Here is a 131,031-nt window from a genome sequence, read left to right as displayed (position 1 = left end):
ATTTATAGCCTCTAACCCTGAATTTAAGTACCAGATACCTCTATTCAGTTAAAGACCATTGGAGTCTTTAAGACCCCTACCAATACCAACTCTTCTGATCCTGTTTAAGTCATTGATGAATAAGGCTCCTGGGGTGTTGGTTCCCCAAACCCTTGCATAAACCCTATGCCTAGATTATCTAAAAAAACCCTCTTAAAGTATTATTTGCATACTAAGCGAACATATAAAGCACTAGTCCTTCCGATGTTAAATCATTATCTTTATGTCTTCAGATTATATGAGGGCCACAGATTTCTGGCCTTTGGGTTTCCAACTCTCAACCCTAAGTATGAGATTCATATATGCAAAAACACCCCCAAAACATGAGACATTATCTCCTACTAACATCAAACCATCAGTTAAGCATACAGTGTCTGTTGAATACAATATGGTGCTAAAAATCACTAAAACTTAAAGCAATTCCTAATCCAAGTATAGTTTTACCTATCTCTGTTTTTAACAGATAAAACAGGCCTTGAAATTTTCCATAATCCTACCCTAGCCCACTGTAACTCTGTTGTGGTACTCAATTTTATGGGACTCATTCAAATCTTGAAAGAAAACAGAAGACGCTAGGCGCTTACCAGTACCTGACAGCTTCTGGAGAACCTTGCAATAGGTTCTTGAAGATCTGGATTCTGAAAGTTTTCTAAATCCTTTTTTCAGCTCCCACTGCCCACAGATTGCAGAAGGACATCAGATTTTTACTTCTCAGATTTCTCCTAGCTCTAGCCCCGTCTCCAAAGTCCCCAGATAATGTATATATCAGTATGTTGAATTGTTAAATCCTTGAAATCTAATTCCAATCTTCTTTATAGCCAGAGGTTAATCCCTTTATAAAGGCTGTGGTTCATGTCTGCCCACACTTATTGGTTCTTAAAACTGTGGATGCCTAAATATGAACCGCAGCCCACATCCTTATGCTAACCTCAATTATAAGAACGAGGCCAAACTTTACAGTAAGTAACATGGGAAGCAACTGAAACACACAAATATCTGAAAATGTAGAGTGAAACATATAAATTGAACATTAATGAAATACACCGAAATGCTGTTGCTACACATATACCAAATGTAGCCACAACTGAGGATCTTAATAGCATGAACCCCAAATACAAAATTTTACTTCGGAGACCAACTCCTATAATAACACAGAAGATCTTCATCAACCCTTAGCCCTCCTTTTAACCTGAGCTTCAAAACCAGAAGTCATAACTCTGAGCCCAAATATATGCTTTGTAGTATCAATATATTGATCAATCCCTACAGTACATGGCAGTAAATGGGCCCTGCCAGACACCTTTCTAAAACTGAAAGCCACAACGCTGAATCACTAGAGTCTTATAATCTAACTTTAATTCAAACCATAAATGTAATTTGAAGTCTAGAAGGGGGATGAATCATTTAAACAGAAAAAAACCCAATCCCTACTACTGCCAGCCTTCTTTAACTCTTAAGTCTTTTAGAATCCACCGAGTTCTTGAAGAGTCAACTTTCCAAAGCTTGACCTTAACCCCAGCCTCAAGCATAGTCACACCTGAGGAAAGATATGGGGACTAAGACTAATTCAGATCCCCAACAATAACAGCTTTTAATTATGGTAGTCCACGCTGTGAAAGAGGATTGTTTAGGGGAGGTGAAGAACTTAACTCCCTACCAGAAGGGAGCTCCTACCCTTCATGCTCCCAGCTACCTGTCTGCTTGAGAAAGAGGTAATTAAGTGTATTTCCAGTTTTAGATTTCTAAAACCTAACACTTGTTTCAGTTCTAACCTCAGACTTAATTATAGGCAAAAGGAGACCAATGCCTAGAAATTTCCTGATAAAGCAGAAATACATTTGGATGATAAATAACTAAAGCTGGTTACTTTCTTCATTTTGCCTTGTTATGCCCTCAGCAGATCAGGTTAAGAATCCTGCCTTTGCTGCAGATTATTACTTTTGCAGACTTAGATCAGCACTGCACAACGTGCAATGTACCATAGCCTTGCTGAATAATTTACATTTTTGCAACTGTTCTATTTGTTGGAAGAATATTCCAGTTATATTTAAACTGCAAATGGGCTGCTGTATTCTCAGTGCCCTCTTTTGAGCTGCTTCAATCATGCTGCATGTGCAACTCTTGCAGGAGGTTTGAGAAGAAAACTGATTTCTCAGAGAGAGAGTTCATTTTGAAAGCACTGAAAAGAGAATACAACTCTTTCAAAGGTTATTGAAACTGAAGGTAAAATGAGTATTTTTCCTTGTACATGAACTTATTATTTGACCTTCAAGACCTTCCTGTTGACAACACATCAGAAGTGTTACTGTTCATTTCTCACTCTGAAGTCAAGCAACAGAAGAAAAGTTCAAAAAAAGAAAAAATAAATCTTCTCAGAGAAGTATAAATTAACAACTACTTGTTGCTCTTACATACCATTATGCTGATCCAGCAAGTATTCCCGCCCTGAATATACTCATTTAAACAGATAATTTTTGCTTGGATATATAAGAGGTGAAAGCTTGAGAAAGTGTTAAAATGATTGTTTATAGCAGCCTGTGTGTGATGTCTAAGAAAGGTGATCCTTCATGTTACAAGAAAATTACTTCATACCAAGTCTGAAAAATAAAAAAAACCAACATTGCAATACTGTCTGACGCCTTTTTCACTGCTATTTTGCCAAAGCAAGGGTGTTATTCTTCAGTCATATAAAAAGTGGTGACTGTTTCTGGGAATCTTTATTAACAGTCCTGTAGATGGTAATGAAATAACTGTTGTCTGAAAGAATTTTCTGCATCTTTCATTCACAAATTAACGAGGAGTCAGTGCTAGATCACCTCCTACTTTTTAATCAAGATTCCCTGTTTAACTGTTGAATATATTTTCTTATGAACAGATGTCTATAATTTCCTGTGCTCCTAGTTTTACCTCTTCTTCCTACCTGAAACACCTTGTCTCTCTCATGTTCATTTTCCTTATTCTTATCACGTTCCAGCCTTCATATTAATAAAATTTTTTCTTGTTATTGCTGAATCTCTTTTCTTCCTGTTATTATTCAGCAGGATAATTAGTTCATACACTATATTAATAGAAAAGAACAAACAATATGGAATATAATTAATTTTTGAGGCATTTTTATGAGGCAGTAATCATTTTTTAATTAGGCTACCTGGATCCAAATCAGTAACCATTTCACTAGACCCAAGTTAGGAGGGGAATAATTAATATACTGGGAAAGAAAGAAAAGTTACACATTTCTGATTTAGTAAGGTCCTGTTCTGCCAGACATTCTCTGAAAGATTCTCCCTGTAACTCTGTCATTAAAAGTCTGCCCTGTTGTATGAATCAGAGCATGCCTTCCACACAAAATTAGAGTCCTGCCTAGTTCAAGTAAATCCATGCTCTAGCTTTAGGATAAAAACCTAAAAAGGTCTTTTAAAAAAGCCTGTTAGGACCCCTTTGGAAACATTATGATAGCTATGGAGTGATGGTCTTATGGTCAAGGCTCCAGAGGAAGTCAAGTTATGGATATAACAGATGTATATCTATATTTATATATCTTTATATCTATAGATGTAAACAGCGAGCAGACCTGCTCTTCCTCCCCCTCTTCAAGCTATTCAGTAGTGTCTGCAGCTGTGCTGAGTATAAAGCTCTTCTGGAATAAAAAGATTTCTCCTCCTGATTTCAGTAGTACTGTAAAAATAACGCAAACATGCAGAGTCTATCCTTCTTCCATCTATCATAATGGGCTCATCTGTTATTACTCTGTGGACAAATACAATTTCTAAGTCATGTTTTTCTCTCTACTTCTTTCTTTCAACTTTTTAGGAATTGGCAGTGCAACAAGTCTATATTTACATCAACTGAATGATGTATGTGACCATCTGACACTTATCACAGCAGTTTGCTACAGTGGAACCCATTGCAATACTACTCCTACTCATAGTACTCATAGGTCACAGAAAAGCAATCACATTAATATTCCACTGTCTTAAAAGTCAGCATATTTAAGTGCTCTTCAAAATTATCTTTTTTTTTTTTTTGCTATAATCACATTAAATATGCCAATAAAATGTAGCCAGTTCTGGAATGGACGAAAGCGACTAATTGTAGAAGGCAATACAGGGAAGCGTCCTTCAATCAATTACCAGGTGTCCCAGAAGAATTAATTGTAATCCCATTCCATTCCCACATTAGGGCTTCTACTTATCTCTACATCATTCTTCTTCCTGACCCCTCCAAGACTGTAAGCCTGGAAGTGTGTCGGTCCTTCCTGCCAGAGCAAAAATTTTCTGCAACTCTTCATAATTTTTCTTAGTAACTCATTTAATGATACTTCCAGCACTCCCACTTAACTTTCAGTTAAATTCCTTCTACGATTCCTGCTAGGTCAAAGATTAAAAAGAGGTACACTAATCAGTGAATATTTATCAGATGAACACTACTCTAAATACATGCTCTTTTGTTTTCTTTTGACTTTCTTCACTTTGCTCAGCTCAGTTTCTCTATGTAACTTCTGCTGGGACTCCCCAGCTGCTATTATAGCCACATGAATTCTCACAGGGATTCAGATCGCTCCAAATGTAACTGAATTTTTATATGAAAATTACATGATATTTTGAGGATATTGATGGGTTATCAATGGGGGTCTATGATGGGACTGAAAAACAATGAGGCAGCTGTCAGACCAGACCCAGATTAACACAACAACCACTTTCTGGGATTTCACTCACTTACACTTCCCATGCAGTGCCCAGTGGATATGAACACATCCCAAAGCCACTATCATAAATGAGACTGACTGATGAGCTTCCAAAAAAGCCAAGGCCTGAAAAAGCATAAGAATACAGCTGAGTCATGGGCATCAACATCAGGAATCCATTAATCCAGAAATAAAAGATAACTGTTATAATACTGTAACTACAATTATCTTGATATATAAGCAAAGGAGGGTTTGTAGGGAAAGGCTTTTTTTCTTTTTAAAAAACTTACAATCAACTAATGAAGTTAGAAAATACAGACAAGATTTTGATACACCTAACAAGATTTAATGAAGGGTTTATGTTCCCTGAAACCCTTGCCAAATTAAATGACTGGTCACCTAACAGAAGCAACCAAGTATCAGACAAAATGTAATGTTATCTCCTTCTAATTGGAGGGTTAACCACAATATTAGGTCCCGTATATTGTTCCAAGATGGAGAAAAATGGTGCTGAAGCCATGTATCCTTATTTACTTATCAGGAATTTAATAAGTCCTGTTTCCCTAAATGCAGCAGAAATAAAAATAAGGAAATGGAACATTTTGTACTTTCCCTTTTTTAACAGCTCCAAGTCCATTTCAGATGGAGCTGGACCTAAAAAATGGTTGATATGTGTCCCCACCCCACCCTCCCCTATCCATGCAGCTCCCTGCTTACTGTTTCACTGTTACTCTTGTGGCCCTTTTCACTGGCACATAAACCTTTGCAAAACAGTAGTAAATAAACTCTGTCCATTATGAGTGCCCTGACCCTGTCTGCACTTGAGCGTATTTCTTACTTCCTCCCAGAAACCATGACAATAATTTAAAGCAGGATTTTGAAGTCCCTCCCTGAAAATAGAGGGAAGACCAGCAGAAGCTGGTCGTGATACAAATCACACACTGAGAAGTGCCAGCACAGATACCATTTCAATGAAGTTGCGACACAATTTAAAGGTGTCTTTTCCATTCTTATTGAATTATCCCATACAGCATACATGGAAGATAGTCCTACCTGCAAAAGGAGCTTAATAATGTATAGGTTGTGAAAAAAGAGATTTGTATGAAAGTATTGAACTGGCACTTCTGAAAATCCTGTTTTACCCTTCAGCATAAATGACTTGACCTAAACTCAGACACCAAGCCTGTTGCAGAACTGGACATCAATCCGAACTAATTTCCTACCTGAGTACCTTAATCTCTAAAAAAAAGTTTTCCTATTTCATCTTCAGCCAGTCTTTCAAAAAGTATGTTCTTCTAAATTAATATTTAATTATGTAGAAAAAAGTACTATAAGGAAAAGCCATAAAGAGATTTTCAGATATGGATATAGAGAAAGCGGAGGTACTCAACCTTTGTGCTTCAGCCTTCACTGGCAAGTGCTCAAGCCACACTGCCCAAGCTGCAGAATGCAAAGGCACGGACTGGGAGAATGAAGAACCACCCACTGTAGGAGAAGATCAGGCTCAAGACCATCTAAGGAACCTGAAGGTGCACAAGTCCATGGGACCCGATGAGATGCACCCGTGGGTCCTGAGGGAACTGGCAGATGAAGTTGTTAAGCCACTATCCATTATATTTGACAAGTTGTCACAGTCCGGTGAAGTTCCCACTGACTGGAAAAGGGGAAACATAACCCCCATTTTCAAATAGGGAAAAAGGAAGACCCAGGTAACTACAGGCCAGTCATTCTCACCTCTGTGCCTGGCAAGATCACGGAGCAGATCCTCCTGGAAACTGTGCTAAGGCACAACAAAAATAAGGAGGCAACTGGTGACAGCCAACACGGCTTCACTAAGGGCAAACCGTGCCTCACAAACCTGGTGGCCTTCTACAGCGGGGTTACAGCGTTGCTGGATAAGGGAAAAGCAACTGACATAATCTACTGGACTTGTGCAAAACATCTGACACTGTCCCGCACAACATCCTTGCCTCTAAATTGAAGAGACATGGATTTGATGGATGGACCACTTGACGGATAAGGAATGGGCTGGAGGGTTGCACTCAAAGAGTTGCAGTCAACGGCTCAATGTCCAAGTGCAGACCAGTGACAAGTGGTGTTCCTCAGGGGTTGGTGTTGGGACTGGCACTGTTTAACATCTTTGTTGGCAACACAGACAGTGGGATTGAGCGTACCCTCAGCAAGTTTGCTGATGACACCAAGCTATGTGGTGCAGTAAATGCACTGGAGGGAAGAGATGCCACCATCCAGAGGGACCCTGACAGGCTTGGGAGGTGGGCCCATGTGAACCTCATGAAGTTCATCAAGGTCAAGTGCAAGGTCCTGCATGTGGGTCAGGGCAATCCCAAGCACAAATACTGGCTGGGCGGAGAATGGATTGAGAGCAGCCCTGAGGAGAAGGACTTGGAGGTGTCAGTTGATGAGAAGCTCAACATGACCCAGCAATGTGTGCTTGCAGCCCAGAAAGCCAACCATATCCTGGGCTGCACCACCAGCAGCATGGCCAGCAGGTTGAGGGAGGTGATTTTCCCCCTCTGCTCTGCTCTCATGAGACCCCACCTGGAGTACTGCGTTCTGTTCTGTGGCCCCCAACATAAGAAGGACATGGACTTGTTGGAGCAAATCCAGAGAAGGTCCATGAGGATGATCAGAGGGCTGGAGCACCTCTCCTATGAAGATGGGCTGAAAGAGTTGGGCTTGTTCAGCCTGGGGAAGAGAAGGCTCTGGTGGGACCTTATAACAGCCTTCCAGTGCCTGAAGTGGGCCTACTAGAAAGATGGAAAGAGACTTTTTACAAGGGCGTGTAGTGATAGGACATGGGGTAATGGCTTTACACTGAAAGAGGGTAGATTTAGATTAGATATAAGGAAGAACTTCTTCACTATGAGGGTGGTGAGGCACTGGAATGGGTTGCCCAGAGAAGCTGTGGCTGCCCCATCCCTGGAAGTGTTCAAGGCCAGGTTGGATGGGGCTTTGAGCAACCTGGTCTACTGGAAGGTGTCCCTGACCATGGGAATGGGTGGAGTTGGACCTAGGCCATCTTTAAGGTCCCTTCCAACCCAAACCATTCTATGAGTCTATGAAATATATTTTGTTTCTGCACAGGTAACAGAAAATTTATGTCAACCTCTATTTTCATGTGTCATAAAAGTAAATGAAATGCACACAGGCTGGTAAAAACCCAGCATATTTTGTCAGATACCATCAGCTAAAATTACATTGACCTGAAGGAAAGGAAACATCGTGCAGTATCAGTTTCTGTTCCAAGCTTGTGTAACTACTGCAAAAGAAACTTTAATGACCACATAAGTCATTCAACTGTAACAAACACACACTCCAAATGAAGAAAACTGCAGCTGGAATACAGTAACTGAAATTTGGGAACTCATCTCGTTACTCAAACTTTGCAACCTCATGTAACATCTGACAATCCAAAAACTTAATTTGTAAGAGAAATGAAACAACACAACCCTACCAAAATGAACATATCCATAACACGTAATAAATGTAGCAGCCAGTCATGACTACCCATATTTTCAAGTTGTGTATGTACCTAGTTGTCTTCATTTGATTTAACTGAGTACTGGCTTGTCAACAGAAGCATGATAACAATTTTGAGCTTCTGTTACTTTTTATTCACTACTTTATATATATTTTTTCACCTCAGGTAGCTAGCCAGTATTAACTGGGACTCACAGCTGTGAAATGATTGAAGAGTCAACAAATCTCCTCCGTATCATGGACATCAAAGTAAGGCTATACTCAATGACATAGTCTTAAATGTTTTTCTTAATCAAATTATAAATTATTTAAGCTATGAGGATTTTAGTACTTTTCTAAAAAACTGATCACATCATATTGATCCTATTTAGCTACTCTAACAACGTGCTCGTCCCTAGGCTTCAGATATCCATAGACAGGTACCTTTCCCCACAAACCCCAGACTTTCTTTATCAAGCTTATAGTCAGCTCCATGTTATAAGACATGTAATATCAGAGCCTTGGGTTCCCTTTTCTACAAAGTAGGGTAATAGTTACTTCATAAGCAGGTTGGCAGTGGGCAGAGAAGCTTGAATAGCAAATCAACACAATGTAAGTTCTCCCGCTTAACACTTTTCTAAATAACTCTAGAAACTTTTATGAAGATTATATGTCTTTCTAGGGCAATGAAAAATAACTCTTTTATTTATTGTAATCAATTAATTGAAGTGTGGCTGTGATATGAAAGCACTTAGAAGCAGCCACTATGAAGAAAAATTGCATGAAACTGCCTCTATTGTGATAATACAGAAATTAGAAGGAAATTTTAGCATGAAAATACTAAGGCTGCACAAGTGAGGAAAACATTCCAGCACATGTCTAAACCCACTCATTTTCAGAAGTGTCTACATTATTTTCCTTAAGAGATTCAAGCTCATGCTTAAGCGCTTTCCTCCATTGGGATCAGTACATATTATACCATATTTATTATTTTCGGATTACAGAATTACTTCGTGATTCAAGTAATATCATAAGACAGAAGTATCAAAGCTCTCTGGCCATTAGGATAGTTTCTGAATAAAAAAATCTCCCCCCCCCCCCAAACTCTGAGCATCAGGAACATCAAAAGTTTCAGTGGAAACCTCCTTTAGCTCTGAGAAAGAGTTGCAAATAACCATTTCCAGTACCCTGAATCTGGACCAATAAACACAAAGACCATTGAAACAATTTAAGTCTCTTTCATTCATTTTTTACACATGACATAATATATTTAATAAATTTGAGATTTGACTGAATTCTTTGATTTCTAGCCAATACCTTGGCAAAATTTCCATTCAGTGCAGGGAAAAGTACTATATATTCAGTGCAGAACTATAGAATTACTTATGTCTGCCCAAATTAGATCTCAAAACTTTTTGGAGAAGATACACCATCAGTAGCAGATACTACTGCACAATTTTAGGCTACTATCACCTAAGCTACATTTGACAGGAAAGAAAATACACTCAGCATTTGATATAATGATTTGTTACTGCTATGCAATAATATCTAATGCCTTCCAGATGCATTCAGGACTATTTGTTCATTTCACTTAGTAATCAAAATGTGTTTTGACTAGTAAGTGCCTATTTAGTTTTTTCTGTAATCATTTTTCTTAATGTGAGTATTTTCCAGATGTTGTGTTAGTCTAGTCATCTGGGACCTCTTCCAACTCATGTGGAAAGTTTGCTGTCATAAGCTGTCATTGGCGGTTTTGTTTAACAAGCTAATTAGTTAACCCTAGCATAGTTACAAAGCAATATATAAGACATCTGAAACATCGCTGAGAGCAGACATTTTCTTTGTTAGGTAAGTGTGATAACTATCTCTACTCTGAGCATTTTGATCAAAGTGCTCTTCTTGAATAGGAAAATGATGAACAGGAACAGAAAAACCAGACAAGTTTTCCTTTTGAATGAAGATTTACTTTTATCCTACATTCCCATTTGACATATTCAAACACTAATATTTCAATGATAGACTATTGTCTATAAAATTATGTTGCTTAATAACTAATGTTTTGACAGTATTTTTTTTACTTTACATTTATATTTATCAGTATTATAACCTTAGAAATTCTGGCACTGAAATTCATCCACGTTAAAAGGAGAAGACTGTGACTGTAGTTTTCACATAATAGAATTCTGCAAAAAATTGCTTCTGTTAATTGTTAACAATGAATATTCCTAGTCTTACTACAAAAATGAACAGCTAATTGACTAATAACCAAGAGAGAATTTACAGAGTAATTCTATATTAGCAATTTGTCCTTGAATAACTGTAGTATTAATTTTAGGTTGTTATTAAATTAGAATTATGTATAAAGATACGCACTGCAATTTCTTTTTTACATTATGATCTGATTAATTGAATTGCATGTAGTTATGTGAGACTATTTCTTTTTAGGGATGATGTCGTACCTGAAAGTAATGATCGTATGGAACATACTTTGTGTATCCCTGGTGATCCTTTCACTGTCCTTGATTCAAGAAGTGTCTTCTGAAGGTACTGTAACATACAAAGTCAAAGGAAGGGTGTCTAGGACACCTGACAAATACTAAGAATGTTTCAACTGCATCTTCATAAAAATACTAAGTTCTAGAACTTTATTCAGACAGGCTTTATGATTCAGTTTTATCATTGAATACTTTGGATCAGTATGGTCCTCTTTTTTTGAGGAATAACATATAAATATTAATATCGCGCAAAATGTATATGCACCTGCTTCTTTTTCTGTAGACATATTCTACAGATCCTGTTGCCCTCAGACTGACAGATTTAGACCAACTGACTTGCAGTATGATTCAGGGAAGAATCTAAAATTACAATATCAACATAATTTGGTTAGAAATATTTAAATACAGTAGGCTTATGGAAAGGAATGTCTATACCATGCCAAGTGCTTTGCCATTAAATGCACTATTGTTACCATGACTGAGGCCAGTTTTGGCTATTATTTGTGTAATACTACAGATTTTTATTTACTTTCAAAGGTCTGTAATTGATTTCTAACTAAAGTAATGCCGTTATGAAGAAACAGAAGAACTTGCAGCCTGGCAGTGCGGTGCTGTCAGAGTTCTCAAGTAGCTATCAAGTTGTTATAGTGATAACATTGTGTATTACTTTCTGGTAATAATTATAATTTATTATATTTATTATAGATATAATTTATTACTACTTGATACTAGAAAGCATAACATTTGCATATCTGAGCAACTCATCAGGGCACAACAGATGTCAGATTTGACCTGCAGGGCAGTCTGACAGTACACACTCTGTAGCTGATGGGATCCTTCCTGCTATTTTCAGCAAAAATTAAGAGTCTTGTCAACAGCAGCTGGAACCATTTAGGCATTTTCCTTAGTAGCTTTGTAACTTCCAAGTCATAAACTTAAAAGAAATAAACAAATGATAAGGTGTTACCTTTTGGACTTATCTATATTTTCTTCCCCTAAGGGAAGAAGGTGCAATATATTGGACAAGTATCCATAAAGGAAGATGCCTAGTTTATCTTTTTAACTCCCCTATTAAGAGCGCATTAACTCAAGTACATTAACTTCTGCATTTATTCCCTAGACCTACTTCATTATTTGCAAAGAAGTGGTAACAAACTTTATACCTAACTACTGAAAATCACAATATATAAAATTATTTGTTATCCCATGGTGTTCCTTCATACACACACATGTGGAGTGTGTGCTGTTAGATATTGTCTTTGGTGTCATGTCGTGTTATATGTTATTTCCTGTTATTTTCTTGTTGTTCCTCAATGTTTCAGCTGATTATTCTAACTCTGTTTTAGCTTGCTGATTGTTTAGCTTTGTTCGTATTTAGGGGCACGCCACTTGTGGTCCTACATTTTCATTTCCAGAAGAAGCTGTAGGCATGTTATGTTAGTAGAGCTTTAACGTAGGAAGGGGAGTTGTTCCAGGGTGAATATCTGATCTGGCAGTAGGAGGTAACAAACTGCTGCCAAGCTTGAATACATGCAGCTTGAAACCAGACCTCCTGACGTCTTGCTTATCACTTGTAACCTGCACCATTTATTACTGTCTAGTGTTTTCCAACACTGCAGCAGTCTGGCAGTAAAGCCATTGTGGGATGAACTTTTATGTTACTCTGCTAATAAGTGATCTCCTAATTAATAAACAGAAGGTACTTTATAGAAGTTTGCAAGACTAGATCCTAACCTCAGAACTGATACTAAATTCCTCTCTGACCTCAGCGAAAAAAATAATTTAGACGGCAGGCAGATTTTTAAAACTGCCAGTAAATATGGCATTGGGGACCTGTATGTATTATAACCAATTTGCAGGATAAACTGATTTTATTTTGTTATTATGTAGAACATTACAAAAAGTAAAATGAGTCTGTCAGGTATGGCGGTGCAGGTGAATTAAGACGGAGACTAAATCTGCAAAACAATATAGTGCCTGGCTGATATACTGCTTAAGACAAAACTGCATGGGCTAGTTTGGATGCCAGAACTGGTGATGCCATATTACTGAACCAGTCCTCAGGGATTCATTAATCTTCAGGAGAGCCAAGATAAGTTAGCCTCTAACCTGAGCACGCTGCTGCTGACCCTCAGACTTCCTCAGAGCAAACCTCTGATCCGCATGCCCTTGCGAGCTGTTGCACCGTGCCCACAGGTTCTGCAATACTGAGTGAAGAAATGGCATTCTGCAGAAAAAAAGGATAAATCTTACTACTTTGCCATTCAGCATTTCCTTACGTACCATTTTGGCATGGCAATGTTTACACCAGTGTTGTGTGATTTTAGATATATCAAGCTGTACAGGGAGATGTGGGGAAGGGTATTCTAGAGAGCATGACTGCCACTGTGATTTTAACTGTCAACACTACATGGAGTGCTGCCCTGACTTCAAGAAAGTCTGCACAGTGGGTAAGTTCCCAAACACAGCCAATTCCTATCGGCAGGGCTTCCCCTCCCATTTGCTCCAACTCCCTACCACACACCAGTGTCTCTCCTCTGAATGCTTACATGTCTCTTAGTTTGCTGTGTCCTTGTCCTCCTCTCATACATGTATTGTTCTCCCCCTCGAAAACCCAGTGATAACCTCTTGCAACCCATTCAAAGAAAACCACAGATTATCGCAGAGAAAAAGATTTTGCTTCTCAGAAGAGCAGAGCAGGGAAACAGTTTGCCTGCTGCTTGTTTTCTTCTCCTTAGTACATTTGTACTTTATGTGTTTGTCTCTTACACAAAAAAAAAAAAAAAAAAAAAGGTAAAACAAATTCAGGGTTTTCCAGGAAGAAATTCTGGGACATTCCAGCTCAAATTTAAGAGTTGTGGAGACAGTAGGGTCTGACCCAAAGTCACAGGGTGTCCTTCCATAGACAGAAATTGCCTCTGGATCAGAACAATGTCCAGGGTTTGATGGAAAAGATGGGTGGACTAGTATTTTTTTTATATGCTTTATTTATACTCAAAACTCTATAGTGTAAATAAATACAGGTTATTTCAAACTGGTTTACTAAGGGTTAAAAAACATTTGGTTATGAATCACCATTGTCAAAAATACCAGTGATTTAGATAACTGCCGTTCGTTACACTCCACTGTAGTTCTAGTAAGATTACAGGTGTAAGATAAGATTTCTTAGATCCAGCAATACCGGCTGAGTATTGTTCATAATGCAGGTGCAGCACTCCCTAAAATGCTAATCCTGCTGCTCTGACACACACCCCTGAAACACACTTCAACCTTCCCCATCCTGATTTTGATTTGTGAGGGGACATCAGCATTTTTCATAACTGAAAGACATTTTAATTATGTAGGCTATTTATTTATTGTGGGCCAGATTCTAAATTTATTCGGTATCTACATAACATTTAATAAAATGTTTAAGGCTAGAGGAAGTCGCCCCTATTCTACACTGAATCACTGACTGAAGCACAGCAGACACCATCCTTAAGGGATGCAGGCAGTCTGACTAAGGACTGTTGCCCAGTTAACGTATAATTGATGCTGACTAAATTAGAGAAATGTCAGACATTGCTTATGAATAAAATCTGCCCTAACATCATAAAATAAAACCAATTCTCACCTATGCATATGGGATGAATCCATGGGCATCGGCAGACTCACTCCATATCTACACTGGTGTTCTGAACCGGCCTATACAGTAATCCTAATTTTGCTAGATTATTATTTAATTGTAAAATATTACTTTATGCCCTGTGTACCATGAAGACAATGACTTCACTAGAGACTTAATGTACAGAAAAGATACAGGACAGGAATAACAGATCATATGGCAAATTCTGGAAATACCAGGTGATAGTTAATTTTTGGCTCAATTCTGTGAGAGGCTAAGCATCCTCCAGAAGTATCCACTTGAGGTCTAACATCATAATTTTGATTTAACAGTTCACTAAGTACCTATTAAAGGTACTACTGAATGATAATATATATTAGATTGTAATGTAATGTAACTGTTTAGGGTCAAATTTTGTCCTTGAAAAATACAGCAAGCATGTTTTGCTGAAGTCTGTAATAGCTTTGCACACACTTTCCAAAACAACTTGGTCATTATTTGATATGAAACAGAAGTACTATAGTAACTGAAGTTATCAGAAGTTAACCAATAATGAATTATTAAAAACATGTGGATATTAATCATGTCAAAACATGGTAGATGCTCCTTTAGTACTAATTTAAAAACCGTATTAAATAGACTGGGATAACATTTCAAGAATAGTCACTTTGTGTAACTTCGTTAACTCATTCACACAGTTAAGGTGCGGTATTTTCGCGGAGACACCAGGTCCATTTGGTCATGACCTATTTAGGTAAATCCTTTTTTGGAAATGCTTTGGTAGACACATCGCTCTTGATGCAAAATGGTACCCCGATGAACACCTTTGTGAAGACCCAACCCAGAATTTAAATACTATTCTTGAGATTAGGGAAACAGGATGGGACCTAGCTAAAGTGAACTCTGGGGTCGCATTTTATTCCACTCTAAATTCTAAATGATCTCAATATACGGCAATGGCAAAGTGCAGTTCTGGTTGTATGGCCTGATACAAAACCCACAATTACACAGACAAGTTGTGGATCAGACCAGAATAACCACCTGATTTGTTGAAGCTGTTCTTTACATCAGCTTAAGCAAATGACTTCACTGTAGAAAGGTCCCAGTGTTATGTGTGAGCTAGCCAAAAATACTGACTCTCTTGTTCTGCCTTATGCAGCAGCCTCCTGCAGAGGACGTTGCTTTGAAGTCTTCGAAAGAGGAAGAGAATGTGATTGTGACAAAGACTGTGAAAGATATGGCAAATGTTGCCCAGATTATGCAAATCACTGTAAAAAGGGTAAGAAATTTCTTTATCACTATATTTTTCCTAGATGTAATAATTTAAACATAGATGCTTTGTGTTATCGTAAATCATTATCTGTGCATGCTTTGTCGTTAAAGCTACTCACATTAGTTCTGAACTGAATCTTTCCATAAAATTCAGCCAGCCAATCTAATTTTTTTGCTAGTATATCCACAGCATGACAACCCAGCAAACAGGAACTAAGAGGCAAGGACTTCATAAATATTTGCTATCATTTCTATACCACAGATATTCTGCACCACTTACTATTCTTCTCTAACATCACCAGCAGTCAGCATCAGCACTTACTGGCTACTTACAAGGAGCCTTAGGACACAAGAAGTCAGCTGCTGAACAAAAAGCAGAAATAACAAAACCTAATTTAAAAAAATAAATTGGCCATTTGCTCAAGCAAGAACACTTTACGGATTCATACAGGTAGATGCGTACAGGAAGCCATCACAAAGATACAGATTATGGGGGGAAAGTTTTATTTTGCCTTAGCCTCTTTTCACACTAACACTCTAATTTACAATCAGAATTGTCACCCCGAATACTGTACGTAAGGCCAGGTTTTGCGTGTGCATTTCCACTCATGCTACTTAAGTTACATTGGTAATAGAATTGAAGGACAGAAACCCATCCTCTGGGGCAAGAGGGAGGAACTGTAGGATCTGCCTGGTCAGAAGTGGTTATACATTCAACACTGCAGCAAGAGGAATTTTAAGAAAATGCACATTTAATGTTTAGCCTGCAACTACAGTTCAGGGAAGGATTCCTCTGACCCACAGTCACTTCTGTTTATTCTGTCCTTCACTGCAGAACCTGATGGGTTTTTGTTAATTGGACACGAAGTCACAGATCTGAAGGAGCAGTTTCACCTTCACATAACTTTAATGACACTAGCAATTAAATTCTAGTCTAGAAAACACCAAAGGAATATGTTGAATTTCATAATGTCCTTAAGCTTTCTGCTACTTATGAACTTAAATTCATTTCTGTGAACACACTTGGCAAATATGGCTTGGCACCAGGTTGCTGCATTCACAGACCAGACAACCTCCAAGGCAGCCAATTTTCAGAGCGTACAGTTTAACAAACAAGATGAGCATTACGGATTATCATTTGGTTCATTTTACCAACCACTCCCAGTCCCCAAGTGCTGGTATAGCAGCTTCGTTTTGCGAGCTGGTTGAATAGTAATTTATACTGAAATAGACTCCATATTCAGCAATTTTTTGACTGGATGTCTAGATGAGGATAAGTGTCTTATAAGTGTCTTGAGGTGAATTTGCTGCCTTTGCGGTTGCTTAACACCCCTGTCTTTCTGCTGGAGTTTAATGCATGAACACTCAAAAAAGACAGCAGTTTCACCTGTTCTTTAGTTCAGATATAATGAAAAGTTAACCAACTGCTCATAACCTTAGAGTTTCTCCTAGCATTTTAGTTACTTAGCTTTGCCATTAATTTTTGTCCAAAGAATCAACAAAACCAAACAAAAAACCCCAAAACCCAGGCTACCACTATACTCAGTATTTTAGTATTTTTGCTATGCATGAGTAACTTAGAAACCTGTTAAAACTGTTGGAATAATGCAATAAGTTGAGGCCATGCAGTCAAATTTCATTTTGCTGATTCTGCATCTTCTAAACACTTTGTTCTGTACAGTGGAACTAAGTTTATAATGTATATCTTTCCTATCCTCTAGAAGCCCTATATCCCCTGAATACACACACACAGAATTAAGGATTGATCAAACATTCCTCCCTCCCCTCTCACTGAGTCCTCTGAAAGCTGATTCAGCTTCCAAAGAGTTTTTATTCAATTTCTTTCTCAATAAAAGCTCCAGGATACAGTTCAACACGCAACCTTCCTTGCTTTGAGCACTAGCTTGCTATGAAAGTAAATCCTTTGATCCTATATTCATCAACTTATTAGACAAAGGTACTAATCCTTTTGTAAAAAGCTTATTACACATATCTATGGCAGTTACTAGCTCCTTTAGTTGGATCAAAAAGGTCCTGCAGGTACCCTGAGATCCATCAAGCTTTTTCAACAACTAACAATATTCTTCTACAAGGCTACACTAGTGGGAAGAGAGGGTTTCACTTCCAGTTGTATAATTTTACCCAACAATGAATTAAAAAGTATTTTATGGCTCATACTGGATGCAAGTGAAATTCCATGCAATCTTCAGAGTTGGAAAATCTGAACACAAACATCCAGTTTCTCCTAAAACTCAACCTACTAGAAATTATCTTAAAACATAGACCTCGCGTTGTTTCTTTGGTCCATGTCTACTTTATACCTTTTGTCTCTTTCAAGGAAACAATTGTTTTTAAGACATCTCTCTGAAATGATCACTTATGTGCAGAATGAAGAATGTCTGAAGAACTACAATATCACTAAATTGTCCGGGGATTACCAAAGTAAATGCTTGGCTAATATGGTAGCTCTCAGAGATACAGTATAGTGAGTTAGCCCCAGGACATCTGTAGCCAAAAACATAAGCTGGCAAAAAACATTAGGCAAATTTTCAGAATGTAGAGCTCCACTCAGAATTAATCTTTTTCCCACCTCAAAATTCACGTTAGCAAAGAATGCTTCACCTCACATTTCTAGGAAAAAAACATTTCTCCCATCTGTGATGAAACACTTAGGGATCCAAAGGGTATTTTTCCTCTTTTTTTTTTTCCCCTGAATAATACTCTAAAGAATCCTACAGATAGGAAGAAACTTAGTTTTATATAGAAGATGGTCACTGAAATTTTGTAATCACTTTCTTCTTATACAGTTGACACCAAGCACCTATAAAAAACACTTCTATTAACAGATTATTTTATTTCTTTCAGCACACACAAAAAAGCCACCACCTGAGACTCTCCCAGCAAACAAATTAACATCTAAGAGGTCATCAGTAAATGAGGAAAAGAAGCCAGAGGAAGTAACACAGCCCCATGAAGTTATGGAAGGTAGGAAAGCAGATGAATGAAACAGGATGGGTGTTACCTGAAGGAACATTAAAGACCATTTTCTTGCTCTGGAAATAGGAAACCGATGCGAGACATTACCAGACAGTTACCAAGCTTGGAACTGCTTGGTTTATAAACTAATTACCTCACCTAGACCTCAGGATACTGACTTTGGAGAGTTCACTTAACACAGATGTTGGAGTGTAGCGATGTCTCCTGTGTCTCTATCGGATTTTCACACACTTCTTCCAAAATTACGTTACACACCATTGTCAGTTTTGGACCAAGTCCACGGCTGGAACAGGAAGGGTGTTGTATTTCAGGACAGTGATGAATTGGCAGGACCAGGACAGGAAAGTCTCCTAGCAGGTTTCTGTAGCTTTAATCACACCAGGCCTCATGCAACTTCAGAAAACACACATAATTTATTTTTTCTGAATGGAAAATATGTTGCTTTCCCGTGTTCTTTGATATTCTGTTCCAGCTTTTTAAGTGATAACTTGAGAGATCAGTTTGAATTTGAAACCTGAAGTAACAAGTATGAAATGAGACTAGAAGTAAATTTTGGCCAATATTTTAATCCTTATATTTTTTAATTTTTATTTTGACTACTAACCTTTCCACTGTGGCAATTTATTATCACAAAATTCAATATAGCATGTCAAATGAAACAAAATTAAGGAAATTCAAATAACCATTAACAGGTTGCCACTTGGTTTATGGTACTGCAGACATGTTGGGCAGGAGGAAAACCTATTCTGTAATGCTCTGCTTATACTGCAGTGTTTCTACACTACATTTACACAGGGATTATTTCTCACACTGCAGTATTATAAGTTCTTCCAGTCTGCTGGGAGACACACTGCGTCATTGCTGCTAACAGTCATCAGGCTGCGACCATGAGCAATAGCTCAGATCTTTTTAGATTTTTAGATTTATTCAAAAGCCGAACAACATGGTCCCAAATCACACGATGCTGCACTTGGTTTTCTCAGGTTTTCAAGAAACAAAAGCCAATTCAGCAACACAGCAGGAATCACAGAAAAAAAAAACAAACTTACGTGAAAATGGAATTAAACAGCAAAACGTCACAGAGATAACACTCAGTGGAGAGACTAAAATGCAGAAACATTTACTGTTAGTTTTTGCTGAATATAGCTATAGTAACAATTGTACTTAAGTCATCATAACTACATATACAAGTAAAGAGAGTCTTAAAGCTGTAAATCACAAAGAGGAAAAACGTTCAAGGTATAAAGATACAGTAGGAGATGCAGTCAGGTGTCTGTACTCTGAAAGTTTCCCTAACTCTCTCCTTCAAGTCCAGGTGATCAGAGCAGGCCACGTTATAATTAAGGCCAGAGGAACAAATAAAAGAATGGACTGAGAAGGCAAGTGTCCCATTAGAAGGACTATATTTTATAGTGTGGTTCCCCTTCCATACAACAGGATGGAAACACCAATTAGCCTCACCTACAAACACCAAACTAGAATCTGCACACTGCTCTCAGAGTTACAACAGGTTAGCCAAAAGGATTACTTAAAATTTAGCTAATCTGCTGCAAAGTCCCATGCAGACAAAAGGAATTCACATTTAACCCAGTCAGGTTAGTTTGGCTCTTCTACATTATTTATCTTTTGAGAGTTACCTAAGTCCACAAACTGGCATTTATTAATTTAACTTAGGTTTCCACATATTATTTCTTTTTTTTTTTTTTGCTAGTTTAAATAAAAACTTCAATCACATTAAGGCTAATTTAGTGCAGTTTAACACAGAAAGCTTTTAGAACAAAGACCATAAAACCAACTACTGCTATTCAAAAGATAAGCAGCTATTTCAAATTGGTATAATAAATTAATATGCAAAAAGTGCATGCACTGCAATTCCAGTGTCTTAAGTTCATATATATTTGTTCTTGTAGATACTGAGAGTGGACTGGAAAACAAGGTGATCACTCCTACACCAACTAAAAAACACCCTGATACAACCACACCAATCAAAGCAACTACATCTAGTCCAAAACCCAGTTCACCAACTACTGCAACTACTACCACAAAAGCAACTACTACCAAAGAGAACACTGTGGCTCAGAAAGACACCCCTGTGACAACAGCGGAACCAACGACCAAGGCGGACTCTCCCACCACACCCAAGCCTGAAGACACAACCCATGAGACCACAGAGGCACCAACAACCAAGGCAGACCCTACCATCACCCCTTCAGAAGCAGAGATGACTCCTGAGGCCACGGAGGAACCAATGACTGAAGCTGACTCTCCCACCAACCCCACCCCTGAAGACACAACACCAGAAGCCACAGAGGCACCAACAACCAGGGCAGACTCTCCCACCACCCCCAAACATGAAGACACAACAGCTGAGGTGCCAACAACCAAGGCAGAGTCTCCCACCACCCCCAAACCTGAAGACACAACCCCAGAGGCACCAACAACCAAGGCAGACTCTCCCACAACTCCTAAGGTTGAAGACATGACTCCTGAGGCCACGGAGGAACCAGTGACTGAAGCTGACTCTCCCACCACATCCAAACCTGAAGACACAACCCCAGAGGCACCAACAACCAAGGCAGACTCTCCCACAACACCCAAACCTGAAGACACAACCCCAGATGTACAAACAACCAAGGCAGAGTCTCCCACCACTCCCAAACCTGAAGACACAACCCCAGAGGCACCAACAACCAAGGCAGAGTCTCCTACCACCCCCAAACCTGAAGACACAACCCCAGAGGCCACAGAGGCACCAACAACCAAGGCAGACTCTCCCACAACTCCTAAGACTGAAGACATGACCCCTGAGGTCACGGAGGAACCAATGACTGAAGCTGACTCTCCCACCACATCCAAACCTGAAGACACAACCCCAGAGGCCACAGAGGCACGAACAACCAAGGCAGACTCTCCCACAACTCCTAAGGTTGAAGACATGACTCCTGAGGCCACGGAGGAACCAGTGACTGAAGCTGACTCTCCCACCACCCCCAAACCTGAAGACACAACCCCAGAAGCCACAGAGGCACCAACAACCAAGGCAGACCCTCCCACAACTCCTAAGGTTGATGATATGACTCCTGAGGCCACGGAGGAACCAGTGACTGAAGCTGACTCTCCCACCACATCCAAACCTGAAGACACAACCCCAGAGGCACCAACAACCAAGGCAGACTCTCCCACCACATCCAAACCTGAAGACACAACCCCAGAGGCACCAACAACCAAGGTAGACTCTCCCACAACTCCTAAGACTGAAGACATGACTCCTGAGGCCACGGAGGAACCAGTGACTGAAGCTGACTCTCCCACCACATCCAAACCTGAAGACACAACCCCAGAGGCACCAACAACCAAGGCAGACTCTCCCACAACACCCAAACCTGATGATACAACCCCAGACATACAAACAACCAAGGCAGAGTCTCCCACCACATCCAAACCTGAAGACACAACCCCAGAGGCACCAACAACCAAGGCAGACACTCCCACCACCCCCAAACCTGAAGACACAACCCCAGAGGCACCAACAACCAAGGCAGACTCTCCCACAACTCCTAAGACTGAAGACATGACTCCTGAGGCCACAGAGGAACCAGTGACTGAAGCTGACTCTCCCACCACCCCCAAACCTGAAGACACAACCCCAGAGGCACCAACAACCAAGGCAGACTCTCCCACAACACCCAAACCTGATGATACAACCCCAGACATACAAACAACCAAGGCAGAGTCTCCCACCACATCCAAACCTGAAGACACAACCCCAGAGGCACCAACAACCAAGGCAGACACTCCCACCACCCCCAAACCTGAAGACACAACCCCAGAGGCACCAACAACCAAGGCAGACTCTCCCACAACTCCTAAGACTGAAGACATGACTCCTGAGGCCACGGAGGAACCAGTGACTGAAGCTGACTCTCCCACCACATCCAAACCTGAAGACACAACTCCAGAGGCACCAACAACCAAGGCAGACTCTCCCACAACACCCAAACCTGAAGATACAACCCCAGACATACAAACGACCAAGGCAGAGTCTCCCGCCACCCCCAAACCTGAAGACACAACCCCAGAGGCACCAACAACCAAGGCAGAGTCTCCCACCACATCCAAACATGAAGACACAACCCCAGAGGCACCAACAACCAAGGCAGACTCTCCCACAACTCCTAAGACTGAAGACATGACTCCTGAGGCCACAGAGGAACCAGTGACTGAAGCTGACTCTCCCACCACATCCAAACCTGAAGACACAACCCCAGAGGCACCAACAACCAAGGCAGACTCTCCCACAACACCCAAACCTGAAGACACAACCCCAGACATACAAACAACCAAGGCAGAGTCTCCCACCACCCCCAAACCTGAAGACACAACCCCAGAGGCACCAACAACCAAGGCAGACACTCCCACCACCCCCAAGCCTGATGATACAACCCCAGAGGCACCAACGACCAAGGTAGAGTCTCCCACCACCCCCAAACCTGATGACACAACTCCAGAGGTGCCAACGACCAAGGCAGAGTCTCCCACCACATCCAAACCTGAAGACACAACCCCAGAGGCACCAACAACCAAGGCAGAGTCTCCCACCACATCCAAACCTGAAGACACAACCCCAGAGGCGCCAACAACCAAGGCAGAGTCTCCCACCGCACCCAAATCTGGAGACACATCCACAGAGGCCCTGACAACCAAGGCAGAATCTCCCACCACCCCCAAAGCTGAGCTCACAACCCCAGAGGCAATAACAACCAAGGCAGGTTCTCCCACCACCCCCAAACCTGAAGATAGCACCCCAGAGGCACCAGCAACCAAGGCAAACTCTCCCACCCTGCCGAAGATCAAGGGTACTCCTCCTGAAGCCACTGAGGCTGACACCACTGCCATACAGAAGAGAACACTTACTGAAGTGACAACTACTTCCCCTGGATTAGTAACAACTGCTGAAAAAGCCATGACCACTCAAAGCAGCAAGGTGTTCACAACAACTAAGAAGGAAACACCCGTACCTGAAGCAGACATAATGGTTTCAGAAACAAAAGCAGAGAAGAAAATGACAACTCTTGCACCCAAAGTAGCAACCAGTACAACTGCAAAAGACGGGACTACAGCAGTACAAAGGATAGTTGTGCCTGCAGCTGGGACTACTGAGATTGTAACAATAACTGATAAAAAAGACAAAACAACAGCTAACACTGTTAGTACACCTATAAATGAAGAGCAGACGAGTAAATTAGAAACAACCACGGTGAACAAAGAGATAACAACGCCCAAGAAAGACAAAACTACTCTGCTTAACGACATTTTAATAACATCAAGTAGGAAAAACGCATCTACTGTAGCTACAGGAGGAACACATAAACCAGGTGACTCTCTGAAAGGTAAGGACAATATTCCAAATACAACTCCTACAGCCAAGCAAGCTGTCACTACAGCAGCTGAATCAGAAGGAAGTACTGCAGACAAAAAGACTGCAACAATGGCTGCAGAAAAAGAAGCAACCCCAGCTAAACAAGACAAGATCCCCATACCAAAAGAGACTTTAACAGCTAAAAACGAAGAAAGCCCTGTGGGACCAGCAACTGTAACAGCAGCAGCTGCAGCAGCTACAACTCCCATGCCCAAGCCCACTGTGTTGACAGCAACTGCCAAAACGGGTTCAACTGCTAAACCCAGGGAGATTGTAAGGGACACAACTATGGAAACTAAGCAGACTGTAACAGCAGCAGCTAAAGAGAGCACAAGTACTACGTGTGTTGTTGTAGGTACAACAACAGCTGGTAAAAAAGAGGTAGTACCCAGCAAAGAAACTAGCATCACACCTGAAAAAGAAATGGAAGGTGCCACTGACAAGACCCCCAGTATTGACAAGGAAGAGGAAACTACAGTTACCAAAGAATCCACTACAAGAGGTAAAAAAGATACAATAGAAGAAATGTTTATTGTTTCTAAAGGGACATCCAAGCCAACTATACATTTCCAGGAAGTTACTGACACAAGAGAAGAGCCTCATCCATCGGACCCTGAAACTCTGCCAGTAAAAGAAGAGCCTGAGATAAACAACAAGCCTCTAATACAAACTTTGGACTTGCCAATTTTAACTAGAGAATCACAAGGTAATTGCATTCCCGTAGGTATAAAAGCACCAATAACTCAACCAGGGAGCACAACAAAACACATGAGTAAGGGACATGCAAGACCTTTCTATCTAGCAGAACATGGCACTCCTGTCCTGATGGTCAACCCTGACCATGGTGCTACAGCTGCCGGCACCCTGAACGCGGCTATCTCAGTTTTCAGTTGTGTTGTTATGGAAATTCTCCATGTAGTTTAGAGTGTGATCTTGTTTCAGCTATTGGCCCAGCCAAAACCGATTGCTGTAAGTACTGTGGAAGGTGCAAACACAAGAAGTCAAGGACAGAAAAAGATACGTTTCTAAGTCCCATGAAAACATTGCTAGGGAGTCAGGCTGAATATGCATTACACATGGTACCGAACCTGCCATTTTACAATCATATACAAAAAATGTCACACAGGACAGGCAAGAAGTCTTTTCCTTGTATTCTCTTTCCTCTGTGCTTTTAGCCACAACATTTTCTCATGTCCTCACATTTTAATCAGATATAGCCCTTAGGTTCTTGGGCAATTTTTCCATCATATATTGACATACATTTTGGAAAAAAACCAGTTTTTAGGTGGAAAATACTTGGATTTTTGTCCATAACAGACTCATCCTTCCTTTATATTTAACTGAAAGTAAAGGGAATTTTTTTTTTTTTTTTTAAGAAATAAGGAGGGCGAAGGGAAGCCACCAGAGCAGCTTGGAGAAGCATCAAGTAAATATATGGGAGCATTAAGAAATTGGATTAGGAACATAGCATACGATGCATTTATAGGGCTTTTTTTCTGAAATACAGGTACTCAGGTAAGAAATAAGTGATGATATCTGTACCTAGTCAGGTAAACGGCTGGTCTTGCAATCCTGGGACCAAACCACGAGAGCCAAACTTTCCCAGAATATCTCTCAATTGAGTGATTAAACCCTTTGCATGACAAGGGCCAGGCAGAGGCCTGAATGAGAGAGCCCTGACCATCGCCTGACACAAGCGACCACGCTCACTCACCAGCCACAGTGCTGCTGGCGGCGGGCAGGGGAGGTAACGCACTTTCTGTTGAATGTTTAACCCAAGCCACTGTTTTGCAGAGAAGGACCTGTGCATCGGGAAGCCGGCGGACGGCATGCTGGCCCTCCCAAACGGCACCCTGGCCGTCTTCCGAGGTAGGCTGGCCCCGGCCACCCCGAGCCTCTTCAGCCCTCCGAGGTTGCACAAAGCAACCTGGGAGGCCCAGCAGCTCCCCCCATCCCCAGCCTTACCCCCTCAGCTGCGTCCTGAGGGCAGAGGCAAGGAAAGACGGGAGTGGGATCCTCGTTTCAAGTGCCCTTCTCCATGCGTCTGTCTGCCTGTCTATCTGTCAGTCCCCGCGTGTTTTACCATGTCTCCTCCTGCTGCACAGGTCACTACTACTGGCTGCTGAACGGCAGGAGCCCACCAACGACCAGCCCCCGCCGGATCAGCGATGGCTGGGGCATCCCGTCACCCATTGATGCCGTCTTCACCAGGTGCAACTGCGATGGCAAGACCTTCTTTATCAAGGTGGGGTGCCCCCACCTCGCTCTGGGGAGCAAGCGCGACTGAGGGCGCGGGGGCAGGTGGTCACCTCAAAAAAAGGTGTGGGTTTTGAAATGCAGCAATGTAAGGCTCCTCTTCTGCGGGGCTCTGGCCCTACATTGCTCATTTCATAGAACAAACGGTGTTTTCAAAGAGCACGGTGGGTCTGAAACACTGTGGGTGAAGCGTCTCTACCCTGGCCGCCCCTTGTCTGCCTTGAGATAGTGCTTATCAGGGAAAAAACTCAGTTCAGTTGTTTCTCTCCCCCCTGTAATTTCCAGGAGACAAAGCACTGACAGAATAACTGAGTAAAATTTATGTGCAAGCCATGCTTCAAAAAAAAAAATCCAACTCTTCAAAATAGGGGTATTTTATCATGTCCTTCCCTTGCCCACACACAGCCTAAATTAGCTCCTAATTAAAGATATTATACAGTTATTTCCCAATTAATCCCTCAGTCCTGGTATGCAGGCAGTTTTCCCAACCTGGGCAAATTTAGAGATTTAGAAAGCAAACAGCTTTGTTCAGTAACCACTCTTAAGAGTTCATTTCTAAGATATTCTATTCCTACTCTAAGGCTGTGGTAAAAGACTGCAGAGATACTTTAAGAAATTGTAGTATTTTTTTTCCTGTTTTTAGTGGATGTAGGAGGAGCAGTTCCAGTCAGTTTTACAACATAGTTATCAAAAAACTAGTGTTATGATTATTTTTTGCATTTGCATTGAAGCTCAATTACCAAGAATGAATTTCCTCTAAAGCTCACTTTTTCCTTAAATCATTAGGGTCCCCTATACTGGCGTTTCACTAACGGCGTTATGGATAAAGGCTATCCCAAACCTCTTGCGAATGGATTTGCAGGGCTAAGTGGGAAAATAGTAGCAACCCTCCCTGTGGCAAGATACAACAACAGACCAGAATCTGTTTATTTTATCAAAAAAGGTATGTCTTATATTTCAGAAGTTCACAGATGATCAAAAGGTGCTTGAATTGCATTAGTCAGGAATAAAACACCGTTTCTCCTGACTGAAAGACATCTTTCTTTCAAAACCAGAAACTTAAGTGATGTCAGAGTGCACTAGGTGGTCAAAAAATAGCCTGAAGTTTTAAAAATTTGTATTAAAGTATTAAGTGCATTTTAAAATGGACATGACTGTAAGGGACAGAACCAGCATCTTGGTGGACAAGCAGTAAAATAAGTTCTATCTGGTGGTAAAACTATTTTAGTATTAAGTTAGAGAATGGAAGGCTTTTGCCTTACTAGATCGTAACTATGTATAGCCATCTCAATCCCCATTTCTTATTCCATATCTTAAGTTCCTTATCTTGTGTGAATGATGTACTGCCAACATAAGAATTGTTATCTGAATTTAAGAAGCAGAGGTTGAAGAAATGCAATCTTTATCCAGATTCCAGCTGTCCTCTCACACAGCTTAACATCATGGTCTTACCCTCTCCTTGCTAAATAGGAATGCCGGGAGCAAAAGCAGCTCCCCTGGCACTGGACTTACTACAGTAACTGTAATGAGCCTGCAGGAGGTATCGCTACACCTAGAAGCACACGTTGGATTTAGAGAGCAAGCCTTTTACTTCATAATGTAGGGATGGATATAAAAAGCTGAAGGCTGCAACTGCTGTAGACGCATTAAAATGATGCTATTGACTTCCTGTGTGTGATACAGATATCATGTGATATGGTATCAACTGCACTTTCATATCTGATCTAGCTGGTGGGTTTTCTTTTCTTTTTTAAATAAAACAAACGTCTATTTCAGATGGCAACATGCAACAGTATGTGTACAGACAAGAACCAGTCAAGAAGTGTCAAAGAAGAACCCAGCTTACCGTAAGATATCCAGCTTATGTCCCAAGGCTTGTAATACGGAGACGCTTTCAACGTGCAGTACAAATGCCAACCGTTATTCAGACTGTCAGAGTCAACCCATATCCATCTGGTAACTTACGTTTATTAAGTTTCTTTTACACAACCATTTTAATCATAGTCGTTTCTGAAACACAACATTCTGTTCTGTTTGTTTTTTTTTTTTTTAATATAGCACTTTTAAAATTTTTTTAATCCAATAGATCTTGCTTGCTGTAGATGATACAAGCAAACGACAGCTTACAGCAGACAAACTGTGACACCTCCTAACTTAAGTTTTCTTTTGCTTGCAGGAGTTTTGCGTAAGGAAATCAAAATGACTGCCTACTGGAGAGGGCTCCCAAAAGTAATTCATTCAACTATATCACTACCGAACTACAATAAGCCAGATGGCTATGATTATTATGCCTTCTCCTACAGTAAGTTAAAGCTAATGCAAGTTACTATACTTTTCAAAAGACTAAGGGATGGGAAAGAAAGAAGTCCATCTATCTCTGAGCTTTCCAAAGTGTGAGGTTACTGCCTGTGATTCTTCAAGACTAAGTTTAAGCACTACTAAGAAGTCCTGAGAATTAAAACGTTGCCTGTAATCAAGAGATGTATTAAACATCAATAGTTACAAGACAACTAGCAGCAACAGGGTACAATGATTCAAACTAGCCAGTTATGGAATGCATTGCCATAAGAGTTCAGGCTTCTAAAGTGACAAAAGACCTAACATATTATATTAATGAGAGTGAAACCCTTGTACCGCTGTACACTGATAGTTTTGTCACTGGCTTTCCATGGAACGATGTTTCCGACAAAACAGAAATGGGAGGGACAGGAACCATTTTGCTCCATAAGAAAAAAGTTACTCATGATTGTAGATCAGGGAGATCCTTTCCCTCTAGCCAGGATCATGTAAAAGCATTCCTCAGAATTTTCTGGATTATTCAGAAAAAAAAGCTCTAAGAACTAGCCGTATCCAAAAACAGGATACTAAAGTAAGTCTCTGCCTGCATGATCTACTTACTAACCTTAACATAGGCTAGTTGACACTTGGGGACCACAGAGTTCCCACTTCTGTGGTCAGTGTAGGATTGTCTTCTTTCTAGTTTGACTTATTTCCAAATTCTTACAACTATTTGTGTTCTAGCAGTATAAGAATATTCTTACATATAAGTAGCAGTATAAGAGTATTCTTATTCTTGTTACAGTCTTCCTGTTCTTGGGGCAGATTTAATTATTAGCAGTACTGTAAAACTTACCTGAACACAAAGAAGGACATGTAAAAAATAAAGTTGAGGACAAAAATGCATTGTTATAGCCTCTCAACTCCGTCTATGTATGTGGAATGAAAAATCTGTTATTCATCTCTAAATGAAATTAAAAGGAAGGCTTTAACTTCAAGATTCCTTCCACATACTAAATGTGGTTTCTGGAATTTAATTCTGACATATCTTCATTTCAGATCGGTACTACAGTTTGGATGTCGGCAAAAGAATAGCAAGACCTGTTACCGCTCTCACAGGAAAGACTGTATCCAAAGACTGGTACAACTGTCCTAGCAAGTGATGCACAGCAGAGGATTTTAAAAAAAAGATGCCATTTGAATGCTGACATTTTGTCTAATTTTATTAATAAAGACATTGAAATGTGTGCACGCAAATCTAAGTATAAAATGCTGCTTTAAGCCCTGGCTTAAAGCAATAGCAACCTATAGCTATAGCAACCACAGGCGAACTGGCACTTTTGTATACACAGCTGTTAATTACTTTACAGATCCTTTAACTAATATTTCCTCTGTTCAGGCCTCCTCTGCCTCCCATTGCATGAGTTACACCTGTGTTGGGAAAGAAAACAAATGCATTAATAGAAATACTTTTCACCCTTTTAATAAAGCCATTGGTACACGTGATACTTCATCGATCCGTAAGGAATTGCTACTGCAGTGGAGCACTTCCTTTCTGGTAAAATTCAAGCTCCCCCTTCCTCCCCTAGAGCCAGGCGATACGGATACGTTCTACTTCCGTCATTTAAAATAATGTGCCAAAAGAACAAGCACAGCATTCTTACCATATTTGAAATCAGTTGATCCCTCCCTTTTCTTATTAAAGAAATGATGACAGACTAGAAAGAAAATCAGTCCTAGGTCCACCTCCTCACTTTTTTTTCTTTAAAACACCAGATATCTATATTTCAATGCTACTATCAAGTCTTCTACAATGCTAAAATAATGCCAAACTGAATATATTTAATCTAAGGATTTTTCTTAACACAGAAGTTGAAAACAACAATTTATTGTCATAGTTTATACTGAATTACAAAAATCAGTAAGACTTGCATAAATTTTTTTTTTAACATAAAATCTGTGTGAGACATAGTGAGATAACTGGAATTCCCACGTACCAAATGGGAAACTGATATGTAATGTTAAAACCAGAAGATTTCTAAACTTATGTCCTAACATTTTTTAAAAGCTTTTAAAAATTTGTGAAGTTTAAGATCTACTGCACTTTACTTTCTCTCCATTGATAAGAACCCAGTGCTGCATAAGAAGGTTTGCCTATCTAAAAAACGCTCAGACTAACATACGAGAACAAAACTACAGAGCTCTTAGAGTAACATATTGAAAGTGAGGGCAGGGATGCTGTATTATTTGAGGTCTTGCAAGCAAACATAGGCGTATAAAGTAGCCCTTCATATATTGTCCCCAACGAAAGAATGTACTAACAACCTTGTTTTAAAGAAAGAGTCTGAATTTGAGCAACCACGAACTCACCCCTCTGTCTGTTGAACTGACGACCACGAACACCAGTTCTTAATGTTGGTGGCTGAAGTCTGACACGCCGAAATGGCTTAGGCTGATTACTGCTTGTGTCTGTGAAGTGGAAATGCACGAAAGAATGTCTGTGCCTAGTACAGTTTCTCATTGTTAAGGTTTACATGATTTGATACGCATTATGCACATGAATTTACTTTAAAACCATGAAGGTGCATCCTTACTTCATTGACATCTTCTCTGATATAAATAAAAGCCTCAAAACAAGCAAGTTTGGCACTTCTTTCATCACCTATGCCTGGTGGTAAACTGGTAACTCAGTGATTTAATTACTGTTCTTTGATGATGTTAGTGAATGAAAAAATATATTTTTACATCTGACATCAAACGTAACAGTGGACAGAATCACCAAAGTATCAATAACTGTTGCTCCTGCCACAGCCTACTTTAGTTACTGCAGTTGAAGTAAAACTTGCTGTTAAGACTATAGGCATGAAAAGGTGATCTCACTCCAAGAGTTTTGTCTTATTTTGTGTATCCTGGCTATCAGCAGTGCACGATGCTGATCCAAAAGTTCCTATGCTTAAGGAAATGGTATGAAACAACTGCTTCCAGCAATTATCCCATACCTGCAGATGAACTGGAAGGAGGATCTTGACTAGTTGAAGGCAGGTCTGACTCATCAGATGCTTGAACAGATTCTTCTTCTTGCTGGCTATCAATTTCTAGGCCTGCTTCTGAAGTAATTCTGGATGAGGAGGAGAGGGAGGAAAAACATGTAAGCATATTCACATAGTTTCAAAAAGCTCAGGAGAAAAAAGCATTATCTTGGAACAGAAAGATTCCTATGCAAACGTCTTTTCCCAGAAATTCTCATGGGTTTTATTCTGTTTTGTCATGTTCCTCCCTGCCCCAATCATGAGAGATTTATCTGGCTTTCAGGAAAATAACAACGTGGTTTCCTTGATATGCAGCCCAACTCCAGATGCATATTCAACATACTAACTGTCTTTCAGAGAAGGTCATGGAAGCTATTTAAGTAACTCAAAGATATAGTGTGATGGTGGTGTGTAAGTTTAGCTAGGGAAAGAATGAAGTACAGGGACCACACTGGTTATGCCTAAAGATCACTCACTGATGCAACACCTAAGTTATTTTGACTCTGTCTTCAAAAGACGAAAAACCAAAAAGCATTACAGGGCTGGAAAAAAATTAAACATTCAATTTAGTGTAAATGCAGATCACTTTTTGGTATACATTTTATTTACCTTGATTAGTATATAAAAACTGTTAGAAGATGATAACTAAAACTTGTAACCTGTGGGAAATACCTGTTCCCTATTAGCAGATGCCTGACTACTACAGAGCCCTCTGCATTCTGAAAAAATACAGAAATCTGTTTTTTTTTTTTTAACTTTTGTATTAGCTATGTTAAATCAGAAGAAAATCAGAGGAAAATCTTTGGTTTAAAATGAAAAGGTCAGATTGTACTACTTTGCGAAATTACTACATCCTGTTTGAGCTGTCCTTCCTACCAGAATAGGTTAAATTGAAAATGAATCACAGACACACTTGGAGGAAAACAAATCATTACAAGCGACATGACATCAAGTCTTAGCGAACCAAACAAGTCATAGTTTACCCTTCAGATTCTGCCTCTGCAAAAACTTCATCTCCATCATCACCCGCTCCAGCCTCCGTAGTGGTGGACAGATTGCCAGTAGATGTCGTAACCATTGGAACAGACTGGGAAGCATGCTCTGAAGCGTCAGCCGATGCACTTTCAGTAAAAACTGTCACTGTACAGGAAAGGCAGTTGAACAAACATCGAGTCAGTTTGAATTTCCCCCAGATAATCCATGGAAAACTTAGGCATGCTGGGGAAAGGGCTACTGAATATGCCTCACGTAGCAATAAGCACTGTAAGAACAATAATATAATTCTTTTCCGAAAAGTCAAGGTTTCCAACCGCTACTTCAGTCTGCAAATTTCTTGCCATTTACCTGGTGCTGCTACTTGTAATGGTGTTGTGGGAACACTACGACCACCTGATTCTTCCTCATGAGCAAGGAATAGTGGGGTTTCATACATTCCTAAACCTGCAACACAAAGTTTTAGTGACAATTAGAATAGCCAGCTGAAACCAGATTAACTGACTTCTCTCTGTGCACTTGATGAAATCCATATGGAGATTTTTTTTATTTTAAACTGGTCTGACTTACTGCCAGAGCTGTAAGGTAAAACCTTGCTGAAAGTATTTTTATTTGTTTTACTTTCATCCTTTTCTTATGCCATTATTTTGCTGTTAGCTTTCTTCAAAGAACAGCATACTGTTCCATGCTGGCAGGGATGCAGGGGAAAGGGGTTGATTCAGGACAAGAGCAATAACCATATAGACAAGTTGCCTGGCTGTTTCTTAGCAGGCAAGGATAATTCCCAAAGGTTTCTTTGCATTTTCTGTTTTCCCCTATTATTTTACTACAGGAAAGCTACAATCAACAGTAAAATTAAAGTTAAAAAGCCATTCCTACAAAATTTAATTTCTCCCTAAATGAACTTCCTTGCACTCAGCAGGCAATCTGTCCTACACAAAATTTCAGCTTCTCTGTTTCTCAAGCCTGTTGTTCCTACGCACAGAAGCAGTCCACTTTTTAAACCATATTACAAATAGAAGCGCAGCAGCTTGAAGGAAACACCTTTTTACTTTGTTAGTCTCTCTCTGCTGACAATTATTTAACAGTCATAGGTTTCCACACTTCAACAAGTACCTGAAAGCAGAATTATATTTTATCGCCTGTGTTATTTGTCTTTCACACTATGAACCATGGAAAAGAAAGTGCAAAAATGGATTACCTCCTTGTGATGCAAGCTGACCAAGATCAGAATGACTTGAGCTAGTTTGTGGCATATCTTCAGGGGGTCCAAATCTGAATCTAGGAACTCCAGCTACCTGGGGAGAACTATAAAAATAAATAAAAATAAAGATTTAAGGAATTCAGGAATTCTTCCAATAATAGGGTGGGAGGTGAGGAAGAGAAAGGGTGGGGGGGGGGGGAAGAAGGATAACTTTCTGACCAAAACAAGGGAAAATTATGCATGAGACAAAATGAATTAATAATGACTATTACAATCAGCAAAACCACTGCTAATTAAATAGCAATTAGTTTCTCGAACTCAGCTGGACTGCATCAGAAATCAGTAAAACAGCCCTGAAGAGAATATTCTTTACTGATTCATTGTAGGAATTTTAAGTGGATTGCTGAATATGTCCAGAACCGTCCCAAATCCAAAAGCAGAGATAACTTTTCCTACTTTTACTGGTAATACTGGGGGGAGGGAGGGGGAAGTAGAGAGCAGGGAATTAAATGAAATAGAACCACCTTTTTTTTTTTTTGCTTAATCTCTTAACTCAGTAAGTTACAATACATTGGAGATGATCTGCCTCCTAATTTGCTGAAAGTTTCATGATACACAGTTCAAATAATGATTATTTGTTTGTAGATGCAGTCACCTGTCATAGTACTTAGCATGTTACTCCAATCACAAGGTCATTTCATTTGAATTTATTTTCATTCCACTGAAAAATATAAAGAAATAGATGCCCCTTTCTTTTTCCTTTACATCTACTTACTGAATGGCTTCTGCAAACCCGTCTGTACGATGTGGAACTACAAGAGTTGGTGTGCTTGGAACTGTTCTGTCCTCATCATCAAAGAAGTGTTGCTGCTGGAAGAAAAGAGACTGAGAGCCTACAATGTATTTCCAGTTTCTACCAAGCCAAATTAAAGGTTAGTTCGCTTTTTCCACATTGTCCAGCAAAACAAGGACAGATTTAGCTCTAACAAAATACTTGTCTAATTTCAGACATTTAAACCTGAGCTCATTATATAGACCACCCTTAGAGGTGACAAAAAACCCCCAAACAAAACCAAAATAAAACAAAAACCCATACACTTGCAGGACACCCATCTTTCAAAGGATTTTTAGACGTCTACTCCATAACATCACCATACCATCTAAGTGCCACATCTCCCTGTTGACTACAAAAGAATCTTAGGCTGACTCATTCATAAATAGATAGGAACCATCTGCCTTAATCTTGATTGTTGTAATGTACAACATGTAATGTGTAATATGCAATTTTTCACATATCAAATCATCTGTTTCCTATAGACTGGTGTCCTTTGTTCCTGCATTGCCTAGAGTGAGAAACTTCAGCTCCCTCTTCCCTCATCCTTCAGAAGGCATTGTCTTCATCTCCCTGCCTTCCTCCCATATCTTTCAAACCTTTCTCTCTGAAATACTGCTAAGCTCCCTCCCATGTGCTCAGTTACTATCCAGGCAAAAACCAGCAGGTGTTGAGGCTAATTCCAAGCAGAAATTGAATGACAGGCACATGCAAGCCAAGTAGTATTGAAAAATCTGAGCTGATGCCTTTGATCTCAGAAAAGATACTTTAATTTTAGTCAGTCAGTCTCTCTCCCCTCCCCTCACCAAACTTGCATTTGTTCTGTCAAATAGAGTTGAAGTTGAATAAAGGGTTCAAAATTAGCAGAAAGACAGAGACAGAAATCATAAATTAGCCTTCTTCCTTTAGGATGACGCTGAAAACATTTGATTACTTTTTCCAGTAACATATCCACTTTAAAAGACTGATTCTATAAAACAAGTAATTAAAACCGCCTTAGACAAAACCAATTCAACCTCTTTTGAAGACCTTTAACTTCCTGGGAGTTTTCTATTATTTGCATTCTGTTAATATAGAAATTAACAGGACTAAGATATTTTCTGAAAGTCTACAAAAAACATCCCAGTGCTGAAGTCAGTAGCTAAGCTTCTCCAAAAAACAAAGTAAAACCCAGGAGTTATGAATGTTTCCTCAATGCAGGTTTTTAGTAGTAGACTTTCATATACTTACCATCCCACCTATACCAGGAGTTAGCTGAAGTCCACGCCCCACTGACTGTCTTCGAGTCATCTGGATTCTCTTTAGAGTAAAGAAAAAAAATGAAGTAGCGTGAATGCTTTCCTGTAATTCTAATAACATGCAACAGAGACCAGGATAGTGACTAAATGCGTAAGTGTAACAATTTTATGTCAGCGTACAACGCTGCTCAGTACAGCATCATACTTTCTTAAAGAACAGACCATGGCAGCAGCTACTCCACATCTCATATCTGCTGCCTGGTCTAACCATGAAAGAGAATCATGCAGGTTTAAATTCTGGGTAAGTGACATTATTATTTTACTCAACTCTCTACTGAGGACAGAAAACTTAAATACAGAACTATTGTGTCTCAAGCCTCAGAACAAGTTAATGGTAAAGGATAATTGAAGTCAGGGTAATTTTGCAACATTTACGTTGTGGTGTTTTCATTTACAAAATCTATAGGTCTATGTTATGTCAGAGCATAATCATAGGTCAGGCATTGTGAAAGGTTTAACACAGAAAATGAATGGCAACATTCCTTTGCCCAATCTCTGGGGCAGAGACTAATAAAAAGCCCTGCCTGAGTCGTCTGAGTTACAACCTGTTCAAGAACAGCTTCTGTAGTGGAAATATCAGCAATCGCTGACTGAAACAACACTGGTATAATTATTTTAAGATGCAAATCCATCATGAGTCCCTTATTGCTTTTAATGTTCCCTGTCCAGCCATAATCTGCAGGATGAGACATGTTAGGTCAGTTTGCTCAGCTACCATTTTTAGGATGCGAAATACATGTAATCTATTTTCACAATAGGCAGAGAACTTAGGTTTTATTTAGAAGAAATCATACAGTAATTTTATGAAGTCTTCTGAACCACTAGAGATAGTTTATACCTGTACTGGGGGACCCAGTTCTTGAGGAGGAGCATGAATAGTTAGTCGTGGGGGAAGTGGATGTGGTGGTCTGCGAGGTGACTGTGGGGGCCGAGGGGCCTGTCTCTCTGAGGCAGATGATGGCTGCTGTTCTCTTGAACTTTCATGAGGAAAAGTGGACTCGGCAGTGCTCGTACTCCCTTCTCCTAAAACATACAGAAATATAGAGGAGTAAACCTATGCCCTCCAGAGCTGAAAACATGAAGGCAAGTCTTCAAATTCTGCTATCTCATTAACACATTTTTACCCTTGCAAGAGTGGGGACAACTCAGTACTGTTATTTAAAATCACTTAGAAGCGGACTTGTGCCAGCTATGTCGACAAGCATTGAAACTATTGATTATTCAAGTGCTGACTTAGAGAGAGATCAGTGATGTTGAGCCATCCAGGAGTTGAGCAAACCAGAGCTTGCAGGGTTTTCAAAGGAATGTAGAATAAATCCAGAACACTTCAAAAGAATCTACATTTCAGGTTAAAATGGTCTTTAGCATTTCACCTTGTATTCTTACTTTTAACACATGCAAAACAGCTTCCACCTTTCCCCCCTTTACAGACACAGGCTTTGAAGAAACACAAAATAACCATACCACTGTTTTGAGAATCTGCTGCCCGTTGGTTGCTTTCACCTCCTCCCATGCTTTCCTCCGTTTCTGTTCCAGGATCTGTACCGTCAGCACCCTAAAAAACCGACATAATGACAACACTAAACAACTTATGGATTGTAAAGAGAATATAAAAGCAATACAGAAAGTAAATGAAAACACATGAAAATCCTTAAATATTTATGTAAATACAAAATCAGGTAAATGTATACAACTGCAGAAAATTTCAGAACTTCTGCATATCTGTACATAGACAAACGCGAACAATGTAGCCATCATAATTTAATAGTAATAGACAATGAAATACCCAGCTTTTGAAGAAACTGCCTTACTAGCTTTGCAACTACAGTATTCGTTGTTGGCTCCTGTACTTTGCATTTTCATTCAGCCCTCAAACATTCAAAGTTTATTTTTCTTGTGAAAACACTAGTTGTAATAGAAATTACTATCACCTACTAGAAGTCTCAGTTTTATGGGATGAACTCACACTAAGATTTTCAAGTATTCAAATCTGTGCAGATGCATTACAACACCAATAAATTTAAGAGGCTATTAAAAAAAAGGTACAAATCCTACCTCAGCATCATCTGCTTCATATCCATCATTACCATCCGCACTACCAGTTCCTTCATTACTGTCATCACCTTCATCTCCCATCCCTGTGTCTTCGTCATCATCCTCGTCTTCCTCCTCCTCATCCTCATAGTCCTATCATAAGACAATAAAAAACCCTTAGGGAAGTGGACAGGGTACTGGAATAATTTCAGATCTTGAAGTGGTACATTTCACTTTGTGGTACATAGACCACCTCTGTCTGCAGATCACTTTTCGAAAATGTTCAGCATTTATTATCCACAGAGCACGTCTATTTTTCGACTGCTGTGGTGGGTTGACCATGACTGGCTGCCAGATGCCCACCCAGCGATTCCCTCTTCAACAGGACATGAGTAGAAAATAAGATGGGAAAGCTTGAGGGTTGAGATAAAAGGCAGGCAGATCACTTACCCATTACCATTACAGGCAAAACAGACTCAACTCAGGGAAAATGAATTTAATTTGTTGCCAGTTAAAAACAGAGTTAGATGGTGAGTAACTGATAAAAACTAGAACACTCTTCACCCCACTCACTTCTTCCCAGGCTCATCTTCACTCCCTCATTCCCAACTCTTCTTCCTCCTCTCCCATCCCAAGCAGGGCAGAAGGGACAAGGAAAGGGGCCTGTGGTCAGTTTGTAACAGTTTCTCTCAGCCACTCCTTCCTTCTCACACTTTTCACCCTGCTCCAGCATGGGTCCTCCCCACAGACTGCAGTCCTTCAAGGACCACTCCAGCAGTGGGTCCTTCCCCTGAAGGGCTGCGGTCCACCAGGCTAAACCTGCCCCTGCATTGGCTCCTCTCCACAGGCCACAGTTCCTGGCTATGGAGCCTACTCTTCCATGGGCTGCAGTTTCTTTCAGGAAATATCGTCCTCTCCACAGGCTGCAGGTAAATAACTGCTCCATTGTGGTCTCTTCCATGGGTTACAAGGAATATCTGCTCTGATGCCTGCAGCACCTCCTTCCTGTCATTCTTTTTTGACCTTGGTGTTCACAGGATTGTTTCTCACATTTTTTCCTCTCCTCGCACTGATGCTGCCATGCAGCGTTTTGCCCTCTCTCATATATTTTTTCACCAGCTGATGGGCTCAGCTGTGTCCTGCAGTGGGACTAATGTGGAGCCAGTTGGAATAGGCTGCGTCTGGCATGGGGTAGACCCCAGCTTCTCCTCACAGAGGCCACCCTTGTATGCTGAATAGTAATAGATAATCTAGAAACACTGTGGAATTTTATGACTTAAAAAAAAATCAAGCTGAATTAGCAAGTATCTTTAAAACACTAGAGGTTCAGACTACATACATACAGACTATTCATAGTTAAAAAAATTTTTGATTAAATTAGTCCTGCTGGGTAAGCTTTACATCTGATCAAAGACAAAAACATAAATAAAGTAGTTAATAAAGACAGTAATTCCATGATATACATACTTCCTGCTCGCCTTCGTTTTCATCATCATCATCATCTTCATCATCACTATCAATTACAATGACATCATCTCTCTTGGATTGACCATCCTGAGATGAAGTAGTATTTTGTTGATCTGACTGAAGAGGTCCAAGATCTATTGGGATAGACTGGGAAGTTTCTTCACTATCCTCCATGGGAGTGTACTCTCCCTGTGTAACACCCTGTAGAAGATAAAAGTAAATTACCAGAAGAAACAAAATGAAATGCAGCACATACAGTTCTTAAAATGTTCTTTAGGAAAGTGCACATTGTATTTGTGAGAGTTTCCCGTTTCCACTCCTAGTTCTCAACCTCGACCAAATGGAGGCCTGTTCTACAACACAAGTATTCTGATCTTCACTTCCCAATCCAATTTGGGATGGGTGCCATCATTAGCGGTATTGTATTCATATATGATGCATTGGAATGCACATCCATAAAACGCTGCTGTCTAAATGTTTACCCATTTATTTCAGATAACTGAGGAGCTATCACCAGCACCTGCACAATAGCAAACACAGGTACATGGGGCATTGTTGGCAGCTGAGGAAGCACTCTGCCCATACTTCCAATACAGCCAGAACAATTGCCTGGTTACTTAGATGGGCGCTCTCCGAGCACACCACCAACACTGCTGTTACTGTCAGTGCACAAGACTGGTGATGGGACAATGAGTAGAGAAAAACTCTGATGCTTACAAGAGAAACACTAGTTATTGATGTTTCTTAAAAAACAACCAGGGTAGGAGAGGACAAAGAAGAATGCTACAGATGATTGTCAGCAATCAACTAAAAGTCTCCCCAGGATGAAGGAACAACTATGACTCTTCTGAGTTTGAACTCTGAGCTCCTGTTTTAGATTTCTGGTCTGGAGGAACAGTCATGCAATTCACATGATTGCCAGACACAGAGCTAGCAAGTAGTTCCTCCTTCCATTCAGCATGTATGTATATTCAAAGCATACATGTATATTCAAAGAATTTGAACCGAATCTGGCAAAGTATGACTAGAAGTGTTCAGAACAAGAAAAATGCATCAGCGTCCCCTACAACTTCTTCTTAAAACAAAAAAATTAAGAAAAAAGGGACTTGACCACATATTTTGTATCTCTTGGTTTCGGTACAATAACTAGTCATTTTCTGAACAACATGTGACTTAAATGTTGCAAATGGTTGTCTAGCAGCAGAATTCAATAGTTACATCTCAGTTTCACTATATAAAACTGGGGCTAAGGATATTAGGATTTCTAAAACAACACATTGAACTACAATTCAAAATTGCAAAGCTTCGTTAACATTCTGAATGTTATTTATATAGGTATGCGTAGAGTGAAATAAAAATGGATTATCTATCCTTGAATATGGCAAGTCTAAACTTTAAAAGGTTGTAAGTGGTTTCTGCTAGAAACCTGCAGAATCTGATTTGAGATTTCACTTCGAAAAATACTGAGTTTGGACAGAAAAAAAAAAATCAAAACCCAAACACCAAAACAGCTATCGCTGCTGAAGATTGTTTCTTTTCAAATATGCTTACTTCTCCAATTGAGTCTTGTGAGTCTTGATTGTATGTTTGCGCTTCTACCTCACCATCAGTGCTCTCTTCTGCTGTCACTTCCTCCTGAAACAACATATATTTTTCTCATTTAAAACACATCATTATCCTTAAAGTTTGGTTAACACCTTTGAGATTTTTTTTTAATTATATATTTTTTTCTACAAAGATCATGGGCAACATTTTGTTCCCCATTTACTAAGAGTCCTTAGTTCTGCTTTTATCTAGCACCCCATTTCTCTGCCCTGGAGAAACAGAAATCCCTCATTCCAGTCCACTGGACCTCAGTGCCTCTAAATCTTTTCAGGACCAAAAAAGGACCCTCAAGGTTCCCCATTCCACCTCCATCCTCTCAGCTAATTAAGTGAAAATGGTCTTACAAGATCTTGTCCTTTTCTGTTATGCAACATCCCTCTTGTACAGAGTTAATACAATGTCTTTGACTTTCTTAACGTTACTTATGAGTTACCTGCTTTGAGGTTCTGTCTCAAATGTCCTTTTTTGCAGGACATCCCAATTCCCTCACACCAATATTTCACATGCACCTCCTGTAAGCTTTTCCACAGAACTCATCTTTGCTTTCCTGGCATATCCTCAAGTACACTGAATTTTATTCCAGAATAAGTGTAGGAAGTGACTTTCCACACTGAAAAATGTTTTAACTTCTTCCTCCTCAGTGCTAGGATACGGCCCTCTCTCTTCCATCCTACAATTCACTGAGATTTGCATTATTAACCTCTGCCTTTTATGACATCCAAACCCAACTTCTTCCTCCCTGAGAGATTAAAAAGTCACATTAAGAATTAACTGACTTGCTCTGAAGTAATATGCTTGCTCTTCCCATTAAAATCTTCCAAAGGGACAAATTAAGTAGTAGCATTTTATGTTCTTGCAAACCTCAGGTCCAACTCTCTGTATGCTTCTCAGTTTCTTTGGAAGAGGTACATCCACTGTTTCCTCTGAAATCTGGTCCGAGTTTTCCACAGTGTTATCCTCTTCTTCCTCTCGTGGACGTTTAGACAGTGAAGAACTTGGGGTAGCTGAAACTTAATTGAGAGGCTCCTTTATTTTCAGAATAACAAATGTATAAAACAGAAAATCAAAAGGTTTGGTATTTTACCCTGGAAGATTGCCTCTTTTTCGGCACTGAATGATAGCAAACAGAATCAGATAGAATCACCTTGTGCCATTTCCTAGGATATGAAAACATCAAACCCTTTTGCCTTTTGTTACAATTCTTATGCTCTTGAACCTATATTCACAACCTAATCTACCCCAAATATAAGCTTCACAGTACAACTAAAATATTTTTTCCAGGATCTTTGCTTCTGACAAGTATACTTAAGAGTTTAACAGACTATCAGCTGGGAAACAAAAAAAAAGCAGCTTACAAAAGCATATTTTGGGGAGTAAAGGTTCTACCAAAATCTACACTATGTAGGGAAAACAGCTGTGCAACAGTTTATCACACTGAGTAGCTTTAGAGTTCTCTATATTTTATATTCCAGTTTAAGCAGCTTACTCATGACTCCTAAAATTAACTTTGCTCCAACAGTACCATGGAAACAGAGGAAGCAAGGTTTAATGTATTAAACTCCAATGCTGCTCTGAATAGATAAAACAAACGTGAGTTTTTATTTTCCACTTCAAGGAATGCAGTGGCAACAGCATTTCAGAGGTACCATTTCAGAAGGTTCAGGAAAGCAGCCTAACCTCAGAAGTTTGTGAAATGTGCAATAACTGGGGGGGGGGGGGGAGGGGGGAGAGAAGAGCAAATTCTTTTGCTGAAGTTAGGCCTGGTTTGACAAGGGTCCAAATGGAGCTACTTAAAAGGATTTATTCAAAAAGGTAGGCCAATAAAATAAAACCAACCTGTGCCAAACACTGCTGTAGAAGTGGAAGGCCTCTCTATTTGAGAGCTCTGTACAACCTCTACAATGGTAGGGGACGGCTCCTGATTAGCAGGCTCAATCTGAGGATGACTTTGCTGAGTGGGCTGCACAAAAGCAGTTGCTTGCGTCTGCTGCTGAACAGTCAAGATGGGCTGAGAGAGAGATGGCTGAACATTAGGACTGGTGGAACGCACAGACCCACTAGTGCTTCCAAAGACTGGAACATGCTCCACAGGTCCTTCTGATTGCATAGCTGAAAGGCAAACAGTAGCACATTCAACTGCCTTCATATCATCTAGTTCACATTCTCCATTTCAGAATGCCCTAAATAAGCAGATTCAATGTCTTGCAGATTGAGTTAATATTGCTTATACGTGTCTTCAGTTGAGGAATCACAAACTTTATTGAAACAGAAGTGGTCATAAAAGTGCAATATTGAAAGAGATGAAGGGAGATTTCAAGGCAAAGGTAGCATTTATTACTGTAGCTCTTTATACTGTACTAAAAGGCTTACCTTCCTGAGTCTCCACCTGTGTTGTAGGCATAACTGTGGCTGTTGGAGTAGTGGTAGGATTAGTGACTGTAGCAGGAGTAACCATTGGACGGATACTGGCTCTTGGAGTAGACTTATTCCCAGCTATTGCAGCAGCAGTCACTTTACTTGGAGTTGACACAACAGGAGTGGGTTTAATATTTGCTGTTGGTGGATCTGAAGTGCTAGCACTGAAAAACAGGATATTGGTTTCATCATGGTAGCGCAGAAAGCAGATTTAAAAAATACTAAATGCAAATACATTATCATAGCCAGAAATATTAATTTTTAAAGGTTTAAAATTTAAATTTGTTTATAGTTAAAAAAGAAACAGACAGACACACTATGCCATCAGCAGCATTCTGTCCTGCTTAGATGTTTGACAGGTTTCTTCAAAGGTAATCAACTAGAAATCTGTAAGCAGATCAAAAGGAGCAGCACATAGCTCATACTATTAGCTGTTCTGGGTCTTTTTTTTTTTTTACAGCGAGTAATACATCTTACATTAAATCTAACTGATTCCCTCAATACAAGCAACATCATTTCTTGGTTGAGACAAGGATTAGCCAAATTTTAAGAGGCACTTTTTGAAAGTCTTGCTTTCAAAAGGATGCTCTCATAAAATCTGAAAGGGAGTTTGTTATCTAAAGTTAGTAATACACCAGTATTTCCCCTTTTATTACCTTAGTAATTTGATTATTTTTATTACATTTAATTGATTATATTTATTATTTTGACTATTTTATCTATTGTTAGAGTTACCACCTATTTAGTCCATTTCTCATGTTTGAGATTCTTGCACAAGGAAGATCCTCCTCCAAAACCAAAAAGGTTAAAGGTAACGATCAAAATTGTACAACTTCAAGAATCTTGAAGTCTGAAAACATTTACAAAAAAATCTTCTGTGTTTCCCAGATACCTCGTTCCCGGTGGTTAATATGACAATTTTACAGCTTAAAAGCTTGATTGATAAAATGTAGCTGAGAAAACAGGAGGAATACATTATGTCAAACAGTATTTTCAAAGTTACTTAAGAAAAATTGTGAACAGCCAGTGGTTTACTGAAAAGAAAAGCAACTAGATAAAGACAAAACCAAGAAACACCAACCACAGAAACTCTGCAAAACCCCAAAATCCTTCAACTCACATTCCTCTTTCACCTGAAGCTGGAGTAGACTTGAGTGAGATTTGCCTCTGCTGTTCTGGGACCTATTAAGTAAGAAACAAAAGTATCATGCCATGTCCATATGAAACAGAGTGAGCAATTTGGTAAAATCACTTCAACAGACAGATCTCTTTACTAACAATCATTTCTCAAATAGACTTGTTAGCATACCTAGTCATAGTCTCCATGATTACTGCAAATTCTCCAAAACGAATCATACCAGTCATACCAATACCAAGTATGTAAACCAATTCAGTGATTTCTCAGGTGTTTTCTGAAGCTATTGAAACAATAGCAGCTAGACCCATTATACTGAACACATGGATAAAAATACGAAAACAGACAGCAGAGTGCAAACAGTTCATTGGTTGAGTCACATGAATGAGGTAACTGTATGCTTGTTAGCACTGGGAATTCTGACTATGGCAGGAAACAAGTTCTGAATCCTTACTAAAGTGAACTTGTGTATTTCCAAAACCAGGGGACAGTGAAATGTGAATAGTGTGCAGTTTGTTGGGCTCACTGATATTTTTTAATTTTCTTCTTTTTTTTTTCCTTTTTTTTTTTTTCTTTTTTTGAAGTGTAGGATTCCTATGACAAGAATTTCCATCTGTTATTTAGGATGTCTGAAAAAAACGCCTTCATGTAAAGTAGTCCTGAGTATTAATGACTCTATACACAAAACCAAACCAAGTCGGACAACGATGCTCATACTGACTGCTGCTGTTCTACAGTCATGAGACACGCAAGCTGTAATATTATCTCTCACACAGCTAACTAAAAGGATTTTGTACCTTATTTGTAGACTCTGGTGGTTCATCTCGCTGTTCATGGTGTCGCTCTTGCTGCTCTCTAAGCTCTCTTTCCAGACGGCAGATTCGACCTTCATACTGTGATTTGAGTGCACTCATTCGCACCTCCAGTTCAGTCTTCTGCTCTTCTAATGAACTGCTCTTTTGCTTCCACTCTTCATTTTCTTTTGTTAGCTGTTCTTTTGTACCTAATTGAAAAGGAAAGAACTCAGTCTTGCCTCTGTAAAGCTGCCTACTACGTCTCCACATGCTGAATACATGAACTACTACAGGAGCTTGACCCTTACAAATCGATGGGCCCTGATGCCATCCTCTGAGGGTGTTGAGAGAGCTGGCTGACATCATTGCAAGGCCACTGTCCATAATCTTCGAGAAGTCATGGAGGATGGGGGATGTCCCAGAGGACTGGAGGAAGGCAGATATTACCCCTATCTACAAGGAAGGCTTGAGGGAGGATCCGGGTAACTATAGGCCCATCAGCCTTACTTCAATCCCTGGGAAAGTTATGGAACGAATCCTCCTGGGGGCCATCACAAGTCAAATGAAGCACGTGATTGGTAAAAGCCAACATGGCTTCACTAAGGGCAGATCGTGCTTGACAAACCTGGTGGCTTTCTATGACAAAGTGACTTGCCTGGTTGACATGGGGTGGGCAGTGGACATTGCCTACCTGGACTTCTCCAAGGCCTTTGATACGGTCCCCCACAGTCTCCTCCTGGAGAAATTAATGCGTTATGGCCCAGACAAGTGGTCTGTGCAGTGGGTGGGAAACTGGCTGACAGGCTGCACCCAAAGGGTGGTGGTAAATAGCTCCTTTTCCAAGTGGCAACCTGTCACTAGTGGGGTCCCCCAGGGATCGATATTGGGCCCAATGTTATTCAACATCTTCATAAGTGATCTGGATAACGGCATCAAGTGTAGCCTGATGAAGTTTGCGGATGACACCAAGTTGAGCAAGGAACTAGACACTCCAGAAGGGAGAGCTGCTCTGCAGGGAGATCTGGATAGGCAGGAGGAGTGGGCCAGCAAGAACCTTATGAAGTTCAACAAGGAGAAGTGTAAGGTCTTGCACCTGGGAAAACAATCTGGGAGTGCAGCACAGACTGGGATCCACCTGGCTGGAGAGCAGCTCTGTGAAGAGGGACCTGGGGGTCCTGGTGGACAAGAAGCTCTATGTAAGCAAACAGTGTGCTGCTGCAGCCAAGAAGGCCAACAGGATACTGGGTTGCATCAAAAAGGGCATCACCAGCAGAGATAAAGAAGTCGTCATCCCGCTCTACTCGGTGCTTGTCAGGCCACACCCGGAGTACTGTGTACAGTTCTGGTCCCCGCTATACAGAAAGGATGTGGACAGGCTGGAAGGGGTCCAGAGAAGGGCCACTAAGATGCTCAAAGGACTGGGAAGCCTGCCATGTGAGGATAGGCTGGGAGAACTGGGTTTGTTCAGGCTTGATAGAAGGAGGCTTAGAGGGGATCTCATCCCCATGTACCAGTACTTAAGGGGCAGCTACAAAGATGATGGAGACTCCCTTTTCACAAGGAGTCCCATGGAGAGGACAAGGGGGAATGGACACAAGTTGCTCTTGGGGAGATTCTGATTGGACACCAGAGGAAAATTTTTCACCGTGAGGACAGCCAACCTTTGGAATAATCACCCCAAGGAAGTGGCTGACTCGGCCACGTTGGACACTTTCAAGAGTTGGCTGGACAGGGAGCTGGGCCGTCTTGTCTAGACTGCACTCTTCCTAGAAAGGTTGGACTAGGTGATCCCTGAGGTCCCTTCCAACCTGGGATTCTGTGAATACCTGTCTGTTTTAGTAAGTTGCTGAAGTATTTTTAAGTCTTAAAAATGTTAAGCTATCGAAGGAGCTTTTAGAGGTAATTTTAACTTTCACATGCCATTTTTCTATTTAATTGCAATTAAATAAAATATTGAAATGGAATAAATATATTAAAATAAATAAAAAAATAAGTAGTCACAAAAGAACAACATGTTTTCAGCAAGCTCTTACACTATCATTCCTCTCATCATCATTTAAAAATCAAGGAGGCAGTATGTTTTGTACCTCTACACTTCAGGAAGGCAAGAGGGAAGGGGAGAATTACCTGAGCTGTTAATATGGTCAATCTGCTCTGATCAACAAAAGGATAAAAAAACAGGGAGAGTTACCACATTGGCTGGCCAAAACCAAGCCAAATTTTTTTACCTCCACTGTACAGCTAGTTACATACTTTTACCATCTCCTGAAGGAAATAAAATATAAGTTTTAGAACAAGTCCTATAACATCTAATCTAGAAAAAAAACTTTTAAGTAACATATGAAGTAGGCTATATTTTCCTAAGCATCCTGTCTAAATGCTTTTCCCAAACAGAAGATGACACCTTAAGGACATTAAAAATATTGTAATACCAGCTAACTGTGCAATTTTCTGCTTGGCTGCAAGCAAGGTCTTCCTAGTTTTTTCTTCTTTCTCAGTGATCTGTTGCCTGAGCTGTTCTTCCTGCGTAGTCTTCTCTTGAAGATCTTGATGAAAACGAGCAAGTTCTGACTGTAGCTGTGTTATCTGCTCCTGAAGATTTCTAACTTCAGTTTCCTTTTCTGCTATAGTCTAGAAAGACAGAGACACAGATTGCAGCCATTGGCTATAACCAGATACTTTTGCAAATACAGAGCCTAACAAGCTCCAAGGACCTAGTGTTAGCTGTCCAGTGTATTATGGTTAAAAAGCTTCTAACCAACAATAGAGGAGAGTCTAGACCTCTCTGAATGCAGGAGTTCAGAGCACAGTATTCTCTTTCCCACTTATTTATTCCAAGAAACAGTGTGCGACACATAGACACAGGTTTTAAACCAGGTTTAAGGTTCCTCTTTCCCAACAAGGTAGAGGCACAAAAAGGTCATTTCACATATTTCTGTGCATACACGCGCGCGCGCACACACACAGAGAAAAACACCCTCACATTCTTCACAGTTATGCATTTAAGATTGCAGTAGAGTACAGAACCCTGAAATTGTTCACTGTTCTTATCTCATTCACTTTGTTCTTACCTTTTGTAAACTTTCAACCTGAGCCTCCAAAGCCTTTGTCTTCACTTCAGCTTGACTGAGAGTATCTTTCAGATCTTGTACTTCCTGGACAGAAACTTGTTCTTCCTGTTGTTCTGCAAAGGACTGAGTTGATGCTGTGGCAACCATCTGAAATATGTCAAATGGTATCAGGCTAAAGTGCACTATCTGATTAGAATGTCACTACTTTCACAAGTTGCTTCTGCATGCAAACCAATTGTTTAAAAATTTCTGGGCAAAACCCAGGAATTCTAATGAATGCTGAAGTTCTGTTAAGAATACTGCAAAGTATTAAGTGATAGGCAGTTCGTGCTTTGTGGTGGTTTGAGCTAACAGCACAATAAACGATGTAATTTTCTGATTTTCTCTTCACACATAAGCATTCATACTGCATTATACTAAGGGAACATGAAGATCATCAGCTGTATTACGCATGACACTAGGTGAAAACATACAGGTTATTTTTACAGAATTCCTTTGCAAACAAAGAAAAGGCTATCTACCTTATCATGTTGTGCTTTCAGCTCCTCATATTGAGTCTTGTACCTGCGCCCAATTTTCTTGACCTGTGTTATAGTTTTCACCTTTTCTTGTATGTCAGCCACTTTAGCATCTAGTTCTTTCTGCAAAGTGTCCTTTTCTGCTTTTATTTTAGTTACTTCATCCTTCAGGCTCTGAGCAAGATTCTGGCTTGTAGTGAAGGAGGCACTAGTTCTAAACAACAAGAGATCGGATGAAGACGCAAATCAGTTGTTTGAAATTGAGCAATATTGAAATGCAATTTTTATGCAATATCACAGGTATTATCTATAGTGTGTTATGTTTTCTAGGATTTTGCAATACAAATGAGTATTTGCAGAACACAAATTATTCTACAATACAGTAGTTTAGAGTAAGTTCAGCTAAGACAGTTTTCCAAAGCAATTCTCACTTCATTTTACCTGCATATTATCAACCTACAGTAAGAATACCAAAGGTTTCATAGTCACATGGAGACAGTTAAGAAGTTACACTTCCAGATACAGCTGCATTTAAAATATTTTGCTTTGCACAAAGCTTTTTACTAATTGCCTTATACTATACCTGGCTATTTCTGCTTTAAGTCTGCCTGTTTCTTCACTCATTTGTTGTATACGCTTGGTGTTTGCCTCCTTCTCTGAAAGCAGCTTCCGATACTCTTCGAGATCAGTGTCCTTCTGTTGACTCAATAAATGCTGAAAGATTGAGAAAATAGTTTGCATTTCAAAAGATTATTATACAATTATATCCAGAAAATCTTTGCATTACAGCTACTGCTTTTGCATTTTGATACAGAATGCCTATGAATTAGAATAGCCTATTTTGAAGCTGTATATACAATGCTTTATAATTCAAACACACTTCTTACTTTGTTGTTAAGGAATTTGAGAAATTTTTTATTTAGGTTTCCACCCCCAACACCTTCTTTGAAAACATGCATTCCCCACCTGGGTCCGGGCTTTCCAGCGTTTAACATCTTCTTCCAACAGCTTTTTCTCTGCCTGCAACATTCCACTTTTCTCACTCAGTTCAGCATTAGACTCTTGTAGAGGTAGAATGTCTGCCTCAAGCTTGCGTACCTGGAAGAACACAATTGGATTAAATTCCCTAGATCTTATGAGACTAAAGGAAATGGAATATGGTAGGCCTGGAAAAATCATGGCAAGGAGGACAGAGAGAGCAAAACCAACATCCCCAAGAAGTCACGATATAGCTTTTCTTTCAACTCTCTGCCTTTTGGTGGCCAGCTGGGGGCAGGGAGAAAGATGAGGAGCAGGAGCAGGGGATGATCCTACAGAGAGAAAAAAAAAATATAGGTACGACTTCACAATCTTAGATTCTCACTCTTTGTACTTTGGTACAGGAAACAGATTATTAATTACATGTTAGAAGCCAAGCAACACTGCACTGGCTTCCAGTAAAATAACTGGCGTGTAGAAATGTCAAGAGGCACCTTTTAAACTCTTACTAAGGCTTTGGTCTGATTTATATGTATTCCTGTGCCATTTTTCATTTGTCTGCTGATAATATCCTTGTTACTAGTATACCTCTAGCCAAGGATAAATGCCGATTTGCAGTTTCATTTAAATGAAACTGAACTTTAACATTTCCAATATTCTAATTGGGCCAATGTCTTCTAAAATTCTAAATGGAAAGTTTCCTCATTTGTATATGATGTAAAGGAATAATCACAATCTAAACATATATTTATTGTAGTTAGCAATAGCATATCCAGATGTTAACTCATCAACTTGTAGATCTGAGAAATTTACATGAACCTCAGTACTAACCTTTGCTTGAATTTGTTGTAGCTCTTGTTCTAGCCTCTCCTTCTCTTCTCTTAGCATCTTGTTGGTTTCTATCAGTACGTTCATGGTCTCAGTTTTTTTCATTAATTCTTCATGCTGTGCAATGGTTTTTGCTGTTACCTTTTGAAAAGATTTAACTCAGTCATTTGTTTTGCTTGCACATGCATATATACTTACCTGGATCTGGCATAATACCATCTTGGAAAGCTATCATGGCATTCATTACGTCACATGTACATTCAAAACAAGTAAGTATCACTTAAGAAATAAGAGATGGAAAAAAACCCCGAGAGAAATTACTTTTCCCTATTTATGTGATTTTGGAATTGCCACACTGCTTCACAGAACTCAGAACAAGACCCTCCATTTGGCTATATAGCAACCTTACTTTAAACGCTCCAGATTCTTCCAAAACTCTTCACTCTTGTGCACAGGCAGCAAAGACAGAGCAGAACATAGAGAACAGCCCTCTCTACTTATTGAAATCATAACTAATAATATCCAACCATACCTGCACCTTCTCTCTCTCAGCATTAAGACTGTCCTGCAGTTCCTGGAGTTCCCTTTCCAGGTGCTCCACCCTCTGACGGTAACGCAAACTCTCCACCTGGGCCACCTCAAATCTAGTTTCTGCAATCTCCTTTTCTCTACGTATAAATCTGCAATAAGAAAATGAACAAAGCATCATGTCACTGCAAATGAAAGGAAAAGCATTTTAAGTGGAAGCATCTTATATGTGGAAATCTACTGAGTACAGAAATTGGTTCAGAAAGATCAAAAAAAATCCTAGGTAAAAATTCTTGAAAATCTATATAAACACCCCTAAAAATCAGGTGAGGAAAAAAATCACCTCTATGAAACTTTCTTGGCAATCACATTTGCTAAAATCTGATTTGGCTTCCTGTCATAGTTGGCTCATTTCTTCCTATGAGTAGAAAGAAATGTCCTCTATCAGGTACTGATGTAGAACAACCACCTCCTACCTAGCAAAAAAAGCACCTAAATTTTATACATTATCCTTCAAATATAAAGTAATACACAACTATTTAATTGGTAACTAATTTATAATCACCCAAAGGAGGAGCCCAGACCTAAATTTACCTAAGAATTTCTAAGATTTGTTCCTGGGATTTGCCTTCCTCATTGAGAGAAACATTCACTGAAGCTGGCATGGCTTCTTTCATAGAGGTTACCATCTTATTACTCAGACTTTCCAGCTGTTCATGTAATAATCGATTTTGTTTTTCCAAATCTTCACAGCGTGTTGCAAGTTTTGAAGCTTCATCCTACAACAAAATTGTTCAATAGCTGTGAATTCTGTAACTGATTTCTGTTAACTGAAAAAACCCCTCTGAATCCACGAAAACAATCATACCTTGATCATTCTCTCTCTCTCTTCCCAGGAGGCTTTGCACTCTAACAATTCAGACTCAGCTTTCTGAGCAGCTTCCTCTAGCTGCTGCCTTACCACTGTGTTCTTGGCAACTTGATCTTTAATAGCCTGTAATGCTTCAACATCAGCAGCATGAAGCATTAATTCCCGTTCATATTTATTTTGAGCTTCAGAAGCCATCTTTGCCTGCAGGGAAAAAAAAAATATTTTTAATGTTATATCTTTGGTATGTAAAAGAGATTCTCAAATTCTAGACAAAAATCAGTAACCACTAATCAAAAATAAAATCACTGGCCAAAACCTTTGTCTTTCGCAAGTACCAAAAAAAAAAAAAAAAAAAAAAAAGGATAAGCTTAGTATGGTTCCCTTACAGAAATTACTCCTTTAGAAAAAAAAAATAGAATCTGAAATCATTTTCTTGGAGTAGCTAGAAAGAGGACAGACCCTCTATAATTATTCTACAGTCAAACTTCTTGCTGTAGATTCTGCAAGGATCAGGCAGATAGTAGTCTAAGAACATCCACTGGTTACTTCTACATGTGAATGGGCAAAGATATTTACTGCATGAGGTTAAAAAGCTAAGGACAGACTATGGTCATAGTATTAGCTGAAAAAATGGAAATGCCTGTGTACTAAATTTTAGGTTGGATTAAACAACAGCCAAAAGTTTTTCTACATCCTTTACGCCACTCAGTGTTGCTGGAATTATCACCTGCAGAAAAGTAGATTCCCTTTAAACAACAGCTGGTAACAAGACAATCTTACCAGCTGCTGCTAAATATAATAATGCCCCACAGTTTTAAAAGATTACAATTATGTTTTGGGTTAGAAAGATATTTCCCCATTGCCATGCAGTGAAAGTGGGTTTTGTTTTTCGCTCTCCCCTCAGGAGAGTGAGGTAGCAATTAATTAAAAACAGTTAATCACATTCCTCAATCAATTTTTTAATGTAATGAAATGGACCTTGGAAACAGTAATCCACTGCATCTTACGTTGCTTTCTTAAACATGACACAAACTGTGCTTGCAGCACAACTTTATATTCAACGTCAGTTTAGTTGATATTACCACAATGCTTGTTCAGGTAGAAGAATGAAGCACTAAATAAGCAGCAGGAAAAGTGCTCTCAAAGCGCTTTTCTTGCCTCCACAAGTATCTCATTAGCAAAACTCCCTTTAAACGTTTTGAGTTCAACTGAAAAACAACGCAAAACTAACATTGAAGTTTGCTACCTCTGGCTAAAATAGGCAAATACTACAAACATACTTGCTCCTGGCAGTCACGTCTGGCTTGCTGTTCATTATTTAGAGCTGTGCCGGCTCTCTGAAGAGCTTCCTGAACTTCTGATTGCACAGTTGACAGACTCTTCTTTAGTTCTGATAGCTGTAGTGATGGGGGAGAGGGAAACAACAACAACAACAACAAAAAAACCAAGAACAAAACCAAGACTAAATGACAAAGTATTTTATAGAGCATTGAACACAGCAAGGCTTTGAATGTAGGCAGTTACAAATAACATAGAACCAAAGATGTTTTGGGTTTTTTTAATACCGTTTTTAATCTAAAGATAAATACTTTCAAGATTTGGACTTGTTAATATACAGAGCTCTTTCCTGGCAAAATCTATTACTGTTGTTTCAAAGCCAGGCCTGCAGTAATTCTAGATGCAGTCATCTTGTTTCTTTCAGGCCCAGTAAGAGCCCAAATATAAACCAGACAAATAAGGGCATAGACCACTCTGGTTCTAAGATACATGCATGCTACAAATTTGATTTTGGCTCACATTCCAAAAAGTGTTTTTTGAAACCTTCCTCAAAAGCTTTCAGTCCTGTTTTTCTGCAAACAGTGCTCAAAGTTCAGGAAGATAGAAACAGCTTTAAATACACAATCACACTAACAAAGTGATAAGATTAATGTACTACTCATGTTTGGAAACCTCTCAGATTCAGTTAGCATTTTGTGCATCCTAGAAAATTTAGTTTTGGACGCTACTATGCTGTGAAAACAAATGGAAGTTTAGGGAATTATGTAAAAGCACATTCTTGTGAAGCCTCTACAAGGCAGTTGAGGGGAGGGGGCATTCAGTGCATACCTGTTGTTCCATACTCTCCACAGCTTTACGCTTATCCTCTTGGACGTCTTGCTTTTCTTTCTCTGACTCCATCAGCTTCTTTTCCAGCTGTGCTTGATACTCAGAAGATTCCTTCAGACGAGCTTCAACCGTTGCACGAACCTCCTCTGTCACCTTCATTAAAATCCATCATAAGAGATCGTGTTTTTTTTTCCCTTTAAATATTGTATTCTGATGTAAAACCAGTATTTTATTAACAATTTGAAGCCAGAATAGGTATTCTCAGCATCTCATTTTGAACAACACTGAAAATGTGGAAAATCACAAATAGCATTGAAGATTTTTTTTCTTCTTGTTTCCCTTCAAAGCTGCAGTACCTCGCAGAGTATATCTACGAACAGTTTTAGGTGACTTCACTCAAGATTGCAGCAGCCACCATATATTTTTATTACATGCTAAAGTCTGCAATACTGTTAAAGCATATCAAGCCACAATGAAGTTTCTACGGTAACAGAACACAGGTGGAGAACTTGGATACTAGATGAACAGCACTCCACTGTCTACTGATGCTGTAACTTCAGTAGAAAAAACCTGAGAATTCTGTTTCCCCAATCTGTCTTATTCTGATATGCTGAACAGCTTGGAAAAACAGGCTTTGTTTGCTATTAACCTGGTGGAGTACATGACAAACTGGAAGGTTGTTCTTAAGCTTTTCCCATTAACAGTATGCAGAGTGTTCTTTTGCATTACCAAAGACCTTTTGATCGAGCACTAGTTAATATGCTACAACCCTGTGATCAGTGATTAAAAGAAGAGCTTTTAAAAAAAAAAATCAATTCCCCTCTTTCGAAGGAGGACACTGGTAGAGGACAGCTTTGGGTCGTATTTACAATTCAACATTTTAAAAATATGCTGCAAAATTGTTTAATATTTCCATGGTTAAAAGAGTTTTTAATAAAAATTGTCTAAAATATCGTCTTACTATGTTATATACTAATACCGTCTAAACTAACTTTAGGTTTTTTGTAATTCCTCCCATAATCCTACAGTCTGTACTGTAGTACAAAAAAAAAAATCTTTCATTTTGTTTCTGTTTTCGCTCTAATAAACAATGGTAACTACTTACTTGTTTTTCCTTATTAAGGGATTCCTCTAGACTAAGAACCATTGCCCTGTACTGTTCCACATTACTAGAACTAGTCTTGAGTCTCTCTCTCAGGTCATTAACTTGTTCATCAGCTTGTCTTAGTCGACTTAGAAGATCATCCACATCTTCATTTGTATTAGGCTGACCTATAATATTAGAACACATTCATTAACTGATGAAGTTTAACTCAGTTTTTTAAACCACTGTTCTGTTGAAAACGGAAGTCTTTTTAGGATAACAACATGGAAAAAACATTCACCCTTACAAAGCTTCCGTAAATAAAATTGTCAGCCCTAAGCAAAACAATGGCTTGCAATAAACATTGATGATTCAGACAAAAAAAAAATTGGCTATTTAAAAAAACGTAACCTAACATACTTAAGTCCTTTCAAATAAAAACAAAAAGGATCCTTTAATAAGTTTTGCTTTATTTTCCCCCTTTGTCAAAAAGACCTCTTGGACATTAATTTTACTTTAACAAATCATCCTGGTTATCATTTATTTGAATATGCGATTGCAATATTGAAGTTTATTATTTAGTGTACTGCCCTCCTAATTCTAAATTATTATGAATTTTACCATTCTGCAGACAGCAATGTTTAACATAAAGAGAAATTCAGTGTAGAAAAACATCTCACCTTTCCCTGGAGCCCTCTGTGATGACTGAGATGCTAGCTGAGCCTCTGTATTGTTAAGCTGCTGTTTCAACACCGCAGCTTCTTTCTGGGCATTCTTTAAAAGTTCCTTTGTGTTAATGTGACGGCTTGTCTCAGTTTCGAGTTGCCTCTTAAGATCCAGGATATGAACCTGAAAACACAAGGTTCTTAACCTTGTAATTGTTCACAAAACAGCACAAAGACCAAATACATTTATAAATTTCACGTATGAGAAACAATGCACTGTAAGCTGGCAGAAGCCATGCAATGGTGGCCTTACTTTCACTAAAACAAGTTTAGCATCTTTATAACTATGCTTACCTCTTGATTTTTGGTAAGGGAATGTCTTTGTTCCACCTCACTTTCTAGCTTCTTCTTCAGCTGAGATATCTCACGCTCTAGCTTTTCTATCTGATTATTGAGTCTTTGTTTCGTTTCTGTCTCTGACTTCTCCAGTATTCCCTGATGAAAGAGCATAATGCACTATGCTTACAATACAGTTTCATAATTCTCATCTGAATTACTCCAGCATTTCGTACAAACTTGTCACAACACTTCTCCCACTCACAAAATAATTACTGCAGCGAGCAAGTAATAATAGGTAGATACAGAAAATTATGAAAAGTAGCACTTCCAATGTATGACTTAGTTTTGAAAGATTTTTTAATAGTATTGATACAATAAATATTACTAGAAGAAACTCTATTATCCATGCAGTCTAATTCCAGGGATTAAAAAAAACCCAAAAGATCTACTATAGAAACAGAATTCAGTCACATTGTGCAACCTTAAATATTTATGCCCTAAGAGTCAATATACCTTGTAATAGAAAATATAAAAGTATAAAAGTAAATATACCTTAAAACAATAGGAAGATAAACTACCAAGGCAGGCACTGGTAAATTTTGCTATCGTAAAAATGAACACACAGATTTTTTTTTTCCTTTCACTTTCTTTCTTGTGTTTTGTTTCCATTTTATTGCAAAAACCCTTCTCATCAACACAAAATGCTCAGGACTTTGCCCAGGTAAATAACAGTGTACCATAATTTAGGACAGGAATAACAAACTTGCTTAAAAAAGTTGCTCAACTATTTTATGCTCAGTGTCAATTTGTAACAGGAAAAAAAAAATCCACTTTAAGACCCAATCCCATGCCTGTTGGAAGTTGATTTCAATGGGTATTTATTGAAGACTCTGAAAGACAGATCAGACCTGGTCATGAGAATAATACCACGTACCTGAATAGTTCGCAAATTAGTAAGCAGCAAGTTCTGTCCTCTTTGTTCAACTAATAAAGACTCACGCTGCTGAGTCAAACGCACATCTGACATCTTCAAGATATCTTTCTCTTTTTTTAAGTTTTCTGCTCTCACCTTTAAGACAGCAAATAATAACAAGAACTTTGTTATCAGTCCCAAATCTGCCTGTTAACTTTAATTTGGACAATATTATTTTTATGATCGGTTAATACTATTTTTTAAAAAGGAGCTTTTAAGATTTTAGATTGTAAATGAAAATTCATGCAAATTAAGCCAAGAACAGTAAAAACACAACTCTTCGACAAATCACATTGTTTTCTCTGTAAATCGGAACACCATTGGAATGTTGTTCCGTCTTCACTCAGTACTTGCGATATTTTGCAGAATGTTACAAACGTTGCCACCAAATATACATGCACAAAAGCTTTTACAAATTGAATAGCTGATGCACTCCAAAAGCCACCCATTCAAGGTCTGACAGCTTTCAAGATAATCATAAGAAAAACTCGTGCACTAACTTGGCCTATCTAGGAGTGTAATACATTGTATTACTAACCTCTGCCACTGCCAGTTTTTCATTAGCTCCCCTGAGGTCTTGAGTCATAGTGTTAATTATCTGCTCTTGCTTCTGAGTTGTTGCTGTGAGTTTCTGGGTTCTTTCATGCAGAGACGTTATTTCTCGACGATAGCCTTCAACGTTATCCTGCAGCATTTCATAACTTCACATAGAACAATAAAGCGAAGTACATGTTTGCCACATTACATTGATTAATTGCAAGAGGTGTATGTACACAGCTATATGTTTCATGTTCTTGTGCACCAGTTTTCACACATGTGGCTCACTCAACTAGAAGGTATATTCTTGATCCCACCTTTGCTATTTCCTTTGTGCTCTTTAACAGAATAGACAGTATTATGTTTAACTGGCAACTCTTCCTGAGCAAACGATAGCAAGCAATCAACATTATTCTATTGACAGAGGACACGTTGCCATAAGGCAACTAAACTAAATAGCTGATTTACCGTTTGGAGGCAAACTCCAGCTGCGTGGATATCTTTGCATTTTGTGACCTCAAGTCTGTGACCTGCTCCTGAAGCTTCTCATTTTGTTCATTCAGCAACTTGTCATTCTCTGCCTTTTCTTTTTTATAGTTCTCAAAAACTTCCTGCAACTACATCAAAGAACAGACATTAAAGTCCTTACAAGAGTAAGAAGAAATAGTGACAGCCTTCTACTGCATTTATCGAAAAATATACCTGCTTAAGTGCAGCCTTAGCCTCTACCGTCTCCACCGACTCAGTCATTGACACTGGAGCAGGAGTTGACATGGCTTGAGGTAAACTTGGGCGCTTTGGAGTAGATGTAAGAGAAACCTCCTCTGGTAATATACCTGAGGCTAAAAATAAAAGATAAAGGGGATTTAAAGGCAACGATTGAATGAATGCTTGCCAAAGCAGAAGATCATATAACCACACTGAAATATGGCAATATTTCAATCCTGAGTACAATACTGCATTGCTAGGAAAGTCTTGGGCTCTCCTGAGCAACTCCTTCTTTACACCTACAATATGCTACCAAGTAGTCACCACCACACATCAGTCATTATGTCGCAAGTTATTACACTGTAAAAATAAAATCATGTGTCTAAATGCAAATTTATGGGGTTTCCAGTGAGTAAGGGCAAAAGTTGAATACCAGATTAACAGAAGTTACTAGTACCATCACAGCACCATTACTGAGAACTCATAACAAATGACAATTTTCTTTTTTTCCATGGGGCAGAAACGTGAAGCTTACCTTGCAAAGGAATGATAGCTCCTGTAGTCTGTGCCAACAGTATGCGGAACATATCACGCTGACGAACTATAGACTCAACAAGCTGCAACTGATGATGACGTGATTCACGCAGTTTTTCTAGCTCATTGAGAGCTTCTTCAAGCTGACCCTGAAGCTCAGAAATTCTGAAACCAGCAACAGTTGTTTTCAGTAACATACACAGTGAGGCATACCAAGATGACACAACCCTTACATTTTGCCACAAGTCCTTCAGCGTACTTTTATTGGATCTCTGAAAGTTAAGTACCACTGAGGTTCTTGAGCAAACTTAAAAGAAAGATCGTCCTTTGGGCTTGCCATTTTATAGATGACACAGAAAGTAGGCCTCTTCCATGAAAAGCAGAGCCAAGGTAATTCCATTCACGTGAATAACTTCAAACAACAGTCAGCAGCATTAACAGAGAATCAGGTTAAGAACTTTTTATACAGAATTACATTATCTGAGGGCTTTACAGCTAGTGAATTAGATATGCACACATTTGATTATTTTTTGTTCAGCCAATGGGAATAAAACCACTTTTTCAAAAAACAGCTCCTTCGTGCGAAATCACTGTCACTAAAAAAAAATGGACAATTATTTTTACTTTGTATATTGATGAGAGCACAAGATATATAGCTATAAAGCCATTTTAATCTAAAACCAAAGACAACGATTCTTAGTAAGTTTGCCTTTATGAATTACACAGCTGCTCATGAACATATGCACACTTACATACGCAAACAATTAATAACGATCAGAAGCAAACAACTAACGAGGTTTTGAATATATCCCTCTTACTGCCTAGCATAAACAGTTTACTAGAAGGAACACATAATTTACTTTGATGACGTTGTTTCTTGCTCCTCTTTTTCTCTAGCCTCTCCCAGCTCCCGAAGAGCCACCAAGAGACGTTGATTCTGTTGCTGAAGTTCTTCAATATTTCTGTAAGAGACTAGATGTTGAGATATCACTTCAGAAGAGCTACTGATGTCAGCAGAGCTCACTTCTTCATCACGAATCACATGATTGCCTCTAGCTTCTTCAAGTTCCATTAAAAGCACACGAATCTGAAAGAGAACATTCTAGTGTAAGACTTGCATACAGATTCAAATGTTCACTCTGAAAAACAATACGTTACAAAAAAGTCCTTGGAAATTAAGTAATTTTTTCCTACAACATACAAACTACTACAATCAATTAATACTTGTAAGATAATTACATTATAGAAAAAACAGTTTGACAAAAGGAAACCACATCAAAATCAGAAGTAGATACTCTGTGTTCAATTCTACGAACAGATTACAGTACATTCCAATCAAAGATGTTATAATACACCACTTTTCCATGTTAGATGTTTAACAATGTTATCCTAAAGCAGGATCACTTCTATCCAGCTAAACTAATTTTGTAAGCAGAAATGTAAATGTCACTTTGTCCTAATGAGAAGCTTTTAACATCACTAAGGCTCTTAGGACAACCAAAGCATACATGACTGTGGCCAAACACAACTTCCAAGCAAACTTCAGAATTAGGACTTCATATTAATAAATAAATTGCAAATAGTACATTTAACCATAGCAACATTTGTTCTACCTGCTGTGAAAGGTCTTTTACTTGTACTTCCAGTCTCTGGTTTTCTCTTTCAAGCAGAGAGGCATGCTTATTGGCTTTATCAGCATCCTCCTGCAATCGCTGGATTTCCTGCAAGCATACAAACATTAAGAAACACATAGCAATTAAACTCAGACACATTTATTTCCAGAGACATCACATAAATTAGAGAGACATGTCTTGTCAATCAAACTGTGCTTTACTACTTTAAAGTTACACTCCAAAGGTTAAACTCCACATATTTAGGAATCACAAGCCACACTCTTTCATACTATGTTAGTGTATGTATTAAAATTAATGAGGAGTGGGCACTGAAGTTCAATTTTATTTCTTTGGGCAGACAAATACTAATCATTGTTTATAAAGAACTCTACTCTCAGAAAATGAGAGATTGTAAGTCACCACATTAAAGCCTTCCTTATAAAAAAAAAAATCTGAAAAATGTTGTTTCTGTAAAATACTGTCTACGGTCCAATAAATCGCAAGCTAGAAAGTTCAACAGATATTTGCCCCCAATAAAAGTTGACTAAAAGATCCATTTTATGCATTTACTAACAGCAATTATGATTAAGGAATTAAAAATCCATTTTTTCCATAATTTTACATGCTCTTTTATTTTATACTGACCTTCATAGCTTGTTCAAGCTTTGCAGACAGACTAGCAACAGCTTTTTGGGAACGCTCAAATTCTTCACGCTGACGTTTCAAGATTGGTGCTTTTGCTTCTACTTCCTGCACTATTTCATCCAAATATTTATTGATTCTCTTGTTCTCCAGCTTTTCCAAAAGCAATTGGTCCTGAGTTTCTACATATGCATTATACAGCTATAAGAAAAGATGTATCAAAGAATGACTGGTTTGCCGAATTACTTAATTCATACCTTAAGGTGGTATAATTTTATACAACTCTAAACTAACTAATTCAGAGAAACAAGTTGGACTTCTAAAAAAATGTGGTTTCAGGACTCATACCATGGCAAAGCAGTTATCCCTATTAATTTAAAAATGGCAGATTTTTATAGTGCAACTGTATGCAATAAAACAATTCTATTTAAAACGGACAAATCCTAAGCAAGTTTAAGACAACAGAAATATCAAAACTAGTATCACAAAAGAAAACAGCAAGCACAGAATAAAGTAACTTAATAGCTAGACAGCATGACCAGTAAGAAGCAAAATGAAAATAATAATTGCATTAATAAATGTGTAAAAAAACCAAAACCAAAAACCAGAATATGTACAACCTCTCATTAATTTTTCTGCAAGTACAAGCCAAATGTGCAGCATTTATGTAAATAAGGGGGGGAAAAAAGGCTTCTGCCAAAGATGCATACAGAAAACAAGTTTATATACACACAACCCTCCCCTCCCCCATATTTCAGAAAAAGAACCAAAAGACCCTACGAATGTTTTCACCTACTAAAGAAAAACTGTAAGGTATGTTGAAGAAAATGCCAACATCTTAGCAAGTCTGTTTCAAATACATGAAAAGATTTCATCCACTTCAGTTAGGCATTACACCAAGTCCGAAACAGTGAATGAAGCCTGCGCTCTTATATTATTAAGGTATTTCTGCTGCCATTTCAAGGGCCTTGAAATTGAAAAGTTTCTTCTCACTTACCTCAGTTAATTTCATTCCAGGCTTGACTACTTTAGCTACTGCTGCAGCAGTGGGAGACATTGCTGCCAGTTCCTCCTCAGACAATATGGCTCCTGAAGACATAATCCCACCAATTACCATTATAAAGCTGCAATAATTCCCATCATAAATATTCTTTATTAATATAAATGATGCCTTCACACACCTTTGTGCTTTATAACTACTGTATTTTAAATTACTATTTTAAGTCCTTAAAGTTGCTGGTTAAAGAGTTTTCTATAAAATATATTATACATACAAATGTGGATGAGACTGGTATTATATGTAATATTCCATGTCATACATTACCCAACTAGTCCCTGACTAGTTTCATTTGAAATACTGAAAAGCTTTTGCTATTAGACTCTTAAAATTTAGATAATTTCTGAACGTAAGCATTTGGAAATAGCTGGTGCAAAGCTTAGCATCAGATTTCTTAGCAAACCACAGAAGGTTTACAGTGGCAAAGCACTTGTTTACTTCCATTAAATTAGCACATGGAGATAGCAAATATACTTCATGTTGCTCTGTTCCTTCCTGCTCTGCGCTCCCTCTTTCCTTTAGAAATTACCTATGGGTAGCAAACGCTCTCCTTTAAGGAAAAAAAAGACAGAACTACAACAGTGAACACTGAGCAAGATTTAATGTCAAAGAAATTTAAGGACAGAGGTTTGTTTCCCATTGCCTTTTTTTTTTTCTTTTCCTAAGAGGAAAATAAGAATAGCTTATCAACCCCATTCTCCTCTCCAGCATGATGATTCAGCCTTAAGGAAATTTTCCTCCCCCTTTTCTTTGAAAGGGTAAATCAGATTAACAAAAAAGTTCAAAAAACATTTTGATAAAAATGCATTTTCTGGTGGGGAAAATACATACACACACAAAAAAAAGCTTCTGAAATACATTATTAGAAATGACCAAAGATTAATTAATTAAGATCATTGCATTTACTTCCTACAGAAATTCAGCATAGTATTTTTATGCAAGACTACTTATGATAGAAAGCCTGAGGCTTTATATATTTCAGTTCCCAGTGCAACCCCTACCTTTACGCTTTGTAGCGGACAGCAAATCATTAGCATTCTCCAGCTCCTTTTCCAGTTTACTGATCTTCTCTCTCAGTTCTTTCTCTATTACAGCTTTTGACTCTTCTACCTCAGCCAAATGCTCCTGGGTTGCTTTATTAGCTAAAATTAAATCAGACAAGCAGTTTATTGTGGTGTGGTTGATTTTATTTTTTTTCTTTTAAAAAAGACCAACAGTTGCATATGTACCTTAAATTTTACTTTAACTTTATATGATCTGCAGAAGCTTATGGTGATAAGAAAACTCAGTAGCATGACAGAAGCATGAAGTTCTGCCTATCCCCTTTGCTTAGAAAAGGGCTAAAATACGAACTGTCCTTTTATCAGTGAAAAGGAAACTAAAACAAGACACTAAAATGAAGACATATCTTGTAAAACGAGATATTTTCATCAAAATTCAAAGTAAAATTCCAGGTATATTTGAAGACAGTTTATCTCCAACACACACCTCAAAGTAAATTCAACTAGTCACATAAAGTATCTGTTACAAAGTGATTGATGTTTCCACCATCCCAAAAGCCTAATGCTTCCATAAACTCCATGAACGCTCAATACCTATTTTTCAACATGTCAAGGTAGTTACAAATAAGCTTAACTGTTCTGTTCCATTTGCCGTTTCTCACCCCCTGCTTACCTTCACCTGCTTCCTTCAGGAGCTTGTGTAGCTCTTCTACTGCTCCTGTCAGTTCATTGCTCTTTGCCTCTGAGTCATCAGCAGCACTCTAAATAAAAGTATTTAACCTTTTATTAAACAGTAATAGCAACTGTATTTTTATAAGAAAGCTCAAACTGACCTAAAATTACGAACACACAGTTTCTGAGTAAAATGCTAAAAGATTCACCTAAACTGGACAAGTCTTTTTCCACTGGATTACGTCTCACTTTAATGCAAACTGTGCATCTGAGAGTATGAAATGTCAACATTGATTTGATATGACAAATTCAAATAAACTGTATGCCCTTTAGCTGCTTTATAGCTCGTGCTGGCTTTATTCCTTCTCTTCGCTAAAGAAGATGTGGAGAAATTTGAGTACCCAATTTTGATAATCCTGAAAAATTTAGTATTTTTAGACAATCTTACATAAACAGTTTATGTTTCTTTGCTTCCAGTTAGAGATTACAGAATCACAGAATGGCAGGGGTTGGAAGGGACCTCTGGAGATCATCTTGTCCAACCCCACTGCTTGAGCAGGCACACCCAGAGCAGGGGGCACAGGACCATGTCCAGGCAGGTTTTGAATGCCTCCAGGAGAGGAGACTCTACAACCTCCCTGGGCAGCCTGTTTCACTGCTCTGTCACCCTCACAAGAAAGAAGCTTTTTCTTATAGAGCTGGAACTTCCTGTGTTCCAACTTGTGCCCATTCCCCCTTGTCCTGTCATTGGGCATTATTGAAAAGAGCCTAGTCCCATCATCCTGACACCCACCCTTTAGATATTTATAGGTATTTATGAAATCCTCCCCTCAGCCTTCTCTTCTCCAGCCTGAACAAACACAGGTCTCTCAGCCTTTCCTCATATGGGAGATGCTCCAGTCCCCTGATTATCTTTGTAGCTCTCTGCTGGACTTGCTCAAGGAGTTCCAGATCCTTCTTAAACTGTGATCTCATAAGTACAATACTTTAGCCATTCTGCAAGTCCATTAGAGAGAACTGAAATAAAGTTAATTCAACTTTTTCTAATCAGCGAAGTCTCTGAATAGGTTCCCATGGGAGGGCACTCAATCTCGATGCTTTTAATATCAGGTCAGATAAATGCGTCAGCAGTTAAAAGTATATAGCAAACCCTACGTTAAGCAGAATACAAACCTTTAAGCCTCTGCAAATCAATGATTCTATAACATAAGCATGAACGAGTAGGATTAAAAAAAAAACCCCAACCAAAACAAAACCAAATTAAAAAGGTAAATGGTAACACATTATCCCCCAGAAGAATTAGCTGTTGACTTGCTGTTCAATGAAGGGACATCAGTTTACATCTAATCAGACAAAGTATTAACGTAGAGCTCAGAATTAAGCAGGGTAGAATGTTTATGTGGGTGTCTACACAGGAAAACTCAGGAAACGGCATTCATTAACCTGTGAATCTAATACATGTAAACTAAAGAGCAGTTAGTTGTCCTCTTTAGCTGACTCTCTTAGTCAATATGCTGCAGGATATTTTTCACTCTGAGCTGACAAAACAAGAATTCCTCGTTTAGATGGTGCTTATTTTTCCACTGTGTCTTAACCAGATCACTAACACTTGCAGAGTTATTTGAAATGAACTTCTGCTAACCAAACGCAGAAAAATACCTTGCACAGTCATATTTTACATACAAACCTTTACCTCCCAATACATCATAAGACATAACCACATTCAAGCAACATGAAGCCTCAGAACAGTGAGCATAAAACTACTACTTTAACCCCTGTTTTGCTTAATCTACACAATGATCCAAGCACTACAAGATTTCAAATGCTGCCTAAGAGAGCAGCAAAGAAACCAGTGATTTGGATGTTTCACAATATTTTACCTTAGCAGTCAGTCTTCCCTACATCCACACTTTGTGGAGAAAACCCCCCAAAATTGGCCTGCATTACATTTAATTCAGCCACAAGTAATACTAATATACGCTTATAACCAAATCAATAAACTCACCTTGTACAAATTGGATAATTTTATGTGGGCATTCAGTTCATTGTGGAATCTTTCCTCCATACTAGCTTGCTGTTCTTTTGCCTAGCAAATTAAAGAAGAGACAGGATGGGGGAGCATTCCACTATTTCTAATTCATTCATTTTGTTTTTTGATTTGTAGAAGCAACTGTAATGCTGCTTCACATTTACTTCAAGTTGTCTTACCTCCTTCAGTTTATTCAAAAGGTCTTCCACATGCTTCTGAAGATTTTCATTTGACTGTTTTAAGCTGTTTACCTGTTCCTCCATTCTGGAAACCTGTTCAAAGAAGAAGTGAGAACACCATGTATAAATTTATCTTTCCAGTACAGTTTATTTTGGGAGGTACCCATCTCATTTTTTTTTTACTTTAAAAAAAGCCCAAAAGTTCCAGAAAGAGCATAAATGGTTATGTTTTCTAAAAGTCTTTGCTCCCATCCATTCAGCTAAATGAAGAAGTGAGTCCTCAAGTTGCTCCAGTCACGCATAACCAAATAAACCCACAAGCCTCCATGGAGCCAAGTGCCACAGAAAATGTGACCAGTTGTCACAGTTGTTAAAGAAACTGCTCAGGTACCCAAACTGAAGCTCACTGGAGCTAAGTATTTTCAAAATACAGCCACTGATTCTGCCACGTATTTTGTTGCAGGAAAACAAAAATATCATCACCCCACTCCGTAAAGAATGTTAAGTCAGATCCTTCTGCCCCTTCCTCTTATAAAGAACTGTATTCCCATACATTTTAATAGCATTATATCATTATATAGCTTTGTTATCAGCAACTCCAAAATTTCTAGCTTATAATTAAAAACTTTGACTTTTCTATTCTAGATAATGGTAGCTATACATATTCCTTAAAAAACAACCAATATTTTATAAAAAATTGAAAGAACATCTCCTTGTTAATTGCAAAACATTTTTTTTTACTCAAATACAGTTATCAAAGTACTTGGTTTTGTGTAATACAGTTATTCAGAAGGTATAGTTTATAAGAAATGGCAAAAGCACGCAGTAATTATATTACCTCCTCCTTCTTGTTCTCCAGATTACATTTAAGCTCCAAGATTTCATTGCCTTTCTCCCTGGCAGTGTGTAGCAGTTCATCTGTTTTGGCTTTCAATTCAGCGTTCAGCCACGTGTTTTGATTCTGTAGTAGTTCTTTTTCTTGCTCCAACCTTTTCTCACGGTACTAAAAAGAAAATTGCATAGTGTAATTGTACTGGTTCCACAGAAAATAAAGAAGCAAACCAAAGTATTATGATCAGAGTGGGAGTAGCAAAAATGTACTGTAATTTGGTAAATAGTACCAAAAGACAGGCAGTGTTCCTTATTACATTGGTAATGCTAACTTAGCAGTCTGAAACTAGAAAAACTTCTTGAAAATTGAGTTAGTTTCCTCAAAGTTTGCATTAGCTGGGAACATCAACTAGATTAATATCTAGTTAAAGGAAATACATTAAGGTATCAAAGTTTTCCTCCTCTTTTCTCCTTTCCTCCACTTTTTCAGCCCTTTATGGAGATAATTCTGCCCACGGAGAAATGGTGCAGGTTCACAAATAATTATTTTTCTCCTTTCTACCTGCCTTCATGGACCTGGAGTCCTTCTTCCCAGTGGGTAGGAGCAGCCACCATTGCCACCATGACATGCTTGCCCATCTTGATGCCCCCTTGCCTTCTATAAAATATGCCTCATTTCCAGTCACAGCCACCAATTTTACCACAAAATAATTTGTTTTAAATAGCAGGAGTACACTCGACCTACTGTCAAAGTCAATAATGACACAATGATGATTACATCACTTGTAAACAACTACTTATTAGAACATTAACATGTAGTACATATATAAAGTACTACTCACCTTCATGGAAACATCTGATGTTTGAAGTTCATCCAGCTTTAACTGAAGTTTTACCTTTTCTGTGTTTGCTTCTGTAAGCTTTTCATTTAAGCGTTTAACATCCTCTGGAGAAGAGTAATCAGTGTTTAAAAAAGCTAATCGTATAACAGTTTTAATTGCTTGCTTAACTAAATTGTAAAGAATGCCAACAGGTAAGATAACATTTGTAACTGTATATTGTACAATAAGATATTGTATAATGTATGTTTTGGTATCTACAAAACCAAGCATCAAACTGCTGTGGTTTTTTTGCAATTAGCAAGTAATTTCCTGCCTCATTTCCTTTCTCTAAATACTCTTCCCTGCTAATCCATTATTTGTTGCTGCCTATACAAACTGCATACTCCATACCGGTTCAATTGTTCAAACATATTTTTTATTTAGGAAAATCACGTGAAGTATTTTGTTAATGTGACTTGGCTATACCATTTAAATGTTCAACTTCCTGAGATCGTCTTTCACTTGTTCGAACCAAATCTCTCTTTTCAGCTTCCAGTTCTTCTTTTTCTCTACTTAAATGGCTCTGAAAAAAAAAGACAAGAGAGCAATAAAGAAGTGTGGTCAGCTTCCTGTAACAGTTATAAACTGTTAACTGGTATAACTTATAAACTGCCAGTATTTACAGTTTCCATCATAGAGAAGCATGCTAAACCACAGTAAGTTACCCCAGCCAACTGAAGAATGGGATAAAGGCTTTTATAGTGGGCAGCTGAATCAGTTTAAACTACATGGTATGAAAGCATGGCTGCTTCCATTTTCTTCTGTCATGTTGGGGGTATATAATTCGAGCAAATGAAGGTTAATGTACTACTTTCTTCTAGTGACTAATAGCCAACACATTTCAATTAACGGTTCCCCTCCCCCACAAATCACACTGATACTAATGCCCTGCCAGCCCTTCATGCTTAAATGCGAAATGCCACTATCACATAAGATTAGACTGCAAAGATGAGAGAACCATCACACAGCTTTCAAGGCCAGCATACTGAACATGTAGTTTTCATGCCTTTAATTTTCAACTGGCATAGAGAGGTCCAGACTGCCACAAGACTCCCTCTGGTTCTAGCTGTATTTGAACAAAGATTAGAATAAAATTGTTGAACTTAGAGCAGACGAAACAAACTGAAGGCCTAATGGAAATCCAAAACAAACAATGGGAACTGTTCAAAACCACATCTAATCTCAATATTCTTTGAAAAACAGCTTTGATAGTTAAGATTTCACTGAAAGTTTTATTTGGTTAAGTAAGAGAGAAAACAGTGTAACCAAGGAATGAACACATGCAAAAGATCAATATAAAAATCAAATAAAAGTTAATAGTCTCAGATCATTCATATCTGCCTTCTAAAGTGTCAATACAAATGACTTCAGCTAGGCCCAGGTAAGCCCCTCTGGGGAAACAATCAGATCTGTCTTCTCATTGTGGACAAATCTATCTAATAATAATGTTTTCGCTTCCTGCTCCATAATTAGTGTTCTCCTGGATCAGTCACCTGAAGTCACCCTGCAACCCCATGACTTTTGAGCATAATGCAAGGAAATCTGTGCCAGAGTGTGGGAAAGAATGAGAGAAAAACATCTTTACACCTTTGTCCGATTTTTGAGGTTTGGCTTAAAGCCACTTAGCAACAGGTTTCAGCTAGAGCAAAACAATCTATCTAAACTGAAATAGAAGCATCTGCTCTGACATATATTCACGTTATTCAGTTTGCTAAAACACCAGCATTTACTTAAAAAAACACCAAAAAACTGTAAAATTTTCCTATACCCAGCCACACAGACATGTAAATATGTACATCTAAATATTTGTACAGATATTGATAGAGTCTAGTTTGGAAATTGGTTGCATTCTTTGCTGCAGTGAGACAGGTGAACTGAAGTCTTTCAACTTATCATCAAGTTCTTCCAGTACCTGAATGGCTGCATTACGATCTTGAGCAGCTTCAAGTTCTTTATTTTTCTCATTCAGTGACTTCAATTGTTCATCTGTTGGACAAGAAATAGTATTGAGGGACCTGTACTGTAATATAATGACAGAATTCATTCTCCAAATGCAATTAAGCCAAAATTTCCCTTTAAAACATTAAAAAAAAAAAGAAGAAAGAAAAGAAAGAGAGAGAACTCAAGACTTCACTATGGATGGACTAGGTAGCATTGTGTCAAACTAATGCAACCCTTAGAGCAGATGCATTTATTGTGAAGATCAATACATAACCCACTGTTCTACTATTACTACAGAAATCAGCAAACAAGAGGTTTATTTTCCATTAGAACAAAAATTCCATTTTAAAAAAAGCCAACTTGAACACAAAAGCAAAACATCTTTCCACTTGCAGACATAACAAATGTAGCTGATGGATGGATTTTCAATTCCTATTTAAAACCTCAAGCATTTCAGCATAACACTGGACTGAAAAAGAATATCCTGCTCAGCCTTAAGAACGTGCAGTTATACTTACTAAGTTTCTTAAGCTCCTCACGGAGAGTTTGACATTCTTGTGTCTCATTTACAAGTCTCTCCTGACTTTGAGCCAGACGCTTTTCTACTTCAAAGTACTGTTGTTCTGCAAAATAACAATGTTATCTCAGCTTCACTTAATAAACATTTCTTCTTCTTTCTCACCTTTATCAAGGATCCTTATTAAAGGAATCTTTATTAAAGAGTGGTATTTATAAAGAAGACATCTAAAAATAAGACTACAGTAGAATTTTAAGAAAAAGTATTTTTGAAGGCAAAGAGATTCATTTCCACATCAAATTAACATTGTTGAAAACACTTTCTTAGCATGAAAAGTGATAAGTTTCCAGAAATGATCTACAAAATAACAGCCTAATTAATTTTAGTAATTCTTTAACATTTTTTTGATGTAGCTAAAAATGTTGTATCAGCACAATTCTGCAGTGTTGTCTCATCAACTTAAAACTTCTTTTAACTGTAGCATATTTCTATATACATATGATAAAATCCACATAACCCTAGGTATCAAAAGCTTTGATTTAGAAAATTTTTATGAACACTTCTTAAAACGAACCTTTGTGCTCTACGCAGCATATCCCATAGCACTCAGAAAAATAATTAGATGTTGTCTGAAACAGTAACTATGTTATAGAGCTTAACTGTAAAATACGTAGTAAAAGCACAACTAATCTCACTCTCAGGCATAGTGGGCTTCTAAGGAAGTACTGAGGGATTTTTACTTATCTTATGCTTCCTATCACATCTTACAATTTCAAATAATGCTGCCCCTCCAGCTACATATGAGAAGAACAGACCAGAAAGAGACTAACCTGCTAAAATCTGTGGGTTACCTTAATTTACACTATGCTTTATCAACTAATTTACTTTAGCAATATTTTTATCATAGAAGCGAAAAAGGTTGAAGGAAAGGTGGAAGTAATGTTTACATCAGAAGTGTGTCACCTACCCGATACATCAAATCATATTCGCAACCCTGCCCAGCACTTATACTCATCTACGCTCTTCTTCATTTCTACTCTAGTTTTTGAATGGCATTATTTTTCTGTAATCAAGTAACCTCCAAATAAATATAAAAATGTTGATCCCATCAGGTGTATTTTACAGAAAGGTTATGGTCTTCAACATGGAATTTAGCAGAAAAAGTATAAACCTAAGGCTATTTGAGAGCTGGATAAACAAATCATTATTTCTCTTACACAACAAAGATTAAAGCAGACTGAAACATATCACTGCCTGTTAAAAACCTGACGAAAAGCTGTTCTTTAAGCCCATTCTGAATACAGTTTTAACTCTGAATAGTCCTTTGCAAAAAGTAAAAAAAATCAGACTCCTCTTGCCAAGCAAAGTGAGAGAAAAAAACTCTTTATCAGGTCTCAGCTACAGGGCCCCCACCCGGGCATGGGAGATGAGACGCCCCCAGCCCCGGGGACCCTGCCCGGGCCGGGGACGCGCACACCCACCTCACAGACCCCCGGCACCCCCCGACAGCGTTTCGAGGACCACGACACCCCGCCAGGTCCGCCCTGACCCCGCAGGGGCCCGGCCCGCCCTGCTCCTGCTGCTCCCTCACCTCCACTCCCGCTCCTCCGGCCTCCCCCCGACCCGCACTCACCGCTGTCCACCTTGAAGCGCTCATGCCTGGCTCGAAGCCCGTCGATCTCGCTCTGCTGGTCGGCCAGGAAGCGCTCCAGCTTCCCCTGCACCGCCTTGGGCAGCTTGGCGAGCTCGGCCCGCTCTAGGACCTGCTGCAGCACAGCCGCCATCTTGGAGGCAACCCCAGGCGCCGCGGCGCGTCCCTGCCGCACCGCCACCCGCGCCCAGCTGCGCAGGCGCCGCGACCACGCATGCGACACCGGGCGGGACGGGCCCCGCGGCATCATGGGAAGTGTAGTTTTCCACCAAGAGACCGCAGCGTCTGCAAGCACTTCCGTTTCCAGTAGGGCAACTCTTTCCGCCATGTTGAGTGTGATTGTAGTACTGGTTAAGGCATGAAAGCGGCTGAAATAGAGGCGGGAGCCCCGCAACCCTCATCTCGAGGTTCACCGCGGCCCGCTTGCCCTTCTGGGGGGTCCTGCGAACCGGGAAATGGAGGGGGAGGAGACGTTATCGCTTCCGCCACTCAAAGCATGGCGGCGCTGGCGCGGAGCTCTCCCTCTGCGTGCCCTTTTCCCGCCCTCGGGTCTGGATTAGCGTGCGTCATCTCCCTGTGCCTGGGCGCGAGCGGCGCCTGCTGGTGACCGGGACATCGGCCACCTCGGCGGCGGGCTGCAGCGGAGGCGCTGAGGTGGCGGGGAGAGCCGGGCGGGGGGAGCCGGGGGCGGCCGAGCCTGCTGGGCTACTGAGGGGAGCCGTGCGGGAGCCGCCGCCGGGCTGCAAGGACGGCTGGGTGCGGAGGGGCTTTGGGCCCGGGCCTAGCCGTGTGGGTTGAGGTGAGGTGAGGTGGGTGACAGCCTTCCTTCCTCCCCGCCCTTCTCCTTCATCTCCGCCATCCGTGCGCAGCAGTCTCCAGCAGACGCCTTTGCGGGGACTCGGGGTGCCCTTTGCTTCCTCACCATGTGCTCTTTGGCTTCAGTGTTTTCATAGTTTAGGACCCGAGGGAATGGCAGGAGGATGTGCCAGGGGAGGTTTAGGTTGGGTATTAGGAAGAGGTTTTTCCCCCAGAGGGCGGTGGAGCACTGGAACAGGCTCCCCGGGGAGGCAGCCACGGCGCCAAGCCTGACCATATTCAGGAAGCACTTGGGCAACACCCTCAGGCACATGATGTGAATTTTGAAGTTGTCTTGTGCAAGGACAGGAGTTGGATTTGATGATCCTTGTGGGTCCCTTCCAACTCAGGACATTCTGTGATTCTATGATGGTTAATTTTCGTGAAAGCTCTCAATGCATGAAGCTGTTTGAAAGGGAGGAGTGTCTGTGGCAGTCCCCGTGTCCCGGGTTCATATGGCTGTTGATGGAACCTATGAAGATGGCCTTTTGGGTAGTCCATAGATGCTGTGCTTTTAATGTCTTAGGATTTGGAATTAAAACTGTGGCATGTTTAAGTACAAGTGTAGAATTTAGCAAATCCCTCAAAGAGAAATGTGAATGCAAAAAATGCGTGCTTTACGTTCTGGCCTCTGATGAAACATGATGCAGCAAAAAAACTGTTGCTTGGAGACATGTTTTTCCTAGCATTTGCTTGCATTACTTGTCAGGTATTTAAAATAGTTTTCTTTCAAATAACGGTCGCATACTTCTTCCTTTAGTATACAGACTTATGGTTTTCATTAGAAAAAAAATAAACTTGCCGATTGTAAAGCTATTTAACGAGCCTCTGCTGACAGATAAAGTATTAATGTATTTAGAATCTTTGTGTGGCACTTTTATGTCACACATGGTAACCAGTGTAGTATATATACTTTCTTTGACTTTATGTATTATTTGTTTTGTAGGTTGAAACTACAGTCCTTAATCTTAAACCTGCAGCAATGGGTAGAATTTACTTTGTTGAGGAAGCTATTGGGCAGTATCTTTCAGACCTCAGTGCAAAAGTAAAGCCTTATGTGACTGGCCTGTTAATAGGGCAGGTAAGTGTGAAATATTTGAAGTCTCTTCCATTCGTTCATGTTAATAGGGAAAACCCCCTTGGCCTTAATCATCTGGGATAAGTCCATTAGCATCCCACTGAGCTTGTATAGTGCGGGAGGGTGGTAATGTGACCAGAAGGGACTTCTGTAAAGGGTTCATAGTGTCAACCAAATACTTTTAAAATCCTTTGTGAAAGATATGACACACAGAAAATAAATTTAAACCTTAAAGATAAAACTTATCACTTACCAAGGCTTTAAGGCAAAGGCAAATTAATGAAGGAATTATTTTTGTAAGGGATTACAATACAGTTTGACAATACCTACTGTAAAGCAGACCTTACAGTTACTATACTACACAGTATATTCTCAGACTTGGTGTCAACCTCATGATACATTTGCTTATATGGATCTTTTTGAAAGTGTTCCCCACAAAGAGACTACGTAATTCGGGCTGTTCGAACACCTCCAAAAGAAGAGCAGAAGGAAGACAACATCAGTCCTTCGAAACTGGCATCTGTTGATGAAGAATGGATAACTACGCACGCCAGTCAGGTAGCGTGGTGTGAGTTAATGAAGGGGGTGGGAGTAATAGGAAGGAAATAAGACTTGCAAAAACTATTCTTATAGTTTGTGGAATCCCAAGCGTTTTTCTCAAAGTAAAAGAACCTTCCTAACCTGTGGCGATTCACGACACAGACTCTGTATTCATACACAAGCAAAGCTGAAGTTGTTTATTAACAAAAGAGCAGCCTTAATATAGTCTGCCTCCTGAGCTAGTATTTTTCCCTTCTCTCTGCCTCTGAATGTGTTTTATCACACTAGTTCCATATATGGTATAAACACAGATAAGCGTGCTCTCCTGCTTCAGTGCTCCAGCTGTGCCCCTGACATTCTGTCCCGCATATCAAGGCCTCAGTTCTGTGTTTTTCTGTGGGTTGTTTTTATATCCCGCGGCTTGCGTCCAATAAGGGCGATGAGATCATGGAAGGCCACATTCACTTACTCCACACTAACCATGCTGGGCGCAGATATTTTAAACCAAAATATCTGTATTGTTTTCAAAGTTTGTCATGAAATGGAGACTTGGTAGGGCTGAAGTGAGATAATTTACAAGGTGCTGTGTTCTTGCATTTCAGAGGAACCTATAAGTGACAAAGTCATGCTTATTTAATTTCTATTCTTGATGCATACCTGTCTCATTAGAAATCTTTTATATATCAGTTTGCATGGTTGCTAGATCTCATTCCTATTAATACATGTTCATTTCTATTTTTAAGGTTTCTAGAATGCTTCCTGGAGGCTTATTAGTTCTTGGTGTATTTATTATTGCAACTCCAGAACTGTCAAACGATAGTCAAAATGCATTGCGCAAGGTAAGTATACTTCCTGGGGGAAAGACAGGAATATCTTTAGGTGTGCAGCTGAATAATTTGCTGTCAGTCTTGAGTATATATGGTTGATTTGTTGCTGTATCTAAAAGCACAAATGTTCTGGTTTGATGTATGGTTTTGAGACTGAAACCTCAGAAATAACTGTCCTGTGGGACTGTACCACAGCTTGATTTGCCAAGTTTCTGTTTCTTGTGATCTTTGTTACTGCAGTAGCAAATCTTACTGTATTTACTGGAAGCAGACATTCTACCTTAGGGAGAACATCTTCGAGGTTTATGTTAAGCTAAATCCTTCTGGCACAGGTGTTAGTAGTGGTAGCATATTAGCTTTTTTTTTTGGCTGAATTAATTGTTCAGATTAAAAAGTTTACATTAGTGAAAGATCTATAGTTTGGATTCCTTGAAAATGAATGTCTCATATAGAACTAGTGGTATTTGACTTAGGTGGGTGGGGTTATATTTAAAAACTACTTAGAACATGCTACTGTCTGATAGACTTAATGCATTTTTATGGGGGTACGTTTAGTTTCTGTGCTGTAGGTGTAGGTTCATTTTATCATTTTTATAAGCTAAGCATGTTAAGCAATTTAAACATGAGTAGGTTTTTAAGCCTAAGGTCCAAGGTTCAGTTTTGGAAGTGCAGTGGAACCGCATTGCAGTTGTGATTACTGAAACTAGTAGCCAACAAAAAAAGGTGAGATGTGTCCAGGTGATTGGTGATTCCTGAATTAAAGTTTGATTTTTTTTGAATTAGTAGCTATTTTGCACAGCTGTCTTTCCGGATCCTCAACTGGTAGGCATAAAGCTGTAATATTTTTGTAGGGAGAAAAGCGTACTGTTGAATATGTGAATCCGTGTTGTTTGGCTCAGTTTATGAAGAAGCTGATTTAAGGTTTCACAAACAACTTTCAGTTTGGAGTAGTTGCCTGTGCATTTTTGATGAATGTTCTTTTTACATGACATTTTGGTGACATGAGCTGTATTTTGTGTGCATACGTAATTATGATAACACTCAGACTTAGAACTTTAATGCAAGATTGTTTTCCAGAAATTATAATGCATTATTTTTGTGGAAAAACCCATAATGTTTTTTTATCTTTAGCTAATCTTCTCTGTGGAAAAGTCCTTGACTAAAAGAAGGCTCTGGAAACCTGCTGAGGAGGAGGTCTCGGACAGAGCAGCTCTTCAGATTTGTTCTGCTACAAAGAAGTATCCTTTATGTGCAAGATTTATTGCTTGAGACTGCTACCCCCGACTTTGTTTCTGTAGTTGTTTCTGAATAAGTTATAAATGGAGAGGGGAAAGTTGTTTGAGTTCAGATAGGCATAGATTAGTAAGCTGAAATCATGGAATTTTCTGATTAGCCATGAGTAAGACCATTGACACTCTTACCCTCAGAAAATTTCCATAATTTCTTACTGTTAGCGTTGTGTGTGTGTTGGCACCAAATTATGGCTTCCCCAGTCAGTTAGTATTTGCATAAATTGAAGAAAATGTCTAAAATACCATATAGCTGCTTAAGCTTGCTGTTGCCAATTGTACTGACATGGAAATGGGGCAGTAGCAGGCATGTGGGATCTGTACTGGTGCTGCAGAAGATTGCTTGGTTTGTTGATAATGAGATAATTCAAGGAGAAAAAGTAAGGCTTTTCTTTAGAGAGCTGAGAGGGATGAGGACAAATTGCAAAATGGTGCATTGGTTCTCCCTGTGAATACCTATTGATCTTAATATATTTGTAAGAGACGGAACAGCATCACTATGATAGTTGGAGTTTACAGTCAAATGTTTTTCCACTTTATTACACTAATGAAAGGTGAGAACTTTCTTCAGAGCATAAATTAGCTCATCAAAGAAGTTAACTAAAGGACAAAGTAACTGTGAATTGTTCTTAATAGTTTTTTTGCTTTCCACTGGATCTTTTTCTTTAAGTAGCAAAGAGTAGTTTGCCGAACCTATGACGTACAAGATCCAAAGGTAAGTTTGTCATCCTGTGTTGTACAGTTTTTGATGCATGACAAGTAATGTTTTAAAAAAAAACAACTCTCACTTATACAGTATTTTGTATAGATGCTTTATTGCTTATTTCTGCTCTCAGAGTTCAGCTAAACCGGCAGATTGGAAGTACCAGAGTGCTCTGTCGGCTTCCTGGTTAGCTTTGGACTGCACAGTAAATGTTAATATTCACATTCCACTTCTTGCTACTTCACCAAACCATGACTTGGAGAAGAATACCAAGGTAACTAACCAGCTGCACTAGTTTTGTAGTTGGTCTCTACTACTTTTTCTGTTGAAAATTAAATGGGAGAGAAAGATTTGAGTAGTGTGAGCAGAGAGGTAGGACTAACCAGTGGAGAATGTTTAGCAGTTATTCCTCTTTTATACGGAATTTGAAGTTACTATGAAGCATTATAGTATAAAAAATGCAGGTAGATTTTCTTCTGCTGTGCTTAGTGTTGGCAGTTTCCTTTAATCAAAATTATTTGGCAATTGTCCTGATTAGTCCAACTAAAGTCTCTGCTGCTTCACCTAGTCAAGATTACATCCAATTAGAACAGGGGTATGGGGTGCTTTTAGTATGAATTGGCTTTTAGTAGGCTGCATCCCTCTCTAACAAAAATAAAATCCCTGGGGAGTGCTTAAGTATTTTGAAATGCTTGTTTCAAAATGAAGATATTCTGAACATGTTGGTTTTAAGATTTAGCTTTGGAAAAACATACAGATTTTTCAGAGACTTTGAAACTTTCTCGGACTAACGTTGAAATATGGTATTTTTATAACTTTCGACATGATACTGTTTAACTCTTTCTTTAGTGAAATTCTTTGTCCTTTTTCTTACGAGATTTTTGTGTCTTTGCTTTTTTTTAAAGAATGGATTAAATCGATGGTCAAAACAGATAGAAGACAGTGTTTTTCTGATCAACGGACAAGTTAAAGATGATACGGAACTACTGGAAGGGCAGGCGAGTACCAAACAACAAGGAATTGAACTCTAACAGATGTGTAGTTAGAATATCCAGTGTGATAAAGCATTGACTGAGTTGTCTTCTGTACAATATTTTGATCTAATTGGCTTATTTCAAGTAACGAATAACGCAGGAGCACTTGTGTTCCCGTCTTCATTGCTGCAAATTGCCTCTTCTTCCTCTGGCAATGCGGATGCAATAATTCTATGTGAAGTCTGACTAAAAAATTTTCTATGCGCTGTGTACTTATTAAAGAACATGAGTAAGTTGTGAATGTAGGTGATGAGATTTCCAAGACCTGTGTATGTCTAAATGTTTAACAAAGGGTGGAAACACATTGCTTGACTGATCCGTTCATTTCTCCTTCTAGTTTTGTAATTATATTCTCATGGCTGTTTTCTTGGTGCCATTTTTCTCTCTTAAAAGCTATAAACCAGGGCATATTTTATACCATAGTGAGGAGGTTTTGATTCAGGGAGATTTTTTCCTGTTTCATGACACAAAGAATTTTTTTTTCTCTCAGAAAAAGTTAAGAGGAAATACTCAATCCAGCCCTCAGTTTTCTGATGTCAAGGTTCTGACTCAGCTGGTAAGTATTTAGTGGTTTGTAAAGTATAACCTCTCTGCTATCTTCTAAAATAGAATAAAAAATAAAAGAACATTCTGAATTACTGTCTAGAAATCCAGCTTACTTTGTCCTAAGACTTTTTATTCCTCCATGGATGTTGACTGGGAAACTGTGTCTTTGGAAATTCCCATGCTGTAATAACCATTATTGAAGAATGGCACAGTACAGCTGCACAGAAAATTTGAAAAACTGATTATAGAAATGAAGTCCCGCAAACTAACTAATTAGATACTAGGATTCCTGTATGTACCTGTGTGCCTTGATTTCAAGGTGGCTTTGCATTGTTCTGAAGTTCAGAATTGCTCCCATGCTTCAACTTGCCATGGGTAGCTATGGACGTTTACTTGAACGCTTTCGTCAGAAGCTCAATCACTAGTTTTGGATTAAGGTACAGATCCTGTGAGCTGAATCATAATCTGGAGCTGTCAGGAGTGTGTCTGAACTTTCCTCTGTACCAGAGGTTATGCTGACTTGAATCCTGAATTAGGTGGCCCCATCTAGGTCCTGAAGTCCAGATGTGTCCAGGCATTGTCCTGTGGGCCTCTTGCACAGCACAGGCCATCTTGTTTTATTAGGTAGTTCCTGGTTCCACTAAAGTTATGTTTAGGAAAACTTTTAGCAATGTATAAAATGCCATTTTAAAGACTTGATGAGTATCTCAACTTGTTTTGTTGTTACATTGTTCTAATGGTTGATTGCCTCAGAATGGAAAGCTTTTTATTTTGGAAGAAGTAGTTTTTGCAGTTCATGGGGAATTTATGCATCCCTGTGTTTCCAGATGTTGTCTTAGAGTGCTTCAAGCAGCACACTAATTGTTTTGGTAATTAAGGTGAATATTTCTAGGCAACAGTTTGATACAGTTTTAAATGTGGTCACATTTATAATTTAGTACTGACTGATAGGATGACTCTCAGAATATCATAGGCCTACTATATAGTAAGCATAAAAACTTCATCATTTAAAAAGAAAATGTTAAAAAGGTTTCTAGATTGCAATACTAATATTAGCCACAAGCCACTTGCCTGAAAAGTTTTAGAAGTCTAATAGACACAAATATTTAAATCGCAAGAAATGGAATGTCTGGAAAAGTAAATATATTTTACATAATAGAAAAGGACAGAGATTTTCAGTCTTAACTAACAAAACTAAAAAAACCCAAACCTTAGAGATAGAAATTATGAGGGAACACAGGTTATATGTAAACATCTTAAGGTATGCTATTAATTTCCGAGTTCTGTTTTTTGTTACTCATGCAGCAAGTGCCTTGGTAGCAAGCTACAACAGAAATGTGTTTATTTTTCAGTGCCAGGGTTCAAGTCATAGATCGACAGCTACAGTCCAGGTCTGCAGTGCTTCCATAAATCTCAAAGGTGCTGTGAAATGCAGAGCCTACATACATAACAACAAACCAAAAGTTAAAGAAGCTATTCAGGTATTGAAAAGGCTGTTAGTTCATCAGAGTTGTTTTTTCTGAAATACATTAATTTTATCATACTGATTTTTCTTTGCCAAAATGATGTGGTCTAAATTAGGTAAAAATGCTCATCCCCTTGAATATATGGATTGTTTTAGAAACCATCTGTGTGCTTGTGTGATTGAATCAGTTCCTTTTTCCACTCTTAGCCGGTTATGTCTTCTGTTGCTAAGGCTTTTCCCTGATGAATCTTTGCACAAATTGTCAAAGTGATTAGGCTGTGATTATTTTTTTTCCTTACTGAGGCAATGCCTCATGATTATTTTTGTTTGTTTTTAAAAGTAATGTCTAGAAGTTGTCAGTTCTTACTCTAACAATACTAAAATCTTCCTCAGCATTTTCATTTTTGTTTTATGTGTTTTGATATCATTGGGCTTTTTAAAATTCTCTTTAGAGTTTTTATTTTCTAGAAAAATCGTTCTGTCAACATGGGTTAAACCTACAAGGGACTTCTTTTGTTGTTTCTTACTAGTCAAAAGCTTTGCAAATATCTTTTCTATTACTGATGTTTTCGCTTTGTCCTTGCAGGCTTTGAAAAGAGACATAATAAACACATTGAGTGATCGTTGTGAAATACTATTTGAAGATCTCATTATAAATGAAGGACCTCACAAAAAAAGTAGGAATTCAGAGAAAAAACAGCTTACATTTGCAGTGAATTTTGGTTCTTGTAGAAAATTCTGCTAGTGTACTGAAGTTTCAGTATGGTTAGAGCAGAATAAAAAGCAAGTGGTACAATTTCTGTTTGGCAGCCTTGACTTTTTCTTAAATTATGAAAAATTTTGTCAAGTGCAGCTATGTTCTTTGGCATCACAGCTTCCACACAGTTTGAGTTCAGTCCTCATGACCACAAAATGGAATTTCAGCTTCTTTCTCACTGATTTTAAAATTTACAAAATTTCCAAATTCTGTAGTTGAAACTCCCGTGGCAGAAGTTCCAACTGTAACTTGTACATTTTTAATTTTTCATTTTTTTGAACTACTTCATGGTATTCTTGTTAATACTGAAGTATGCTAAAACTCAGTAGGATTCAAAGAACCAGCTGGACGTGGTCTTCCCTGTTCTTATATCACCTATGTTAAAAATACTAGTGGGCATGAGCTCTGAAGTTCAATAGTTCATCTCCATTAAATTAAATATGGTATTGTATATGGTGATTATGATGTGAAAAAAGCATCCTGATTCTTTTCCCTAAGTAACTGTACAAATATATCCTCTGTGTTGTCTCTGTCCCCTGAACTTATTTCTCTTCATCAAATACCGTTTTACAAGCTTTGTGTCATTAAAGAAGTAGATCTTATTTCAGCACCATCACTATTTGCATTAGCTTGAATTTAACAGTACCATGCAGAGGCCAGAATGCAATGCAAATTCATCTAATGAAAAGAAAACTTCCTATAGTGATTATATTAAAAACTAAGGGGGTACGTGCTGAGACCAGATCGCCTAGCTCCTGCTGGGTGATTCTTGAAACTTTTTTGGATCAGTGCAATTGTGTCAAGTTCTCTTCTTGTAGTGCTTTTTTTGCTTTTGATTTTTTTTTTAAAACCAAGTATTACTAGTTAATTAAAATATCAATTTGAAGATCTTTATATAAAGGGAAGCCTTTTAAAAGATACTATATCTGGTAGTGATTTTAGAAAAAAAACAGCAAATAAATGGGAGCAGGTTGATTGTGTAAGGAAAACCTATTCATGTTCAGAATTACCATTTACTTTAGGATAACATGGTTCATTTTGGTGTTAGCCATCTTTATCCAACCTGCATGATTTAAACTTGATGTTTTCAATTGCGTGCAGTTTTCGGTTTCCTCTTTAGGTGGCACCCGTACTTTGTGGCTTTAAGATGGCATAAACCAGCCAAGTGTTTGCAATCCTTTGTGGTGTTGAAATCATGCTGTTCTGTGTACACTCTTATCTGCAGCCTTTCCCGGAGTTCTTCTGCTAGTCCTTCTAAACGTGAAAAAAGTCTGCTTAATATTTTATGGTCTGTTTCGGAGGTGTCTCAGGTACTTCCGGAGAGACCTATGTAAGAACATAAATCAGTATAATATCAGTCAAAACTTTCATAAAACAGTAACACCTAAACAAGCCATGCCTGAAAACAGGATTTTTGCATGGAAACCTTGAGCAGTTCTTTTGCAATAGCTTTATCTTATGGTCAGAGTTTAATGAGAAATCTTATCGTAATTGGCAAGGTTTTCATTTGGATGGTATTTTTTTCCCCCCTTTTTTCTTTTAGGTTTTGAGAGGGAATATCATGTCTTACCTCAAAGACTGTTTGTCCCTGTTGCTGGATCCAGTGTGATGCTCAGTGATTATAAGTTTGGTGATGAGACCACTGGAGAAATTCAGGACCGTTTTGTTGACATGTTGGATCAATCTGTGCAAGCTGAAGATATCCATATAGCAGAGGAAATCAACACAGGTAAATACAGTATCTGAGAGCCAGGACAGACTGCATCACAGATTACAAAGAATGTTGACTAATGGCAAAGGCCAGTTATATCCAGATATGGATATGTTTAAAGTTGGCTTAGAATCACAGAATCATAAAATTATTAAGGTTGGAAAAGAAATCTAGGATCATCAAGTCCCATTGTCAACCCAACACTATAATGCCTCTTAAACCATACCCTGAAGTGTCATGTCCACACGTTTTTTCAACACCTCCAGGGATGGTGACTCCACCACATCTCTGGGCAGCCTGTTCCAATGCCTGACCACTCTTTCAGTGAAGTAATATTTCCTAATATCCAATCTAAACCTCCCCTGATGCACCTTGAGGCCATTTCCTCTCATGCTATCACTAGTAACTTGGGAGAAGAGACCAACACCCACCTTCCTACAATCTCCTTTCAGGTAGTTGTAGAGAGTAATAAGGGCACCTCTCAGCACCCTTTTCTCCAGGCTAAACAACCCCAGTTCCCTCAACCTCTCCTCATAAGACCCACTCTCCACACCCTTCACCAACTTCATTACCCTTCTCTGGACATGCTCCAGCACCTTGATGTCCTTGTACTGAGGGGCCCAAAACTGAACACAATATTCAAGGTGTGGCCTCACCAGTGCGGAGTACAGGGACACGATCACTGCCCTGCTCCTGCTGGCCACACTGTTCCTGATACAAGCCAGGATGCTGTTGGCCGCCTTGGCCACCTGGGCACACTGCTGGCTCATGTTCAGCCGGCTGTCGACCAACACCCCTAGGTGCTGCTCTGCCAGGCAGCCTTCCTGTGGCATTGCATGGGTTGGTTTGACTGAAGTGTAAGACCTTGCACTTGGCCTTGTTAAACTGCATACAATTGGCCTCAGCCCATCAATCCAGCCTGTCCAGGTCCCTCTGTAGAGCCTTTCTACCCTCAAGCAGATCAACACTCCTGCCCAATCTGGTGTCATCTGTAAACTTCCTGAGGGTACACTTGATCCCCTCATCCAGGCCATTGATAATGATTACTTCATATCAAGCTTTAAGGGTTTATATCAATCTAATTACAGTTTCAATATATTTCTGAAAAGTGGTAAGGGTTCTTGCAGGTTTTTCTATTTGACTTGTAACAGACCTCTCTTCTCTCAAATATTTTGCTCTTGTACTGCATTGTGTGTGGAAGCATGGTTGCAGCTTATGAACTGCAGTTCAGTTGAACAAGATTTGAATACATTACTCTGCACATGAATTAAGGATGATCTATATTGGCAAATAAACTGTAAGAAGAACATGTCAAGCTTTATATTATGGTTACTTTTTCAGTAGTTGAACTTTGCTGGTTTAAGAGCGGAGTAGTTCTGATACTACTTAGAATAAATTAGAATAAGAAGTTGAGAGTCTTCTCAACTCAGTAAGAGTTGAAATCTACAGTTTTCACTAAATATTAAAAATACACAATATAGTCTAATGTGTCTTCAGACACAGAACTTGACCTTTTAAAAAATACAAATTACCTTTCTTTGTTCTGTGTGTTTTAATATATGTATCAAATGCAGTGCCCAAAACTGAAGGTTTGTGATTCTTCCAAAATGGAAAGAAAATTGAGAGAGCTTTTCATTTTCTGCTGAATGTCTTATAAGTTTATGATCTGATTATGAGACTGTTACATTCCTTTTAATACAGACATTTTGCTAGAATCTAGTTAATTTCTTCCTTTTTCAGAATATATCTGGTTTAAACCATTTCCTGTTGGTTTTTTTTTTCTTTCCCAATACAGCTTTAATTTCAATGTAGGAGTCAAATCTGTAGTTGAAATGCATCTAATAATACTTCCTGTGATCTTATGGAAGATATTTCTTCCCTTTTTTCCCCCCCAATCAATGTGAATATGAGCTATAGGTTACAGTTTTATAATTTAAATTTAAAAAAAACAAACAAACAAACAAACAAAAAACAAACCCACTAATTTTCAGATAAGAACTTTGGACACTTTTTGATGTTGGTATTTAGGGCCAAAAAATGCGGAAAATGTAGCCATGAACTTGCTGTGTAGGGTGAACTGTGACTGCTGATGTTCTACTTAACCTATTTGTTTACTTGGAGGATTTTTTTCCGTTTCTTAATTCAGAGCTAACTATAAATTCTTATGTTTTTCTAAAATAATCAGTTTTTCCAGGTTTTAACTAAATGTGTTAGCAGTGAATCTGACTCATACTGGATAAGTAGAAGATGTACGCAGCTCAGGAACCTCAAGAAAAACAGGAAAGCCTGTAAAAATCTTTCTTGTGTTATAAGAGTGACTTAAATAATCTTAAAGCTAATTATTACTGAGCTTTAAGGAATTAGTATAACTTGGGGAAGCAAGTTAATATTGTTGCAGCAGTGGAGATACATGTGGGAGGGACAGAGAAGATGATTCAGTTTAGCTTTATTGCTTGTATAAGGATGTGTCATCTGGAGGTAGGAAGCGAGCACTATTAGACCAGCAGCGATGCATCACAAAGATTTGATGCCATTAATATGTGTAAAATGATGTCCAGATAGCTCACAAAATGAGTTTGTGTGTTCTTGTAGCTTGCTGGTCGTAAGAGTTAGTTGTATGGGATTTTTTTTTTTTTAATGTAAATTAAAGAAGTGCATAGCAGAGGAAAGGGGAAAACATACAAAACGGATTTCTGAAAGAAACTGAGACTGGTCTTGTCCCGGTGAACACCATAAAGTTTGGCTGTAGAATGGGTTCTGTTAATAGCAATGATAGCAATAATGCTATCAGCACAACACTCTTTGATTCTGGTAATTATTGTTACGGCATTATTAACTTTTGGTTTTTTAAAATCACAAGCTAGTTATACATTTTTATTAATGCCAGGAAGGACGTTTTAGAAATTAGACTTGTTAACTGTGTAAGAAGAGTGTTCTGTGTTGTAGCAAAAGCATTAATTTTGCAATTTTATTTTTATTGGCACTTTGGTATGAAGTGTGTAAGTATTGCTATAAATGTGTTTGTGACATAATGAGAGTTTGGGATTTCCCCTGGATAAAGGCTTTTTCAAGACATCATTCACTTTTAGCTAGCATTTATTGTTTCTCAAAGCTTAGTGCTATCTTTATTGATAATGAGCATTTTTCAATAATATGGTATAAAGATTAGTTTGTAGTGAATTTTGACATCAGCCTTTCTGTTTGTATCAAAATTCCTGTGGTCTTAGGCACCAAACTTGAATTAAATGGAAATGCTCTTCATAGTGAAGTTCTGGGGAAAGTTTGCTGATAAAAAGATTTGTTCAAAATTCAAGAACATGAGCAGGCTTTTCAAATAATTTCTTCCTGTTGCTCTTTGAAGTATGCACTTGAGAAGAAGAGGAGCTAATCAGTATAGCCAAACGATGTTTTTAAGCAGCTTCTAGTCAAAACATATGAAATAATGGTATTTTGAGAAGGTCAGCTTTATGTGCTTACTTTAGTACGGCCTCTGCTGCTGTCTCGTGGAGTTTTATTCTCTTGATTCCTCTCCAGTGAGGTCACTACTGGGTCATGCTTTAAAATTGTTACATGGAAAATAAGAAGTAAAAACTGATCCATTTATAATTGAAAAATATAAATAGCTCTAACACTGTAGTTTCAAGGCATTTAGTGCTTTAATACAAGTGATTGAAAGATCTGCAGTTATGATTGACTTTACTAAATCCCTGCTCGTCCTTGGTGGAGGGGGGTGGTGGTGGCATGTTAAGTACCCTGAGTGGATAAACATAAATAAGGCTTCAGTACTGATAATCACTTCGCCATCTTTGTTAGCAGACTGAAGAATTAATGAAGAATTAAGGATTCATATTTGGTACTAGAAAGCATCTACTTTTGAAAACTCTGTGTGATTTATACTACAGCTGTTTCAAATGCAAGTCTTCCGCAATTTAATGGCATAAATGCCTCTGGTAACTAACTAGTTCAAGGGTGCTTTTTTCTTTTTTCCTCTTTTTTTTTTCTTCCCCCTGACCAACCCAGCATTGCTGCCTTCATGTGCAGCTTCAAAAGTTACCTTCAGAAGAGTGCAACAGTTCTGATGAAGGTGCAAAAAAAAAAAAAAAAGTTAGAGGGCACAAACTATCCTACTTGCTCATCAAAACCAAAGCAGAAAGAAACTTGCTGGGTCTAGACTTCAAAGGTAACTTAGGGAGTGGAAAACTCTATTAAGTAGCTTGAAGAGAATGTGGTGCTCTTACTGTGTTAGTTAAGGTACTTTAAATCTATCTTGCAACAATTCATGATTCATTTACTCTAGTTGAAGATTTCTGCTTATTCATTTCTGCAGATGAGGGTGTGTTTTCCTTTGCACAGAAAAAATAACGGAACTATGTCCTCATTGTGGACCAGTGGGCTTCAGAGATATGTGATAATTTCTCTTCAGAAAAGCACCTCTTGCACTGAAATGTTGTGTCCTTACTTTTATTTTACATGCATGTGCAGCTTGCAGAGACATCTTAAAGCAATGTGTATGCTTCATGTATGGATATGTATGTGTGTTTATGTATCTTGCTATCCTGTTATCGGACAGTTATTAATTGCTCTGCTGTAGTACATCCTGTACAAAGTCAGTGGGGTCAGGGATAAAAACGGCTGAAGACAGGTCCTAGATGTCTAGTTTGGAAGCTTTTGTGTAACATCAGATTGTGTGCAATTTTGACTTAAGAAGATTTTGAAGACAGTCATGCACGACTCATCTTAAATTACAGAAACAACCTTTCTGATAGCACATCTAGATTATACATTTCCCCCATAGCTAATGATATGGTAGAGAAAGTACTTTTTGCATGAATCATTTTCATATGAGTCATAAAAGGGATGTGCCTTAATACTTAGTTATATAATTTGTAATTTATAGGTGATTGGAAATCACACTCTGGAAACGGGAGATCTGTTTTTGTTTAGATCAGTATTCTGTGGGCTGCTAAAACTTGGTATCTGGTACTGCTGTGGGTTTTTGCTCCGCATTTTCTGAACAAGAACAATCTGTTTAGTCTTTTTTTTTCTTATCTCAGCACGCCTATTCTGTTTGTTCCAAACACACCCAGGGCTCAGTGCAATAGCACAAAGATTTTCTCTTACTGTTTACTTGTCCAGAAGATGTCTGCAATAGGAGCTACTGAATTGTAGTCAGCACTTTTGACAAGAGATGCCTTAGCAAGCTATTCTGGGAACAGGAATGTAAATCGAAAACCTTTGGGCCACCACAATCAAGTAGCTGTATCAACGAACTGCGTAGTCCAAAGCATGCTTGCCTGTGTGGGACAAATTAAAAAGTTTGGCTCCAGGACTCACGATTAATCCCCATCTTTCTCCTGTCCCCCTCTCTAACATGTGGATATAGCCAAGTGATTAGGGAAATGTTTAGAAAGTAAATAGATCCAGGTTTGAATCCCATCAGTCTGGAAATAAGAGTCAAGCTCGCTCACATCCTGGCTGAGCAATATAAGGATTTAGTAATTGTTCCAAAGGGGAATGTGTCCTCTGTGATGCTCTGAAAAAGGATTTTCAGGGGATCTTCAAAGAGGAATTTCTGTGCTTTGAAAAACAACATTTATAGCTGTTGGGTAGGGAAATGGTATTGGACTCATTCTTTTGATGGCAGTGGGTTTTGCATGTAGCCTGAACTCTGGACAAATGTCTTTGAAGGGAAAACCTTGATCTTGGAGGGTGCTTAATGGTTCATTTTGGTGGTTCCCTCTTGGAGTAGTCAAATTCTCCCAAGGTTATGTAAATGGGATTGGATATATTACTCTGGAAGCAGCATGTGGAAAATGAGTTCTGGAAGAGTAACTTCTTCCCAGATGTATTTTTTTCTCTTTATTTTTGCTGTTACGAGTATATAGAATAGTTTAGTACTATGCTGTTGCTGCTGTACTATTTTTACTGCAATAAACTGGTTTTTTTTCTACCATAAATGTACTTTATAAAGTTAATATGAAGATCTTGGCCTTTTGCATTAATTCAACTGTAAAACACAATTGTTAGCTTTCCAACTGGTATTTACTTCCTTCACTTGATTTCCATGCAGTTAATATTTGTCCAGTTACTGACAACATGGATGACACACAACAGAAACAACTGACAGAAGCAGCATTGCTATTGAAACTTCAACAACATATGGGTATGTTACTTCCCTGATTTTGCTATGCAATCCAGAAACTATAATGGGCCCTTTCAGTACTCTTAGCTTCCACAGCATTATTAATAAACTGGTGAGATTAATACAGTACTTCTCTAAAATGAGTCCCTATTTCAGTGCTGTAGGTGCAGGGTATTTCTGGGGGAGACAGAACCACAGCCTGCCCTTGGAACAAAACCTGTATTTGCATTCATTCAACCTACAAGACAGGGCAGAAGGCCTGTGTAGCTTTTTTCTTTTTTTTGGAGAGCCACCACTTCCATAATTCTGTACTTCAAAAAAAAACAACAAACCAACCACAGCTGAATGGCTTTGTCAAGTAGGCATCCATAAATTGGCTAGTGACTCACTAATTGTAAGCTGACAAATACATATGGGCTTGGGTTCTAATTGTCACCCTCAATAATTCAGGGAACACCAGCCACAGAAATCTTCTTTCAAATACAACTTCTCCTTGATACTTCTTCATCCAGCTCTCACATATCTGTCTGCACTTAGTACAGTTCTCTTTGCTGTGAGTTTTGACTGTCTTTTCATATTAAAATACAGCTACGCTTTAGTCAACAAAGCAGTAACTTTTGTTTTTTATTAATTCTTAGTAGAGCATCATAACTGGAAGATTAGAGAACAATAGCAGTAAATATGTGTGTACTTTGGATGTGAAAAAGTTTACGCTTGAATCACTACTCTGATGTTTTGGGGTTTTTTGTGTGTGGTCTTCTCAACAGCAGTTAACAAGCATGTTAATAGGAAAATTACTGTTGTGCTACAAAGAGACTTACAGAGTAGACTAGTACCACACAGAAAAGAAAAAACTTAATAGCTTGAAACTTTTGTTATTTTTTTTCTAATCCGATTCCTAGAATTAAGCAGTACTGCAGAGTCAGTGCATTATTTTATGGGCCAGGACATGACTACGGTACTACAGAAGTATGCAGTCAGCTGGGTTTCTGGAAGGATCCTGCTCTGATTAGAAATGTCATGTGGAGCTTTTATAATTTCATTATTGTAGGTTTAGATTTAGGCTTAGCAGTGGCTGATAGTTTTTGGGGTGGCTCTTATTGTTTCTCCTCCTGCTTGTAATTCATCTTGACCCTGCCCTCCACACCCTAGTTGCTGATGAATGTGTTGCCCTTGCCGCTCACTGAATGCATTTCCTTTGTTATTTTAGGTGTGGTAATAGCAGCTGCTGTTGCAGTCTTTGCATCGATCTTCTCTTTCAATTACTTCAGTGATTAAACTCAATCAACCGAAGCTTCATGGAAGTATTGGCCAGTTACAAGATGGAAACATCTGGGTTTAATATATTAATAATTAAGTATTGTTGCCTAAATATCACCAGTTAGATGTGCAATATAAATTTTAATGATAGATTCAGTTACCTTGTTCCGGCATGCACACACTACATCAAGTAGAATCATGTGGTTACAATACCAAGTAGAAGGTGAATCAAATTTGCAAGAAACTAACCCTGTCACTGTCTATAAATGAATGATAATATTATTTTCTAGAAAGATCCCTTGAACAAATGGAGAACTTTCATTTTCTTCTCACTTGCTGTTTTAATGCAAAATGCTACTACTGGTGTTTTCCGGGCTATTGGTAAGACTAGCATAGTTATCTGGTATGACAGTTATTGCTTTAAGGGTTCTTTTGCAAAAAGGAATCTCATTTCATTAAAGTTAATTGGGTAAAAAATAGATTTGATGAAGCCAACATTTCACTATATGCATTGGTTTAGGTAATATTGGTTAACTAGCATAATAAGTATACAAATAGTTTCCAGTAGTTTCAGGGCTAGACCAACTCAGCATGTAAATACCTTAGTTCAAGACCTGGAGAACTCAGAAATAAATAAAATGCATAGAAATTTTGGGATTTGTATGTGCTGCCTTTTACTCAGTGACTTTTGAGGATTTCTCTGTCCAGCTGTGATTTAATCATCATTCTCTTGGAATATTAACTATTTTAGCAACACCTACATCTCGGCAGCCCTTGTGGATTATCTTGTAGATACATGCAAGCTGTCAAAACTTTTTGCTAATCAGGATTTTTAGGCTATAAAGGGATAGATTTCCTTTATGAGATATTCTCCTGGGTATGTTAGGCGATAACATTACTGTTTTCTTGCCATGAGAGGAGCGGAAGGAGGGCAGAATTCTCATAAGGTTAATAATTCATATATGAAATGTGATATTTACTTGGATCTGAATTACAATAGAAACGAATTCCACATTTTGGGGCATTTTAATACCACTGCAAATTTCTTTTTTGTGTAAAGGCACTGGAACACTGAGGAAAAAAATATAAACAATTCTAAAGCATAATCAAGGATGTACTGGGACACATTTAATAAAAGGCAACTATGAGAAAGATGTCTTAAATACTATTGCCTCTTCTGTGTATTCTGTTTTTACATGTTTGGAAAAAGATCTGGTGTTAGCATTGTAACTGCATTTTGGAACACAGTGTTGATCGTTTGTGCTCAGTATTGCTCAAGCAGGGCCTCTCCGAAAAAAGTGAGTGTTGTGATGGAGGCACTGTTTTCAGCTGCCTCATGTTTCATAGGCGTGTGTTATTCTGTGCAAATGGCTGGAATCAATAGGCAACATGGCATTATGCAGAAGCAGTTGATTCTGGGGGAGGTTGAGTCCTATCCAGAAAATGAGCTTAATTTTGTAACGTGCTTCTAAATATAGCTGGTTTAAGAATCGCTGAAGTCTCTGTTAGAAGGAGGAGCAGGGAACTAATGAGAAGAAAGACATTTTTCTGTTGTCTCTTTTTGCCTCTCTCGTTTTTTTTTTCTTTTTCTTTTTTCTGCGGGGAGGGGCGCGGGATGTGCTTTTGGAGGTAAAATACAAAATGGTGATTCTGTAGTTGCCTGTTACTTGAAACTCAGCCATAGAAGTGAAAGTACAAGATTTGAGATGCTAAATATCTTAGACCAGAGAAGAAAATTGTCATGAAACAGTCCTCCAATAGTTATTCTTGCTTACCACCCGTGGTGTGAAAAGCAGAGCTTGATTGGAGGTGTTATTCCATGGAAGCCCCAGCAAAGAAATCTGTTTTTCTTCCCCCGCTGCAAGCTTATTTGTTGTTTAGTAAATGATCCTTTTCTTTATGGTGTTACTACAGACTGTCAAATTAACCCTGCAGCTTATACCTAACTAGGTATAAAGGGTCTGTGGAAGTCTGATTTTTCCAGTTTGATGTTGGAAGAAGGCAAAGAAAGAAGTTGCTTTGGATGAGATTTCTGCTTTAATACAGGAGACTGCATTTAACCACCATCTGTGCAATGAGAAAATAATTTAACCCTGTCAAAGAAAAAATGAGTAATTTGACTTGTATCTACAGATTGAGACTTCCAGTCATCCTGCCATGAGGAAATAGTGGATGTAGAAGAAAACAGGTTCTTGCTTGTCAAAGAATTAGAGAACTAACCAAGAGGGGATTTAATTGTCTCATCTTTTTTGTAGTGCTAGCCATTGATAATGTAAAAAAATGAGTTCTTTAAGGAAAACGAAAAGGTGTGTGTAAGAAAAAAGGAAATTAACATTTTTTAAAAGTCTATTTCTTGACTGCTGCTTAACTTTTGCTCAGGTTGCATATTCTTTTCCTATTACCTGTATAATCTTCAGCAGCTTTCAGTTTGTGAAAACTCCATTGTGGCTAAAATTCAGCTTTGTTAACTCATATCCATGACTGCAGATATATTTTTATTTTAAGAGGCTGGAAGAACAGTTGGGACTTCTACATCTGAAAATCCATCTTTCGAAGTGTAGTTCTAAAATTGATGTTATGGAATAATTTTACAGAAACCTTATTTTCTGTGCTGTGTAGTTTTAAAATGTAGTTTTAAAAAGCCTCAGTGGTTTTGTACAATGAGGTTTATAGTTCCTCGCATCTGATGTGACACCCCTGATAATTAGTTCCACCCTTTCCTCCATTTTTGCCTGCATAAGAATATTTGAGGACACTCAGGGTCTCTGTGACTTTGAGTTAAAAGGAAGAGTAACCATAGCTGAGGGTAGCAGGAAGGCTGGTCCCATCTGCTTATTGAAGCATTTACTTTTTGTTATTCAAGAATCTTTGTACAGTAGGGGTGTTTTTGTTAGTTTTTTTCTTTCCTGCAGAAATATGGATGACTGCTGTGATCGGAGCTTCATTTGCAACTTTCATTAGTCATGAGCTCCTGTTGGGGCTTGGTGCACATGTGTTTTTCTTTTTTTTTTTAATTACAGGTTGAAGGAAATACTGCTTAAGTATGCTTAACCCTTCTCCTAAATTAGACTGTCAGCTTATTTGTTACAACTAGCTGTAAATGTTGTTTCTGTGCTGGTTATTGTTTGTTAGGTTTTTGGGTTTTTTTGCTTTCAGCCTGGCTTCCCAAAGAAATGAGGCTTACAGGGTCAGGCTGCTGATGTGCAGCCTCATGACTTTCAAATCAAGTTAGACAAAGGGGAAGTTCTCAAAAATTATAAGTTCCCACCAGTTACATGGACATTTTCTGGTGTGTAGAAGACAGGAATTTTTCATGCCTCTTCTTTAAAACATATCTTGTATTAAAATATACAAAAGAAATATTGTCCTGCTACTCAAGGAGCTGGGGTTTTTTTGTGATATTCATTATTATCTATATAACTTGTTACAAGATTGTGAGATTTTCGTAACATTAGATATATCTGCAAATGGTAGCTTTCTGAAGAGTGGACCTACTGATATAAATGAAATGTTAAGATGAAGGTGATTTTAGCTGAGGGGTAAATATCATGCTAGAGCAAGGGGAAGGAGGACTGCTGTAAGGGAAAAGCTTTATTCCACCTGGAGTTCTGTCAGAAAAACTTATGACAGTCTTGCATTCAGAAATTTACAAAACAAATCATAATGTTTTGGGAAGGTGCTATTTGATTTATTGGTAGGAAAAAATCATTAGTTGTTTTACAGGTCGAAGAAGATTGTACATTGTTAAGAGATGATGGAGAACATCATTCATATTGCTTGCTGTACACGAGGTGAGGTTCCTAGTCCTCTGTTGAAATAATCCATGACAAAACAACATTAAAAGTAGAAATTCATTAGCATTTTGATTGTCCCTAAAATTGGACAAACAAAAACCATTTTTTTTGGTTGTCATTATTTAAAACAAGGCATTGTGTTTAAATCACATTGTTTGAAAGGGTATCTCATTACTCCTTCAGTAATGGCTTGCAGGTTTATATTTCCCAAATCATTTTGAGTAGAATTGTTTTGTTGTGCAGATCTGTTGGAAAGTAGCATAGCTTTCAGCTACCCCTGTGAATTTTTCATGTGAATGAGAAGCGGAGAAAAAATGTGTTTAAAACAGTGATAAGAATCTGTTCTTAATGTGTGGGTTGTATCACTGCAGCAATGGTTGCTTGATACTGGTCACTCAATTCTGAATTCTTACTGATCCATGGGCAGAATTTTGCAGGGTAACATTTTCGTGGTGGGATCCTGACTGGAAGCAAAACTGAAAGCTCCCACTACAGAGTGAGCAAAACTATCACTAACAAAGTTTATTGAACTGTAATAGTTGTCAAGTAATCAAGACTTGTCAAGTTGTGATAGTTAACAAAACTACCACAAACTAATAAAGTGGGTGAAACGATCAAATTAAAAACTGGTGAGTCATATGAGTACTGAAAATAACCTTTAACATTTTGATGTCAAATGTTATCAGCAAAATTCTGCGCAGTTAAGGTATAGATATTTTTGTCCTCAGAGTAAAATTCAACCTTCAGCTTTGCCAGTGTACAAAAGAAGTCATTGAAATGTTCCTACTGTTTTGTCATCTTGTATAAGAACTGGAGGTTATGGATATTTTTACACCTACAGAGTGAGAGAGAGGAGTGTTTATAGTGAGTTTACCCTGTGTTGTCAGATGGATTCTTAAATTGTAGTTCTCAGCAGCACCCCTTTAGCAAAACTTAAAACTTTGAGCTTAGTAAATGGCTAATGAATGCTTACTAATATTTCATGTTTTTCAGGTTAAGGTTGTGTACTACCAATATATTTCACATTTCCAATAGCAGGATATGAGAGCTGTTAAGCTTTATTCAGAGTTATTACATAAGCACAATATACTTGCACACATTTAAAATATTACTGTTCAAAATGTGGAGCAACAATGAACTGAAATTAGCTGACAATGTGCCTGGTGTTAGCTGTTTGGATGAAAAACAGAAGCACTGAGCTAACTTCTGTATTTTCACAAATATTGAGAGTTAAATGCAGAAGCGTAAAATAATATCCTAGATACCTAAGCCATTTAGGAATGCAGGGACATTGGGCTATTTGTTTGCCCTTAAAACTGCTGGATGAAATCTTTTCCTACTGAAGTCAGTAAAAGTAAATCTGAGGAGCCGAGACTCGCCATAATTCCAGAGCATGGAGATAGCTTTTTGTGTATGCAGAGGGATGGATCAGTCCTGTTCCTTTTGAAATCAAGTTCTTGCGCTTAGTGGAGACATGTATGGGCCCTCCATTTTTAATATTTTTTTTCCTTAATTTGTTAGAGATCACCTGTATCATCTCCTGTTCTTACTATTACTTGTGGCTGGCATAGAAATAATTACGTACAGGACTGCCAGTTGTATGTGTTTTAAGTAAAATTCACATACTAAGAGTTAAGCAATGTTTATATATGTGTATCTTAGAAATAAGTTAGCAAAGACAGCCTTCTCTAAATGAGATGGGTGTTACTGAGATTGTTTTACAACACACTGAAGAGGAAAGGGAGACAGTGAGGACTATGGCCCTCTAATTATTCAACATCTTGTTCATCTGTGTTGCCATTTCCCAGTGCTGGAAGCTCCCTTTCAGGTAGCAGCCCATACTCATTTAGGAAAGACTCCACATCCACAGCAAAAAAATCCTCATTGAATTGTTCAGAAATGCTAATGAAATTGCTCAGAAGTTCTCCACCCTTATAGACAAGTAGAGTGGGAAGCACTTCATTGGAGAAGCGGTCTCCAGCCCCTGTGTTGGAGGCCTTGATCTTGCAGAACTTCACAGTGGTGTACTCGGCTGCCAGGCAGGTCAAGCTGTTGTTGAGAGCATCGCAGCCCTTGATGCCATCTTCGTATATGTGGACGATGACAGTGGTAGTTTTACGTTCTTTCTCGATGGCTTCCAGGAACTGTTCCCCATTTTGCAGCTCACACAGATAACCATACTTTGCCCCAAAACTCAGCCTCTGATGCATATCCTGCATGCAGCGTTTGCGGTATTTTTGTAGGCAACTTTCATCTTCTTGCTCATCATGAATTAATTCATACTCCTTCATGCTCATCTGTGAATATTGAGAGAATGTTATAAGTGGTCACCTGTTGGTGCTGAAACAGGAAGAGACTAAGTTGTTGTCTAAAGAACATCGCATTGAAAACTTAGCCAGAAGAGCAGTTGCTTCCTACAGTGACTCCAGGTCTCTTCAAGAGATGGGTGAAGATCCTGTCTCTACACTTGTATATCATCATGGTGGTGTTGAAGGCAATTGCCATATTTGGCAAAAACTTGTGGCTCTTCGAGTTAGTGGGAATTTTGCCAGTGACTGTAGTGGGCTCAGAGTTTAATTCCTGTGGTTTTGGGGGGTTTGGGTCCCCCCCACTTTGAGAACTGGTAAAGGGTAATGAGTAATGTTTGGGCTCAGAGCTCTACCTGACTAGCAGGGGTTTAAGCATGTTAAAAATTTTCAATTGCTGTAACCAAGGACAGAGCATCAGGGTGGGGAGTGGAGGAAGAAAGGTCAAACTGTTGTGTGATATGTTGTTGTGAAATACATTGCTTATTTTACTGAAGTTAGACTTTGCTTGAGAGAGGACTAGATAGATGGTTGATGTGCATTTGCTCTGTCCATATTGTGTGAGCTCTGCTAAGCTGCAAAGGAATTGAGTCTGGCAAATTCAGGGTTTTCTAGCTTATAACGGGTATGTTTTATTTGGAATAAAAATTATTTTATTTTGCTTTTCTTCTCTTACCTTACGGCAGAATCTCTCTCTGGTGCCTTGATCACATTTACTAAAAGATCTGTGTGGTGAAGACATTTGTCTAAGAATTTCTTTCTTGCTCAAGGATAAGGAGTCTCTGTCTTCGCTTTCTAATTTAAACTTCCTCCAGTCATGGATCACTCCTTTGGGCCCTAAGAGAGATGAAGTTAGGTGAGAAACTGGCTCAAAAAGAAGCTGTCTCAAGAAGTTTCTGCCCTTTGCTGGTTTGTCCTTCTGTGCTGCAGTTTATCTGCCTATCCCTCTTCCTTCCAGAGCACACTCCAGGAGCGCTCAAAGCCAGAGCTGTGGGACCAATGTGTCACATTAATATCCAATAGAGAGAAAAAGTTTTATTTCTAACCTGGATCACTTTTGTGGTCTGGTTCATATCAAAAGCCTGTAAAAGGATTTTGGTGAACTATGTGAGTAGTTAACAAGAGTGAAGATGATGTCAAAACCTGTTAAAACTGGTGTTTTGGCCAAAGGCAGTGTTTCTTACAAGTACACTTGCATTTCTCTATACACAGTGTCTTTGAATACGTAACATTCATAAGGACTATTTTAATATATTGACAGTAAAACTAAGAATAAATACAGGACCAAAGGTGGTTTTTTTGTGGGTTTTTTGTGTGTTGTGGTGGGGTTTTTTGTTGTTGTTGGTTTTTTTTTTTTAAACCCATACCTTTTCCACTGGAAGAGTAACCCATAAGGCAATGCTATGATAATTCTGATTGCAATGCAGATCTTGTTCTTTGGAGCTGGTTGATTAAAGCAGTTACATTTTGAAAGGGGGTGGGAGGCAGAAGGGTCTCTTAAATTCAAAATTCCGGTGGTGCTTTTCAAAATCAGACTTTTTAAACTGCATCTCAGATTATAAAGCAAAAACCAAGGAATTCTTTAGTGGTTTTGGAGGTGAAGTTTAGGAGGAGAGCTGGTTACCTAGCCTTCCCTGAGGGAGATGTGGTGTTGCCAGCTGCCAGGGGTCTGTTTTGGATTAAATTTGCACACTTTGAAGCGGTGGCTCAAGGCACTACATCCATCAGTGGAAAGGGAAGGTGACCTGGGCTTTTGCAAACAAGATTCCAAAGCAGGAATTAGCCTGAAGCTCTTGGCATAGCGATAGTGAGTAAGTGTGCAGTAGCCCGATTTCCAAAATTATTTTGAAGCCTAGGTGTGGATGTAGCGGCCTACGTTTGAGTCCCTAAAAATATACATATATAACAGTCTCTAGCCAACAGCAGCAATGCTGGTTGGGAAGGAATCCCATGAAGAGTTATTGCAAGAGCTACATTTATTGTAGCACAAAGAAAAAGAAGCCCTTGGAGCACAGAGAGGGGAATGATTGCCATATAGTTACCTGTTGGTGGGGTGGGATGAAATGATACCTGTCTTAGAGCTGAATACAATGTCAGTCCTCATAAAAATCATGGTGATTGAGTGCTGGTTTAAAAAGAATTGTGATTCTGAGCAAGGATGCTTTTAAATCTTTCAAATGCTATGCTGTTTGCCGAAAGGATTTATAGGTACGCTCTTAGCACTGAATGTTCCTTCTATAAGAAGGAAAAAATAATTCAGCCTTTATAGTGAAACCTTGTAACCTAATTCTAGCATGTGAGTGCGTTTTTTGTTGCTGTTTTGTTTTCTTCTCTTTTCTGCAGAAGAAGAAAGGCCATTGTTCATGCCTGAAGCAATAAACCAACAAGAGCTGCATTGGGCCATTGCTATTGGTGGCTTCTTCAGGTGTCTTCTGCATTTGCCATTTGCTTCAGGCATGAGGAAGGTTGGCATAAAGATCAGTTTGGTGTTACCTGCCCTTCTGTGAGGGGTGTCACTCCAAAAAAAAGTCTCATTGGTTTTGGAGCCTATGTTTCTGTGCAAGGGCTTTGAGAAACCAATCGGATCTACTCGAGTTCTGGACTTCGCCAGTGAACAGGTACAGTTTAGCTTATTTTTAGGAGAAGAAAAAAAAAAAAAGGCAGTTAGTTTCCTTGCCTGTGTGTGTCGCCTGTCCTTCAAAATCTTCTTCGAAGCTGGTGTTGGCATTTTCTTCCATTTTGGTAGCTGGAGTAGGAGACACTACAAGTTCCAAAAGGAGAATGGTTAATAACAGGATAGAAAAGGGATAAGCTTATAGCGGGTACAGCACAGCGTGTAATTTCCTGCAGCTCTTAGGTATTAGTGAAGATCAAAATATACATGACAATTGTAGGGCTTCTCATTGTCTCATGAAAAGCAAATAGGATGTATGTCAGTCTCTTTAAAAAGATATCTGGACAGATTCTTACTGAAAGTGCCTAGGCAGGGTTTCTTCATTATACTGTTCCTTCTCAGTCATCAGAGACTATTGGGAACATGGTGTGAAACAGTGGTTGTAGAACTTTCTGCAGTGGGAATGTGTAGTGAGCGTTTGTTTTTTTTTTTCTTTTTAATCCCCCTTGGAATCAAGAACCTATTAATTTTCCCAGTGCTGTAAGTATTTATTTTTAAGGGTTGCCTGAACTGCTCGTTTCTCGTACAAACGACGAAGCCAAGTATTGGAACCTGTTGGGCAAGAGAGAGACCTCTGAACATCCTGGAGCTAAAAAGCTGGTACTTGTTGGGCTGTGTTTGTTACAAAACAGAAAAAAATATGGGTGTTATAAATCAAAATCACTTTCTTGTTCCAGTTGTTCTATAAATAAGGCAACCCAAGGAGCCAGATGGCAATCACAGGGCACTATGATACAGCAGTAGTCAAGCAACACTCTTTTTATCTTTCACAGTCAAGTTTTTGAGGGGTGAAGTAGAACCACTGTTCTTTGAGGGAAGAAGAGAGGTTTCCCTTTGTTCATTCCTATCAACAAGATGAACCCAACTGGGTGGTCCAGAGACATTATAGAGCAGCAGGGTTTGGCCAAAGCATTGAGCTCTCTAGGTCAGGCTGATTTTTCTGCTGGTTCCCGAAAGTCAGAGTAAATATTCTTGGGGTCCTGCAGCTTTCTTAAGATGATCAATTATCTGTTTCAGGAGGATATACTGAGGGAGAAAAGTACTGAATCTTGTATTTTTATTACACTGCTGATAGGCATCTACATAGCCCTCTGCATGAAGTCTGCCACCACATAATACGGTGTCTTTTTTTCATGTTGCACATCAGTCATAAGTTTCCTTGTTAGTTGAAAACTGTAATTCTAATGTGATAAAGTGTCACTCTCCACAGGAGTCTTAAGGCACATGATTTGACTGCTCCTATTTAGTCTAGACTAGTTTTAGCTGTTCAGATGTTAAGGTAAGCTGTATTTGACTTCAGAGTAAAACCCATCTTGAAGCAAATGCTAAGAGGTTGTCGTGCCATGAATGCCATACTTAAAAGCTCCTGGTGTGTTACAGCAGAATGATGTTAGTGTTGTAGCATGTGTGCACAGGAGGAAACACACCTTCATTTTTACATACTAGCATCAAGGGATAAAGTGGAATAATGGCTGAGCAAGACACAAGGAATCCAATTCTTATGAGTGTTGGGACTAAAGCTAATTAGTAAATGTGAAAAAAAATTATTTCATACATGTACTCATGGCCATTAATAAAAACTTATGGGAAGCATTGAAGATAAATTAGGAAGAAAAGCAGGTAATGAATGATACTTTATTAATATAAAATCTGTAGATCTGTGGATAGATTGTTGTCAGCACATAGATCCAGATTACTGGATCAATTGCTATTCAGTCAATTCTCAAATAGAAATATGAAACTAATCCTTTCTCATCTTGGCAAAACTAAAAGTCTTAGTCACGTCAGAGATGGACTGCTATGTGGATATGCTGGGTCAAAGCCTTTTAAGTCATTCCTGTCACTTACATGAGCATCTACAAAGAGCTCTTCTGTCTGCTGATGCTGAGGATTTTCTTTGTTCCATGAGGAAAGAGAAGGTTTGATTCTCTGTACGCTTTGCTGTTTCACAGCTTTTAGCCCTGAAAGGCACTAAAAATACAGGATATGAAACTTAAGCAGTCTGTTGCAGGCTTGAACCAGAAAACTGACCACACTGTTGGTGAAACATTGGAGATGGGAGCTGATTGCATAACAAATGAAAGCTCTCAGTAAAGTTTATGTTACTGATCTGTTGTAGCTAATAAATCTGAAAACACTAGGTGAATCATAATAGCTTGGGAAGCTGCATTTCACCATTCATCTGCAGCGTGGCATGAGGCAACGATCCTGACGATGCACAGGCTGGTAAGCTGACCATAGACCTGGGAGCGGGGAACTCCTAAAACTTAATCCTGGCCCAGTGACTGAGTCAGGCTGTAAGCCTGGAGCAAGTCACGCAAACCAGTCTCCTTTTTGCTCATTGGAGTTATAAATATCGTTCCTATCTTGGCGCTGTGAGAATTAGGCCATCCAAGCCAGGTGTTTCCCAATTATGCACCTGAGGACAAGGACTTATGAACATGTAACTGCAAGGTGATCTGTGGGAAGCTCTGTTACAGGATGAGCTGGCTCTCCGGTACTATGTACTCTTCCTTTCAAGAAAGCGCAGTGGAAAGAGGTGTATGCTATTGTGTTTAGCGTGTGGGCAAAAGTGGGCGATCACCATGGCAGGAAATTCTCCCACATCCCTGTGAAGGATTTAGACAGGTTTTTTTTTTGTTGCTGGTTGGTGGTTTTTTGGGTGGTGTTCTTTTATATGCTGGGCATGCAGCATTTTCCAAATAAAAAATGAGGTTCCTAGTATTTGGAGAAACATGTGCTACAAGCTCTGGAGCATGTTGTGCAAGTACCTCCATTAAGAAATGTCAATGTATAGTGCCGAGACAGTAAAGCCGATAGTGTAAGAGAGTAGATTGTAACGACCCATGACAAGGTCTCTCAGATCTAAGTTGCCACCTTCACGGCTTTACAGGTGCACTGAAATCCAGCATACCCAGTGGTGGGGACAGCTAGAGCTGTCCTCTGTGTCAGGCAGCAGCTCTCGTAAGAGCAGATGCTCTTTGCAACCATGTGGGCAGACCGCAGTGCTCATGTTTGCACACCAGCTGCATGTGGGTCCTAATCAGTTGACTGATAGTGCTGTCTTTCAGAAATTCATTAAGGCCATCTGTTAATACAACCCCCTTAAACTTGAGTCAGACTGAGAGCCTTGTGGAGTGCAGAGGTGAGAGGCAGTAGCTAGCTGTGTGGGGGTGGTTGCATTTGATAGGGATGGGCTCGCATGCTGGAGAACATCCCTGGCCATTGCAACCATCTTATAAAATCCTTAATGCTTTAAATTTGGTTGGTTGTTTTTTTGGTGTTTTTGTTGGGTTTTTTTTGTTAATGTAAATGTGCAGTCTCACCTTTCCTGGTGAGAGTGGAATATCTTGGGAGGGTTGTCAAGTCAAACAGCAACATAGGATGATGTGCAGTAATGGTAAAGTGTAATACATGTCATCACTAAAACTACTTTTGTCTTTTAGTTTTAAGGAAGAACTGGAAGATGTGTTGCATTTTCATTAGCTTTCATCATTGTTTTTGACAACTGAAAGTTGTTCCTTTCATTTTTATTTGAAAACTTGTAACGGGGTGAAAAAAATTTCCTGGTTAGTTCTGCTGATCATCAGTGTATTAGACCATATTTTGTAATGCATATGGTGACTTTACATACGTGTTGTGAAAGACTGACCATTCTTCACTTTCCTGTCTTTACGTCAGACTCTGAGTGAAGAAAGCAAGAATTACAACTTATTCATAGAGGAGATTTGAGACATTTCTGTGTCCCAGAAGTCACTTCTTCAGCAAGAAAAAAGCCCAAATCCTAAGTATATGCCTGAAGCTACTCTCTAATTTCTCTGACATTTAAATATCTGTTGTAACTCAAGAATAGCAATTCCTGTTACTGGTGCTCATCCTTCCATTGTCATTAGACCAGATGTGCCAGCCTCACTACAGGGTAGAAATGAGCATTTAATAAAATGTTTCCTTTGTATCTGATGTGAAACAATGCTTTCTACTTAGTAACAAATGTTTTGTGCCTTTGGCCTTCACAGAGAGTTTTCTTTTTACCTGAAAGCACAAACTTCTTTACTACTTTCTCATGCATATTGAATTTCTGAGGTAGCTCAGGAAGAAAGCACTGTGTCTGTGTATTTTTAATGAAGGCTTATTTAATCCTTCTAGAATATTGAAGCTGTAAATATAAAAATAGTGTCTTCTAATGCTAAATTATAGTTGCAGAAGAGAGGGAAATTTAAGGTTTGTTTAAAGATTTGTTTTTAAAAGGCAAGATGTATTCTGTAAAGGACAAAGCTAATAAATAAAACTTGTTTTCTAAAGTGAGAGTTTTTGCTACTAGTCCAAGAAGTAAACATGAGAAATATTTTTCTCAAAATACAAACATGCTTTAGGCACAGATTTGCTGCTGTCCATAGGTGCAAATCCCACCAAAAATGCTGTTCTGTGCCTGGGTCTGTAAGGCTATAAATTAGCAGCATGTTGCTAATCCCCAGCGATTGATGGGAAGTTGCATATGAACTGGGAAGTATGAAATTTTGGGGACTCATGGAAGTGGAAGAATGAAAAGTAAAGGGTCATTGCCAGTGAGATGTGATTGCACATTTATGTTTTTGAGCTACATGTGGGTGGTTGGTAAGCTGGTATGTGTGCCTGGAGTGTCCCCTTGGTTCTTGCCACTTGAGAAAAGTGTTGGAATTTTAACAGCATTTCCCTTTACACAAGCACTAATTTGAATTTTGCCTCTCTGCCCATTTTTCCTGGTTCCCATTTGCAGAATTCCTTCCCCATTTATTCTTGTACCATCTGTCAAATGTTGACGGCCACCAAACTTACCTGGTGGACGGGCATCTTCTTAAGCAAGCAAGTCAAGAGAAGGAGCATCTATGCATTTAAATATTCAGGCTGCTGAAATTTGGGGGAATTGGGTAAAATAACATGGAACTGGAACAAGGCATCCTTCACCTCTACCTAGGCAGTGGAAATGTCCCAGTGTAGCAGAATCGAATGAGTCCTCTGTGTGTGAGGCTCCGCACCTACTCTTGGGAGGATAGGCATCCTCCTGTGCTAGCAACAGTGACAGACGTCCAAGGACCCTAATCCAGAGCTCATCAATGTCCTTGAAGCCTTCTCAGTAACTTCAGTGCACTGCAGAGTGTGATCTGCAGCGCTGACCAGAAGTGGTTGAATGTGTATTTGCATGGGTAGGATGTGCCTGCTTCAGCCCCGGCTGTGATCCATTTTGTAGTTGCTATATGAAGTGCTACATTTCCAACAGACTGTTCATTGTTCACACCATGCTCGGTATGTTGTGTAGTTCCTGCTGTTAGTCAAAATGCAGGTTTTCTGAATAGGAGACTGGGCAGGGGTTTGGAGCACATCAGTATCGTATGAACCAAGTGCTTTTCAGATATTTAAAAAAAAATAACGGGGGGGGGCACAAGAGCACTATCCATCCTTGGTCATGTATGTGTTTAGATCTGCAAGAGGCATTAGCATCATTACGCAAGCAGAATCAATGTCAAGGTCGGAGGTCAGAATTTCAGACCCATTGCCAGAGCGTTGTGGAGGGAGCCAAAAGCCATAAGCACCTTGAGTTATCTGCTCCCAATGACGACTGTCAGGCATCAAGCCAGATAGCTGCTAGTCGAAAACATGGAGTACCTGCAGCTCCCTTTGCATTCAGAGACAATCAGGTCCCTTACATTAAGGTGGGTAGATACAGATTTGGGAGCCAGCCTTCAGAGCCGCAGTCACCTGCTTTGATCGCTTACACCAGCCTTGTGTTGCCCAGATGTGCAAAGACAAGCTTATGTGAAGAAATGGAAATTTCCTGGACTTATCTAAAGGAAAAGCATGGTGGATGATGTAGCGATTAGATCACTGTGTTTGGGGAAAAAACATAATTTCAAAAGACTGGAATGGGACTTCATTTGCTTAAAGAAGAGGTCATACAAAAGGAATAAAATATAAACCAGGATGGGTTGACGTAGAAAGCTGTCAGCTTTGCTGCAGGTCACTATGACTGATGAGAGGGTTATGGGATCAGATTATTTGCTCTATCCGCTTTAGGAGAGTTACGCTGTTCTTTATTTGTGAGATGGAAACATTTTAAATAGATGCAGTCCAATGTTTCATTTATCCTTAAAGCTTTGCCAATTAGGAAATTCCCTATGTGACTACCCCTGGCTTCAGCATCGTGTTAGGTTAAAAATCATAGGCTTAAAAAAAAAATATTCCTTTCTCTTCCTCATTTTTTGCTTGTTTTAGTCTCTCAAAATTTGGACTATATTATTCATCTTTTATGGCTTGCACACTTATTTCTGGATTTCACTCTGAAATGGGAAATTAGCTCAACGTCTTTCATATCCATCAGCACTTCTACCACAGTACCGCTATGTTTTGTGTAGAAAGGCTGAATGCAGATGATTTAAAACAGGATGGTCTTGTTATATTATTTCAGAAAAAAATTAGTTTATATCTGTCATGGTTTTAGCTGCGATGGAGTTAATTTTCTTCACTGTAGCTGGCAGCTAAAACCATGACAACATCAAAAATGTCAAATTTCAATTTTCATTAACCAAAATTTTTAATTTGAAAAGCTTAATTTTATATATTAAATGCTGACTGTCTTTTGAAACTCAGGATTTGAATTTTTGGAGCCTGTTACATATTTGCTGGAGCAGTTACGTAGTTGTTACTATTGTGATGAATTAATATTCTTTTTTCCTTTTGGGAAACCTATTATTCATTTATCTTTTTTTTTTTAAAAAAATACTTGGATATATCAAGCGGGGTGGAAAAGGAGGATGCTAAGAAAATGTCTATTTGAAGTGAAAACAGAACAGCCAACATTTTCAAAGGCAGATATTTCAGGGCATGAACCTCAATCCATGTTTAACCTCAATGCCTGACCCGATTTGTCAGATGGATTGAGCATTTCACCACAGTACTCTGAAAGTCAGGACAGAGTTTTCAGTTGATGTTTAAGCACATATTTAATTTCTGAACTCTAAGTAAACATCTGTATGCCTGCTAGAATTGACATATCCTTCAGAGTTTTGACTGGAGTTTATTGCTGTAATTAGCAAAGGCGTGAGAAGCCCAGGGGAGAGATTTTTTTTTTTTTTTTTCCTAAGCTCAACAGATGTTTGGCAGTGTATATAATCTCTGTAATTTGTCAAAAATAATTTATGCCAGAGTTGTAACTCTAGCAGTGACTGGAGGCAGGTGTTTAGAGAGGTTGATGGCCAGCATTTTATGGAAAAGGGAAGAAACTTAAATTTGATGTGAGGTTAATTAAAGATCTAGAAGAAGTAGTACCCTGTAGGGACTTTGAACAGGCTCTTACTGCTCCTTTCCATGAAAAAAAGGGTGCCTGCAGGGGAAGCTTGGGAGGAATCAAAACTTGTGAAGCTGGGAGAGCATCCGCTGTCTGTTTTGGGGTAGGACTTGACCAGGAATGCCTCCTAAGGCCCTGAATGTGCAGAAAACTGCCCACAGAAAACAGTTAGCAAAATAGGTTTGGCTCTGAAACGATCATATTTAATTCTGGTGTGAGTTGGGTTTTTTTTCCCTTAGCTTGGTTGAATTTTTTTCAAATTGTATTTGTAACGGTGAAAGTAAATCCGTAGGAATTCTTGCTTTTGCTTTCTTCATATCTATACTTTGTTATCATCGTCTGCAAAAGGCAGGCTTGACCTAGCCAACAGGCTCCCTATAAATGCACGGTCTACCTAAGCAGTCTTCCTCTCAAATTTGAGAGAATTAAGCGATTTTAAAAGAGAGTTGTTCATGACAGCTTTCAAATTAATGTATTCTTCACACCTGGCTTTTTCTGAACATTAACATGCTTACTCTGAGATGCATGAAAAATTTGTTTGCTACTTTCGCATAATTTGAAAAGTTATATTTTATTCCAATTCTGACACTCTAACACTGAATTAGTACCTTTCTCTGCAGCTGGACCTACTCAACCTCGTTGGACAGAGTGCAGCATTTAATGCTTTGGGCAAGCTAGGGCAGTAGCTCTTGACAGGGAGTATTTATTAACTTCTTGGCAGTTTAATTAGATTTACATATGTCTTGTAGTGATGATTCAAGAGGAAAGTAAGTCAGAGCAGACCAAGTAAGACTATGCTATGGCAAGGAAAGGGACATCGGTGAAGGAGGTATCCTCAATCTATTCTTCCAAGAATTTCTTGTCTTCCAGCGTGCTGCCTTGGAGCAGTTCCTGTAGGACTGGCAGAGCCAAATACACAGGGCTCACTTGTGACTGCCAGGTGCTTGCTGTTATTCCATTCCCTTTCTGACCTTTCTGATAGTGTCCTGAGACTCCACCTAGCACATCTCAATGTTTTCAAAGAGCTGAGAGAGCCAGTTGTTCACATCATCTTGTTACAGGCATTTAACTTAAGGCACCAACAATGGGAAGCTGGTTTTTCTCAGCTTCATCTAGTCAATGTGCTGGGGTAAGCACTCGAGGTGGCTTTGCAGAAAATGAGTCTGTATTGCCTTTTTCAGAGTCTGGAGAGACTTTTCAGAGAGGCTGGTGAGACTAGCTGTGTAACGTAGGTGATTGCGTTAGGCTGGTGTGAATCTCCCGTCCTCCTGGCTGTTACATTATCAAGCAGATATTAATTCTGTATTAATAGTTTTCAGCCACTCTATTAATATGGGAAGAGTCATTACCTAAAGGTGGGACAGTTCTACAGTTTGTGAGATCTCCTCCCAGCTATCCACTAATGTTTCTTACACATGCAGGAATAAGAATAAAAAAATGTTTTTCTTCTTTCCTGGCACGCTAACACATGTATAGCTATCTACATGTGCAGCTATTAGATGCAAAATTGTCGTCCCTTAACAGGGAAGAAAGTAAAATTTGCTGGTTTGGGGGGATTAACTTCCATATTTATCTTAAATGGGAAGATCCACATGTAAAAGTGGCATATCTGTATTTGTCAAAAGGCAGCAAAGACACTGAGGGGAAGGTGCAGGCAATCCTGAGGCAGGTCAGTATATAAAAATTAGAAGAAAAAAATTTCCTCTGTTGAACTGTAAAGCTGTTGCCAGCTGGAAGTGTTACAATGCAATGTTTGGTTTATTTTTTTAACTGACCGTTTACCAAAAAATGCACTAACCACTTATAAAATAATTGATTAAATGCAACAGTAGGAGTGCATTCCTCATGTTATCTTTATTAATCAGAAGATGAAAACCCAGGCAGGCAATGTCGTGTGGCCACAGAGAGCCCTGGAGAGCTGTAACTCCTGCAGCATCAGGTCCATGGATTTCTGGTTTATCCCTTTCTCCTGCACAAGTCTTTCATATCATTGGTGTCATTCCAGAGGCTTCATGTTTTTCTTTGGATCCTGTGATCGACTCTTAATTATAAATGGTGAACTTTCACCAGCTAAATTGTAAACAGCTCTACATGTGGCTCGTAAAACTGCATAAAACTAGAACTAGTGTTTTCACTTCCTTTGTAGACCAAAACTAAGCAAACTGGGGTTGTAGTTATGCAGCAATGAAGGAATTTACACAAGTTTCTCTGAACATGTAAATAAGTGTCACAATTTGGAGAAAAGGGTGATGGCTTAAAACACGTGATTTTCCTGTCTTGCTCCAAAACATAGCTCAGATAAAAAGCATAGTAAATCCTTTCCCTGGGACTTGCTTTTATTTATGTAGAAACTGTAGTGCAAATTCTGTGCCAGTGTTTCTGTGTAATTAGTTGTTTCTAAGACTCCTTCACAGAGACTGCCATGGCTCTATCCTGAAATTAATTCCAAATATTTTAGCCTTCCCTATGGTCAGGCTACAGTTGTATCACCTCATATGAAGCCAGCCTGGCTGCAGCCATCTAACATTGGTCTTTTCTTGAAGGCTTCTAAGATTCATCTTAGTGCAAAAAGAGAGCATCAGCATCAGCAGAAAAGGGCTTGTTGTAACAAGCAGCAGGAGGTACCAGGAAGCTTGTTGGCTTCGGGGAGAGTGGGGGGAAAGAAGGGAAAGGGAAAAAGAAAGATGAAAGGAAATTATCTTATTGGAAAAGATCTTACTGTAAATGCCTGCAATTCATTTTATCTGCCTCGTATGTGCATACCAGCATGATGTGCACATCAATATAGTACTCGAATGCCAACTTACCTCCTAAGGACAGAATTTGGAGCAAAGGCCAGGTGAAGCATTAGTATCACCTGCATGATTTGAAAATACACAAAACCCAAGAAATAACAGTATCACATATATTGTGGTCCTAAGAATGGGCAATGATGCCTGAATTCCTTTGGTTCCTCAGTGCTAATCTTAAGGGTAAATGAAAAATATACTCAAGAGCGTGTTTCTAGTTTATATGGTAAGTGTCTGAATACAATGTTCCTTGTCTCGTAGGAAGTTGCTGCAGCATTTAGGTACTTTCTGCAGTGTCAGAGCAGCCCCATTTCATTGTTATTGTGGCTAATGTGACAAGATAAGCCAGGTCCTGACCTCTTCTGTTTGCAGCAGCTGGCCATAGGAGCAAGACAAGTAGGAACAAGAGATACTGAAGGTGTTTTGATGGTGTTTTTTCTCCTCCCTCCAGATTTGTTTATGGAGCAGAGTATAACATTTGGTTAAACGTGAGCTGCTGTAGGAACCTGACTGCAGCTAACTCCATAGCTGCAGCAGACATGGGAAGTGGATGGAGTAGCAGCCATATAAAATGTGCTCCATTTAGGAAAGGAGAGGAATTTTGTGAGCATTAGAAGTAATGAAATCTGATTTTTCTAGGATTTTTTTCTAATTATTTTGGTGTCTAAAAGCTTTTTGCTGTGGCTTCAGCACTTAAAGGGGGTCTATTTGTGAATTCTCCAGAAAAGATGTGAATGCATGTGAAAGCACTCACCCTCCCTTTGGGAGAATTAGACTCAGATGCAAAACCAGAGTGTATCATAAATCAGAGAAAAAACATGCTATTGCAGATTACCATGATGATAAATGACTGTTACAGCATTAACTGTCCCAATAGAACAAACAGTTCAAATGTGAATCAGTTTGTAAGAGCCTCATGTATTGATGTGTTCCAACAAGCTCCCTAGGAGAAATTACATTAAAATTCATTTAACTATTTAACAGTCAATAAGCACTAGACTGGTCTGTATGACTACAAGACTATATTAATCCCTATATTTTAAGTACTGTAGGAGAGTCTACACATCAATTTCCGTACTAAACAGAGAGTATTTTACTATATTTTAAATAACCACTTTCTAAAATGATTTTTTAAGTCATCTAAGAAAGATCTGTATAAATGCATTCTAGTGTTGTTTACTGTAGGTTCTGGATTACTGACATCTCCAAGACAACTTGGTTCAGTGGCCTGAAACCCTTTTTGGATGAACAACAGAACTTAACTAATCTTGAGACGATGCAGGCATGGATAATGGGAACAAAAATTTGCATTCATTGGGAGAGGCAGTCTCCTGAAAATCAAAGAGTGCCTGGAGGTGGCTGTAGTGTGGGCACTTAGGAAGTGCCGGAGGTCTAAAGGCACTGTATTTAGACCTGGAATGGTCAACGACTGGCATATTTCCTTATCTGACAGAGCATGACTTCTCCTAACTCTTCTGAGGGTTTACTTCATCCTGTTTGGCTTAAGGCTTAGCAAGGCTATTTTTAGCTAGGCTGTATTTTCGAATGTGCCTCTTGCATGCGACCAAATGCAATACGTAACAAAATAAACCTGGACAGCATCCAACTTGCAAGAGTACAGGGGTGAGCAGTTGCCAAATGCTGCCTTCTGGGATCTCTTCTTAAGAAAGAATTGAGGTCACCCCACTACCGGTTTTGCATGTCATTGAGGGTTCAAAGGACACCACGACTGAACCTAATGGTCAACAGCATTGATATGCTTGGGTTTAACTTAAAATTGTCAGTGAAGGCATTTTGTCATTGTATGCTTTCAGAGAGGTGACATCCAAGACTTTATCTCATATTTTCTTTCAAAACAGTCTCAATTTGCTTTGTTTAAAATTTTCAAAGGCTTTCCTTAAAGGATATCTGAGAAACGGAATAGCTAGTATCTTTACTGCTTTATGCCTAGCTAGAAGGAGAAATGGGAGTGTGTGGTTATCTTTGGGAACCGCTGGAGACAGCTATTTTAATAGGATTCCAGCAATTATGAAAGACAGGACTCAGAACCGCAATTATTTTATTTGATATTTTGTGTCAAAATGACAAGACTTTATTATAACATACTTTCATGTTAAATTAAGATTAAAATATTTAATTCAATGCAAAGCAATTCTCCTTCAGATATTGCATAAATGAAATAATTTAAGAATATTTTAATTATTATGTCATATTATGAATTACTGTTTTACTACTGAAATGGCAAGGATATGCAAACAGAAACAAATTTTAATTTCAAGGTGCCATTTGAATTTATTACTTCAATGTTTTCAAAACAAAGATAATGCTTTTGTGGAAGTTCTCATCAGCACTGAAACAATTACCAAAAAAAAAAGCCCCATCCAGTGAAACTGTTTTCATTAAGAACAACTTTGATAACATATTTTCACTGGGCTCTGAGCTAGACCTGTTAGCCAGCAGTTTTCCATGAGACTGAGAAGGACCAAGAACTGAATCTGCCACCCAGTGTGGCTGAGTTTAGGCTGAAGTCAATGCTGCTGTTACAGTTCACAGAGCCTTACTCGGATGGCTGGCTTCGGTAACAAGCGTGGTAATTTGAAAATTTCTTGGAAGGGCTTTGACCGTGTGGAGTTTTGTAGTGCAGCAGGTACTTTGCTCAGAGCAGCTGAGATGGCTCATTAAAGCTCAGCTTGGCTCTCTGCAGGAATTACCATTCCTGCAATGTTGCCATCCCTTCCTCTGAATTAAGTGATCAAAACTATAAGGCATTTGCTCACTGTGATATCTTGCTTTATCCTTCTTTCTCTTCTGTTATCTGTGGCTGTTAGAGTGGAAAGTGTTCTGGGTCATCTAAAACAGTTTCCTGTTTTAGCAGGCAAATATATGGAGCTACTTCCTCTACTTGCTGCCCTCATCTTGCATGTCTGTCCAAAATGAAAATGCCAATGAAAAATTGAAATGTTTCATTTTATCTTAAAAAAAGGAATTAATACAAGAGGTTCACAAAGTCTTTAGCTTGAAATAGTTGTAAGGGATTTTTTTTGTTTTGGTTTGATTTTTGTTCTATCACCCAGAAAGTGCTATTCCCTTAATTTTGGCCAACTCTGATCATACCTGGTATTTGGTAGACCCCATTTCTCTCTTTCATTTTATGTTCTACTCATAGTTCTTTGATATCTTCCATCCGGTAATCAGCAGAATAGGATTTGCTCTGTACTTCGATACTGATTGTGAAAATTGCTCTACAGCTTTCACTTGAACTCCGTAGAAATTGAACATTAAAGGCAAAAACTGTGGGGTATGCTTGTTGCGCTATATGGAGTTGTCTGTGTTGTTATAGCATGTTCCAGCTTACATTTAAATCAGTGAGAAACATTTCAGTGTACTGGGACTTGGGCTAAATCTTCGTGCTCATTCAAGGAATTCAGAATTAAGGTTATAATTCAGTCTAACTGTGGGTAGCCATGTGCCTTAAAATGAAGCCTATTATGTAGTTTAAGATGGGATAGCACTGAAAGCTAGTTCCCCAACTCTCCAGGTGAGTTCCCTGTGCTGTTTTGCCACATTAAACATGCAAAATCATGGAGGCAGCCTGATTTGTCTTTCCTTGCTCACCGGTGTCTAACCAGAGTGCTGTACAGTCTCTGGAGGGTTTTCTGTCCGTAGGTGGCTTATGGCATATGGGTTTGTTATTCTGGTTTTATACCGCTGGATGTCTGAAAGTGCCCTAAGAAGACAATAGGTCTAAAAGATGGGGTGGAAATTTAAGGGTGATGTAGTTTTTTCATAAGTTCTTGTGTTTTCTGCATTTAAGACTATTCTAAAGTTACACAGTTTTTGCATATAGTGAGAATCACAACCTCCTGTAACTGCACTTAGTTACACAACTGAGCTGACTAATCCCTGTAATCCAGTCTAGTGAAGTATGGGGATACTGATTGTATCTTTTTTTTCTGAATTAGTGCTCTCTCTGCTTTTTTTTTTTTTTTTTTTTTTGTAGGGCAGGCAAGGGGCAGGGATATCCTTTAATAATGTAATTCACCCAGGATAAAAACTTTGCAGTGAGATGAAGATATGAACAGATGGCATCACAAGCATTTTGAAGATGTAAAATCCCTGTAGGATTTTTGCACTTTGTAAATTAGGGATAAAGGAGCCCTGCGATGGCTTCACGATACATTGCTGCTAGTGACTTAGAATTGAATGTAATTAAATTTGTTTTTGAATTTGTGAATTCAAGTCAATTAAATGAGAAGAAGAGAATTCCCTTTATCACTGAAAACCAGTAGATGGGTATACTGGCGTATAACAATCATCTTTAGCTACGCAATTTGCTCTCAAGTTGTATTCTTTAGACTATTATCTTTCATTCCCTAATGCATTTCCCCAGGATTTTAGCTGTGCTGTAGTTAGAATTGCTAGGATTAGACATTAATATTTACATCAGAGATAATTCTTAAAATCCCATTCTGAAATAGGATAAAGTATTCATGTATAATTCTAGCAATCTGGTATGTATCAGCTGCAGAAGAGTGACTTTATGTTCAAACTGTTTCCTCCTGTCAAAAAAATTTCAAGTACTTGCAGAAAACTTGGAAAGCTGTTGATTGTGAAGATCATAATTTTTGTGTAAGCAGGTTGGAAGCAAGAATCTAAAATGTAATTTTGCCCTGAGGTTTCTTGACCACTTAGACCACTTAGACCTGTACATTTCGCAACATGCGTATCTTCTGGGGATCTCAGCTGTAGAAATCAGTCTCTTGGTATCAGAAAATGGGGGTTTACTGGACTGTTACGTATCCTAACTTTTCTTCATTTGTTTGCATCATGGTTATTTTCTAAGGATTGACACACATATATATAAAAATATATTAAAAAATACAAAAAATTTATAAAAATATATATAAAATGGCTGTTCTTATGCCCACTGCCAAATCCAAATCTGAGTACAAATGACAAAGATGTGCTATTGAGAACAGCAAAATACTGATCGGTAAGTAAAGCAGTCTCTGTATCTCTACTGAGCTGTGGACCTGATTTTTTCCACTGCTGTCAGTGGCAGTTTGCCCGCAATGTAGGTAGGCTCACCAGCTAGACAGGGACATTTTCTTCATCTTTTTGTGTAACACAACATTTATACCTTTAGTTACATACTTGCAACCTGCCAAAAATTAATGCTGTCACAGCAGCTGCATAGTGAAATTTCTTGTCCAGTACATTGGGTTTACTATTCTTTCACACCAATATTTATACTTACCAAAACATTCTTTTGCAAGAAAACAGTTCTGAGCCTGAAGTTAGATACCTGGGTAGGAAGGGTATATCCTAAATTTAGGCTTTAGAGTTTCTTGGAAACTCTGAAATCAGTGGACCCAGATATGAAAATATTCTGGGGATTATCCCAGAGATTTGAGCCCTTCACTCACCCTTCATGAGAGTGCAGAACTCCATGCCAGTACAGGCAGTAGAAATGGCGTGTTTATATTCTCTTCCAGATTCTTATATACAGGTTAGTACTCAAAGATAGGTTACAAAAAAAAGCAGAAACACCATTCTGTATTAAATCAATGGCAAAATCAAATAGAGAGATAGGATTCCATGCAAGGAATACAAAAGCTCTGTTAAACTAGGCATAGGTGTTGCTTCTGATAGCCTGGGAACACACCATCAACAGCTCAGGGGTCAGATTTCTACTGTATTTCTTCTTCCCCAAAATGACTCCATCTGGAGTGAAGCACCACTTACTGTCCACAATAGAGCAAAACCTGTACTTATTTAAAGCATGAATAATGACAGCTCTTGTAACTCATTATTCTCAGCTTAATCAAAACAGCCTGCCAAATTCATAACCAGAAATCTGGCATTATTTTTTATCTCAGCAGCTACATTTCAGCCTGATGCCAAAGGTGAGGTTCTTCTGAGAAACTCTATCAGTTAACTTTATCTATTAGAATGTTTAATACACTGCTAATAAATTTTAGCAGCTGTGGCTATTTTCAAAACACCATATTTTATTCCCCTAGTAAAATAAAACTTTAAAGGTAATTGACATATAAAACACTCTACCTGAGAGGCTCAGTTCCTTAGCTCCGCTTTTTCCAAGTGCTGAGAAATGTCCTTGGTGCTTTCCAGGAGAGGAGCTGGATTACAACTGACCACAGATAGACCTGGTCTCAGATTTACATCTCTGTGTAATGATGACCCTTGCAGAAATAGCTTTGGACAAGTAATAGGATTAGCATAAAGGAATTAGAAAATTCTGTTCATTAGTTTGAGCCAATGAAGTTGCATACTGGATAGAGGTTTAAAGGATTTAGTGCATAGGTATAATTGGGAAGGGAGAAAAACAACTGAGCCTAAAGCCTATACAGGTGGCACCTTGGTATTGCAGAGCAAGGTGTATTGAAGATGCTGAAGATATACTGTGCTTATAATCCATCTGTATAAGAACCCATTACTCTATGCAGGAAAGCTACCCTTACAACCCTGATGGCCTTTTAAATATTTCTGAATTGTGATAGGACTCCCACTTATTAAAAGTATAAAACACAGAATTCATGCTAATATTTAAATAAATCAGCCAGTCATACCTAGCTATTAATAAATTTTTAAAATGAAGTATTTGCAGAGTGCAAATGAAAAAAGTGGAAGAGGGAATTTCATTCTGTGGAAAACTATAAATTATGTCTTATGTGGTGTTAAGAAACAGTGAAAATCAGAGCAGCTTTAAATGAAAGGCTTGTACTTAAACATCTGCAGCTGTGGCTCTTACATGTAGTTGGTTGCTTTGCAACCAAGAAGGTCCCATCTCTCACCCACACTGCTGCTCATATGAGCTTAAGGAGGGTGGCTCTGTGGAAATACCAACAAGTAATGAATGCCAGCAGAGGTGAGAAAGGGATGGGTACCTTGGCTTCAGTGTCCATGGCGATGCATCTGGTGAGGTAGCGTGGAAATGACCTGAGTGCAGTGCAATATATTAGCCGAGAGTCCTTCTCCCTTTGACCTTGTGTCTTATCTTGGTTGTGCAGTCAAGGAGAACCGGGAAATGCTGCCACCAATGCCCCACAGGATGGTGGGAACTGCTGTGCTTGGAGCTGTTTGGTTTCTCTTCTGGCACATTTCTTTTGGAGTTTTTCCTCTCTACTCAGACCCCGAATTAGCTGGTGGGTTTATCCCACTATAGGTCTCATAATGTCTGATAGGATAAAGCTAATCCAAAAAATCAGTGTGAACTGCATTCCTTCTATGGTCTGCACAGTTTCACTCCATTGTCAGCTTTCAACTCATTCAAAGTGCTTCTGCAGGAGTAATGGAGGTAGTTTATTGTTACACCAAAATCAGCAAATTTGACTCAGTAAAAAAAACATATCTAGAGAGAGAGCATGCGGCATAGGTGCAATGTGAGGGTTACTGCCCTGCGAATATAGTGAGCAAGACTTGCAGGATGCACAGAGCTTTTGGAAAACTGGCTCTGGGGTTGCTGGAGTGGCCATCTAGTAGCTTATGTTAACTGAGGTTTTGTATTATTTGTGACTAATATTAGTGATAAAGTAATGACCAACTTTCAGTCAACTGCTGGTCTTGCTTTTATCTGCTGGTCTTGCTTTTATCTGCCCAGCAACGGCCCTTAATAAAACTGAAAGCTCACCACAAGTCTGAGTCCTCGTGACTCAGATCAGCCTTCAGCAACCCCAGCCCCATAAAGTCTGGCAGTAGGAAAACTCTCCCTTCTTGCAGTGGGGGAGACACATTTAAATGAATGTAAACAAGGCCATGGTAGCTGATGTGGTGCACCCACAAGTACTGAGGGAGCTGGCTGATGTCATTCTGGGGCCACTGTCACTTATCTCAGCACTGGAGAGGCACATCTGGAGTGCTGTGTCCAGTCATAGGTTTCCCAGTGCAGGAGATGTGGGCTTTCTGGAGCAAGTCCAGTGAAGGGCAGCAAAGATGATTAAGGAATGCGAGCATCTGTTGTATGAAGAGAGGCCAAAAGAGCTGGGAGTGCTCAGCCTGGAGAGGAGAAGGCTCAAGGTGGAATCTTACGAATGTTTAAGAACATCTGATGGGTTGGTATAAAGAAGAGAGAACCAGACTCTTTTCAGTGGTGTTCAGTGACAGGAAAAGAGGCAATGGACACAAATTGAAACACAGGAAATTTCTATGAACATAAGAAGATGATTTTTTTTTTTTTACTCTGAAGGTGGTTTAACACTGGCACAGGAGAGAATATAGAGCCTCCATCCTTGGAGATACTCAAAGCCCTGCCCTAGCTGAGTCTGCTTGAGCAGGGAGGTTGGACTTGGGTGATCTCCAGAAGTGCATCCAATCTCAGCTATTCAGTGATTAATTATTAAGTTATTAACAGTGTAACAGTTGTTTAAGGATTAGTTGCAAATTATTGAAAATTGGGGTCACTGTTTCCTTAGAAATAAGATTTTAGAGAAGAAAAACAGAAATTAGTTTCCCCCTTGATCAATAAACTCAATTTCTCATTAAAGGCTGGTTCATCCTTAGAAATAACATTGTACGTGTGTTGGGGACCTGCCAAAATTCTTCACTGAGTTTATTGCAATGGAATACAAAGCTACACATTATTGTAGGTTTTTCTATGTCTCCAAATTTAAGTTGCAGACAGCTGACACGGTGGGTGTCTATCTGGTGTAGCTGCCAAGTGGAGAACACAGGAATATTGCTCAGGAGAAAATGCTGTCATGCTGGGACTCCTAACATAGGTTTGATGGGATATTATCATGGTAACAGCAGCATTGGGAGTAAGGGGCACAGATCTCCAAGCACTGTGCCCCAATTTTAAAAAAGTCACAATTTTGAGAAGCTGGAATGATGATATTTCCTTTTAAAATTAGTCATTCCAGTTCAGTGACATTTCCCCCCTAACTTCTAGCATTTATGTAGAAGTTTATATACATTTGTTCTTTGGGGTTTTTTTGCCTGTTTTTGTTTCCTACTTGATTATGTTTCTATTTGCTAAGCCTGCACTGAGCTGTTTCCTACCTGACATGCACTAGCTGTGAGAGATTTCTGGTGCTTCATTTCTTTCACTTCCATATGCAATATTTAAAAGTCTTTTATTAGATAGATGTTATCTTTTAGTGGAAGTTCCCATCAAATTGGGAAGCTCACTTTGCTCTGTTCCAAAGGGCAAAAGCAAGAAATTCTATGCCATATAAAAACATACAATATCGCTGTTTTCAGACAGTGGCATGTGGGCAGAATTCAATTTAGCAATGAAGTAGTTGAAGGGGCTTTTCCAAGGCCCAGCAGGAGGAGGACATATGTATAGGAAAGAGGGCAAGAGGGTAGTTCTAAGGATAAACTTGTCAACTTCCATTTCTTTGATGATAGAGGATCACATTAAATTTGAGACTGCTTTGTACTTGAGTGGGATATTTAATACAATTTTTTATAAATGTTTAACCTACTTTTATCTGTTTCATCCCTTTTTACAACTTTAGGCTGTGGGCATTAATTTCCCTCTCTGTGCCAGCATTATTTTAGTGCAAGGCCTGGATATGACTTAACTTCATCACTTGGTCTTAACTCCATCACTCTTTAGCTTTTCTCTACTGCAAGTCATAGGAATGTAAAAAAAGTAAAAAAAATCCCCAGTATGCCTTGTGGAGGTAGGGTTTTAAATTAGCATGGCCTAAAAGCTTTGTGAGGCCTAAAAATGCCATTTTGAAACAATTTTTCTTAAGTTTTTAGGTTTTCTTTTTTTTTTTCTTACTTTTGATGAGGTATGACTTCTACAGTTTTAGGTTAAAACATGCCCTTAGTGTCTTTAATTTAAAATTACATTTTCTCAGCTTGCAAGCTGTAGTGCACATGTCATGATTTCAGAAAAATACCTATTTAAGAAATTGATTACTAGTGTTATTTTGTGATAGTTTTATATTGAATGATGAAGAATTTGTACTTGCAAGAATATTTACAGAATTATAGCCATTCATCATTGGCTTAAAAAGCCCTTTGTTGCAAAAAGGTAGATTAAATCATGACATGGAAACTGATCCTAAACCAATTAGGAAAACTCTGTTTGTTTGCATCCATGTCATTAACTTAAGGAAGATTAAAATAAAGAGCAGGAAGAGGAGCAATGTGTTTTTGCCATGTCCCGTTCATCACAGAGCTGTGTTGTTTTGCCCTGTTGCAGCTCTGAGGCATACCAAACCTTAACATTTCAGCCTATTTAATTATTTTTTCACTGAAGAGTTCAGAAGAGTCTTCTGCAACTGGGCAATAGTACCAAAGGTGCTGGGGGATAGCTCAGACCTCTCTGTACTCATCCTATTGGGGTGAGACTTGTCCCATCTTCCTGCTGCCGTGCACTGCCATTTCATATTTTTGCATTTTGTGTCAGAGTTTTGTGTCTTGGTGTTTCTCCTGGTGTGAACCAAATCTCCCTCACACAGAGAGAGATGGTTCTGCACCCACTGGCAGTGCCCTGTATTTGAAGAGGGATGAGGAGAAGCCATGTTCCCAACCAGCCACCCTCCAGCACCATGACGTCTGCTCCTTCATCCTGGTTGCCCATCATTACATCCTCCAGGTGACCCTGGGGCCAGGGCTGGATCACCATTACAGCCTTGACAACGAGGATCTCAAAAGTTGGCATGCAGTTGAGAGACCTGTGTTTCTTTGTCCTGGGGGCTCAGGACCACCTGCAGTGAGTGAGGTTGCGGTCCGGAGCAGTTCAAGGATTTGGTGGGTGCTTTTCTGAGTCATTCCCTTGGTATTAGTAGTGCTTTGTATACTGAGTTCAGTCTTTATACAGGCAAAATCTGTAGACTGAAGGATCACAAAGAACTGATGAAAGCTATTTTGGTGAGGGGCGTAACGGCTTCTAAAGTTCATCATTGCATCCAGGGAAAGGATTCTTATCCATATCCTACTTCAGTGTAATTACTTTGACTTACAGAGAGGTGCACAAAGGTTTTAAATTTTTTTTTGTCTACATGTTTGGCCGTTCTTTAGTACTTTATTTTGCACCATTACATGTTGCCCATAGAGGTCGCTGTTTGCCTTTTAAAAGGAGAGTCATATTCCTAAAGCACTGAAATATGTCACATAACACGCAGATGGCTTTCATATCTGCTTCTACCCATTTCCCTGGGTTAATTACGTTACAATGATCTCTTCTGAGGTTCTAAAGATGTGGTTGAAAAGGAAAATGTTCATATGTATTTTGACGCATCATTAAGTTTTGCTATCTTTAACCTATTCTAAGAGATCAAACATGGTATTTTAAAAAACCCTAACAACTTGACATTTTATAAAATATTTGGATTATTCAGAGTGAGAATTGTAACTGTAGTTATCATCTTACATATATTTTTATGCAGTCATTTACTTGCTGAAAACATGAAAAGTTTTCAGCGATGGACTTGTAGAATGAAACCCTCCTTTATCCTGAGACCTATCTACCATTATTTGGCAATAGCAGTAACATTTGTGGCTTTATGAGAATAATTACCTGAACTAGTTGCCTGACATTATGGAAGATACTTTGGGAAATAAAGTCTGTAGGGTGGTTCTGAGTGAGCACTGGGTGAGGAAAGTAAAAAAGCAGTCATTCAAAAAACAATAACTGCAGGTTGTATTTTGTAAGGACTGTCTTCTCAAATGTTCTTTACATGAACCATAGCTAATATTACCTAAACACATTTAAAAAATATTACTTTGAGTTAGTTTCTGTATGCTTTCACATGGAAAGTGAGGTAAGAATCATGTGGATTGCACCACGCTTCATTATCATCTCAACTGTATTTGTAAACTACCCCTAGGTTGTGTGCATTTCAGTTTACTCAACTGTCTAAATGCTTTTTAAGCAGAACTGTTAAATGGATTTACTGGTTGGATAAAAATCTTATCATATCAAGATATGGAAACTTCGTTTACAAAAATAAGCATTTCTTAGCTTCATTGTTGTGACAGTTGGATTTTGAGCAGTATGCCTGGCTGCGAAATAGTCTAAATTCTTGTGTTTCATGCCTGTTGATAAAAGAAAAACTACCATTAATTGTTCTGTGTGTTGCTTAATTAAGTTGGCCTAATCCCTCTTCAAAGAGTGACCATTTTTCTACAAAAATCAAAACAATTTGTTTAATTCAATAGTACTTAGTATTCCATTCATTGTGAAGTTTATATGAATGATAGATTATTAACGAAGTGTTTGCAGAAAGCATGGTGCATCTAGTGCTTTTGGAAATGTATTAGTGGGGATTTTCAGTTGGAAGTGTTTATACATCTGTTATGATATTCTTTATCCCTCCTTAAAAAGTGTTTTCCCTCTGTGTCTTGGCAGTGGAGTGAGGGGTTCTGATAGCATTGAAATACTCTCTTTGCACCCAGATATGTGGGTCCTAACTTTTTTTTTTTCCTAAATTAAGTGCATAGGACAATACGATGCATGACTTTCTCATTTATGTCTAGGCAAACAAAGATCACTTCAGATTTTCTTCTTCCAGGCCTGTAGCCAGAAGGGAGCACTCTTACCTAAGGCATAGTAATGTTCCTCTCAGCCCTTAGTTTCTGCTGGCTTGGTGTATGTAGGCAGCAAATTCTTCCACCAGAACAATGGGTAAAGGGTGAGGCTGGGAACTGTTTGATGACGCACTTCCAGTCTCTATACTAATTTGTTGCCACGTAATAAGACATTTCTGTCCCTTTCATTATTGGTGGTAGCCTTTGCTTGCTAAAATCGAATGGTAATTGAGAGTAAGATGAAGCAATTCTATTGTTTTGTAGGGATTTGCCATGTATGTTTTTCCAAAACAGTGATCTATGTCCCTTGTTTTGCCACTCCTCAATAAGATCATAGAGTGGTTTCTGTTGGAAAGGACCTTAAAGATCATCTAGTTTCACCCTTCCTGCCATGGGCAGGGACACCTTCCACTAGATCAAGTTGCTCAAAGCCCTGTCCAACCTGGCCTTGAACACTTCCAGGGAAGGGACATCCACAACTTCTCTGGGTGACCTGTTCCAGTGTCTGACCACCCTCACAGTTAAGAATTTCTTCTTAATATCCAATCTAAGTCTACACTCTTTCAGCTTAAATCCATTACCCCTTGTCCTCTCGCTATAGGCCCTGGTAAAAATCTCTAGTCATCTTTCTTCTCAGCTCCCTTTAATTATTGAAAGGCTGCAATAAGCTCTCCCCAGTGCCTTCTCTTCTCTAGGCTAAACAATCCCACCTTTCTCAACCTTTCTTTATGGGGGAGGTGTTCCAGCCCACTGACCATTTTTGTGGCTCTCCTCTGGACTGGCTGTAACAGGTCCATGTCCTTCTTGTGCTGGGGGCCCCAGAGCTGGATGCAGTACTCCAGGTGGTGTCTCACCTGAGTGCAGTAGAGAGGGAGAATCACCTCCCTCAACCTGCTGGCCACTTTTCTTTTGATGCAGCCCAGGATACAGTTGGCTTTCTGGGCTGTGAGTGCACATCGCCAGCTCATGTCCAACTTGCCACCCCACCAGTATTCCCAAGTCCTTCTTCACAGGGCTGCTCTCAATCCCTTCATCCCCCAGCCCATATTGATATCAGAGGTTGCCACGACACCAGTGCAGGACCTTGCACTTGGCATTTTTGAACTTCATGAGATTTGCATGGGCCCACTTTTCAAGCCTGTCAAGGTTCCTCTGGTGGGCATCCTTTCCCTTGAGCAAATCAACTGCACCTCTCAGCTTGATGTCATCCACAAACTTTCTGAGGGTGCACTCAATCCCATTGTCTATATTGTTGATGAAGATATTAAATAGTACTAGTTCCAGTACAGACCCCTGAGGGACACCACTTGTTACTGGTTTCCGTTTGGACATTGAGCCATTGTCTGCACCTCTTTGGATGCGGCCATCCAGCCAATTCTCTATCCATCCAATAGTCCATCCATCAAACTCATATCTCTCCAATTTAGAGAGAAGAACGTTGTGTGGGCCCGTGTCAAAGGCCTTGCAGAAGTCAAGATAGATCACATCAGTTCCGCTTGCCTTATCCAGCAACACGGTCACTCCATCGTAAAAGACCATCAGATTAGTCAGGCATGATTTGCCCTTAGTGAAGCCATGTTGGCTGTCAGCAGTCACCTCCCTGCCTTCCATATGCCTTGACATAGCTTCCAGGAGGACTGGTTCCATCATCTTACCAGGCAGAGAGGTGAGGCTGAGTGGTCAGTAGTTTCCAGAGTCGTCCTTTTTACCCTTTTTGAAAATGGGTATGATGTTTCTCTTTTTTCAGTCACTGGGGACTTCACCTGACTGCCATGACTCTTCAGATATGATGGGGAGTGACTTAGTGACTACATCTGCTAGCTCCCTCAGGCCCCTGGCATGCATCTCATTGGGTCCCATGGGCTTGTGTATGTTCAGGTTCCTCAGATGGTCTCGAACCTGATCAATATGGTATCATCTAGGATGTTGCCAACTTGGGAGTCTCACTGCATTTGCCATGGGCTAGGTGTAAAGGATGCATTACAGAAATCTGTTGTGAACACGTGTAACATGATTAAAATACTTTGATGGATAAAAAAGTCAAGTTCAAAACTGAATTGAGAAAACTGACCTGTCAGTCACCCCATTATTTAAAAGCTTTCAGCAGTCAAGTGCAGACAGCTTGCACATATTCGTTTTTCTTTCCCAGGGATTAACCAGAGCTCCATGCATAGTTCAGTGAAGGCTTTAAAAGCGAATAGGAAGTTTTCCCCTAACAGAGTCCAAGCAATATAGGTAATCTCACGTAGCCATTGATTTACCACGTAGACAATTGTTAAGATGACAGCTAGCTGCAGGCAGTAAGTAAGTGGATGTCTGAGTACAAGATGTCACAGTTCCTGGTCCAAAGAGTTTGCAACTGAAGCAGCTGTTGCATAGTGCCACGCTACCTGGCTCCCCCTGCTTTGGACGGTGTCTCTGAGAATCAGGGTACATGTGGGTCTTATGGTAGAGAGCCATGCTGGCTGTATAGTAAGTCACCAGCTGAGCAATGTCACTGAAATGCCAGAAAGGATCCTTCTGACCTCTTTTTCTATTTGCCTGTTTAGAAGAAAACCCAAACAGTTTCTGACAGTGAGAGAAGTGCAGTGCTTGCTGGTCAACTTAAGCTCCTCAGATTTCTCTCCAATGGCCCAGCTGCTTCATCAAAGTTTATTTACAGTTGGATGTCATGGGCAGTAGTGAAATTGCCTGTGATACTATTGTGGGTTTTTTGCAGTTTATCAAGGGCATCTTTTTGACAGATCTTCAGACAATATACCACAGGAATGTCAGACTGCTTGTGCTGGCTCTCTTGAGTGCAGGGACTGGGTGGGAGGTCTGTGTACAAGGGCTACGGTTATAGCATGGAGAGAGTAAATTATAAAACAAGGGGAAAGGAAAAAAAAAAACAGAAGTGACTGGGACAGACACACAAAGGAGGTGGACAGTTATTCATAGGTCCTGATATAATACCGGACGTCATAAAGTGATGCAGGTCCAAGCCTGCCCGATTAATTTTGTGCAAAATGGGGAAATAAGCTGGTGATACATACAGGTATTTAATCAGCATATAATCACAGAAAGATATTTGGAAGGAACCCTTCGTTGGTCATCAGGTCTAGTCCCCTGCGTCATGGAAGAGTTTAATTACACTAAGCCGCTCCTCCTCAGATGGAGGCCAAGTAGTCATTATGTCCAGCAAAAATGTTTCTTGGCAGCTTGCTGCATTGTCCATGTCTTAGAAACAAAAGCGCTGCGGCATTATGTTAAACTCGGGGAAATGACAGTAAAAAATGGCATAATTTGGGATCCTTGGTTACTGCTTCTCAGTAACTTCTATCTAAGTATTTTCAGTGGATAAATAAACTTGTAATTTTGTTTCCTGAACAGGAATCTTGAAAAAAGTCCTCTGGGAGCTGAAATTCTGGCTAGGTTGTGCTTCTTCTGTCTTAGGTTTTTACTAAAGAATCTCTGGCTCAGAGGCGTGTGTTGTTTTAAGATGTCATATATATATTTATGTAGATATATGTCATCTGCATATGGTGATGTTCCACACACGTTATATATAGTAGAGTGTGAGTTATTGAGCTGTTTCTGATTCCTTGGAGAAACTGAAGAATTACAGTAAAAATTTAATTCATTGAAAATAACTTTTTCAATCAATATTCACCCCTTTGGTGTAGTGAGTTATCTGAACAGACTGTGCCTTATTCATGTGTAAGCCTAGATAAAATTTTGCAAAGAATTTTTATGTTTTTAGGTCCTTTGTGCACACTTTGCTTTGGGTATATGAGAATCAAATTTCTTTTTTGTGCATGTGGTCGAGTAAGCAAATCCGATTCCTCTTTGAGGGGTGAGTGCAACTTCCCCATCAGGAAGACACAGCACAAGGCGCGTTCACTGGCTGATGCCAGCAAACTTCTGGCAACCAGGAGCATAGCGAGCTTTTTCATTGTCTTAACAGAGAAGAACTTAAAACCAAAACATCTTAAGAAAGGCAATAATAATAAATCTTTTTTTTAACACACTATGTTCTCATGAATAGACAGGGATTTCCTCAAAATGCTTTTAAACTTGTCTCACCTATGCTTTCTTAGCAAGGATAGTAACATTTCATGATGCTTCTGGACTTATGATGGCTGTCTGATGGATTTACGTCATTTCTTGGACATTTTGTGAAATGACATTAGATTAAAATCAGCACTTTCATCTACAAAAATCTATTATTGGCTGTTGGCCTCTAGGTCTTGTTTTTCTGTTTAGAGGGTTTTAAAAAGTGGTAGGATGCTGTCCCTACCAACTGGAGAGGAGAAAATAGAGGCGTACCTACACAGACAGTAGCATCTCTGGATTTGCTCAGAAGAGGTAAATCTGAACACAAGGTTATGCCCAAATCCTGTATATTGTATGGTCAGAGAAAGGAGTTTGCATCTATCTGTACCTGTCAGCCATACGGTGAGTGGGGTTCACAAATCAGTCCTGCTGTAATTGCAGTCCATGGCAAGGCACCTGAGGGACTCTATGGGAGCAAACAGAGTCCAGCCGAATTTGAACAGACTAAAGTGGATAGTGTACGAGAGGGCATATTGCACATAGGACATGGGATTTATGCCACTGGTTTATTATATATACCTTTTAGAAACATTTGCATGGCTTCAGGCTCATATAATTTCTTCTGAGCCATACTTATCTCTTGATGGTGAAAATGTAGGACTTGGGATGATGGAACCATTAAGATATATAGATGAGAAACATTATGTGTTGCTTATGAGACACAGTTGAAAAGAAGTGTTTGGTAGTCACTGGTTCTAACTTAGTCTGGGTTACCACGTACATTGTCTCACAATCTGATCCAGCGTTGCCTGTTGCTAAGGAAGTTTCTGAACCCTTAATTAGTGACAACCATCCTGCTAGAAAGTGAATTATGACACCAGCAGATCAGACTTCAGTCCTAGGTTGTGCAAATGCTTTCCTACATGAATTATGTGAAAACAATATATTATATTACAATATAAAAATGTGATGATAGGATAGATGTAGTAAACATGAAAATAAATATTTTTTTTTCCTGTATAAAAACTGAGGAAGAAGAGAGGATTTTCACAGATATGTTATTGAACCTAAGTGGTGTTGTAAAATAAGAATTTCTAGGCCTGGAATTGACTTGTACTTTTTAATTTTATGCTAAACTGAATTTGAGTCTTCCGGCTTGAAGCTGCAAGTGGATTAGTGCAGTACTGTGGTATTATGGGATGCCTACAGCTCTCTCAGCTGCAGACAATTGCACAAGAGGTTAAACTACCATGAGGACTGCACAAGTCATTTATTGTAATCTTGGTAATGAGTTAATGATAATCTTCATTTTGCATCAATAAGCTGTTATCTTGTTTTGCTTAAGTAACCTTTCCCTCCTTGCGAAAAGAATTTTTTTTTTTAGATTCTTAGTTATCATCTCTGGCTTAAGCCAAATGCTTAAGCCCTTTTGTAAGTGTTGAGGTCAACCATACCAGATGCTCCTGCAAAGCTGAGATTTAAAAGTAGTTGTTGCTCAAGACATGACAGTACAAAGACAGTCTGGAGTAAGATGTGCTTTCTAAAGATAAAGGACAGATCAGGAGGTTCCATGGTATCAACTAAAGCTTCAAGCATGTTGCCTTCATTTATGTTCCATTTTCCCTTCCTGTAGCACATCGGTGTCCAAATTCCCATTCTTGTACCATCCAAGGAAACTTTTGCCACCTATTAAGTTGTGGTATAATGACAGAGCTGGAGATGGAGGAGAGACTTGGCTGATAGCCTTTGCATTAGCATCCAGGCATCTGTAGCCTTTTTCCATGACTTGGTTTGATGTTGCTATGACGGCAACTCCTGAGTTCTTGGTCTGGTCTCACTACCTCCCTGGGTTCAGTACCAGCCCTCTACTTAGCTAATCTAGGCTAATCTAGTCATCTCCACTTTGTGCTTTCTTTGTTGAGGCAGACAAAAAGATTTTCATGTTGTAGTTGCTGCATTGTGGCTCTGCTCTTTTCTGTGTGAAAACTTCTTATGGACTTTCTTGGGGTGAATTCTTTTTCATCAGAGTGACTGTCTTCTGGGTAGCTTTTCTCCCCTTCACAAGAGTCTTGAATGTTTGTTTCACTGACCCCTTTTCATGGATATGCAACATTTATTTTTTTCATAATAGCAGAACTATAGAGCAAAATTTATGTTAGGAGGAGAAAATTTTGGGAATTTGTTTATGAAATATTGGAGCACAAGAAGTTATTTCAATTAGAATGAGAAGCTGGCACAACAACCAGATGTGCTGGATATTATCTTGTGAAGATGTATTGGTTTTAATCTAAGAGAAAAGGAGGCAAGATATAATTAAGTTTTGCTTTGGGAATTCAAAGTGCGTGGGTCTTGGTAGAGAACACAATAATTGATGAAGAAGTAGCACTAAGGTTTTGATCAGTCCATGCAATCTCAGCATAGTCTTTGGCTTTGCTCAGGTACTGCTGAAGTAATAGGCTAATTGACTTCATTTGACTCACTGGTATGTTGGATTCACAAAACAGATATGAAAAGACTATAAATAGCCCCCTGCCCTTTTATGATTTCTTTGGGTATTTATATTACCTCATCTGACTTTTCAAAGAGTTCCTTTGTTGAACCTGCCAATCATTGCCCGAGGAGGAGGATTCTTGCCTGGTCTGGCATGGTGTTAATGGCACTGAGCCCAGCTGTGCTATAATCTGCCAGATTCCAAATTTTATGGGAAAGAGATTGCTTTCTCTGTGTCCTGGGGCTTTTACTTTCTCTGTTACTTGAACGAATGCGTTTCTTAAATCATACTTTTGTTAACTCCAATTCTTGCCTGATTTATGTGATGTTAACATGTCTGTACTGAAGGCTCTTTCCTTTTTCTGAAAACCTCTAAGGGTTTGGATCTTTATGGTATCAGCCCTGTAGACTAATCAAATTACGTCTTACAATATTGCAGTTCTAAAAAATTAATGTAAAATAACACAAAACCAGCTACTTTATTTTCACTGGCTATGGAGGGCGCTTACAGCCATTAGCACTTCTATGTGAGAATTAAGGTTTGTGAATGCGTCTCACAAAGTTTTATTTCCCCAACAGTGGGAATTGTGGGATTGGCACATTTCTCTGCTCAGAAATCCTGCCCTGTGCCACTGCAGCAGGCTGTGTTCAGCTGCAGAATATATCATAACATTTTGTTTAGGTAAACAGTTACATGCTGGATCCAAAGAAAGAGAATGATTTGAAGTAAATTTCTGAACATATCTTTAGTTACCTAAGTTCTTTGAAAATCTAAGGTCATGCATATCAGGAATGTTTCATAGATTTTTATAAATGGACCTGTCAATGTCTGACAGGGGTCCTTCTAACATGTCTTCCTGAAGAAGTTTTAGAAATGCATATTGGAATCGGTCTTGGCACTATTTCTTCCTTTATCAATTACACTACAATGCATTCATGGAAATGTTGAGAAATTTGTTGTGGTCATTATAATTTTATCAATAATGATTGCTTGGCTAATCACCCTGAGTATTTCAATCTCAGTTTCTCTTCCACAAAAAAAGATGCTTACTATCCAGCAGGAGGGAAAGAATCTGGAAGGCTTTACTTATCATGTGTACTTAGCACAATAGTTTCCTGATCCAACAATGAGGTACTCTAGCTTTTAAAGCTGGAGAAAAAATTTAGGGTGTAAAACTGCAAGAATTCTTTTTGCTCATATTTTTGTAGCTTTGATCCTGCCAGGTTGGATCAGATCTTCATATCTTCTGCCCAAAGAGCTTAAAATACAAACAGACAAGGTAGGAGGACATACGTGGTCAAGACTCTCATTTAGCTTGGAGTAGGATCCCCAAGTGTGATGGCATTGTCTATTTTGGCAACCTTTCATCTGACACTGAGTTGCTCAGAAAAGTTGGACCCCTGCCCATCTCAAGATTTAGGTATTACGAGGAGTTGTCTTTTTAAATTTCTGTGCTGTGTATGATCTATGTAACTGCATGTGTTTTTTGCAAGACAAGAACCTGAAGCCTGTGACATAAGTGTCATTTATTTGCTTGTAAAATGGCAATCTGGTTAGGACATTCCAAAGAATATGTGTGTGTAATATCGGTGCCATGGATCTCGCCACCTAACTCCCTTAGCCTCCTTTGAGAAATCCCGGTCTCCTTAATTGAATCAATGAATTAAAAGTTCACCATCATCAGCTGCTAGATGAGAGAGGAACATGCTAAATGCCTCACACCATCGATCTCTTATAATAAATAATGGTTCATGAGGTACAGCTGACCTACAGAGTGTCCAAAGTAATCTCACCAGGATATGCACTTGTATTTTCCTGTGTGAAGAAGTTGAATATGTAAAACAGCATAGAGCCCATGCTGGGATGCTCTGAATGGATAAATCCAGGGAGGTGGGGGGTTATTGTCACGCCATTCGCTTATTGCACATCTAACAGGGGCGAGGGGAAAGCTTCAAGTCAGATTTCAGCTGCTTTCACAGTTATGATCAATGACTTCTGAAGAGCATGTCAGCTGAACAGGAGGTATCAGCATCACCTTGGACTGGGTGTGCTGAGAGTCTACAAATGATTTACTGAAGAAACTACATGGAGAGGGAAAACTGTATAAACTTTTATTTTATGTGAAACAGTGGTCATTTTTTATCATAAGACAAATATAAATTAAATTATGTTACAAATTAAATTATGTTGCAGAGATATAGTCCTTACAAGTAACAGGACTTCTAAGTAACAAGTGAAAGGTGGCTAATAAGGAAATACTGTGCAGATGATGCAAGGCCCTCAAAAGAGGTTGAAAGGGAAATGAAGGCTTAAGGTGAAATGAATGTATCTTGCTCTTTCCAGGTGTAATAGAGAATCACAGTTTTACAAGCAGTTCAAAATAGATTAAATGCTTTAAAAAGACATAAAGGCATCATCTTCCTCTTCCATTCTCTTTCCACCTTGGCGACAGATAAAGACATGCTACAAGGGAACACCTGCTGCTTGCAATGATCTCCAGCAGGCCCTGGGGTCATTGGTAACTGGCTTAAATTATAGCAGGATGCTGTGAGTTATGTTACATGACTGAACACGTATATCTGGCCTGGGCTTAGGGGACCGTGAAGATGGCTTAAAGCTTCTTCTACATTAGCCCTCTCCAAGTTAAATACATCCCACAGCTGTTACTGAAGATTGTGGTCATTATCTTCTGTATTTTTTCTGTCTTTAAAGTTTGTTAAACAGTTTCACAAAATGAAATAATCAAAGCAGGGTCTTGTTGGAAGGAGGCTTTCTCTCAATTTTACTGACCTTCTCCTAACCTCACTGGTAGGGTTTTAGAATC

General features: G+C 39.0%; 4 protein-coding genes across 10 annotated transcripts; 2 read left to right on the top strand and 2 right to left on the bottom strand.

Annotated features, from left to right (window-relative positions):
* Positions 1 to 10,656: 10,656 nt before the first annotated feature.
* On the top strand, positions 10,657 to 29,686 carry PRG4 (proteoglycan 4). Its single transcript, XM_064454368.1, has 10 exons — positions 10,657 to 10,747; positions 15,462 to 15,581; positions 18,440 to 18,559; positions 20,482 to 24,696; positions 25,785 to 25,859; positions 26,096 to 26,235; positions 27,033 to 27,189; positions 28,023 to 28,202; positions 28,423 to 28,548; positions 29,583 to 29,686. The coding sequence occupies exons 1-10, from the start codon at positions 10,672 to 10,674 to the stop codon at positions 29,684 to 29,686; spliced, it is 5,313 nt and encodes a 1,770-aa protein (XP_064310438.1). The 5' UTR covers positions 10,657 to 10,671.
* A 42-nt stretch (positions 29,687 to 29,728) lies between these two features.
* Positions 29,729 to 72,268, bottom strand: TPR (translocated promoter region, nuclear basket protein). Of its 3 annotated transcripts, none has more exons than XM_064454365.1 (51): positions 72,066 to 72,268; positions 70,434 to 70,538; positions 69,887 to 69,960; positions 68,401 to 68,497; positions 67,936 to 68,039; positions 67,101 to 67,265; positions 66,263 to 66,355; positions 66,060 to 66,140; positions 64,056 to 64,143; positions 63,383 to 63,523; positions 62,322 to 62,413; positions 61,328 to 61,525; positions 60,683 to 60,790; positions 59,930 to 60,156; positions 59,071 to 59,234; positions 58,530 to 58,669; positions 58,296 to 58,444; positions 57,829 to 57,991; positions 57,252 to 57,386; positions 56,333 to 56,473; positions 55,994 to 56,162; positions 55,335 to 55,501; positions 54,230 to 54,382; positions 53,404 to 53,520; positions 52,121 to 52,324; positions 51,847 to 52,031; positions 51,257 to 51,404; positions 50,728 to 50,865; positions 49,885 to 50,016; positions 49,502 to 49,632; positions 48,922 to 49,132; positions 48,401 to 48,547; positions 47,762 to 47,960; positions 45,333 to 45,538; positions 44,521 to 44,582; positions 43,356 to 43,564; positions 42,822 to 43,094; positions 41,847 to 41,995; positions 40,932 to 41,015; positions 39,381 to 39,581; positions 37,935 to 38,066; positions 37,344 to 37,434; positions 36,718 to 36,902; positions 35,812 to 35,880; positions 34,525 to 34,634; positions 33,747 to 33,853; positions 32,897 to 32,992; positions 32,536 to 32,692; positions 31,523 to 31,641; positions 30,894 to 30,992; positions 29,729 to 29,954 (listed from the first exon to the last, which is right to left on the bottom strand). In XM_064454365.1, exons 1-51 carry the CDS (start codon positions 72,214 to 72,216, stop codon positions 29,899 to 29,901), a joined length of 7,122 nt encoding a protein of 2,373 aa, XP_064310435.1. In that variant the 5' UTR covers positions 72,217 to 72,268; the 3' UTR covers positions 29,729 to 29,898. The 3 variants fall into 3 exon arrangements, with proteins under 3 accessions (XP_064310435.1, XP_064310436.1, XP_064310437.1); XM_064454366.1 differs by having other exon boundaries at positions 34,525 to 34,619; XM_064454367.1 differs by having other exon boundaries at positions 34,525 to 34,616.
* Positions 72,269 to 72,595: 327 nt separating this feature from the next.
* On the top strand, positions 72,596 to 91,456 carry ODR4 (odr-4 GPCR localization factor homolog). 5 transcript variants are annotated; one of them, XM_064454361.1, is made up of 14 exons: positions 72,596 to 72,737; positions 73,885 to 74,019; positions 74,443 to 74,574; positions 75,300 to 75,395; positions 76,515 to 76,621; positions 77,351 to 77,387; positions 77,509 to 77,649; positions 78,281 to 78,373; positions 78,900 to 78,965; positions 80,308 to 80,436; positions 81,007 to 81,097; positions 82,721 to 82,906; positions 88,959 to 89,051; positions 90,241 to 91,456. In XM_064454361.1, the coding sequence occupies exons 2-14, from the start codon at positions 73,921 to 73,923 to the stop codon at positions 90,306 to 90,308; spliced, it is 1,338 nt and encodes a 445-aa protein (XP_064310431.1). In that variant the 5' UTR covers positions 72,596 to 72,737; positions 73,885 to 73,920; the 3' UTR covers positions 90,309 to 91,456. The 5 variants fall into 5 exon arrangements, with proteins under 5 accessions (XP_064310431.1, XP_064310430.1, XP_064310432.1 ...); XM_064454360.1 differs by lacking the exon at positions 72,596 to 72,737 and adding an exon at positions 72,746 to 72,882; XM_064454359.1 differs by lacking the exon at positions 72,596 to 72,737 and adding an exon at positions 72,748 to 72,892.
* Positions 91,457 to 95,853: 4,397 nt separating this feature from the next.
* Positions 95,854 to 99,128, bottom strand: PDC (phosducin). The gene is made up of 3 exons (XM_009501981.2): positions 99,068 to 99,128; positions 97,067 to 97,227; positions 95,854 to 96,381 (listed from the first exon to the last, which is right to left on the bottom strand). Exons 1-3 carry the CDS (start codon positions 99,126 to 99,128, stop codon positions 95,854 to 95,856), a joined length of 750 nt encoding a protein of 249 aa, XP_009500276.1.
* Positions 99,129 to 131,031: the final 31,903 nt, after the last annotated feature.

Source organism: Phalacrocorax carbo, chromosome 6 (genome assembly GCF_963921805.1).
Source record: "Phalacrocorax carbo chromosome 6, bPhaCar2.1, whole genome shotgun sequence".
NCBI classification, from domain to species: Eukaryota; Metazoa; Chordata; class Aves; order Suliformes; family Phalacrocoracidae; genus Phalacrocorax; species Phalacrocorax carbo.
Note: the sequence above shows the minus strand (reverse complement) of the source record. Positions and strands in the feature narration are given on the sequence as shown.

What these genes read in the sequence shown, in the direction of transcription:
- PRG4 (XM_064454368.1), top strand. Translation starts at nt 10,672, where the DNA reads ATGATCGTATGGAACATACTTTGTGTATCCCTGGTGATCCTTTCACTG. An exon ending in TCAAGAAGTGTCTTCTGAAG is followed by an intron (nt 10,748 to 15,461) that starts GTACTGTAACAT and finishes TGCCTTATGCAG; the next exon opens with CAGCCTCCTGCAGAGGACGT. An exon ending in TTATTATGCCTTCTCCTACA is followed by an intron (nt 28,549 to 29,582) that starts GTAAGTTAAAGC and finishes TCTTCATTTCAG; the next exon opens with ATCGGTACTACAGTTTGGAT.
- TPR (XM_064454365.1), bottom strand. Translation starts at nt 72,216, where the DNA reads ATGGCGGCTGTGCTGCAGCAGGTCCTAGAGCGGGCCGAGCTCGCCAAG. An exon ending in ACAGGTGGAGACTCAGGAAG is followed by an intron (nt 43,095 to 43,355) that starts GTAAGCCTTTTA and finishes TTTGCCTTTCAG; the next exon opens with CTATGCAATCAGAAGGACCT. An exon ending in CTCCTGGTATAGGTGGGATG is followed by an intron (nt 34,635 to 35,811) that starts GTAAGTATATGA and finishes GTAGGCTCTCAG; the next exon opens with TCTCTTTTCTTCCAGCAGCA.
- ODR4 (XM_064454361.1), top strand. Translation starts at nt 73,921, where the DNA reads ATGGGTAGAATTTACTTTGTTGAGGAAGCTATTGGGCAGTATCTTTCA. An exon ending in ATGACGTACAAGATCCAAAG is followed by an intron (nt 77,388 to 77,508) that starts GTAAGTTTGTCA and finishes TTCTGCTCTCAG; the next exon opens with AGTTCAGCTAAACCGGCAGA. An exon ending in TCAAGGTTCTGACTCAGCTG is followed by an intron (nt 78,966 to 80,307) that starts GTAAGTATTTAG and finishes TTTATTTTTCAG; the next exon opens with TGCCAGGGTTCAAGTCATAG.
- PDC (XM_009501981.2), bottom strand. Translation starts at nt 99,128, where the DNA reads ATGGAAGAAAATGCCAACACCAGCTTCGAAGAAGATTTTGAAGGACAG. An exon ending in AGGACAGGCGACACACACAG is followed by an intron (nt 97,228 to 99,067) that starts GCAAGGAAACTA and finishes CATCTCTCTTAG; the next exon opens with GGCCCAAAGGAGTGATCCAT. An exon ending in GAGAGAGATTCTGCCGTAAG is followed by an intron (nt 96,382 to 97,066) that starts GTAAGAGAAGAA and finishes CAATATTCACAG; the next exon opens with ATGAGCATGAAGGAGTATGA.